This window comes from Sorex fumeus, unplaced genomic scaffold (assembly GCF_029834395.1).
Source record: "Sorex fumeus unplaced genomic scaffold, SorFum_2.1 ptg000157l, whole genome shotgun sequence".
Classification (NCBI taxonomy): domain Eukaryota; kingdom Metazoa; phylum Chordata; class Mammalia; order Eulipotyphla; family Soricidae; genus Sorex; species Sorex fumeus.
The window spans coordinates 332,632-450,000 of NW_026606214.1; the positions used below are offsets into that span (position 1 = coordinate 332,632).

General features: G+C 41.6%; 1 protein-coding gene and 1 non-coding gene across 2 annotated transcripts; both read right to left on the minus strand.

The window, feature by feature from the left end:
* Nucleotides 1-874: 874 nt before the first annotated feature.
* C1QTNF7 (C1q and TNF related 7) lies at nt 875-103,066 on the minus strand. The gene is made up of 3 exons (XM_056107301.1): nt 102,648-103,066; nt 4,605-4,850; nt 875-1,827 (listed from the first exon to the last, which is right to left on the minus strand). The coding sequence occupies exons 2-3, from the start codon at nt 4,840-4,842 to the stop codon at nt 1,196-1,198; spliced, it is 870 nt and encodes a 289-aa protein (XP_055963276.1). The 5' UTR covers nt 4,843-4,850; nt 102,648-103,066; the 3' UTR covers nt 875-1,195.
* Nucleotides 80,311-80,417, minus strand: LOC130016598 (U6 spliceosomal RNA). The gene has a single exon (XR_008791243.1). It is a non-coding gene; the product is annotated as a U6 spliceosomal RNA (small nuclear RNA).
* Nucleotides 103,067-117,369: the final 14,303 nt, after the last annotated feature.

Here is a 117,369-nt window from a genome sequence, read left to right on the forward strand (position 1 = left end):
CCCGAGAACAGATGACTGGTTAAAGAAACTTTGGTGCATTTACACAATGGAGTAATTAATATGCAGCTGTTAGAAAAGATGAAGTCATGAAATTTACAGACAAGTGGTACTACATGGAAAGTATCATGCTAAGTGAAATGAGTCAGAAATGGAGGGACAGACATAGAAAGATTTCATTCATCTGGGGAATATAAAGTAACAAAACAGGAGACTAACACCCAAGAATAGCCGAGATAAGTTCGAGGAGGTTTACTCCACGGCTCGAAGGCCAGCCGCACATGCAGGGGGAAAAGGCAACTCAGATAGAGAAGGAGCACCAAGTAAAGTGTGTTGGGAGGATCCTCCCAGGATGGGAGATGCATGCTGAAAGTAGACTATAGACTGAACATGATTGCCACTCAATGCCTCTTTTGTAAACCACAGGACCCAAAAGGAGAGAGAGAACAAAACGGAATGCCCTGCCACAGAGGCAAGGTGGGATGAGGGCATCGGGGGGTGGGTGGGTGGGAGTGATACTGGGATTAGTGGTGGTGGAGAATGAGCACTGGTGGAGGGATGGGTACTTGATCATTGTATAACTGAAACCCAAGTACAAAAACTTATAAGACTTCAACTGTACCTCATGGTGTTTCACTAATAAAAATTTAAAAAAAGAAATAAAAGCATAATAAAATAAAAAATATAGGTTTGATAAGTGGATGTGTATAAACGTGAAGAAATGAAAAAAATTGTCACTAGACTTTAGTTTGCTTATTATTTCTCAGCATCTCTTACCTCTGGTTTCTGACTTACTGTAGCCATTCAAGAATTACCAAAGACTGTCTGGGGTGTTATGACTCTCTTAAATAACAGACAAAATGTAATTTTATGAAGATTTAATAATTCAATATCATTGCCAGCTATTCTTATCACTCATGAAATTTAATACGAAATTTGTTAACATTATCTTTAACTTGTTTAAATATTTATAAACATTGCTTTCAAGAGAATTCATATCTTGGGTATTGTTTTCTAGAATTTATTTCAGTATAGTTTCAGCCATTTGGTAGTTCATCTTGCATGATTAGGTCCTGATCGTCTGTGTCTGAGCAGGAACCAGTTTGCATCTTATTTCTGCTGGTGCACCTTTCAGGACCCCAAATTAAAGTATTGTTGAATCACAAGGATCTGGGAACTTTCAGCAAAGCAGTCCTGGTCACAGATCATCATCATCTGAGATGGAATCGAGATAATCTGTATCAACATATAGGAGAAACCCAGAGAATAAACTGTCTGCCCAACCGGGGTCTGAGAAGAGGCCATTTTGGTCCGTGAAGAAGATCTCAAGCCACACCTCATCTTCTGGCTGCAGGTAAATGACTGTGGACCCTGAAGCTACATCATGGTTTCCTGTGTTGGCGTCGAAGGTCTTTATTCGGTACTGCCCGTTGTGGACCAGCCCTATGGCCAAGTGCTTATTTGCCAAAGTGATATCATAAGAAAAGTAATAGATTCCTGGAAAAGCGCAGATGAACTTGCCTGTTGTTGGATTGTAGTGTTCTCCCTCGTTGAAGAGGACCTTGTTAAATACGATCGGTAGCCTTTCCTCCGGGTAGCTGGTCGTGATGCCAACAGAAAAGGCTGATTTGAGCACGATGCTGCCACATCTGCAGACTCCAGGTGGCCCAGGGTCGCCGTGCTCTCCTCTGTCTCCCTTGAGTCCAGGAGCCCCGGTGGGACCCGCCTCTCCTTTCTCTCCCTCTGGCCCTATGGGACCTTTCTTCCCGGTCTCCCCTTGGTCCCCTTTTTCTCCAGCGAGGCCCAGGGGTCCAGTCTTGCCTCTCAAACCTTCAAAGAGAGTTTAGTATTTAATTAATAGTTTCTCTAAATATAGAGTCAAACAGCGTGTCACACAGTCCAAGATACCCCCAAATTTCTCTTCTCCACAAATCTTCAAAGGATATGATTAAATAATAAAAGTTTTTAAAAATAGAGACACTAACATGGAAATAGAAAAATTTCATCTGGATTTCAAGAAAAGTTTGCAGATTATATGGGAAGTCACTAAACTCCCACATAATTAAAAAGCTAGCATTTTGTGATGATTCATCAGTCATAAAATTAGGCATATATAGACGGTGTACACTATAGTAGGAATTCAATGAGTATGATAGTTTTATTCCCCGGAGTGAGGTAAAAGGATTAGAATTACATCAATCTTTGGAGGTTATTTAATCTCATACTTCATTCCATTTATATTAGTATAATTAGAAATAGGAGAATAAAATTATTTTTCAAAATTAGATAAGTTCATATTTGTCAAACATTTATAGTGTGCCATCAACAGTGCTGTATTTATGTGCATTATTTTTATGTGTATGTGTGTATGTGTGTGTGTGTGTGGTGGTAGGAATAGAACTCTTCTAGAGTACAAAATGTTTGTTGAATGAGTAATGTATGAGTAGATGGATGGATGAGTGATGGACAGATGAATATGGGACTAGAACTGGCCTAAATGGTAAAATTGTACCAGTTAGGAACACACTGCATATTCAGAATACATGTCCATATACATATCTTTAAATGGCATTAGAAACCACCGGATGAAGCAGATGACACTTTTATAGTTACTTATATCATTGTTATTCAACCATTTTACACATGTAGAATATCTCTTGTCCTGCACCTGATCCACATATAAGCAGTTACAACCAAGGCAACAGTCTAGTGCTTTTCAACATTTTTATTCCTACAGACTGGCACTGGTGTGTGGACCAGTGGTTGAAGACTTTGGATATTAAAATTTTATATTTGTCCACATTTTTAGATGGCAATGCTATAGGTAATAATAACTTATACAGGGTGCTTCTCACATAGTAGTTATTCTATTGAGTTTTTTATTACAGATGGTCATTCATCTTCACCATCACATTTTCTACCCCAATTTACAAATGAGAAAATGGATTCAGAGAGTTTTGAAGAGTCTTTTTTCCCAAGGATACTAAAATGATTGGAGAAGCCAAGTTTGAGTGTAAATTGTTATGACTCCAACACATGTTTGCATAACCACTACATTATTGCTTCCAGACACAGTAAATGAAAAGGGCTGGTAAGATGTAACTGCGATACTGTGTTATTACAGGATTGAGGGTTTTTATGATCAGACACAGTGTAGGTTGCCACTATTTGTATTTCCATCAAGAAGACTTTGCAAAGTAAATTTAAACTCCAGTTGTTTGTAGATTTGGTAGTTACTGATTTGACAAACATTTTATGACTGATTTAGAAATAAATTACTTTCCAATAATATGAGTGTAGAGAATATTGTTTCAAGGGAGACCAATAACTTGGGAGAATGGCTGCACTGAGCCATGCTTCTTAGATCTATTGATTTTTCCTTCATATTTCATCCTCCAAATCTTACAACCACAAAATTAGTTTTTGGAGATTGATTCCAAATCACTTCCTCTTTTCTAGTTATCACAGCCTCTCTAGAATTTCAATTCAGTTATTCTGAGGATTGTAGAAACTGGCAAGCTTTCTCAGCCCTCCTGTTAATGAAGGAAAAAGTGAAAATTACTGAAGGATGAGGGGACAATTGTGTGCTGTAAAAAGCACTTAGAAATCTACTTTCCAGATGCTATGGGCCAGGTGGAAAAGATGCACTGAAAACCATTGTCATCTCATCTGGGGAAAGTAGCATCCAGAAGAAGCTTTTTCAGGTGTCTGCTGATGGTATGGAAGTAGTGCAGGACAACATCTGTCTTTGTCTCAAAATTTCCTTCTTTATTTTATTTGTAGAGTCTGGCAAACTCCCCGTGGCGTACCCAATATGCCAAATACCAGTAACAATGATGGGTCTCATTCTCCTAAAGAGCCTTGAATATAATCTCAGGGCTAGGATGAAGGAGACATTACTGGGGCCTGCTCGAGGCAATCGACGAATAACAGGATGATCTGTGATCTGTGATCTGTGATTTTATTTGGAGGGATGTCCCGAGAGGTACTCAGGAGACCAGGGGTCCTTCCTAAAAATTCTCAGCCAGCCTGGCTTGAAATTCATTGTAAAGGCTGATTAGGGGCATCCGAGTTTATAGCCAGCATGCTCAGGAGACCATATGGTGCTGGAATTGGAGCAGCATCAGCCACATGCAAGTCCCTGGCACTATCTCTCCATCCCCTTGGCTCCTACTTTCTGCACCTGCTTCATCTGTCCATCTCCCTTTCTGTCCACCTGTCCATCTATTCATCCATCCCTGGCACAGGTAGCCATTGCCTTCTCACCATCACAGCCAGAGGTCATGGGCATTTGGCTTTGCCAGCTACTAGCAGTGACCATGACTAGCATACACCCTTGTTCATTTAGCCACTGAACCACAGGCTGTTCGTCTCTGTCAAGTAAGATCATGTCCACCCATAGCATGATCATTATTGAGTGTAGTAAGAATGAAAGTGAAGAGAGTGAGGAACTGTTAGAGGTACAGTGAACAATAAACACCTGTGATTACTGAAGGTCTTTAACTGCAAAGGGATTTACAGAACGGCTGTCATGGAAATAATGAAAGGTTGTAGATTTAAGGTGGGATTAGAAGAGGAGAGTTTACCAGAATGTCATGGTTCATTACCTTCAGCCCCCTTTTCACCTTTTTCTCCTTTCCTGCCGTCTCTACCATCGCGTCCTGGGAGGCCAATCCGACCATGCGGTCCAGGAGAGCCATTGGCTCCAGGAGGTCCTGGAGGCCCGGGTAAGCCAGGAATGCTGCAGATATACCTGGGGGAGTAGTTCTCCCCTTTGAAATGGTTGTTCCGTGACTGTCCACTTGCATAAATGGCAAAACTTGTAACATAGAGCAAGACGAGCATCTTTGGCTCTGAAAGAGAAACACATCAACATAAACACACCCTCCCAGGTGGGGGATTTAATAGAATTGTACACAAAAACAGGCCTCTGTGACCACCCTCCCTAGCACTCACATGTCTGTGAATCTATAAAAATCCTGTCTACTCTCATAATTCAGGGACGCTAATAGCACACGATTGATAGAGTATTTAGTGCTCCACCTGAAGGTTGTTTGTGATGAAGTCTTCCAAAACATGATTCAAGTCTTCAAAAACATGATAACTAATATCTCTATATGAAGCTAAGTCCCTGAAATTTCACAATATTATTAACCAATGATAGTCAACAGACAAAAAGAAAATTACAAAAATAAAATACTCAAAAATGAATGACTTTGTTGCTTTTTTCTACAAGAATCAGTGGATGACTTTGAAGAAGATTGTTTTCTATTTGCAAAGCAAAGCATTTTTAAAGGACAGGAACAAATAAGATGAACATCAACACTATTTTCAGTTCCCAAGGTAATTACTTTACATTTTGATAAATGCACCTTTCCACTCTATGCCATGGAAAAGTTAATGTCATGTTTTTCCTAAAAATCTTAAAAACTTTTTTTCATTTAACTATGTATCACGAACATCTTTCCATGTCAAAAAGTATTTTTCCAATAAAAAGTTATATTTGTCCTACTATATTTTAGGTATACTATTCCCTATTGGAGCCATATGTTTCCCATTTTCTGCCAATATAAATACCACACTAGATATCTTTATGTCTCATTTTCTCATGTACTCACGATCATTCTTTTTAGCATTTATGGGCTTTTTAAAGCAAGAGAAAGGAAATGGCATTTTAAAGAAAATCATGTTTTTCACTTGATAATCATGTGTTCTGCCAATTAGCGTTAATTGGAGTACTGTGCATGGTCGGGGAGGGGGCTTTCAAGCTTTAATTTAAAATCTGTGGAATATGGGGCTACGGTGTCCCATTAAGCCGTGAGCAGTGGGGCTCAATTAGAGTTGAGTGAAATGAAACCCAGTATAGTGCCACTTACTCAGAGTGAAGCAGGCAAGACCTAATCTGACAGGATTTGAGGTCTTTTTTTTTTTTTTCAATGCAAAGTCCCAACGTCTGAGAATGAGAATTTATTAGTGTGGCATTTAGCGTAGAGACTGAGGGGTGAGCAACCTAGGCAGGGAATATCTGATTTTGCAGATGAACTGGTTTTTAGAATGGGAGAGTGTATGGAGTCTGCTTTCTGTGTCGTTGGATTTATGCTTTAATAATAAATCTGAGTAGCGCTTATATAGATATGCCTGGCACATGTAAACATGTGAAATAATCATATAATGTTGGAAAAAGAAGTTAGATGGAGATTTCCCTACCCTTTTTTTTTTGATGACCACATCAGAAAACTAGCCAGGTATACATTTATGATACCCACGGGGGAAATTATAACACGTTTGAATTAGGCCCAGAAACTTTCCGGAGCATCGGAATGGAAAAATGCTGAAAAAATACTGCACACCTGGTTCAAAATAAGACTTTTTCTAGAAGTATAATTAATGAAAAATTGAAACAATGGATTCAAACATAGGCTATGTATCTTTGACTATATCTCTGTCATGCAAATATTGCCCTCTCCTTTTTCCCAAATCAAGAAAGCATATTTTGCCATGCTCCACCTGCTTGATGTGGTGTAAGAACATAAAGTCAAACTTACTGGTCCTAGTGTAAGGATTGGGATACTTTTTAAAATCCCAATGGATCTGATCAAAGTATCAGTACTATCAAAGGCATGTTGAATGAAAGAAAAATGAAAAGAACATGTGAAAAATGTACATCTAAAAATATAATTTTAGGAAGTTTCAAAACTAAAAAGATTTTCATATATTAGAAGTCACCCATTTAAAATTCTTTGAAGGATTGTATTGAATTATGCAAATATATGTAGAACGTGCACTAACATGTATTTATTCTACCTTTGTGCTCTTGCGGGGTTAGAAGACCAGAGCGTTGAGAAGTATTGTTAGTCTTGCACACATCTGTTCTGGATGCAAATTGTAAATCATTTTTCTATCCCACTTTCCTGTGGGGATTATGGAACATGCTTTTTAATATGCTCTACATAATTACAGTGACACACCTTAGTTTTTAAAATTACTTTATGGTGCTGTGGATTGCAGAGCCTGTACATGAATATATTTTGAATCTATAAAGCAGGAACATGGTGTTTAGAGTTTTGCAGAATTTTCTTTATTCAGAGAACCATTTGTTACTGCTCAATTATCCATGGAAAACACTTGAATGACTATATAAATGCAGAGATTAAATTAGAAAATGTTTCCACTAATTGAGATTCCTACATGAATATCACATTTTTCCCTTTCGCTTATAAGTAAAATGAAGTCATGCGCATTCTGTTAATTAATATTCAACAACGGACCCAAAAATACTCAACAGATCAAGAATGATCTATTTAATAAATGACACTGGGAAAACTGGATATTCATACATAAAATATAAAATTGGATCTTGATTTTACAATAATCAAAAAAATATACCTTGAAATGGTTTGAAGACTTGAATGGAAAATATGAAATCATTAAGCCTCTAGAAGAGAACATAGGGGGAAAAAAATCTCTGTGCCATTAGTCTTGGTGACAATTTTCTTAGGGGAAGGTTTGGGTCACATCCAGTGGTTCTCAGGGTTTACGCCTGGCACTGTGGTCTGAGTGGGTGCTCAGGTAACTAGTGCCAGGGATTCAAACAAAGGTTGGTGGATTTGAGACAGGCACTTTAACTTGTACTATCTTCCTCGTGTAACAGTTTTTTTTTTGAGGGCCCATTGTTTTCATAATGACACCAAAGTATAAGAAAATAAAATAAACTCATGGGAGTATATCAAACCAAGAAGTGTCTGCTTTTTTTACTCAAGGAATATTCAAGAAAATGAAATGGCAAAAACCTAAAAAACAAGAAAAAATATTTACAAACTATGTATTCAACGTGCACTAATATCAAACACATATAAGGAACTCAAGCAACTTATAGCCAAAAACAAAGAGTTCAGTGAAAAATGTCTCTCAAAGATGACACACAACAGGTGTGTGAAAAATGTTCTATAATACTACTCATCAAAACAGGGTAATTCCAAACCAGAGTGAGACAGCATCTCTGACTGCTGCGAAAGCTATTATTGAAAAGACAAGAGGCAAGTGTTAGTGGGATGGAGAGAAAAGGGAGCAAGTTTGCATGAGTGGTGGCAAGGCCCATTTTGTAGTCTCTCTAGAAAATACGAGGCAGGTTCCTAAGGAAATTATGACTAGATTTTGCACCTATTTCAGCCACATCACTGCTGAGCATCTAACTTGGAAAAAGTAACAGCAGGGACTGAAACACATGCAAGTGTTCAGGTCAATGTCTGAGCCCAAAGGCGGAAGCAGCCTAAGTGTCCATCAATAAGTGAATGGGGAAACCAGGCATGGTTGATAATCAGCATATGTTCACTCAGTGAAATATCTCCTGTCCTTAAAGGAAAGACTATTTTGAAACTTAAGATTATTTTATTATTGTTTTATTTTACTCTGGTCTTGCTGGAAATTAAGCAGAGTCTTATACCACATATGTCACTTATGTCAAAGACATCAATTACTTAACTCCCATGTCACTTTGATGATGCAGGGGTTATTCTCTTCACTTTACAAGGCAAATGTTCCACGGTTGAACTATATGGCTCCAGTGCCACTGCAGAGAAAAATTGACAACTGCCATGAAGACTTTATGTCCTGGAAATAAACTAATCACAAAAGGACAAACGTGAGGCCAGAGCAAGCCAGGTTTTGCTTTGCATGCAACTGACCCAGGCTTGATCCCTGGAATCCTATGTGGTCCTCTGAGCACCCCCAAGGAGTGATCTCTGAATGCAGAGCCAAGAATAAAACCTGAGCACTGCTGGGTGTGGCCCCCAAACAAAACAAAATAACAAACAAGAAAAAGCCCAAAACCAAAACCGAAAACCACAAAGGACAACTATTTGATTAGTTTAAATGTCTAAAACACTAATGATATGGGACTGGAGAGATTGTACAATGGTTAGAGCATTTGCCTTGCATCAGCTGACTTGGGTTTGAGCTCCAGCACCTCATATGGTCTCCTGAGCTCCGCCAGGAGGGATCCCAGGGAGCAGAGCCAGGACTAAGCCCTGAGTCCCACCAGGTGTAACCCTCCCCCCCGCCCCACCAAATAAAAATAAAATATGTAGTTAGAGAATAGACTAGTGGTAGCCAAAGAGAAGGAGGGTAACTAACCAATAATCATCAGAATCTATGTTCAATGAATGTAGATTTTCTGTAGGGAAGAAGGAAGAAATCTGAAGTTGGATGGTGGTATGAAAATGCTGGATATTGGGATGCTGGTAAATACTGGTGGCTATTGGAATGGCAAAACATCTTGGGATCTGAGTCCTGTACCACTTATGTCAAAGGCATCAATTACCTAACTCCCACATCACTGTGATGATGCAGGGGCTGTTCTCTTTACCTTACAAAGAAAAACCACTGAGACTCTGGGGTCCTGGGGTGTGGTTCATTGTTGGGGTGCCTGCCCTGCACCCCAACAATGAGGAGCAGATTAGATCTCTGGCACTACCCCACACAGAACCAGGGGAGGAGGCCCTGCTGTTTGGCTCCCTGACATCACAGCCAGGTGTGTGCACAATACAGTTGTGCACACCACAGCTAAAGGTACGAGGAGCCGGGGGCTAAGACTTCCGGTGCTTTCAGCAACAACAAACCACAGAGGAAAGGAGAAAAACTGGAAATTCAAAATAAAGAAAGGAACCTAAACACGGAGCATGGGAGCTCCAGTTCCACAACCAGACAGACGGCGAGAAAGATGTCGAACGAAGTGGTTTTGTCGCCAACACTTGAATTTTCCCCATATCGTATGAGTGAAACTGTAATGTTCACTTCATGACAAAGAGCTGGATTTGATTACAAAATTAAGTTGAAAAATGAGTGTTGCCTGGAAATTGTTATGGAGAGGCTAGGTGACGAGCAGCAGCCAAAATGAGATAGATCCTGGCGCGCTGAGGTGGACATTGCACAAGACCAGGCTTGTTCCTCACTAGCTGCTGAGGGGGAGGGGGGGGAATAGTTGTTCCATGCCTTCCACCCATGGCTTCTTCCTTGGCTTTCCTGGTCTCCTGCTTTCCTCCTCAGAGTGACTTGTTTGTTGACCAGGTATTTCTGAGCCTCCTCTACGGGGACCCCTACTTTACCCCTACATGATCACTTAACCCTGTGGTACGCCATCTCCTAACTTGGCTTTTTCTCCACCAAAATGTGAAGTCAGTGCCACCCATAGCAGAGATGCCACAATGGTTGAAAGCATTCGTTCATCACTTCCTTACCAACAACTCATGGTGTATAAACCCTTGACCCATTCATGCAAAAGGCTACCGCAGCATGACAGCAATCAACACATTTTCTAGTCTATAGAGAAGTCAGGCCAGCATCGTCTTTCCAAAGACCCTTCTCTGGGTGGCAGGTTGGGCAGGGAACTGTCCATAGAACTCATGGTATTTGTCTTTGGTTATATAATTGGGGTTAGGCCAGAGATTTAATGCTAGGTCTTCCATCATCATCCATTGTTTGTTTCACAAACTTAAAAATTGCCATAGTGAAGTAGGCATTATATACACATGTGCCATTTTTTTTATATCAAAAGATAAAAAGAACAGCACCATACTTTGTCTGGGAAAGATCTGCTGCTCCAGAATTCTCTATCCGCAAGAGAATAAGGGTCTTTCACAAATGCTCAGAGGAAACCTGGATTTGGTACCAGGCAGGAAAATAAATAAATCAAACAGATCCAAGTTCTCAGAGGTTTCCAAATAGCTGTGCTAAAAAAAATTTCTCCCATTTGTCCCCAGAGCCAGAGCCAGGGTCCTGGAAAATATTCACCAGCGAGACTTGGTCCTGTGGGGGTGGGTTGGCAGCAGGAACAGATCAAAGGATGGTTTTAGTTGAGATAAGGCTCTAGTGCCTGCCTTTTCTAGCTGTTTGTTCAGTCTTGAGGCTTCTTACTTTCTCCGTGTTGTGGTCTCTCTTTCATATTTGTTTACTTAATTGTTTTTGTCTTTGTTTTCTAGAGTGGATATTGTTGGGGTGGGGGAATAAGCACTGGAAATTCAAAGTTAATTTAGAGAAAAGTGCCGCTTCTTATTTGGCAATTGTCAAGATATTATCTGCCAATTCTGACCGTTGGGTTGTTATTTCATAAAATAACATGGGGAAGTGTCCTGATTCTTGATAAATATGGCAGGCCCTTCATCTTATGTGCTATTAAACAAAAAGGGTTACAAGTACTATACTGATGTTTTCTTTGTTCTCTGCTGAATGGATAAGAGATTGGTTATTTTTAGGAGACTAATATGTCTTTGTTCCTATGGGGAACTGATCATAACAATTCAGAGAACAGAATGGTTCTCCAAACCCATGACTATTCCTCTTTGGTGCAATCAATTTCTTTGTTTCCTTCTGCTATATCTCCTTAGCAACAGCACTATATAATTCATGATGTCATTTATGGAAATTAAGAGACTGAGAAATCTTGTCTTTGTCTTTCTTTCTCCACCATTGTTCTCAAGTATCTGAGACTTAGAATTGGAAGAAGTATTTCCAAAGTTAGGGAAGTAGACCTTGACCAGAAATTTGATCCAGAAGTTTTGCAAGTACCCCATTCTGAGATGTTTTATTTTGCCTTAGTTATCTATCATCTCATATGGCAGAACTGGTCTTTATAAATTTGTTGATCACCCAAAGATCTGAAATCTGCCACAAAATAGTAAAAACACAGAAGAGAGAGTGTAGTTTTTGCTTAATGAAAGTAGGTTCTTTATCAGAGATAAAGATAAACTGGGTTCTTGTCCTTGGTTCTTTCTAAGCTTCCTCAGAGTTCTCAGTAGCACTGTAGCACTGAGATAACAAATATCTCCCATTGTTCATCGATTTTCTCGAGCGGGCATCAGTAATATCTCACAACAAATTGTGAGACTTGTTACTGTTTTTGGCATATCGTATATGTCATGAGGAGCTTGCCAGGCTTTGCTGTGCAGGCGAGATACTCTCGGTAGCTCGCCAGGCTCTCTGAGAAGGGTGGAGGAATCGAATACGGGTCAGCCGCATGCAAGGCAAACGCCCTACCCGCTGTGCTATTTTTCAATAAAATGCTTGTGTCTAATGAGATAGAACTCAAAAGAATAATGTCAGTCACTTCTCTACATGTAGGTAGAGATACAAGAAACACATATTAGGGTTATTGAGAAAAGTCACTCAAGGGATTCCAGTAGTGCAGTGCATATAAAGAGTTTCTTAGCAAGTAACCTGTTGAAATTTTTCCTCTGAAGGATCCTGGGCTGGAGTGGGGTTGAGAAGGCTAGTTTAAAATATCCAGCAGCTTCTATAAGGAAAGGAGTGAAGGGCCTAACTCCTCTACATGATACAAAGTTAGGAAAATTGATGGTGGACTACAGGGTAATCCTGGCCCCAAGTCTGCTGAGAAGAAAAATATTGTGAACACAGAATGGAATTGACTAGGAAATCTGTCAATCATAGGTATTCTGGGGGAAAAGGCCAAAAGGATTTTGGCAATTGGGTGGCTTTGGTGGATGAATGAGGCTGAATGCTTCTCTGTTGTTTCTGTATTAGCAACTTCCTTTGGGAGGCAGTGGTTGAACATATTATAGTTAATGAAAAGGCCATTATAGCAAAGCTTAATTTGGAGGGAATCATGTGTTCCCTACAAATGGACAAGCATTGACCAGATGAGATACAGTTGGGATTCCTCATTGTTGTCTTTCGTTGGCAATTCACACAACAGGAGAGTGGACAATCTAATGTGTGTGCGTGTGTTTTTTCACTTTCTACTGGCATTAGAAGAAATTCCCAACCCCCTTCGAACCAAATGAAGTCCCAGAGTCCTTCCATCATGCCTGGGGCGGAGGATATTTTTTATTTTTATGACCAAGCAATTCCGGTTTTTGCTTTTTTCAATTTTTAAAAACAAACCCACTGTGGTTGGAAAATTGTATGCCTGAGACTCAACCATGAAGAACTTTTAAACTCTGTAATGCACCGTGATTCAATAAGAATACATTCCATGAAGATTCAATAAGAACAACTTGGTCATTCACCGTGATTCAATAGGTATCATTTTCTATGTTAGACAGGTGTGTAGTTATGCATTTGAAGAGGAGGATTTAGAGCTTGCCTGACCTATTTACTAGTAAAAGTCGGTAGGATCCTAGCAACTAATTGAAAGGGGGATTCTATCTGAACTTGAACAGACAAAGCAGGTCAGAGTGTTTTCTTTAGTTTACTCCTGAAAGGACACCAGACAAGAGTCCTTTGTTATGCGTAAAAGGGTTCTCATCTAACTGTCTAACTTAAAGGATGTCTGCTTCCTCACACTCTACACTGGTCTCCTAAAAGCTAAATTTGAAAACCAGTTGTTCTAAGTTCAGTTTGAGGTGTTTCAGCCTTTTGTATAAGTTTGTTATTTACCAGTGATGACTGCTTCTTCGTGGCTCTTTCTTTCACATTTATTTTTGAAATACAGCAATTCCTGTTAAAGAACTTGGATACTTTAAAAAGTTGTTGACTTGTTGACTTTAAAAAGAGGTGGGCATAGACTTAATTTCCTGCTTTCCCTTGACCAAGTATTTGATGCCATTTATGGGGTATTAATTTTTACTTTTCCTGTATCATTCACAACACTTTTAATCTCCCTATAATTGTTAATGATTCTGTTTCTTATGTTGTTAAATAACATGGTAGTTTTCTGTTCTGTTGATTATTTTTTCATCACATACAACTTATACTCTATTTCTACATTCATTTTTCACAGAGAGGAGTAAGCATTGAAATTGCCTCCTTAGAGAAATTTTGACCTCATTGTAGCTGTAGTTCTTGACTGTCCATATCATTTGGTCATTTTCACAATTATGTTGGAGACAGTGGCGAACAGTGAAGGGTAGAAAAAGATGCTATGGGAGTATTGAGTGAAAAAGTAGACTCTATTTTTACCAGTATTCACACACTTACACATCCTAATTTATCTTTCATGTGCAGAACATTTTTCCCCTTTCAGCTTGTACTTTTTGTTTTTCTATAGCATTAACTTACTTTCAAATTAGATTCAGTGCCATCTAAGCCAATTTGATCAGTGTTCACAGAGTATCTAACAGCGTATTGGCAAAGTAGTTCTAAAAACAAAAAGTTCATATTTGCAGTTTAGTCAGTTTTCTTGGTGTAAATATAACCTTTGTGGTGAATGTTGAATCACCCTTCAATGAATGCAAAATTGAAAGATTGAGGAATAGGCCCATTTTTGCTGGTCTAAGAGACTTAGCATATTAAAGATAATATACCACACTTATTTACATGTAAAAAGCCACCTGCAAGGTACTAGGATTATTGAAATAAAGAAGATTCTAGCTGGTATGTTGGCTGCGTGCAAGGCAAATGCCCTACCGCTGTGGAGTGATAGCACACATGGCCGACCCGAGTTCGATTCCTCCGCCCCTCTCGGAGAGCCCGGCAAGCTACCGAGAGTATTTCACTTGCACGGCAGAGCCTGGCAAGCTCCCCGTGATGTATTCGATATGCCAAACACAGTAACAACAAAATCTCCAATGGAGATGTTACTGGGTCCGCTCGAGCAAATTGATGAACAACGGGAGGGCCTTTGCCTTTGCCTAGCTGGTATATAATTATATGGTAATGCATTGCATTCCATCATTGCCTGCTTTGATAAAATCTCTTGAAGTGAAGAAAGTTTTATCTTCTTTTAATAGATGAGAAATTTAGGCAGCTGACTCATTCACAGTGGACCCATCTAACCACTCTCCATGTACCTCCCTAGGGTTTTGTTTAATTAATTAAATCAGGTTATTGCATCCGAACAGCAAGAGCTAGGTAGACGAGAGAAATAGTATAGCAGGTATATTGTTTGCCTTGCATGAGGCATACCAGGTTCAATCCCCTACACCCTAAATGGTCTCCAAGCACCACCAAGAATGATCCCTGCATTGAGAGCCAAGAGTAAGCCCTGAGCACTGCTGGGTACGGCCCCCAAACACACCAAAACATGTCTTAATTTTTTTGGTGTTATATTTTACAGACTACCTTATGATACACTGAATGTTCAAAATCTGATTTTATGTGGTTCTCAACATTTCCCAGGAAGTTTTCTGAGGACTGGGGCAGCTCCCAGGGGAATTGGTACAGAGATTCCAAGAACACTTGGCCTCCTGCAAGTCCTGTTTATGGACCCAGGGACTGGGGGAGAAAGAGGGAATGGAGCTAGTCTCCTGTCCCATGGGAAGGGGTGTGGCTGCTGCCCAGGATCCAAGTTTTGTCTTTCTCTAAAACCTGTGAGATCATCCTATGGTTGTCTAGCAAATCCTGGAGTAACTGGTGCTCCCTGCCCCAACACACAGATGCTCACATTCACTCTCACACACTCCTTTCTTTCATTGACATCATTATTTACATGACAGAATTTTAGCAGTTTAGTTTCATGTTTCTGTACATGGATAGGACTCACCAACACCACTTCCAAAGTCCCAATGTTTCACAACATAAGATTCCTTTACCCATTCCTGTCTCACACTACCCCTTGTCCTGCAATAACCAGCACAGTTCTCATCAAATCCAGGAGTTAGATTATTTTTGTTTCGGGGGGTTGTTTTGGTTTTCAGGCCACACCCAGCTATGCTCAGGGCTTACTCCCTACCCTGGTTCAGGACTTAATATGGGGAGGCTTGGAGGACCATAAGGGATTTGGGGATTGAACCCGGGTTGGAGCACGAAAAGCAAGTGCCCGACCTATTGTACTGTTTCTCTGGTTCCTGTTCGCTGTTTTTTCTTTTGCAACTTTACTTACTTTATTTTTATTATATTTTTTATGCATGAATGAAACCATCTTGTACTTGTCTTTCTCTTCCTTAAAAATTTCCCTGAGAAGAAGCGTCTAAAAGTTCATCCATGTGGTACCAATGAAGGGACAAAAAGAAAAATCAAACCAAGATCAGGTCATCCCAGAATCTGGGAACAGCAAAGTTAACAGGGTGACAGTGACTTGAGGATATGTGTGTATGGGCAGGAAGAGGGGGTGGGGGCTGGGGTGGGGGGACTTAAAAGCAGACAGGCGCAAGGTGGAGCAGTTGATCCCTGCAGTGGGTCTTAGCAAGGCTGCCTTACTCCCACCATCCCCACCGCGGTAGAGACAGAAAAGAGAGGCAAGGCGAATGCTGCTCAGAAAGTGACAAGCAGGACAACTCAACAAGGGGACCTAATCCTCTGCCGTGTGGCCTTTACTGCAGGGGGCCTCAGGATGCTGGAGACAGATTGGCGCAGTTGGGGAGTGGCAGAACCGTACTCCAAACCCTCTGCTCAGTATGCCTCGGCCATATGGCCAACTCCAAGGATTATGGTTTGGGAGTCTGTCTTCATGACATTCCGTAGCAACGAGCACAGGCAACTTCCATTAAAACGTGCTGTCCTGAAACTTAGTGTGGACAGGGCGGGGGAAGTTGACTAGAGAAGAACAGTTTCTCCCGCTATTTTGGACTCCAGAAGGAGGGATTTCCCCCTAGCGTACCACCCTCTTACTTTTTCTACTCTAGGGAAGGCAGGAACGATGGCTTGGGGGACGCTGGGAAGAATGCCTGGGCTTGCTCCCTTCCGCTGCCTGGGGATGAAATGCTGCCAGGTTCCAGAGAACCTGGAATCAGATGCCTCTAGGCCATCTAAGAAAAAAATTTAAAGTTCTTTTTAAAAAGGGGAACAATTTACTAAAAGGAAAATTCACTCTGGCTGTCTGTACAGTTTGGCGAGTTTAGAGCCAGCGTAGGTAGTTGTGTAACTATCACCTAATACAGACATGGAGCATCTATGCTCCCTCTAAAATGTTTTTCCCAAGTTTTTTGACACTTCCCAGGCCTAGCCACCAACACTCCTTAATCTTCCATCTGGTCCTGTAATGCAGACATTTCCAGAATGGCAGGAAAGTGGAATCATGCAACCCATGAGAGCTCGAGTCCGTCTTCTTTCACTGAGCAGAATGTTTTGGAGATCCTGCTTTCTTTATTGCTGAGCAGTGTGCTGTTTTACGGGTGTGTCAGTGACCTGTGCCTGGTCCCAGGGAGCTCAGGGGCCACATCTTTCAGAGGTGTAGACATCCTCTTCCGGATGTGGAGGGTAGTCTGTGTCATGTTAGCCAGAAATGAAAATAAAGATAATGATAATAATTATTATTACGTTTACTGAAAACTCCTAAAATTGCTTTAAAATTTGTTTATCTCAGGATTCTTTGAACTGGTTGGAGTTGTGTGCATATCTACCCAGGTATAAGGTAGAATTCTCATATTCTCTTTACTTATTGAACAAATGAGATATTCCAGTGAGGAGGGGAGTGGGTATAAGCCAATTTCAAGATCAACAGCAACCACTGGCCAACAAGGTAAACACAGAGCCACAGGGATTACTCTCTTGCCCATTTTGAAGAGCAACTTCCAGCCTTGTCAATGTTCTTGACTCCAAAACAGTGGAGAAAAAGCTGAGATTTACAAATTACTCATAGGGAGACTGGAAAGAAGCTCATCAGAGCAGTTTAGGCAACAAAGAAAGAAGGAAGAAAAGGAAGGAAGGAAGGAAGGACGGAAGGAAGGGAAAGAAAGAAAGGGAAAGAAAAGAAAGAAAGAAAGAAAGAAAGAAAGAAAGAAAGAAAGAGAAAAAGAGAGAAGACAATGACATGTCATCTGAATCTAAGTCACCAGGAATCTCAACATCTTCTTTTTTTTTTTAATTAATTAATTAATTTATTTTTATTAGTGAAGCACCATGAAGTACAGTTGTAGATTTACAAATCTTTGTGCCTGAGTTTCGGTCATACAATGATCAAATACCCATCCACCAGTGCCCATTTCCCCCCACCCCCCCTCCCACCCTGCCTCTGTGGCAGGGCATTCCCCTTTGTTCTCTCTCTCCTTTTGGGTGTTGTGGTCTGCAAAAGAGGCATTGAGTGGCAATCATGTTCAGTCCATAGTCTACTTTCAACATGCATTTCCCCTCCTGGGAGGATCCTCCAAACACCTTTCATTTGGTGTTCCCTTCTCTATCTGAACTGCCCTTTCCCCTAGAATATCCGGCTGGCCTCTAAGTTATGGAGTAATCCTCCTGGTGTTGATCTCAGCTATTCTTAGGTATTGATCTCATATTTTGTTGCTTTATATCCCCCAGATGAATGCAATTTTTCTATGTCTATCCCTCTCTTTCTGACTCATTTCGCTTAGCATGATACTTTCCATATTGTACCACTTGTATGTAAATTTCATGACTTCATCTTTTCTAAGAGCTACGTAGTACTCCATTGTGTAGATGTACCAGAGTTTCTTTAACCAGTCATCTGTTCTTGGGCACTCAGGTTTCTTCCAGTTTCTGGCTATTGTAAAGAGTGCTGCAATGAACAAACAAGTGCAGATGTCACTTCGACTACACATTTTTGCCTCTCTGGGGTATATTCCCAGGAGTGGTATCACTGGGTCAAATGGGAGCTCAATTTCTAATTTTTTGAGAAATGTCCATACTGTTTTCCAAAAGGGCTGAACTAGTCGACATTCCCACCAACAGTGAAGGAGTGTCCCTTTCTCGCCACATCCGCGCCAGCATTGGTTGCTTTTGTTCTTTTGAATGTGGGCCAGTCTCTGAGGTGTGAGATGGTATCTCATTGTGGTTTTGATCTGCATCTCCCTGATGATTAATGATGTAGAGCATTTTCTCATGTGCTTTTTTGCCATTTGGATTTCTTCTTTGAGAAAGTTTCTGTTCATTTCATTGCCCCATTTTTTGATGGGGTTGGATGTTTTCTTCTTGTGGAGTTCCACCAGTATTTTGTATATCCTTGTTATCAACCCCTTGTCAGATGTGTATTCGGTGAATATCCTTTCCCATTCTGTAGACTGTCTTTGTATTTTGGTCACTGTTTCTTTGGAGGTGCAGAAGCTTCTTAGTTTAAGATAGTCCCATTTATCTATCTCTGTTTTCACTTGCTCGGCCAGTGGCGTGGCATCTTTGAAAGTACCATTAGCCTCAATGTCATGGAGGGTTTTGCCAACTTTGTCTTCAATGTATCTTATGGTGTCTGGTCTGATGTTGAGGTCTTTAATCCATTTTGATCTTATTTTTGTACATGGTGTTAGGCAGAGTTCTGAGCCCATTTTTTTGCAGGTAGCCGTCCAGTGATGCCAGCACAATTTGTTAAAGAGGATTTCCTTACTCCACTTCACATTTCTTGCACCTTTATCAAAGATTAGATGATCATATGATTGAGGGGAGATGTCAGTGTATTCAACCCTGTTCCATTGGTCTGCAGTTCTGCTTTTGTTCCAGTACCACGCTGTTTTAATTATTACTGCTTTGTAGTAGAGTTTGAAGTTAGGGAGGTTGATTCCTCCCATTTTCTTTTTCCCAAGAATTGCTTTAGCTATTCGTGGGGGCTTATTGTTCCATATAAATTTCAGGAGTGTTTGCTCCATTTCTTTGAAGAATGTCATGGGCATCCTTATAGGGATTGCATTGAATTTATACAATGCTTTCGGTAGTATTGCCATTTTGACAATGTTAAGTCTCCCGACCCATGAGCAGGGGATATCTTTCCATTTCCTCATGTCCTCTTTTATTTCCTGAAGTAGCGTTTTGTAGTTTTCTTTGTACAGGTCCTTTACTTCCTTAGTTAAGCTGATTCCTAGGTACTTGATTTTCTGGGGCACAATTGTGAACGGGATTGTTTTTTTCATGTTGCTTTCTTCTCTCTCACTGTTTGCGTATAGGAAAGCCATGGACTTTTGGGTATTGATTTTATAGCCTGCAACTTTACTATACGAGTCTATTGTTTCTAGGAGTTTTTTGGTGGAGGTTATTGGGTTCTCTAAGTATAGTATCATATCATCTGCGAATAGTGAGAGCTTGATTTCTTCCTTTCCTACCTGAATGCCCTTAATATCTTTTTCTTGCCTAATCGCTATTGCAAGTACTTCCAGTACTATACTGAACAGCATTGGAGAGAGTGGGCATCCTTGTCTCATCCCTGATCTTAGAGGGAAGGCTTTCAGTCTTTCCCCATTGAATATGATGCTTGCTGTAGGCTTGTGGTAGATGGCTTTAACTATGTTGAGGAAAGTCCCCTCTATACCCATTTTGGCTAGGGTTTTCATCATAAAGGGGTGCTGGACCTTGTCAAATGCTTTCTCTGCATCTATTGATATGATCATATGCTTTTTATCTTTTCTTTTGTTGATATGGTGGATTATGTTGACTGATTTCCGAATGTTAAACCATCCTTGCATCCCTGGGATGAGTCCTACTTGGTCATGGTGTATGATCTTTTTGATGAGTAGTTGGATTCTATTTGCTAGTAGTTTATTGAGGATCTTTGCATCTGTGTTCATCAGGGATATCGGCCTGTAATTCTCTTTCTTTGTGGTATCTCTGTCTGCTTTTGGTATCAGTGTGATATTTGCTACGTAGAAACTATTCGGAAGTGTTTTTGATATTTCAATTTCGTGGAAAAGCTTAAAGAGGATTGGGAGTAAGTCTTCTTTAAAGATTTGGAAGAATTCACTAGTGAATCCATCCGGGCCAGGGCTTTTGTGCTTGGGGAGACTTTTTATTACCATTTCAATTTCCTTGATGGTGATAGGTCTGTTCAGGTATTCCAGGTCTTCTTGGTTCAGCCTTGGGAGTCTGTAGGAGTCTAGGAATTTATCCATTTCCTCGAGGTTTTGATGTTCCGTGGCATAAAGCTTCTCAAAGTACTCCCTGAGGATCCTTTGAATTTCTGTAGTTTCTGTTGTGATGACCCCCTTTTCATTTCTGATTCGGTTTATTAGGGTTTTCTCTCTCCCCTTCTTTGTGAGTTTTGCTAGAGGCTTATCGATCTTGTTAATTTTCTCAAAGAACCAGCTCTTGGTTTCATTGATCTTTCGGATTGTTTTTTGGGTTTCCATCTCGTTAATCTCTGCTCTGAGTTTTATTATTTCCTTCCTCCTGTTCGGGTTGTGCTCCTTTTGTTGGTCCTTCTCCAAGCTCTTAAGCTTTGAGGTTAGTTTATTTATGTGGGCTCGCTCCTCCTTTCTGAGGAATGCTTGTAGAGCTATAAACTTTCCTCTTAAGACAGCTTTTGCTGTGTCCCATAAGTTTTGGTAACTCGTGTCCTCATTTTCATTCGTTTCTAGGAATCTTTTGATTTCCTCTTTGATTTCCATTCTAAGCCACTCGTTGTTCAATAGCGCACTGTTTAATTTCCAGGTGTTTGATTTAGTTTTCTGTTTTTGTGTGTGATTTACTTCTAATTTAAGTGCATTGTGGTCTGAGAAGATTGTTGACACAATCTCTATCTTCTTAATTTTATGGAGATATGTTTTGTTGCTCAGCATGTGGTCTATTTTGGAGAATGTTCCATGTACGCTTGAGAAGAATGTGTATTCAGCCTTTTGAGGATGAAGTGTCCTGTATATATCTACTAAGTCCCTTTCTTCCATTGTTTCCCTCAGATTAAGTATGTCCTTGCTAAGTTTGAGTCTGGTTGATCTATCCAGAGGTGACAAAGAGGTGTTGAAGTCTCCCACTAGTATTGTGTTGCTATTGATGTCTTTTTCCAAATCTATGAGTAGTTGTTTTAAGTACTTTGCTGGTCTCTCATTAGGTGCATATACATTTATTATTGTAAGTTCTTCCTGTTGTACAGATCCTTTGATCACTAAGAAATAGCCTTCACTGTCTCTTATGACCTTCTTCACTCTGAAATCGATGTGGTCTGATATTAAGGTGGCTACCCAAGCTTTTTTATGAGAGCTGTTTGCCTGTAGGATTGTTTTCCAGCCTTGAATCTCAACATCTTCTGTTGCCCAAGGGCAATTCTTTGTGGCAGCAGGGGGCGTAAGATTTCTGTTTTGAAGGTCAAAGTTTTCATTGATCAACCATCTGACCTGGAGCCACTTGAGTATCTTTCTGAACTCTGGTAAACCCTTCAAAGACATGGAAATTAAAGAAGTGCTCAAACCAAGACAGGTCATTATGAAGATGAATGATGTGATGACTTTCACTGGTCAACTTTAACAATACTTATCAAAGGTTGGTTACTGATGGTGGAGGGAAGAGTAGCTCTAAGTCAGTGTCATTTAACCCCCTTTTAAAAAACAAATTCAGAATAATTTCCTCCTCCTTCTTCTCTTCCTCCTCCTCCTTCCATTTTCTCCTCCTCCTCCTTTTCCTCCTCCTTCTTGCCTATCCTTCTTCCTACTCCTCCTTCTCCTTCACACTAAGCAGTGTCTAGGGTTAAATCCTTACTCTGTGCTCAAGGATTACTCTCGAGAGTGCTCAAGTGCCAGGGATTAAACCTATGCCAACTGTGTGCAAGACAAATATTTTACATTCTGTACTACATTTACAACTCCTGGAATTTACTTTCTTATTGGGGCTAGGCCATGAATGTCTTTGAAGATTAAGATTAGGGATTAAGATTTGGTTTACTCAATAAAATCCCTTCTACACAATTCAAGAAACTCACTGTGAGAGAATAAGTTCCGAGCAATTTCATGAGAATTGAAGAGTGACTGTGAGGTGTCCTATAAATTAGATGGAAGGTAGGGTAGGTTTTACAAGCAGAGAGAACAAGATGGTGAGAGAAGGTGGGCAAGACTGGAGTTGATTGCTGAGGAGGAACACTAGAGAGGCTAGTTGATGGCAACTCCATCTGATGGGGTTCTGGGATTTAGTCTAAAGGGCAAGAAGAAGTCTGTGAAGAGGAAGCTTGGGAGTGATGAGACCATTTGCAGAATGTTCTTGCAGGAGATTTTTCAGCCAGATGTGTGGAGAGGGATTTGAAGAGAGTAAGACCAAGGACTATTGTAGATAGTGCCTCAATTAAGGAGAGGTAAGAAAATCACCCAACCACTGACAGTGACTCTAATAAAATAGGATTCTAGTAGAACCAATAACCAGTTTGCTCAGTGTTGAACTATCTCCTTTAATTACTTTTACCTTTTCCACTTCATAGCTGACACTTTTTTTTATCAAAGTATATATGCTGCATTATATACCCTTAGCATTTATTACCTAGTCTCCAAATGACAAAAAAACTGTCATCTATAATCAGTCATGTTTTATTTTAAATATGTCCCATTAAAGAAAATTTATAGAAGAGGAAAATATAGAAAATAGAAAAGAATATTTATAGGGACTGGAACGATAGTGCAGTGGGGATATCTGACATCCCATATAGACCCCTGAACACCACCAGGAGGAACTCCCAAGTGCAGAGCCAGGAGGAATCCCTGAGCATCTCCTGGTGTGACCAACCCCCCAAAAAAGCAAAAAAAAAACAAGAATATTTCCATTTTTATCTCTCAGAAAACCACTGTTATCATCTTACTATTTCTTTGTTAATTTTTGTTTTGCACACATAGATCTTTTGTTCAAAGATTTGTTTGGTTATCTATAGAATGTGTCTGCCAGCAACAACTTATTTTTGTACTATTGTATCACAAGCAATTTTTTGCTATTCACTGGAAGTATTAATGACCAAACAATATCCACTAGGTAGTCACACCATAATTTAGTTAATCCCATTTCCTGCTTTGTTTGGACAATTAAACTCTTTCCATTTTTTCTATTATAAATGAGACAGAAAATTGAACAATTTCATGCATACGCCTGTATTTAATATTATTTCCTTAGGATAGCTTCCCAGAAATGGAGTTACCAGGTCAAAAGATTTAAATGTTTAATGTCTCTCTTAGTGCAAGCTGCCAAATTGTTTTCCAGAATAACTGTAAATTTATACTGCCCCATTCCTGAATGAATACTAAATCCAGGGGAAGCAAGCTTCTCAGTCCTTGGGCATCATTTTTATTATTTTTTTAAAAATTATTTTCTATGAGAGAGGGGACCAGAGAGATAGTATAATGAACAGGGTGTTTACCTTGCAAGTGGCCGATTGATGTTCCATCCCTAACATCCCACGTGGTCCCCCAAGACAGTCAGGAAAGATCCTTGAATACATAGCTAGGAGAAAACCCTAGTCAAAACTGGGCATGGCCCCCAAACCAAAAACCAATTTGTTTTCTGTGAGAGGCAAGAAGTATGTTTCTTTGGTCTTAAAGAATTGATGAATGCTACATAAAACTCACTCTGTTCTGGGTGGGTGAAAAATGCATCAATGTCTTTTTTTAATTAATTATTTTTAAAAATGGAATCACCATGAGATACACAGTCACAAAGTTGTTTATGATTGGGTTTCAGTTGTACAATGTTTCGACACCTGTCCCTTCTCCAGTGTGCATTTCCCATCACCAATATCTCCCGTTTTCCTCCTGCCTCCTGCCCCCCCCCCCCCCCACCTATGACAGACACTTTCCTTCTCTCTCTCTCCCTCTCTCTGGGCCTTATGGTTTGCAATACAGATACTGAAAGGTTATCAGGTATATCCCTTTACCTACTTTCAACACTCGGTTCCTATCCAAAACGATCATTTCTAACTCTTATTGTCGTGCTCTTCCCTTCTCTGATCTTTTCTCTTAACCAAACAAAACATTGATAACAGGAAAGATTGTATTCATCTCAGTGTATTTTCTTTCCTCTTCTTGATTTTCTTCTTTTTGTTCATTAACACACAAGTTTATTTTCTTATTCTTGTGCCAAATTGAAACATTTCGTTAAACTCCCAAATTCCTTATTCTCCACTTTTTCATTGAGGAATTCAAGAGCAGCGTCCTGCATTTTGTACATGGAGGAAATGGCCAGAATCTAGAGTTTGTTTTGTGAAAATAAGTATTTGTTCAGATAAGCAAGTGCGAAGCAAAAGCTTTCAGAGAGTCAATTAATCTTTGTTGCCTGAGTGGTGTCAGGGTATGCTTGTTCTGTTCTATGATGTTGGGTTTCATAAGAATGTGCTTCGTTTCAAGGCATTGGCCCCTGTTCTCTGCTGACTAGGAACAAATTTAGATTATGAAAAGCATCTTGAATTTTCTTCCAAACCTACTTTGCTTTTTAATCATCAACGGGAACTCTGAGGTGGTGATGACTAACACATTTGTGAGTTCATGAAAACATTTGTTTTAATAGGGGAAAAAAGGCCAACAAAACAGCTCAAAGTCAGAATGTCCAATACTAGTTTTTGCCAAAAAAATTCCTGGTAGAAGGTTTTAGTGAGAGACAGGATAACTGTTCCGAATTCTCACACTGAGAACAAAAATAATGGAGATATCTCTGTTGAGGACATCTCCTTTGAGACATTCTCAAAGGTAAAGAAGAGGGGGAAAGGATTTCTAACAGGGTTGGCAAATGAATAGCTGGTTTATCAGAGGTGGGACACAGCAGAATTCTCGGCTATACATACCAAACTGAGGTTGATAACATGCCCTGTGACACAAAAGTTGTACGTGTCCACCAAGAACCATGTTAGAACACTCCTTAGACTCAACCAAACTTCAGAACACTGAAATGCCATGGGGAGAATGCTTGTGCTTTTGTGTCTGGAGAAAAAGCCACAACATGAAAGTATGCATCTATCATTTTGTAAGGAGAAAAACTTTGTAAAAGAGAGAAAGAAAGAAGAACCAAAGAGAAATATACAAAAATGTTTTGTTTTTGGCTGAAATCCTGGAGAACCATGATTGTTGCCCTCCACCGTTCTCTATTTTTTCACATACTTTTATGATCATACATTACTTTTATATCATTATAAAAGACTCCTCCAACATAAAGGAGCCAATCACAAAGTTAGAGCATCAAACACTGATTAAATCACTTCTCTGTCGTGAAGACATTTAGTGTTTTTGAGGAGAGAGACAAATAGATAAGACCTGAACAGCAGGCAGGAGAAGAATATGTAGGTCAATCTATGAATCCTAACATCAGTGACTGTTATACTTAGGTGCAGAGTAAAAATTTTAAAATAATTCAATGCATATTATCATAATGAGAATGTTTTATCTACATGAAAAATATCTCCCTATCTGGAGATATGGTACAACTGGGAGAGTACTTGCCTTGCACATGGCCAACCGGGTTCAATTCCAAGCACCCCATACGGCCCTCTGAGCTCAAGCAGAAGTGGTCCCTGAGTGCGGAACCATGAATAAGCCCTGAACACCTCCTGGATGTGGCTCGTAAAACAAACAAAAAAACTGTTTTGAGTTTAGATTATTCCATCTTGTAGGTTTCAGTGGGTTTCACTAAAGCCTGAGGTGGTCCACTAAGGAGGAGGCTGAGTGAGGTGTGTGGTATTGGTCTTGGAGCTTAGCAATGTTCCATTTTCAGAAATATGATCACTCGGTCTCAGAACCCTGGTGTCATCTGCAGATGCCGTGACTTACTGCTGCCTCTCTTGGATGCTCTGAAGTCAATAGAAGAGTGTGGTTACTTCATTCTTTGGAATTGTATATTTTAGATGGATTGTCTTCTCTTAATTTTATCTACAACTGTTTTTTTTTTTGCAGGAAGTAGAGCAATAAAGAACTCTACAAATTGGTTAGAAATAACTTTTCAAAAAGAGAACACGAGCTCTGGATTAAGTCTCAAGAGATCTTCCAGAGATAGTGCATTAGCGTGGATTTAGAGTTGCTTATTTTGGCCGTGGAGCCGTCCTTTGGGGATGATCATCCATTTTTACCACCCCATCCATGAAGTAAGTGTTCAGCATGCTTCGCCCATTAATGCTGCATCAAAGGAGTGTTACTCATTCATTACACAAACATTTGTTTACTAGGTGGCTGGCCTGGTCTCAGAGTTGGAGTGACCAGAGCAAGAGACATGATCCTTACTCTGTTGCTAGATAATAAGCCACAGACAAAAGAAATGGACGAACAAACCCAACAATCAGCAACTAGTTCATGGAAGTAGTGAAGTGGATGGTGAGGTTGGACTGTGTGTAGACAGACAGCTCAGTAGGTTCATTCTGATCAATCTTGTTGTGAGGTTAGAAGGACACTGGAACTTGAGGGCAAAGCCACGTGGGTCTTCATTAGTGGCCTGGGTTCCACTCTCTCAACTAGTTGTGTGATCCTGGGAAGTTACAGGAGGAATCAGAACCTTGATGTTCTTACTTCTGAAGGGCAGAGATGTCCCCATGGCAGGACTGTGGGAATGAAATGGAGATGAGAGGAGTACGTGGACCCAATAGGATGCCCAAGACGAGAGAGGTTCATAGATCTTATTCAATTTTTGTCTCCTGTTGCTGGCTTTCTTGGAATTCCTGAGGTTCTTTTTTCTAAAGCTGTTCCTCTATTTGTGTCCTTCCAGAAAGCAGCCACACAGATCAACTTGTCTTTCTGCTTTATTGACTTCTCAGGTATGGTCCAACAAGATGTGGCCTCACACCCTGAACCCCGGATTCTGTCTGGACATGTGCCACCTTAAATTGAAGTGAGTAATTTAAGGGCTTAAGATGTCCTTGGTGAACCCTAAACCCCATGAGGTCATCGTGGTCCTCCGAGGCAGGCCAGAGGACGAAGTAAGAGAAGGTGAAGATAATTCAAACAGGAAATCAGAGAAAGAAGATGCTCTCAGATGTCATCAAAGATGCAGGAAGGGACCAGTAGCTAAGATATGTCCACGGCCTCTGGAAAGGGCAAGAACAATGCCTCTGAGAGCCTCACACAAGAGCGCAGCTCTGCCCACCCTGCCCATGTCTGCTCTGCCCTAGGGTGCAGCGAGTTGAGTTGTGAGAGCAGCTGTAGGCAATGGACACACCGGGAGAAACTGAGCCTGCCTGAACCCTGGGAAGCTGCAGGATGGGTCTCCGGGCAGGGAAAGGGCAGGATTCCCAAGGCCAGCCTGCTCGGTGGGATGCTTGACTCTGCCCTCTATTCTGATCGGAGAGGGTCTTGGGATGGCAGCTCTGTGCCTCAGCGCCTTCTACAAAACGGAGATAAGCGTCGGTGTTTCCGATCCGTATGCACACAGCAGCCTGTGGCAGGAGTTCAGTGAATGCGAATTACTGTGGAATAAACGTCTTTGTAGATGAAGGTTCCGCCTCTCTGGAAGAGTAGGAGTTGAAGGAGTTGTTGCTGTGAAGATGTTGGTGGAAACTCACTAGATAGTTGCAGAATGGTCCAACGGATTCTTTTTCTTAGTAACTATGTACAAAGCATCTCTTCCCCTTTCTGTTTCAGTGTAGAAAACGGGATACAAATGAATGGCAGGTACTGATACTTTTTAAATCTCTGGATTGGCTTTTGACAGTGATTTAAAATTTATGCTGAAGCTGTAACACCCTCAGTGTATTCCCCTTCTAAACTTTTGAAATTTGGCTTGTTTCTAGTCTATCACAGGCTACCCTGGTTTTTGCTTTGCAATAAAAGTTATTGTCCTGATCATTCTGAAAAGCAGAGAGAGAGAGAGCAAACTCATTAAAGCAGCTGCTCTTTTCTAAGTTTATTCAGTTATGTCAATATGCCCTCTAATGTAATTTTATATTTAAAAAAAAGACTGCCTCTTGTGTGAAGTTACCTTACTTCATAATCTGTTAAAAATATTTACACACAAAGATATTTATTGCAGCATTATTAAAAAAACTGAAAAGTTTGCCATAATAGGAAAAATATCTGCATTGGATGTGAAAAGTCAAGACAAAGCTGTGTTCAGCGTGACAAAATGCTTTAATAGATTATTACTCATGGGGCCAGAGAGAGAGCACAGTGGGTAAGACTCTTTGCCTGTAGCCAACTTGGGTTAGATTTCGGGCATCCCATATGGTTTCTCCAACAGTGCCAGGAGTGATTCCTGAGCATAGAGCCAGAAGTGGCCCCTGAGTATTGCCGGGTGTGGCCCCCAAACCAAAAAGTAATGAAAGGATTATCACTCATGCATTTACAATTTAGCATAAAATATACCAAAATATTGAGAACAGCGCAGAGTCTCCTGCCCCTGCGCCTGGCTGTCCTCGCTGGGGCCCTTTGGAGGGGGGCGGGTTGAGTTTCCCTCCCCGTCCCGAGCAGAGCTCCGGCAGCCAAGACCTCCAGATCCAGCCACAACCATGCTGAGACCACTCTCCGCACGCATGAAGGTACCAGCAGAGGAACAAAGGCATGCGGGACCCGGGGCTGAGATCTCCAAGGCTGCTTAGATCAGGGCTGAGCATCCTCCACCCAGATCTTCCATCTTCCAGTAGGCAAGGGTCACACCCACCAACTGGCCCCCTGGCGCCATGTAATCCCATTAATGGCCAAGAACCAGAGACTCTAAATTCCAGCTTCTGGAATAAACATCTTATTATCTCATTCTTACTTTGGACAACCTGGCAGGCTACCAAATGTAACTTGCCCACATGGCAGAGTCTGGCAAACTCCCCTTGGCGTACCCAATGTGCCAAATACCAGTAACAATGATGGGTCTCATTCTCCTAACCCTGAAAGAGCCTTGAATATGGCACTTTTTAAAATCTCTGGGCTAGGACGAAGGAGACGTTACTGGTGCCTGCTTGAGGCAATTGACGAACAACAGGATGATCATGATCATGATTGTGATTGACAACCGTTGTGTTAAGATGGGTAAATTTTGACACATTTAAAATACCCCTATTTTAAAATGTGGTAAAATAGTGATTTTTCCCCCTCTTGTTCTTCTAATACGCACTAATATAGTAACATTATTTCCATTATATAAGGTGAAATCAGCTTTAAAAATAAAGCAAGTAGTCTCCATTTTGAATTAGCCTTGGAAAGATCCCAAGGAAGTATGAAGGTGCACATTTACTATATAGATAGATGTGAGTGAGGTCTCATACCTTAGCTTGGTGCTAATGGCAAGAAAATAAAGATAATAAATGGAGAGACACCACAGCTAAGCTGACCAGTGTCCAGGTCCAAATCTCTGGAGCCTTTTTGGGATGGAGAAAGCTAGTCCCTGCCCTGTTGGAAGTCCCGGCTCTCCACCCACACCTGTTTTCACTAGTGTATAAACAGCCTTGTTGAGATGTTGCTGAATCATACCAGTTCCACGGCTCCTGCAGTGCACAGCTGCATATGCGAACCACACAACACCTCCTAAGTGCACAGTACTGACAACTCAGTAGGAACACGAGAATTAAATGGGAAAGTTGTGGGGCTGGAGGGATAGCACAGTGGTAGGGCCTTTTCCTTGCATGCAGCTGACCTGGGTTCAATCCCTGGCATCCCATATGGTCCTTTTTATTTATTTATTTATTAGTGAAACATCATGAGTTATAGACTTACAAATTTTTGTGCTTGGGTTTCAGTTACACAATGATCAAGTACCCATCCCTCCACCAGCGCCCATCCTCCACCACCACGGGTCCCAGTATCTCTCTCACCCCCCGCCCCTCCCATCCCACCCTGCCTCTGTGCCAGGGCATTCCCTTTTGTTCTCTCTCTCTCCTTTTGGGTCCTGTGGTTTGCAAGAGAGGCATTGAGTGGCAATCATGTTTGGTCTACAGTCTACTTTCAGCATGCTTCTCCCACCTTGGGAGGATCCTCCCAGCACCCTTTATTTGGTGCTCCCTTCTCTATCTGAGCTTCCTTTTCCCCTAGCATATGTGGCTGGCCTTCAAGTCATGGAGCAAAATTCCTGGTACTAATCTCGGCCACTCCTGGGTGTTAGTCTCCCATTTTGTTACTTTATGTTCCGCAGATGAATGCAATCTTTCTGTGTCTATCTCATTGTTTCTGACTCATTTTGCTAAACATGATACTTTCCATGTAGTACCATATGGTCCTTTTGAGCACCATCAGGACCAATTCCTGAGTGCCGAGCCAGGAGTAACCCCTGAGCATCTCCGGGTGTGGCCCAAAAGCAACAACAAGAATAGCAACCTCTCCACACAGGGCTCTGTGTTTTCCAGGACACAATTCATTTAGTGTCTTATGTGAGTTTGCTTGTGATTGAGATTTTCTCCATTTCTAGAATAAACACAAAATTTCTGAAATCTACTGGATGAACAGTTCTCTGTGTCTTCCTCATTTGGGTCTGAGGTTGACATTACAGATGAGAACGAACTACAATAAACTACACAAAGAGGAACAGGCAGTGGCTTTGAAATAAGGCATTTTATTAGATCTGAACTAATTTTCCCTCTGGGAAAAGTCATGGAGCCCCCCCCCCCCAGTCTTGATGTTTTTATGTGTAAAATGGGAGACTAATGCTTAACTCTCACAAAAAGATAAAGTGAGATGGCATGGGGACAATCCTAAGTGGTGTTTTGACTCTGATGGGTATTTTTCAGATTTATATGATGCTACTAATCTTCAAGTTAACAAGCTTTCTCACTGGCAACATTGGCACTTTGGGGCATAGTTGTTCTCATGCCCAGTATATTTGCATGCACTTGCTCTCCTGTTTCCCCAGAAAATAATCTCTGCAATCTATGATTTGGATTATGCAACTGAGATAGCCTTTAGAATCCTAATTCATTTGTTCTAAAGTGGGAAAAGATTACATAATTAATACATGTTAATCATAGAAAAGGAAGATTATAAGAATAAACAAAATGAAGAAAATAGAAATCAGCTGTTATTGGACCACCCAGAAATAATCCTATTATCATCCTGAGATCTACATTTGGAATACAAACTCTCTCTTTTATAAATTGTGCAATTCTATCCATTAATTTGGAGGGAGTAGGTTCCTATTGTCATTTATGTTGTGTTTTCACAAAATAAAATATAGTTTTGGTCTATATTTATTAAATAAAATTATATGATGTATTGAAATTATCCTAACCAATTTCCTCTTATTGGATGATTTGTTGTTTTTAATATTTACTTTTGCCAACAACTTTGCAATACACACCCCTCTGGCAGAATCACTGTGCACCCTTTTCTGATTTGGAACATATTGTTACTGTTATGTCCCTTATCCTAGCCCTGTGGAGGACCCTCCATGTGTATCTAGTCTCAGTCTTTACTCTGAACTTGGTTCTCCAGGGATATTTGCCACCTGAGTGCTTAACTGACCCAGACGCTCATTCATTCAACACAGATATATCATTGTAAAGAGATGAATTGTGGAACTGGAGAAACGGTAAATTAGAAAGAGAGAAGTCATGTTCACAGCACTGTAGAGAGGAAGGCAGTAACCAAGGGGAACCCAGGGAACAAATACAGTGATAATCGACATTCACTACCTGTGCTAGGCAGGCCAGAAATCACTGTGGAGTGGGGCAAATCTTGGGGATATAGATTCTTTGCAGACACAACATTGAGTTAAGATTCAAGGGACATAAAGGTGTGACTACTGCATGGTGTAGGAGCAGAGGTCCTAGAAGGACACAGACAGTGGGAACAATCCAGGCTGTCTGCAGGACACCAGACAGATAAGACGGCTGGAGAGAGTGAGGGTGTTGAACATCAGCCATGGAGGGCCAGACAGGGCTGGGTCAACTTGGGTCTTAAAGATTATGGGGTGAACTTTTAGTTAAAGTTCAGTGGGAAGTTCTTGAAGAAAGCAGGCAAGGGACAGGCAAGGATTTTTATTTTTAATTAACCTGGTTTAAGTTTTATACTCAACAGAATTATCTAGGTGATAAAACTTAACATTAAGAATAATTAATTCTCACAGCTATTGACTCAGGGTTTTTTGAGCTTTCCAGGTTCCTTTTGATGGCAGACACTGTTATAAAATCAATATCCATTTCCCCCTCTACCCTCGTATCAGAAAACCTAATTTCAATGGTAACAATATATATCTCTCTGCCCTCCTTTCCCCACCTTTTCCCCACCATATCTTTCCTTTAGTCTCCTTTGTAGGTGATCTATGAGGTCTGCGACACAATTCTGGTCAGTTAGTCTCAGACAAACAATCACATGTTGAATTCTAGGAAGGCTTTTGTTCTACCACTAAAAGGAGACAGACGATTGCGCAGAGCTGTCCTGTCCTCTGGCCCTCACACTGAGGTGGTGTTTGACAGTCACCACACTACCATCTACTGACAAGTATGAAAATCAAAGGTATCTGGTTAAGGATAAAATGGTGAAAGGAGAGAAGCACCCTGAGTCATAGAACCAAAGCAGTGACTGTCCAGAGTCAGCCCCCTCTGGATTAAGGCCCCTCACTCAGGCACTGTTGACTGTAGCCTAAAACATTCTCAAAGGAACTGTTGATCGGAAAGTGGGAACTGACTCTGTCAGTAACCTACCAACACTCGGCAAATCATTTAGACTCAAAGTACCTCAATGTGTATGACCCTGGAAACGACGGAATTGTTTGCTGTGGATCAGGGCTCAAGAGCACAGTGCTGGGAGGATGGACTATTACATCACCACACCATATTAGCATGTTTTCTGAGGGGTTGTGAAGACATCCTCTTGTCACACACCTGGACAAAGGTGAGCTGTGTCCAAGTTTCAGGCACGAAATACTGAGACTTTGTTTCTCTCTGACTGCTTGATTCCCAGTGAGCATGACATGACCGCCTTCCCCAGGCAGGCTTGTTGTGACAAAGGCATTTTCAAGTCCCAAGGGCAGATGGAAGACAAGTGAGAGCAACAATTTCAGTAATCCTTCTCATGGTCTCATGCCAACACCTTTAATCTCACCATTTCTTTTGTAATAAAATTTCTGAGGTAAGTCACCATGGAATAACACAAACCTGATATATACTCTATACTAGGCACGTCATGAAGCACTTTATAAATACTGTCTTATGGGAGACAGTTTTGCTGGTGTAAATCAAGACTCAAAAAAGGTTAAGTCAGTTTCCCCAAATTATACTGGTAAGTCAATGGACAAAAAAGGAGCATGTGCACTTGGTTCCTAGCCAGTACTTATTAGGACTTTGCTGTGAGATCTCATCTAGGATTGATTGGTGCCACCATGAACCACAGAGGAACATCGCCACACAATGGGGGGACATTTCCACACAATGGGGGAAACATCTCCACACAATGGGGGAAGATCTCCACACAATGGGCTTCTCACATAATTTGGAGAACGTTGATGGTAGGTTGAATGGTAGTTCCCTAAAATGCATTTTCCCCAAATCTTTGGAAAGGACAGTTTTTTAGAGTGTTTTAGGTACAGTTAAATTAGGGATCTTGAGATGACGTTGTTCTGGATCAGAGCGGGCTCAAAAGCCAACATGTCTTTGGAAGAGAAGGCAAATAAAAGGAAAGAAGATTTGAAGTTGTAGGTAGGAATGGGGGCGGGGGTGATTCTTCTAGCAGCCAAGGAAGTCCTGGGTCTGCTGTGCCCACCAGAATGTAGGGGAGAGGCATGGAATGGGTCCTTCTTTGGAGTTCTGGGAGGGTATAAAGTTTTGACTCTGATTTTGAACCTCTTCCTAGAATGATGAGAGAAGACACTTGTCTTTTCAGGACCGAGTTTGTGGTCTTTGTTAGAGTGACTACAAGAAGCACATATAACATTACTCACACAAGAGGGTGAGACAGGATGAGATAGCCCTCAGTGTCAGAAACTTGAAACCCAGCAAGATGCATTGCTCCTTCCACAAAAGACAGGCTTCACTGGCCTGATTTCTTCCTGGGAGAGCTCCCAGTAGGTTTAGTTGTGGGTTTGGAGCAAGCTTGGAGTTCAGGGATATTCAGTAATATAAAGGTGTAAGTAGGTGATATTATCAGTGGAAGAATGTTTACTTGGAAGAACCCATGGTAATGTAACATTTTACAAACATTTTAAAGAATTTCAGTAAAAGCCAAGCAATATCAAACTTCCATCACTCAGAAACAGCTTTTGCCAACAGGATGAGCATCATCCCAGACTTCTTTTTGAGCAATTATTTAGCCTGAAGCCTGGGAAGATAAAATTTTACAAAAATAGATTTGTGCTTTGGTTACTATTTTAATAAAAAATATTCAACGTAAGGCTACTTGAATTTAGCAGTAAGAAAATAAACTCTGCTAAAAGGGGGGCAGGGAGCGGGGATAGCTGAACTTCAGATAAACATAGTAGGGAATATTTGCTCCAAAATATATGTCAAAGGTTAAAATGTCACTATGAAAACAATATTGCGGGTTTGGCCGTATTTTGCTTCTTAAAAACTCTGTGGGGGTGAAGGGGACCATGCTGGAGCGATACTAGAGGTTAAAGCACATGCTGCTGACCACTGTTTTATCTCTGGCATTACGTGATCCCAACCCCTAGCACCCACAGGTGTGACAAGATGCCCCAGCGTGTTTTTGGTGTGCCGAGGTTATGCCCCAGCACAGCAGGGCTGGGGTAGTCGCCACAACCTTGGATCTGGTCACTGAACTGCCAGACCGTCTGGCAAAGAATTCTGGGAAAGGACCTGGGCCTCCTCACCAGGGCCACATCCCGCACCCCCCAAATCCAAAAACTCTTTAGACTTTATACAACATGTATTTACCTTTTGCCACGAATGAGGGGGATTTTGTTCATTTCCTTTTCCCTCTCCTTCCCTGTCTCCCACTTCCTGTTATGCTATGATTTGTGGATTCCTGGGATGAATAACATTTCTATTTTCTTCTGTCACCTGCTTTCCACAGATGCTGAGCCTCAGATCTCTGTTTATATGGATCCAGGGTTTCCTCAGTGAGTGTTTGGAAGTTGCATTTGTGCTGCATGTAAGGATCAATACTTTGTGAATGCAGCCCTGGGAATCTGTATGCTTAAGAATGTCTATTTCTTTCGCAGCTGCAGCTCAACTTGGCAGCACAAGACATCTTTGGAGCCACCCTTAATCCGGTAGAACTCCACGCACTGCACAGTGCAGCCGGGGCTGAGGGGACCTAGGCATCGCTCCGGGGGAATCCCATTTTCTGCACATCTCAGTCTCCACTGGTGTTTCAGACACTTCAAGGATGTGTTTTAATTAGGCAGGGTTTTTTTTTGTTTTTGGCTTTTTGGGTCACACCCAGCAATGCACAGGGGTTACTCCTGGCTGGGCAATCAGGAATCACTCCTGGCAGTGCTTGGGGACCTTATTGGATGGCGGGGATGGAAACTGGCTCGACGCCCTGCAAGGCAAATGCTCTACCCGCTGTCCTATCGCTCTGGCTCCAATTTAGGCAGTTTCACTTCTCTCTTTTTCTTCTGGGATTTGAAGCAAAAGCAAACTTTAAAGCTGAAGATAACTAGCTGTCTTAACTTTGAGAAACGTGATTGTTCTTTACATTTTCTTCTCTTCTTTTTCTCTTCCTGTTCAAAATGCCTGTGCGGCCCCTCCCTTGGCCTTCTGTTCCTGCTGCAGAGTGTGTAATCATTTTTTATCTTATTGTTCCTATTTCATTTTGTGTGATTTCTAAAACTTGGCTTGTGCTTTCTGCAGCATTTATCTATTTTCTGTTGCTTCTAAGTTGACTTTCATCTCTGTAATTTCTTTATTTTTATCTTCCTGAACTCTGCTAACTCACTTTTCAACTGTTTTTCATATTTCTTCCTTTTCTTTTCTCTTCTTCCTCTTCTTCTTCCTCTTCCTCTTCCTCTTCTTCTTCTTCTTCTTCTTCTTCTTCTTCTTCTTCTTCTTCTTCTTCTTCTTCTTCTTCTTCAGTTTCATTTCTTCTTTGAGCTTTTAAAATCCATGTTATGACTGAAAGAAACAATCTCTTGTTGTCTGGAAATGTGTGTGTGTGTGTGTGTGTGTGTGTGTGTGTGTGTGTAAATAAATGGTTTTTGGGCCATGCCCAGCTGTGCTAAGGGCTCAGGGTTCTGTGCTCAGGGCTCACTCCTTGCAAGCTCAGGAGACCAAATGGAGTACCAGGGATAGAATCTGGTTAAGCTGTGTGCAAATCCAGACCATACCCATTCATATCACTTCAGCCCAGCCCATATCACATACTTTTAAACATATCTTTGGGGGTCAAGCACTTGACAATATTCAAGAGCTTCTAGCTCAGCACTCAAGAGATCCCTAATACCACATGGCCTCCTGAGTACCACAAAAATGATCTCTTGATCGGTCCACCTTTTATTTGCCTCTCCTTTCTCCTAAGAAATAGATTTTTAGAGGGATACTCTGATTTTTTTTAACTGAGGAACACGACATTTCCAGTTTAATCCTTTTCCGAAAAATACCCCTTTCTCTCCTCCTTTGATTGTGAGGCACAGTCAAAATAATTGCTTGGGTTGTACCACTGGCATAGAAGTAACATGAAACACGGAACGACTTTTGCTCCTGTCCATGATGTAAGTAAAATGTAGAAACTGGAAAGTTCTAAGTATGTTCAGATCAGAAACAACAGAATCCACAATGGCATGAGTGCTACCCGTTTTCTGGGTGGTTCAAGTGAACAAGGAACTGAGGGAGCATATAGCTGAGGGCTGCAAAGTGGGGGTGAGGGGGGGAGAGGGAGTGTTAGGACTGGACAGCCTCGGACCAGGCAAAGAGCAATGAAGATAGTAAAGTTTCCACTCAGGTCTCTACCATCTGCTTGTTCCGGGAAGAATGTATGGCCCCGAGCTATGAAACAGATGACTGTCATGGGTCCGGGCTCAGCCCTCGGACCCGGATATTACCTGAAGCCCGGAGCGGGCACTTACATAAATTGTGACCTTCAAATCTGCTGTAACGGCCGACTTGGGCCTATATAAGTAACCCCTGTACCTTGGATCAGGGTCTGGCCTCTCACACGGGACCTGGGCATCGCTGTGTGCATGTGCACGACCCTGGCTAGCCAGCTCAAGAAACTGCTGCTTCCTGATTGCATTCCTGTGTGGTCCTTGTTTGTGGTCGGAGATCCAGAACCCTGCCCTAACAGGAGAAGCGAGTGGCTATGATTGTTACTGCCTTCTTTGACCTGTTTCTTGTTACTTGATTTTCAAACAGGCCCTATGGGTTACCTGTCTCACGGCCGTTTTAGATACACCCTGAGAAGGAGGGGTAAGAAGATAGTGCCTCTTGTGTAACCCCAAGATGAGGGGTGTAGCAACATCAATGAGTATCAACACTTTCATGTAACAAGACTAACAAGACATAGTATAAGGTTTTGCTCTTTGAAACCCCTGAGATTTGGGCGGTTTGTTATCTTGCATCACCTAACTTCTTGGTCTAATAGGCTATAAGCAAACCCAACAATTTCTGTAGCAAACGTTAGGAAAGCTGGACCTGAAGGAGGTCAGATGGCTCTCTGGACGGTACTCAACTATCCTTCATCTGTTCTGAACCTTGGCAAGCTTCAGGGGATTTCCTAAATGTTGCAGGAATTTTTTTTTTTGTAGAATTGTCCAAATTAAGGGTTTGTTGTTGTTGTTGTTGTTGTTGTTGTTGTTGTTGCAGAGAGTTACAGGTTTCTTCTCCTCACCAGAAGAATGTAACATGAAACCTAACCTCCTATGTTTCTCTGTTACTTTCCATGTAATTTGGAGAGGGCCAAATTGAGTGTGTTGACTCTAAAGGTCTAAGGTAGCGTTCACTGACTGTCTTTCAACAGACACAAGTGTGACTGCCTTCAGGTTTTCTTCAAACTTAGTCTGTTGATGATTTTCCCTCCCAATCTAATAATTTCTCTCTATAATTAAAAAACACATTATCATAGATGTTTTTCTAAGAAAGAAACCTTGCATCTTTGAATTACAATGGGGCCTAGGGCAGCTGAATATGTCTTTGCACTGTTTTGCAAAAGCTTTTTTGCAGAAGCAGTAGAGGTGTTTCAACCTTTTTTCAAGGAGTAACAACAAAAGACAGCAACTCACTTAGGTCCTTCTTTCTTCCCCCTCCCTGGCCTTTGACCTTCTTTTAAACAACCTAAAGAATCTAAATTATGTCTCAAGTTACATTTTAGGAAGAAGGGCACAGAAAACACAGTATTCTGTTGATTCTGAGACCTCCTATTTTTCCTCAAGACTTTAATCCTGTTTGTCCTGATCTTGTTGATTCTGAGATCTCCTATTTTATCTCAAGACTTTAATCCTGTTTTTCCCCGAAACCTAAATCCCATTTCCCCCCTAAGAAATAGACAACAAGGTAGATGTTGGAGAGAGAGTACAGGGGTTTAGGGCCTTGGATGTGTCTGACCCCTGTTTAATCTCTGGCACAGCAGATGGTTCGTCTCCTAGGAACACTTGGCGTCACTCCTGAACACAGAGCAAGGACTACCCTTTCCACCACAGATTTAAAAAAAAAGAAAAAGAAGACAAGATAGACAATTCAAGCCCTGGCTTGAATATATAAAATTATTTATATAAAATACACATTGGAACAAAGGAACAGGGAAGTAAATTTGAGCTCTATTCCTGTCCCCACTGCACTCTGGATTGTAGTAAAAGGGTTTCCCACTTGCAAAAGGCTACTTGGTGGTATTTGGCTTTCTGGTATCAAAAGATAGCTTTTGATTTGCCTCAAGTCTCATTTCCCTAAAACCTGCATTCCCATTAGCACTGACATGTAGAATTCCCATTAGGGATCTCTCCCCCAAATCAGAATATTCAGGCAAACATCCCTGCCTTGCTAACCAAGAGATGGTGCAGTTTGGGAAAAGCTGGATACATTTTCTAGTCTTATAGCACAGCGGTAGGGCGTTTGCCTTGCGCGCAGCCAACATGGCTGACCCGAGTTCGACTCCTCTGCCCCTCTCGCAGAGCCCGGCAGAGTCTGGCAAGGTACCCGTGATGTATTTGATATGCCAAACACAGTAACAACAAACGTCTCCAATGGAGATGTTATTGGGCCTGCTCGAGCAAATCGATAAACAATGGGAGGACGGTGATGGTGACGGATTTTCTGGTGTAAAACGTGATTATTGCTGGATACAAAAGCCATCTACTACTACAACATCTACCACTACTATCATTATAGGGAGGAGTAGATGAGCATATATGCAGGATTTCTGGAGCAGTGCCTGGGCCCAAATAGGGAGTTCTTACTTGAATGTACCTTAAATATTTTGTGATGGTTCATGTATTTATCATCTGTAATTATAGTGACTTAATTCATGCCTCAGGAGGTGGTGGTCAACCTAAGGTGAGCATGAAAATCATGTGTTGCACCTATACTAAGATAGCAATAGCTAGCAATAGTAGCATGTGAGTGCTTTCTATATGCTCCGGGACTTTATCTTTGCATGTGCTGTCTCAATCAATCGGTATAAAAAGCTTACAGACATTGCCTTAGTGTCCCTATTCTGGACAGGAGGCAACAGGCAGAGATAAGCCACAGAGTTGTAGACTGCAAAAGTTGTAGACTGCAGAAGAGGCACTGCAGACCTTGTGAAGGGAAATGCATGTGCTTAACCATTCTAGGGGAACAGAAATCTGCTACCCCCAAATACATCTTTTTGGCAAGCGATTTATATCACAGCTGGAGCTTTGACAGCTGGGTGGAGATTATCTTTCTTACAAAAGTAAGAAAGGCAAATTGAAAAAAAATCTTTCATATACAAAGGGGACTTTTCTCTGTAAGAAAGTCTTTGGCTAAGTAAAGGGATATACATGATAACCTTTCAGCATCTGCATTGCAAACCATAACGCCCAAGAGGGGGGAGAAAGAGAGGGAGAGGGAGAGAGGAGAGAGAGAGACAGAGAAAAAGACAGAGACAGAGACAAGTCAAAGAGAGAGACAGAGAGACAGAGGGACAGAGAGACAAAGAAGTGGCTGCCATAGAGGCAGGCAGGGGTGGTAAGGGAGTGGCAGAAGGGAAACTGAGGACATTGGTCGTGGGAAGTGTACACCAGTGAAGGGATGGGTGTTGAAAAATTATATACTGAAACCCAGTCATGATCAATCTTGTAACTGTGATTCAATTAAAAAAATAAATAAAACATTTTTTTAAAGAGAGAAAGTGGTAAACTCTAGCATGCTTGAATGCTCACTGAAGGTTAAGACCCTGTTCACATTTTGCTGTGAAAATCTTGAACTCCCTCTTGTAGACAGGATGTAAAGATGCTGGATGTGGAACTGTTTGATGAATTTGAACTATGAATTTTATCCATGGGTCTGATGCCACACACACAGAGGAAAGTCTTTGGCTGGGAGGGTTTTGCTCTCCTTAACTAATTTCAATGGGTCCTGGGGAAGCTGAGTGGGGCCAAATGGAGAAGGACCTGGAGCAAGGCAGAGCCAGCACATGGGCTGGGTTTGCTCTCTTGGACAGACATCTGAGAGTGACCGGATAGAACAGTAGGACAGTCAAAGGTGGATGTTGGATTCTCTTCTGACTTCACTCATTGATCTTGTCTACACTGAGAGGAGAGTAGATTCACACCAGGGCACAGAAGATTCACTCTCAGGGGTCAGTGGGACGACTGGATCCCAATCTCCTGGCAGCGAGTAATAGGGTCCAGTGTCAGGGTGGCAGGTGAGTGGGATGAGAGCTTAGGGATGTGTACAGGAGAGCACTTCTATCCAGCTTGTGCCCATGGTGAGTTCCTAAAAGAATTGTAGGTCTTTATTTGTGCTGGCTGAAATTTTTCTCTAACAAAACCATTCAAATTAATATCCTTCAAGCCAAGGCCAATAGAATATTCTAGAAAATTTGCTTAACTCCTGCTTAAAATAAATACAGGTTTAGCACCTAGATTTACAAGAATGCATCTCCCCTTCTTCCTTCTTTCCATTTCTATTTGTCTTCTTCCAACTCTCTCTGCATTTTTGAGATCCTTGTTAGAGCATAAAGAAATTGAATTTTTGTCAGTTCCAAGGAGGGAGATGCTATTATTATACCATTTTACAGATGAGGAGAATTACACACTGAGAAGTTAAAGGACTTCCCCAAAGTCAAATAGTGAGAAAGAAGACATCTTGATTTTCACTATTATTTCAATTTATTCCTGCAGGCAGGAAATTATTCTGAATGAAAGAGACTGCCTGCATCGACCACATTAGCAAAGCAGAATCAAGCCCTTTACCTGTGCATACTTGAACTATCAAACAGGGATGCAGCTTCCTGCTTCCCTCTCCCAGCACAAACTCCAAACCCCTCTTGGATAAAGCAATCATTGTGTCTGCTCTGTACACAGTCAATAATTTGAAAGGCACACTTGAATGTAACTCACACTTGCATGTAACTCATCTGAAGTTTAATAGCTGTTTTACTTGAGACACAGTGACTGTTTCTAATCCCCTTTGGAGATGAGGGAACAGAGCCACCACAGTATGGGCAGGATACACAGTGGAATTCTCATCTCTTATCTGCCTTGCACGCTTTACTGCATATGAACTGTGATGTCAAAGACACTCATGTTTGTTTTTGAGCTAATATTACTTGATTCTTCTGGAATCATCCCTTGATTTTCCTTGGGGAAATTCTTCTCTCTCTCTCTCTCTCTCTCTCTCTCTCTCTCTCTGTATGTGTCCCTGTCTCTGTCACTTGCAGTGAGTGTTCAGGGGTTACTTCTGGCTTTTCACTCAGGAATTACTCCTGGCAGACTCAGGGACCATATAGGATGCTGGGGATTGAACCTGGTTTGGCCACTTGCAAGGAAAGTGCCCTACCTTCTGCATTATCTCTTCAGTTGAGAATCTTCTCTCTCTCTCTTTCTCTCTCTCTTTTTAAAATCTCATCATTCAGGTGTCTGTATGTGGGTACCCTCTCTCCCCCCACCCATGCTTCAGTCTTCTCAAGGTGTTCTGATCATAATGATGCATCAACAGGAGGGTCAGTGACCTAAAGGTGTACAGAAGCTCCACTTCAGCACATTTCTGCTCAGATTGTCCTCAGGCTGTTTATGGGACTAGAAATGGTAATTCTTTCAGACACTGTAAAGAGAGACCTGGCAAGCAGTGAAGAGAACACAGGAAAAAGCAGGACTAAGAGAAGTAGGAAAAATCACCTGAATTCTGGGCCACCTGATGCCAGCCCTGCCCCAGACCTCAGTTCTGAGCTTTGGTGTATTTTCTCTCCACTTGACCCTCTTTAGGTTTGAAGCTGCTTAGTTTGGGAGTTCTGTGCCTTTTAATGGGAAGAATGCTAATGATGGACTCCCCAAATAGTCTGCCCCTTGAGGAGGGGGGTAATTATTATTTTTAATCTATTTTGACTAGGATGTTGGACACTGATTAGGCACCCCAAATATCTGCCAATTCATGCCTCATGAATTCAGTGAAAGAAGGGGTAGTCACTGGGAATACTGAATTATTGCATTAAAATCCTTGCACATGAGACAAATATTTCCTTTCTTGAGATATCCATCCTGAAATTTGGAATAACTTTTCTTTGGGGCTCTTTCCAGCTAGCTTTATTTCCCGTCGAGACCAATTGTAATTCACATGGATTTACACTGGAGAAGGTAATATTTTATTTTTAGTACTGTTTGCTCAAAGTCTATACTAAGCATTTTTGCCGCTTGAGCGTGAAGATCTGATCTTTTTTCAAATTTACGATGAACCATCTTTCTCCTCTCCCCGTGTTACTTACAGACTCCTTCATGAGAGATGCTCTCAGGCATGAGTCTGCGTAGATTCTAGGGGATATACTGGTTCTATGATTAATTTCAAGCATCCACTTAGCTAGGCTGCACTTCCTAGCTTTTTGTCAGAGGTGTTCTCTGAAGGTATTCCATAGGTGTAGCTAAAGTCCATCATCAGTTCACTGTAACAGTGTTCTCCTACATAATCTGGGTGGGACTTATTTATTTAATTTTCATTAAAGACACCGTGATTTACAAAGTTGTTTATTATACAGAGTTTCAAGCATTTAGTGTTGCAGCACCACCAGTGTGACCTTCCTTTCCTTCCTAATCCCAACCCGCCCCCCTATGCATATAACAAATTTACTTTATATTACTTATTCCAACAAAACTTTAAGAAAGGGTAAATAGAATGGTTAGAAAATAAATCAGCGAGAGCCAATTTGTGATCACGATATGATTCTGAGCTATGTAAATAAAAAAATTAAAACCATTTAATACAATATTATAAATTACATATTCTTGTTTACATATATGCTTTAAACTCTGGAATCTAAAGTGTATTATATTCAATTTTATTTTATAGTTGGATCTCATTATGGTAATAATCATGTCTCACTTGTCGTTACTGAAATTGAAAGCAATTTTGCATTTATATATTTTGGAGTTTACATGGAATAGGTAAGGCCTTCATATGTGAATTTTTCCCTACACTTCATAGAAACACTGTGATTTACAAAGATGTTCGTGATGATTTGTTATAGGCATTCAGCATTCCAACACCGGGTGGGAATGATTTAATTGTTTAAGGACCTGAAAAGACCGAGACTTCCCTAGTTGCTTGAGCATCAATTCGGGCCTATGGTTCCAGCTTTCTCTCATTGGAAGTCTTCTACAGAATTTGGACTCTCCAGACAGTTTTCACAATTGTATACTCCAGTTCCTTACAATTTAGCTCATTATACAGATGTGTTATTGGATCTACATATTCATCTCCTATTCCTCTTTCTGCGCTCCCTCTCTTTTGCCTATATTCATATCATCTGTTCCAGTGTTCTTCAACCTTTCACACTTATAAACTGACACCTGTCCTGCAGGCCAGTCCATAGATTGGAAGTCTAACTAAGGTGGTAGATGAGTGGTTATCAACGTTTGTGCAACTCTTGACTGGCACTGCTCTGTCGATGGCTTGTTGAAGAGCACTGACCTATACTTTATTGATTAGGAACCATGACTCCTCAATCCAAACCTTTGTTAGCTAGTTTTTGCATTAGACCCCAAACTCTCACCTCTCAAAGAATTTCATGCACCAAGGCCAGGCAAAGCAAAGGTTATAGATCAAGCTGTGCTTACAAAAACCCGAAGAAGTTGCCAGAACCCCAGTGAGTTGGACTGGGGCATAGGCTCCTTCGTACTCTCTGGGGGAGAGTGTACTGATCGCCAGGAAAGACAAATCCAGGGAAAATAAGGACAGATGGCCTTTTCCTTCAGTTTTCAGGTCTGGTTTTGAACATAACTGTCTGGTATTTGAACTTCCTGTCTGGTAAAATAAGACTCCACAAAAAGAAACTTCCTTAGCCAAATTAATTGATTTTATTACAATGCTCTGATGTGGTTTATCTGTTCTCAAGCAGAGCAACGCGATATAAAAAGTAAGCTGTAAGGGGAACTGTTGTCAGACTTTATAGGTCTGTCTGTTTTGCTTTAGCCTTTGAATTTTTTTTTTAAATCAAGTGCGTCTGTGATAGCTGCTGAAATCACCTAGCAAGTTAACTGAGGATGAGGCAGAGATGACTCTGACTCCATCTAGCCTGGCCTCTGACAGCTTGTTTCCGAGGAGCAGATAGAGTGGACTTTTGGAGCTTAAGTCAGAACCTGTCAATCACTGTCTAGCTCAGATCCCTGGGTGGGGAAGGGACGGCCCCAAAACCCTTTCAAGGTTTCAATCATCTTGCCCCTTTTAGCTCCACTTCATGAATGTCATAGCAGCCACCTGGCACCTCTCTGAGCTTGCAACTCCCACCCCCTCCAGTCCTGCTTGCCCTTCTGCTCTTCACTTCCAGCTGGAAATGTGTGTCTAGATGCTATTGCTGTGGCTCATCCTACCGACTGTTCTGTCTATGGCTAAATATTGCCTTTGCTTGACTTTGAGGCTTCCTATACTCTGTCTATGGCAGCACACCTACTCGTCTTTCCCCACTTCCTGTCTATGGCAGCACAACTACCACTCTTACCCCATTTCCTCTGTATGGAGCACACCTACCACTCTTACCTCACTTCTTGTCTATGGCCGCACACCTACCATCTTATCCCACTTCCTTTGCAGTTCTCACTCTCTAATCTGCACAGTTCTTTGAGGGTTTTGGGTTTGCCTGACTCAACTGACTGAAGACCAGTAGAAGGAAGTTTATCTGTTTTGAACCAAGGGCTAGATCTCTGCCAAGCACTTTATGGCTACTTCGTCCTATTTTCCTGTGGTAGTACTGGTCTTGTGGGTGACAAGAATTTCTAAAAGTCAAGCCAAGGAGGCCAAGTATTTGCTTACTTATTTACACCACGAGAGCAAGCGCTAACACAAGAGTGGTAAAGGTAAAGGTAAAGGCCCTCCCGTTGTTCGTTGATTTGCTTGAGCGGGCCCAGTAACGTCTCCTTTGGAGATTTTGTTGTTACTGTGTCTGGCACATCGAATACGTCACGGGGAGCTTGCCAGGCTCTGCCGTGCGGGCGAGATACTCTCGGTAGCTTGCTGGGCTCTCTGAGAGGGGCGGAGGAATCGAACTCGGGTCGGCCATGTTGACTGCGTGCAAGGCAAACGCCCTACCACCGTGCTAACGCACCCAAATCTATGGCTCTCTTCTTCGTGGGGTGAGTAAACGAGAGGGGCAAAAGAGAAAGGAAACCCTGAGCTCCCCCAAGACCCCACTCCCTATGGTTTATTTGCCTATTGCCCTGCAAATCTCAGGTTGAAAACTTGTTAAACTGACCTTTATGATTTGAAAGAATCAAAGGAAGACAGTGTAAATATGAAACATTTGGAATCTAAGAAGCTGTTTTGGCCCAGGAAAGCTGATGCTTATTAAAATCTTCAAAGAACAGACATGCAAATAGCCTGTGTTTTAGATTATCTTCCTCTCATTTGTCATATCTGGAACCATTTTTAGAACACTGAAATCTAAAGCTCCAAGTGTTGCGTTTTCTTCCTGCACACACCTCTTTGCTGACAAGCATTCAGAACACTCACCAGGCTTATCCCTTAGGAAATGAGACTGCACATGCTTAAAGGGCTTCTCTGAATGTTCATGCACTTGGGCCAAGTAATTTTCAAAACTCAGATGAGTTTTAAAACTGAATTATCATTCAGAGTTTGAAATAAAAGTTTTTGGAAGGCTCATGTGTTTTACTTAAAACATAAATATATAGGTGGTGTCCTGGTGGCTTTTTTTTTTTTTTTGCTTTTTGGGTCACACCCGGCGATGCTCAGGGGTTACTCCTGGCTTTATACTCAGGAATTATGCCTGGAGTTGCTCAGGGGACCATATGGGATGCTGGGAATCGAACCCGGGTCGGCTGTGTGCAAGGCAAATGCCCTACTCACTGTGCTATTGCTCCAGTCCCTGGTGGCTATTTTTATAATGGTCTTTTGGCGATAAATATTTTCTATGCAATATTTTCTATAAATTTCAGTCTGTTACTGTGCCCTCTCGAGCAAATCCCTGAACAATGGTAGGACAGTGCTACAGTGCTACCAGTGAAGGAAGTGCCATAGTATTTTTCTAGTGCATACTCTATAATCAGAGCTCCCAGTACACATTTGATCAGCTCGTTGTCCAATAATTCCAGTTTAAACCTGAAGAGAAACAATGCTGTGTGATCCAATCAATTTCCCGCCTAGCCTTACTACTTCCCTATTATTCCCCATTAATTCATCTACTCTTGTCACCAACGTGTCACAATGGACCCAGGTATTCAGATCATGTTCTCCCTAACCTCACCCCATGGACGTCTCTAGCTCTTTCTTCTCTTCCTTCTGTGCCATTACCTAATCCAATTACCTTCTCTCATTCTATGGTATATTTTACTTTCTTTAAAAACATCAGATTAGGGTTGGAGCGATAGTACAGCTGGTAGGATGTTTGCCTTGCACGAGGCTGACCCGGGTTCGATCCTCGGCATCCCATATGGTTCCCCTGAGCACAGCCAGGAGTAATTCCTGAGTGCAGAGTCAAGAGTAAGCCCTGAGCATCGCTGGGTGTGACCCCCCAAAAAGCCAAAAATAAAAAATAAATAAAAATATCAGACTAGCACAGTGACTGTTGCCTAGAACTTTCTGAACACATTTGGGCACAATGGAGCTGCACTTGGTGCACTTGGGGAAGACGCTTAGTGAGAGAAGAGAGGGTGATACTGGATTTCTCATGTGTGTCTGTCTGTCCTTATCAGCTTGCCAAGGCTAGTGAGGCCAGAGCACTGACATGTAATCTGCAGGAGGGAAGGGATTTTGGTCTGTTTGGATTAGTCTTGAGTTTAGGAAGCACTTATAGACATACTCTCAATTACGTGAGGTGGATTTGTCTGTATTTTATTCTAAGAGAAGATGGTCAATCTATAGAACACGGACTAGAATCAGATAGAATTCAGGAAGAACTGCAAAACTCAGACTTAATGATTTTGGAGAAAGAGACAGAGAGAGAAAGAAAAAGAGGGAGAAAGAGAGAGAGAAAGAGAGAAGACAGCAATGGCTTCTTGTTAGGAAAATCTTGACTTTATTAATAAGGCTGTATGTCATATTTATCTCTCCGAGGTTATGAGATTTTTTTTGCTCTACAGTATGGTATGAACTGCATTACAATAGATGAGAAAAACTAAAGTAGGCTTAGTTTATGCTTTGTTGTTTTCAATGGTGCATCTTGTACATTATCTTGCTGATTGTTGTATAAAGTAGGTAAGAAGGAAGAGGAAATTATGCTCATCATTTTTTCCCAGGTGAGAATCAAGAGAATAGGTTAAATGGCCAGCAAAATGTCACAGGTGTGAAAAGGAACACGTGGCTTTGAATTGAATTCTGTAAGTTTTTTTTACCTTATCACAGTACATAAATGAGATTTTTTCACTTACGGATAGATTTTGACTGCAAATCTATGTAATCTTTTCAGTTTTCCTCCCCTTCCCCCCATGCTTAAAATTTTCCAATGGTGACGATAAGGTGATAAGCTTCAAACATTCATCTCTGACTGGAAAGGTTGAAATGACACGGGGAGATAATTAAAATGGAAAGAAATCCAATTTAAAACCTGGCTCTGTGGGTTAAGATGCAGATAACGTACTGAAACAGCTGAGGGTCTCTGGGAAAGCTTCATTTCACATCTTAACAACACAGAACAAATTGCACAAATTCTAGGAATTATATCCCTTGGTAACAAACACTGAAGTCACTTTTTAAAATGTCACCAAATGGCTCAGTTGACTCTGTTTTGTAACAAGTTACAAGCAGATGGCACTTTGAAGCACATGAGGCAGTTTGGAAAACAAAATCGCTTAGACATTTTTGTCTGGTTTGCTAAAATAATGTGATGAAGCCCAAAATGAAAGAATCTTGGCGTGCTTAGAGAGAGAAAGCCTACACACCATTCACTGGATTTGTTTTAATTTCTTGCAATCAAAGAGTTGATTCTTCAACTGTCAGCTTTGGCTGAGGAGGGTTTCATGATGGTTTACGCATGTGCTGAATAAATTCTACAAAGACAGAAGAGAATTACTATTTCTTGAAAGCCTGTTATTATGCACTAGACTCTTTATATGATATATACAGATACATCTTATTTCAACTCTAAAACAATGGGTAGTTATTGTTACCCACTGGGAGGGGGGGCGTTGGTGGGACTGGGTGGGCATGCTTGACCACGGCAAAGCAAGTGCCCAACCTGCTGAGCCAACTATCTCTCCGGCTCTATAATCTATATTTGAATGTTAAGAAATTGAGGTTCAGAAACACTCCTCTTCTAATTTGGCATAGAAATGGTCCCCAAGTCCTGCTATCCAAAGTAATTCCTCTCCCCATTCCATGGTACATTAAGCTGAATGCTGTCCCTACTTGTCCTTTATCACTTATTTTTAAATATTTTTATGTTCACAGTTATATATTAAAATAGATATATCTGGGAAATGTTTATACAATGTCATCCTATTTAGAAGCAAATTCCAAAGTTACTGCTTTCAGAATTAAAAACACTATAGCTTATTTTGACAAGTACTCTAGATTAATATAAAACACCATTCCAACCCATCCCTCCACTGCTATTTTCTTTTTCCTTTACTCACTTTTATCACGATATTTTACCTCAAAATAGCAATGGGTTTAGCAATGCCATCTTCTGTATTATAGCCTGGGAAGCAGACATGCAAACTTTCAGATTTTGTTGCAGCCAGGGATGGTCTGGCCAAGAAAGATGCACATGGGGATGCCTGGAAGCAGTTTCCCTTTCTAAATGAAAAGGCAAATACCTGACAAGGGGAAGAATTTTTCTACTCTGCTGGAATAAAAATTCAACGTCTGGAGTCACAGCAGCTCTCTTGTCACTATAAGGAGGAAAGCCACGCTCTAAAGCTGGTGCAGCAGGAAGACAGAATGAGCCAGGATTCCTGATGACAGCTGTAACTCATGCCACCCTGTCCTTGGATCTCCTACTTTAGGGCCTCTTGGCATGTGAGGTGAAAGAAACTGGGATTTCTGATACAACTGGCTACCATCTGAACCCGCACACCTAGTATCGAGAAGTCTGAAAGACGGTCCTACTTTTTGACCGTTCTCTATTTTATTTTATTTTATTTTATTTTATTTTGTCAATTTAAACTTTATTTTATTGTTATGGGCTGGAGCAATAGCGCAGCAGGTAGGGTGTTTGCCTTGCATGTGGCCAACATGGCCGACTGGAGTTCAATTCCTCTGCCCCTCTCGGAGAGCCCGGCAAGCTACTGAGAGTATCTAGCCTGCACAGCAAAGCCTGGCAAGCTGCCCATGCCGTATTTGGTATGCCAAACACAGTAACAAGTCTCACAGTGTTACTGGTGCTCGCTCAAGCAAATCGATGAACAACGGGAGGACAGTGCTACAGTTTATTTTTATAAAGTCGTTCACAATGTCTGATTACATTTAGTATTCAAACACTAATCCTACCACCATTACACCTTCCCACCACCATATTTCTAATGTTTCCATCCCGAACCCCATCCTTGCCCTTAAAGCAGAACCGAAATAAAGCAGAGGAATGGTAACCAGTTGTATCAGAAATCCCAGTTTCTTTCACCTCACATGCCAAGCAATACAGTATTTTGTATTGCTTGTTATGAATAATTCACTAAAAATGATCCCAAAAAATCGCCTTCGTGCTCACAGTCACTCTCCACATGCCCAAACGAGCCTTGCCCATGAGTGAATCTATTTCTGGACATCTCATACTTTACACCAGTGATATACCAAGAGTAGCACACCACTTCGGATGGGGTGTAAAGTAGAAGGCAACCGATCTTAGGGGGAAATCTCTCTCTCTCTCTCCCTCTCTCTCTCTCTGTGTATATATATATATGTATATATGTATGTTCTTGATCATGGTCATGGTCCTCCCGTTGTTCATCAATTTGCTCGAGCGGGCCGAGTAACGTCTCCATCATGAGACTTGTTGTTACTGTGTTTTGGCATATCGAGTATGTCACGGGGAGCTTGCCAGGCTCTGCCGTGCGGGCGAGATACTCTCGGTAGCTTGCCGGGCTCTCCGAGAGGGGCGGAGGAATCGAACTCGGGTCGGCCATGTTGGCTGCGTGCAGGGCAAACGCCCTACCACTGTGCTATCGCTCCAGTGATAACAAGTGACGTTATAACAAGTGATGTTATAAATACCCTAATTGCTCTTGGCAGAAAAAATGTTTTCTCACCCTCTGGGAAGGTAAATGGGGTAGTGGAGGGTATTGATGGAAGAGGGAAGTGGACACTGGCGAAAGGATTGGTGTTGGGGAATTATATGCCTGAAACCCAATTATGAATGACTGTAATTTTAATAAATAAATGTATTTGTATATTTATTCTTTTGGGGGGGTCATACCCAGTGATGCTCAGGGATTACTCCTGACTCTGCATTCAGGGATCAGTCCTGGTGGTGCTCATTGGACCATATGGGATGCCAGGGATTGAACCCCGGTTGGCTGTGTTCAAGACAATTTTTTCCCCCAAAATCGTTAAAAAATAGTTTTCTTACCCCTGTTCTAAGAATTCTAGGCATCACTGTGGCCAAAATGAACAAACGGAATCCTGGAGGTAGGGTTGGGTGGTGGGACTTCTCTAGTCATCCCTGTGTTACCTTGCATGGATACAAACTGAGCCTTTGATGAGAAAAACTGTAAAGGAGCCATGGAATCATTTTTTCCCTTTTCACCTTGGGGTAGGTTCACAGAGAAGTCATACTAGATGTACATGGTCTTGTTTTCATAGACCTCCAAAGAAGACGGTTCCTTAGCCCCCTCCCTCAGGAGGCTGTCTCAACCATTCAAAAACAGGTGGCATTAAGTTCTGTTGAAACGCTTCAAGTAGAATGTGTTCATTGCATGTGCTGATGGGGGTCCTTTTTCTTTCTAAGGCAAGGTGATAGAGAACGCTAGTGGGGTTATGAAGTAGGGTGGTTTGGTTCGAGCTTTCATTTACCCATTTATTAGCAAGTATGAGTTTCAGAGCCTCAACAGTAACATCAACATAAACACACCACATCTACATACAGAGCCACTGTGTGCTACAGGTAGGGAATATTATTAGCCATTAAATCAAGTGCATTGTATGAATCACTTTGCCCATTATTTCCTGAACCCCCAATCTAAGGTTGGATTTACTTGGGCTTCCTCAGAGCCTCAAAGAACCTTCTCGAATTGCTCCACAACTCTCCACTATCAGTCAGTTGACACCAAAATCCTAATATCATCTTGAATCTATTTTTTAGTCCTTGGATCTTAACTTTGGACCATGTTCACAAAACATTTTTTTTAAAAATGTGTTTGTTATTTGGAGATAGTGAAAATGTTTTTAAACCACTAAGTAATAAAAGGATCAGTCTTTGGAAAACGAAAACATTGGTATGCACCTCATTTTATGTATACAAAATGTACGCACATGAAATTTTTACTCTAGGTGGTGGATAACTGATTGAGATTTATACTCTGGTGATAAAAGCAAAATGGACTAATGAGACAAATCATCTAGAGAGTCAAGAACATTCTGGCTGCAAATATTTGGCTGATAAAGAAAGAGTCCTTGGGTACAAGTTATCTATTTACGTTGTGACCTTCTGTTTGGATAAGTGCTGTCTCAGACCCAAGTGAGATCTGCCGCCCCCATGGCAAGAAAGGAAACATTTCAGACAAGGGATTGTTTTCTATAGACGCACTCAGGACTCTTGGCCAGTAGAGTGTTGGATCTGCTGGCTTCTGGCAGCTTTGCCTGCTGGCTTCACTGACATATGTACAATTTCAGACTCGAAGCCACACATGAAGTCATTACGAAGCTACACAACTCATCCCTAAAAACATGCCATGTGGGGGATCTTGTCTTCTCTAACAATGTCTTTTCTAAATGTTATTATGACTTGAGCTTTTTAAAAGGGTCCTCAGTAAATCTTCCTGCTCTGCTCAGAGCTACTAATTTATCTTTAATGAGAAAGAACATTCTGAAAACTTCAGCCAACATGAAGCAATCATAGCATGGTGGGGTTCAGAGATTGATTTTCTGCCTTTCATCCTATGATTCAGGCATATGATAGCAGGACAGTGAAAGATGATGAAACCGACCTTGAGGGCTTGCTGAAACCCCAGAGGTTTACTCTAAATTGGCAGTTTCATTTTGTTTGTTTTGTTAGGGCCATACCTGGTGGTTCTCAGGCACTGTTCTAGGATTGGTGCCCAGTAATGGTGCTCTGGGCACCATGGAGTGCTGGGGATTGAATTTGGGCCTCCTGTAGGCAGAGTGTGCACCCAGACTACTGAGCTGTATCTCTAGGCCCCCCTCTCTCATTCCTCTAATTTTTTTGCAGAAAAATGGAATAGTCTCCTAAGTTACATTTTGGTTTATGATTCTTATCTCCTCTAAGTGCCAACCATAGGAAATTAAAGGCTTTGATTTTGTCCACAGCCATTTCTAATGCAATACTGGATAATAGTGATCAACAAATATTTGTCAAAGAACAGATGAACACTAAGGAGAAAAATAAGCTCCTGTTTGTTGGCTCTTATTTTATAAGGCATGACAGGAGTTGCTTTATGCTTGGTGTATATCCTTGAGAGATCAACGCCTTCCCTAAGTCTGGCACTTAGAATGGGGTGAAGCAGAGTCCATGGTCAGGGATACTTTCATCTTTTCTACGACAGGAAATGATTCCCATTGTGAAGACCACCATGCCCTCTGGGATCATTTCCCAAGGTGTCTGGAATTCTCTGTGTGCTTGGGTGTTCCCCCTTAGGCTTGTATCAATCTATATCACAGTTGTGTGTATCTGTGTGTGTGTGAAGAGGGGATGAGATGAGGGTGTGTGTATGTGAAATCAATTTACTGTGTTATGTTCAGTAGAGCAAATACTCCATGCTGTTGACTCTCAGTGCTAAGTGTATTGAGCCACTTTCTTAAATAATTGCTTACTTTGTCTCATAGGATGACAAATTCCATTGAGGTGTGCCAACTTGTACTAAATGATAATCAATAGCCTTCAGAGAAAAATCTACCCATCTGCTCACCCTTGAAGCCTGACAAAAAGTTGAAGGTGACAAAATTTCAGATCGCTCGTAGGGCTTAGAAAGTGACAAGGAATAGGACATATGAAAAGAAAGCTCAGTGTCAGCACAACTTTTCTCCTTCTTTGGGTAAGATGCATTAAGCTTCACCTTTCGCCTTTTAATAGCACATTTTCCCAGTAAGGAGAGTAATTATCAAACTTTGATGCAATCTAAATACTCTGAAAGTTACTATGACCTTCAGTGACTCCCTGGTTTGGTTCATACTTAAATGAACTCAAATGTCAGGCAGAGAGGGGCACCTCATTTCTCTGACTCACTCTCCTTTGCAGGGGACAGTATGGGGTTGGCCCCTTCAAAGCATAGTGCGATTGAAGAAAGGACAGGGCCTGGAATTTGAAACCCAGATTTAACTCTCAGACTTGCTAGTTTCTAGGTGAGAGGCTGAAGGAGTTACCACATATTCTTGTGGTTGTTGCCTTTCTGAAATATGCATGGTCAATTGTCAGTAGCAATGACCTAGCAGGTAGACACAAGATACTAAGTTCACTAAAGTTAAGACTAACAATTCATGTGTTTTGGAGCGTTTTCCTGGCATCCAGGTGGAGGATGCAAGGCCCATTCAGTTCATGAATCAGAACCGAATGTAAGACACATATCAAAAGATGGGGCAAAGTGTGAAATACTGAATTCTTGTTCACTACAGCTGTATGTTCTTGATGCGATACCCTGGGCAAAAGGGACACTCAAGTTCCTAAGGAAGCCTAAGAGTCTCATGGGGCAAAGGTTGAAGAAGTTAACGTTAGTCAAAATTAATTATTTTAAATAATTGTATCTCCCAAATTACTTCCTAGGTACCAACCAAAATCTGGCTTGAAAAAAATGTGTTGTGAAGAAAAAGTTTTCTTTAGTACATTGAATTATTTGTGAGATTATGCAACCCATTCACAGAATTGCTATTAATAAACCAATAGCTTTCCTAACACAATATGCTCTCATACTGCAACCCTTGTATTGTCTGCCTACCATCTCCAGCTCCGTAGAGTGATGAGCACATGTGTTTAATAAAATAATGAATCAGCACCCTTAATGAGAAATAAATGGAGCCCAAAATTTATGCTACTGCTAGGAAATCATGTTCTATTTTGTATGCATATTTCCCTTAATGTTGCCTACAGTAGACCACGATGAAGGGAGCTCTCTGTAAACCGAGTTCTGAGGGCACTGAGCGGATGACTGCTCCGTTTTTTCAGAGTGAGGCGATGGAACCTTCTCTGTTGGCCCCCAGTATTGTGTCAGTCTCACAATGCTTCTGATTATGGATCTCTAGTCATTTTCATAGCATCAGGGTCAGAGTCAAGAACGATTTTCAAAAGGAGCTTTTCCCCAACAAAGCCAATTGAGTTGACTTTCACTTTCTCTCTTCTCTGAGCTAAAAGCATTCCCCAGAGGAGATATTTTATTAAATCTCCGTTGGTAATAAAGTATCTCATATATAATAGTTCACCTGAAAACCTCATAGAAGAACAGAGAAAGAAGAACACAAAAAGGTCAGCCATAAGTTTCATTTCTGGCAGAAAAAGCAGCCCAAAGGAAGAGTGGAGGGGAAGGGAGCTTACTTACGTTGCTTGTAAGACGTTCTGACAGCTGGAGTCTTTGAAGTCTACTGTACACAAAAGGGGAGCTTCCATGAGAAGCCCCCCTTCCTTGAGCAGTGAGGAACACTCATAATTAGGGGTCTGTGTAAGATAAGTAATTACTTTATTGTTTTCAAGGAAATCTTCAAGCTTTTCACAGTGATAGGAGAGAGGGGACTTTTCGGATCCCAACAGGTAACAAGGCCTGTGTCTAGCACCGACATCCTCATTGCTTGGTTGAGCCCTGAAGAAGAATTTTTTGCCCTCATGAACCAAAATAAATATCTTGTTTTATGTGTTGGCTTGCTCCCTCAGTCATATTTGAGAGACAATGTAATTAGGACAGTATTTGTCCTAACATGTAAAATTAAACTTTTTTTCTCATTTTTCCTGCTGGGGAAATCAGGGTACCACTGACTGGCCATCTGGTTGGGTTTTTTCTTCACCTGCCATGTTAGGGCACGTTTTCAGCAACCATGCAGGTCAGCCCCTGCAGCTTCACAGTTGAAGGAAGTGAATTCCAGGATACACAAAGCTCCACCCTGATCACAAGGTAAGTGGGCGGCAATGCTAAAGCCAAGAACCTCTTGGCTGTCAAACCATACTGGGAGATAGACATATATGTGAAAGGTCAGAAATCTGGCTCTGGGTATTTGGGATACGTCCCTGGATATTTCCAAGTCTCAGTTCTTACAGTTAATAAGATGGTATCATAAGAGTTACCTTTGCTGGGTCAGAGAGTATGGAGATGTCTGAGAACCAGCCTCCTCCAAATGAGAGGACCTATGCCGTAGGGTGGGCTTTTGACTACATGAAACAATTTACATGCCTCTCCTCTTTTTCTAATCTTTTATTACATTTAATGTTATTTTCTGTTCTGGAAAAAGCCATCAGGAGACTTTTGTGGGAGAAAGGAAATACTAATAAAGAAACGGAAGAAGAGGGAGAGAGCCTTAGGAAAGCTGGAAGACCAGGTGAAACACAGTCAGGTCTGGTTTACAACTTTCCCAGAAAGGAAGTTAGAAGCCAAGACTTGCTCACTACTACCAACACTCACCAGTCAAGAGAGTCCCATTAAAAAACTCTAAGTGACACTTTCCTTTTAAAGATTAGAACTGCATCAGACTGGGCTCATCTGCTTCCGCTGTGGTGTGGACCAAAGGAAGTGTTCATCCGAGGAGCCTTTATCAACACTTGCAGGCCATGAAATTGCAGGGGAGTGTTTTCCAGGATCCAAGCACACTAAAACTCTGAAAATTGGCCGATAGGATAGTACCACTTCGATCACGATCATGATCATCCTGTTGTTCGTCGATTGCCTTGAGCAGGCCCCAGAAATGTTTATTCATCCTAGCCCTGAGATTTCAAAAAATGCCATATTCAAGGCTCTTTCAGGATTAGGAGAATGAGACCCATCATTGTTACTGGTATTTGGCATATTGGGTACGCCACGGGGAGTTTGTCAGACTCTGCCATGTGGGCAAGTTACATTTGGTAGCCTGCCAGGTTGTCCAAAGTAAGAATGAGATAATAAGATGTTGCACGGCCGTGAATACAGCCACGCGCTTCCGGGAGCTGGGTTTTATAGTCTCTTGGGTCTCTGGGTCTTGGCCATTGATAGGATTACACGGTGCTGGGGGTCAGATGGTGGGTGTGACCACTGCCTACTGGAAGATGGAAGATGTGGGTGGAGGATGCTCAGCCCCGATCGGAGCAGCCTTGGAGATCTCAGCCCCGGGTCCCGCATGCCTTTGTTCCTCTGCTGGTACCTTCGTGCGTGTGGAGAGTGGACTCAGCATGGTGGTGGCTGGTTCTGGAGATCTTCGGCCACCGGAGCTCTGTTTGGGGCGTGGAGGGAAACTCAACCCGGCCTCCTCCAAGGGGCCCCGGTGAGGACAGCCAGGTGTGGGGGCAAGAGACTCTGCTGGAGTGATAGAGGGGGCTGGAGTGATAGTACCACTTCATTGCTCGTTTTATCCTTGGCACCAGTTCAAATCCCTTAGTACGCCTGTGTTCTTGGTCTTTTTCTTTGTAATCTTCTAATCTGTTTTTGTTTGGGCCACACCTTGCTGGTCCAGGGCTTAGTCTCTGAGTTCAGAAATCACTCCTGGTAGGGCTTTGGGGACCATATGCAGTTTTGGGGATCAAATCCTGGTTTGTTATATGCAAGGCAAGGACTTTACCTGTTGTACTGTCTCAAAGGGTCGTATTTTGACTTTCCTCTTGCCATCCCATCTCTCAGCACTGTTTTCTAGTGCTCACCACTCCTGTTGGTAATTTTTTTTTACAGTGTGTAAGTGTCTATTTACCATGCAGCAATAAGAATAAAAACAATGAGAAAATACTTTTCTCTACCACTTTGAAAAGAATCCACAGATTGACTCAGAGGGACTATCTTTATCCTAGGAGTAGTCACAGGCACACCTTGAATGAACTGAAATCAGTACTAACATCTGAAAATGCTCAACTTCCAATCCAAATCATATTTATTCCATTTCCTTCCATTGCTCTCTCATCAACTTATTCTTTAAACACATTGCAGTTAAAATTTGCACATTATCATCAGCAAGAGCCATTTCCTAATTGAGTCTTGTCTTAGCCTGGGCTGCCATAGCCAAATAGCAGTGACTGGTGGTTTAAACAGAGAGTCATTTTCTCATGGTTCTGGAATCTGGAAGTCTGAGATCAGGGTGTCAGCACCCTGATGAAGATTTTCATTTTGGCTTGTTGATGGTTGACTCTTGCTGTGTCCTCACATGACAGCACGGGAAATCTCTCTCTCTCTCTCTCTCTCTCTCTCTCTCTCTCTCTCTCTCTCTTTCTTTCTCATGCCACAGCTTTGCTAGATTAGGATCACTTTGCGATCCTATGACCTAATTTAAATTTAGTGTCCCCTAAAGATCCTATTTCCAGATTCATGTGTTGAGCCTGTTGTTAAGGCTCAACACATGAATTTAGGGAGACACAACCCAGTCTCTAGAGCACCCGTAGAAAGTGGGGAAAGAGATCTAATGTTTCCTGAGTGCTCACTGGAGGCCTATGTTCCTGTGTGTGCATAAGAACCGCAAGTGCAAAGCCAGGGACAGGACAGACGAACAGACTGCTGTGTTTAGAGAACCATAAGAGCAAAGCTTGATTGATGGATTATAAAATATACATGAAAGTGCTAGATAAGTTTTAAATGTTTCCATTATTATCTGCTTCTCAGCATTGTTTGGTGGACCAATGCAAAAATTCATGTATTTGTTTCATAGTCTGAAAGATACTACAAAGTTAGTCTGAAAGATAAGTTAAAGATAATTTAAATTAGTGTGAAAGATACTACAACATTAGTTTGAAAGATACTACAAAATCAGTCTGAAAGATACTACAAAATTAGATTTTAGAAATTCTAAAGGGATAAAAAAAGATTAGAACAAGGAAGTATATGAGAAAACGTTATACATAAAGACCATAAACTAAAAAAAGACTCAATTTAAGCACCTTAATAAGTCATTGTATCCAGTGTAATAGTGAACTGAGATACATGTTTTCAACTCAGCATTTTTGGGCCTTTCAACGTGCTCTCAGACTAAGGGCCAAAGATTGGAACTACATTTCCCAGAATCCCTTAGCACCAGCCTCAGGACTCAACAGGAAAAGGTGCCTATTGAGATGGCAGGCTGGCCTTGGGGAGGAAGGGAGTGGGAATTTGAGGACCTTGGTGAAGAGAAGTTGACACTAGTGGTGGGATGGGTGCTGGAACATTGTATATCTAAAAAATCTATGAAAAACATTGTAAACATGATGCTTTAATAAAATTAAAATTAAAAAGAAATTATGTGTTTTTATGGTTGTCTGATAAGAAATAAATTCTCTAAAAATAGTTCTCCTATATACCAAAACAATCAAATGAAGAATAAAAATTTTACAAAAATCTAAAATTCTGGTATAAGCAAATTAATGCAGGCTTGTCTGCAAGAAGAGAAGCAGAGCTGGTCTGCAACTCAGGGCTATTGTCTCTTTTGGGTCCCTGTTTAACTCAGCGTGTGTGGAAAGATCCACACAATCTTGGTAAAGCATATTTTTCTCTACTCGGATTCTTCTTCTGACTCACTAACTACGAGGGACAAGAGGCAGCTTAGAAACAAACTCTACAAGCAATTCTCTGACCCTTCCTAGCTCAGACCATTTTCCTCCCAAAGTGGCCTCATTTGCAGAGATGCCTCTGACTCCAAATGACATTTGCTCTTTACAATATTGTCCTTACTGCAATAACTACTTGAAAACACCATTAACCAGAGGGAGTTCTTGCTGGCCATGCTCCATGGTGCATCTTCCTATAATAAATGGCCTAGCTACTCATTAGGATATAGCTAATCTCTTTTTTTGCTCAGCTAATGTCCTACAAAAGGGATCCTGACTAATGTGTGTCATGGACTGGCACTGTTCACTCCGTCTGGAGAGTTTCTTCATCTATCCTCATAATGATATGGGTAGAAAATTGAAGTTATCCAAAAAGGTAGAACAAAAATAAAGGTAGAACAAAAATAAAGAGCAGGAGGTGAGCACCAAGCCTTTCCTCCACGTTGCTACAATATATTGCTTTTCTTGTAGGTGATAAATGTTTTTTTTCTAGGAAACATGAGGGTCTGTGGATCAGTTGGGGTCATCTGGACACTGCTTTGCAAGGGCCTCAATAAGCGTCACTGGTTGTGTTGACTTCACTTGTCTCATTTGAAAAGCAAAATTTGTAGCAAACATAATAGGTAAATAAGTGGCACAGGTGGCAGCCTGGGATGATAAAGACTATGAAAATGTGAAGATCTTGATTCCCCACATAGAAGATCTGAATCTTGATATGTGGAAAATCCAAATGTAGAGGAAGTTCCAAGTAGCCGACCCTGCCTTGTGCATGGAAACCTTATTGTAAGGGAACATTTGGATTTCAGAGTGAGTGAATTCCTCAGAACTTTAGCACTTTAATAAGGACAGCAGAACTCGCATTACTCCCCAAAGCATAATTCGGAAAACTCTGTTTCTCCTAATGCGAGCTAAGCCTTTGAAGACTAGAAATGACTTTCTAATTTCATTTAAAGATTTTAATTGAAAACATTCAAATGCAGGCCTGGCTTCAAAGCATAGTTTATAACCAAGAAGGATTTCCTGGTTTACATTGCTTAATTAATGATAATATTGATTTAAAAGAAGAAAGAGTTCTTAAAGCTCAGGAATTTCCATTATTGGTAGATGAAACCTCCATGTAAACAATTAAATAAAAGTGCCCCTCAAAAGAACCCAGTCCTAAGCTCTTCCAATCTACTTATTTCACAATCATCACCATATTTCCTTGTTGCTCCCTTCTCCCGTTCCCCAAGTTTTCCATTTTCATCCCTATCCAAAAGTAGGGCAGAGTTCTTCGCCAACCTAGAGTCATCACAGATATGCTTGTTTCTTTCATCAACAAGGAGGTTACTCACCTAGTGAATTATCTAGGATAAATGTATTTACTGAGGCTGATTTGATTTAGTCAAGCAACTTGCAGCAGCTCCTTTGGAAGGCAGTTCTGTGCACCGCCATACTGAAAGTACTGCTAGCCACAGCTCCTTTGAAGAGATATCTAAGGCACATTTTCTTTCAAACGGAACCATATTGCCAGGAAATAAAATTAAACAGAAATAAAAATACAAGTGAGAAAGGCAGGGTTTGAAAGAAGAAGGGAAAGAGGTGAAAGGAAGGGAAGGAGTAAACTAGAGAAAGAGAAGCAGAAACACAGGGTGAAAGAAAAACTCAGAAAGCAGAATGGTGAGATTGGCAAAGGGGTAGATCTGGTCACTGTAAATGAAATAATCCTGCTCTTTGCATTTTTCCATGTACTGTTTACAGTTTGGGGTACATCATACCATATTGTTCTGCTCTTGGTGCAAAATCTAATAAACTAACTTGATAAGTTTGTCACTGCTGTAAGATTCCCATTTCAAAGTACTATTTTGTATGTATGTGTTTGGGCAATGATCATAGTTTTCTTTCACTTAGGGGCTTTTCCAAATGTGGAACTTTTTTGTGTGTGTGGGATCACCTCGTGATGCTGAGGGGTAACTCTTGGCTCTGCACTCAGAAACCACTCCTGCCGGATTCTGGGGACTATATGGGATGCTGGGGATTGAACCTGGGTCACTTTGTGCAAGGGAAGAGCCTTCCCCGCTCTTTCTATCTATCCACCCCCAGATGTGAAATTGAGGTCATTTATACCCACCAAGAGGATTTGCTGATAGATCTGGACTGAAGAGTCTTTTATGTATGAGGTAGTTTTCACAGCAGGAAACTCCTGGCCAATTAGGAAATGCAGTTCACCTAGTCTTTGGGTAGAAATTAAAATTTTCCTCGTTATGTCCTTGAGCACTGCATAGAAAACTCCCTGATTAGCGTTAGCAGAGCCTCCACGTGCCAAGATCTGTGGTACACATGTGCAAAACTGTCGTGTTCTCTGTCCTGGGTTGTCTGGAATTCCACTGTTCTTTGGTTAACTCCATCCTTTGCTTATGTGATTCAAGCAGCTTCCATGCTCAGAGTTTTACTCCTACCACCTTCTTTGAGGGGCTTGAGAAAGTCCATCTGGCTAGTAGAAACTGATTGAGGGGCAGATATATAATCCAAGCAACACTTTGGAGAGAGAAGCTTCTTATAATCTGAGTCAAGGGTATCGTTGGTGTTCCTGGTAGCTATGCATGATAAATTCACCCGGCAGGAGAGGTAATCCAGAACACACTTTGAGCCCAATTTCTTAAGCTACTACCATTGCTTCTTTCTTAGTTTTGGGGGTCCTCCAAAGTTGTGTTCACAGATTCCAGTGCTCACTCCCAGCAGTACTTGGCCAACAAGGCTGGTTGACTCACTGCCTGGGTTTGGTGATAGTATAAAAGGTAAAGGTAAAGGCCCTCCCGTTGATCATCGATTTGCTTGAGTGGGCCCAGTAACGTCTCCATTGGAGACTTTGTTGTTACTGTGTTTGGCATATCGAATACGTCACGGGTAGCTTGCCAGGCTCTGCCGTGTGGGCGAGATACTCTCGGTAGCTTGCCGGGCTCTCCAAGAGGGGCAGAGGAATCGAACTCGGGTCAGCCATGTTGGCTGCGTGCAAGGCAAACGCCCTACCGCTGTGCTATAGTATACTGTTCAGATTTCAGGTGCTGGGGATTTCCAGGCCATACCCAGTCATGTTTTATTGAACCTAGGGTCTTGTGCATGCAATGCATGTTTTCCTGACTGAAGTGCTATCTCCCCAGCCACACATTCCCCTCCCTCTTTTTTTGCGTTTTTGGGTCACCCCCGGCGATGCACAGGGGTTATTCCCGGCTCTGCACTCAGGAATTACTCCTGGTATTGCTTAGGAGACCATATGAGATGCTGGGAATCAAACCTTGATCGGCCGCATGCCACGTGCAAGGCAATTGCCCTACCTGCTGTGCTATTGCTCCAGCCCCCAAATTCTCTTTGCCTTTAAGCTGCTGAGTTTAGTGTGAGTTGGGTGATAGTCATGTGCAAAACAAACAAAAATTTGTGACTAAGCAAACTTAATCTTAATGTACAGAGACTTGATTTGAGTCCCTCTGACTGCAGAGAAGGCAATTCGTGTGGTTCAATTTAAGTCATGTAATTTTCATTTTATATGCTAGTGGAAAAAATGCAGTGGCAAGAAGCATGTTGCACATTTATTAGATAGCTGACTTAGAATTAAATCCAGGACCATAGGATTCTAAGGCACATGAGTGCAATTCCAGTTGTTTGTGCTGCTTGAACACTCTTGAGTGGTCTCCTTGGCTATTTGGCAAGTGCTTTGAAAAGAGACAGGCTTCACTACCACTCTATGTACAAATTTGCATATGCTTGCAAACACTTGTTGCTTTTGAAGTTTTCATTTCATTGATGCCTCAAGAAAAGAAATGAGATACATGAGTGCATAAAGTAAGATGGAAACCACATTTCTATCCTGGTGAGTAACTTACATGTTGGTCTGGGTAAAGTTCTGGGTATCATTATGTCATACTTCCAAATTTATGTCAGTTTTGCTTTTTACTGACAACAGATGCAAATTTTGCTTCATAGAGGAGTCATTACATATCCCACTCACTTGTTATACAGAGAAATAGTTTAATTTCCTCCCATAAGTCAACCCAGCACACTTAGACAACCAGCACACACAACTGTGTCAGTGAGTGCACCATCTGGGTATTTTCTGTGTTACCTCACATATCGCTGGAGCGATAGCACAGCGGGTAGGGCGTTCGCCTTACAAGCGGCCAACATGGCCGACCCGAGTTCGATTTCTCCGCCCCTCTCGGAGAGCCTGGCAAGCTACCAAGAGTATTGGATATGCCAGACACAGTAACAACAAAGTCTCCAATGGAGACGTTACTGGGCCCGCTTGAGCAAATCCACGATCAACGGGAGGGCCTTTACCTTTTTTACCTCACACATCCCACATGCTTGCCATGGATGCAGCATAAAGATTCTTTCTCAAAAAACATTCTTTCCCAAGATGGTGTTTTATACATGCTGTAAAAATCTCAGGGTATGATCTAAAAGAAGTTCTTGAGTCATTATTTAGTGTTTGTTTTAATATTAACTTAGTATTTGTTTAGTATTTGTTTCATAGGTATAGTTTGGAATTCAAGATGCCCTTAATTTAAATGCATGCTAGAGAAAAATGTGTCTCATTATAATGTAATAACTATTCTATAGAATATGCTTCTTTCCATTTTCTGCTGAGCATTCCTTTTTCTTGAATTTCCTTTTTCTACTGAGTGGCTGATAGGCTACAGTCATAGCAACAGTATCTACCATATTAAATATAGCAAACATCTCCCACAACTCAGCCACTTGAAACAATAAACATTTATCTTTTCTTCACTGAGGACAGATTATGAAACTTGATCAAAATCATACAGCATGTCAATGATGAAACGGAGATTCATTCATTCAAAAGTACTCTGAGGGGCCAACTAAAGTGAAGAAGCTGATAAAATCCAACCAAATCAAAGACTATTAAGGTCTAGTGGGTGAAGTTAAAAGTGAAAGCAACAGCTTGGGAAGGTTAATCCCTAACTCCATAATAGAACCATCATGCAGGAAAGATCTGACATGATCTAATAAAGTCAATCAGGACTCTGTTTTCCAGGGCCTGGGGCATATGGATGTTCTAGCCAGATGAGAACTACAGTCAGATCATTAAAAAAATGAAATGTATGCATGTATAAAGGTTTTGCAACTGAAAGTTGAAAAAGCATCTATAATTTCACTTGAGCAGGAGGACAAAGAGAAGGGAATTACTTGAAACCATTTTTGAGTGTCTACTATGTGTAAGGAAAAGTCTTACGAGAATAAACACAGGTAAACTTCTACAAAGACCTCCTCCATATCTGACTTCTACGCTAGGTACCATTTTCTCAGGCAAGTAGACTGTTGTTTTGAACTTAATATTGTCTTTGTTGCTAACACCTTACAGAGAACCTAAATTATTGGCAATTTTGGGTGGGGGTAGTTAATTGCTTCTCTTATGTCTGTTTTGCCCTTCTTAATCACAGAGGCTTTGTTTGTTTGGGAAAACAAGGTGACCACATTAATACCCCCCTTCCCAGATTTCCTGTGGCCACAGAAGGTCACAGGACCCACATAGGTGGGACAGTGAAAGGTAAGTAAAAAAATAGATTTTAAAGATATGGCTGGCAAAAATTCCTGAGAGGAAACTACTCTGCTAGGATTATTTTGTTGTATGTATTTTGCCATTCACTAGAATTAAGCTGTAACCATGAGACGAATAGACGTTTTTGTGAGCGCCAGTAAGAAGGGGAAAACAGTCCCCTGTTCACCCTTTTTCTATCATGAACAGCTGAACAGCTGGAGATGTGAAAGGCTGCCAGGAACAGAATGCTACTATGGGATGCATGAGGATGTGCCTTGAGATAATCCTGCGCCTGATGACCACAGGATGGGTTTGGAGTTTCCTTGAAATGGTGCTGACCCTCCTTTGCAAGTAATGCTTAGGAATTTCTGCTCTGAACTCTCCTGCTTGCTACTGGCAAATGCCCCTCCCTCCCCTGCTAATATTCTATAAAAAATAAGTTTGTGATTTTGTTCTTGGCCCAGTCTCTGGAGTATGAGCTGGGCTAGATCCACCGTGTGAATAAATTCTGCTTCCAAAGCTTTGAGAATGAGCGTTTGGTTCTCCTGAGTCCGATCAGGCTGCCTTTGGCCAGCAAAGAGAGAGGTGTCTCAAGCTAGAAAAGCAGAAAGGTAGAAGAAATAGGGTCTCTGATGACACTGCAAAGTCTCGGCTCCAATTATTGATTGCATATCCTCAAGCTGACTTCTTGTAAGATAAGAAACATCATCTCAGTTCTGAGTGAAGCTCAAAGAACTGGAGCACATGCATTGCATGCCAGAGGTCGGGTTCTAGTCCTTACACTTCATGGTGCCCTGAGCAATGATGGGTGTGATCCTAAAACATGAACAAAAAAAGAAGAGACTCCTCTGAAGTCAGAGAGCTGAAGTTGGTGTCTGCTATGTGAGGTCAAACATATTCCTTGATAGACTCAGTTCTGGTCCCTTTCAGCATGGAACCCTTTCAGATCTGTGTAGATTTCCTAATTATTGCAAAGATTTGGCTTCTGGGGGAATGAGTTTTCTGGAATAGCTCATAATTTTTTTCTACATGAGGCATTATTGGCCACAGTATAACAAAATTCTGCTTCAAAGGAAACACTAATTAAACATGTTCCCTTTTGGGGAATCGACCATCCAACACATTACAGCTTATAGAAAGAGCTCCAACCTGACTGGGCAACTGTGGTCCATCTCCGCCATAAGAGCCACTTGGAGAAAACAGAGAAATTAGAGCTCAAAATGCAAAAGAAGATCCAACAGGAGTGATGTAAGTTCAGATTTGATGAGGTGTCTTTAGAGGTTTTCACTTTTTAATCCTATAATGTTAGCAACGAGAACTGGTAGAAAAACGCCACAGAATTTCAAGGCAGAGAATCCACATTCAAATCCCCCCTGAGTCAAGTACCAGATGCAAAATTTGGGGCAAGTCTTTTCATCTGTTTAGGTTTTAGTTTTCTGCTCTGAAAAATGAGGATGATGATGATGATCATGATGATGATGATACCACCAAATTAGAAAGCTGATTTAAAAAGTAAATAAAGGAATGCATATAAGCGAGATCTGCAAATAATAAAATATGCAAGTTTTCACTGCTATTGAGTGAGAGCTGAAGGGCTAAGATAAAGTTGAGTTTGTCTAGGTCTTATCTGGCACAGATGCATGGTTTAGAGACGCATTAAAATGAGGTGCTGGATATACAAATCATAAATGTTTTTTCACCAATTGAGGATTTTCTTGATTTTTGTTTCTTGGAAACATAGGGATCAGTCATTTATGTGGGTGGATGGAAAAAAACTCATTTCTTCGAGCACGTATTATGACATATTTGTTTTGTGAGGGGAGGGTTTGGGCCACACCCAGCAGATCTTGGGGCCTGCTCCTGGCGCTGACCTTGGCAGTTGCTCCAAGACATGTTCAGAAGAACACGTGGGGCTGAATGTGGATGTTCCGTCTCTTACTTTGGATTTTGATATTCTGTGCCATGGACTGCTCTAATCTGGGTCTCTTTGGGCTGTTACCTTTTGAATCTCCTGAATCTGGAGGTTTTCTCATATTAAACAGGAGTTATCTTCTCTGTTCTGCACTGTTCTGCACTGCACTGCACTGCACCGGAAGAGAACAGTGCAGTCTCCTGCCCCCGCGCCTGGCTGTCCTCGCCGCAGCCCCTTGGAGGGGAGCGGATTGAGCTTTCCTCCCCGCCCCGACCAGGGCTTCAGCAGCTGAAGACCTCCAGGACCAGCCACCACCATGCTGAGACCACTCTCCGCACACATGAAGGTACTGACAGATGGACAAAGCCACGTGGGTTCCGGGGTCGAGATCTCCCGGGCGGCCGCGCGACATCTTCTTATTATGACATCTTATTATCTCATTCCTACTTTGGACAAACTGACAGGCTACCATATGTAGCCTGCCCACACGGCAGAGTCTGGCAAACTCCCCGTGGCGTACCCAATATGCCAAATACCAGTAACAATGATGGGTCTCATTCTCCTAAAGAGCCTTGAATATAATCTCAGGGCCAGGATGAAGGAGACGTTACTGGGGCCTGCTGGAGGCAATCGACGAATAACAGGATGATTTGTGATTTGTGAACAGGAGTTGGCCATATGTGAAGGCGAGCACCTTGCTCCTCTACTACCTCTCTAGCTCATTTTGACATAGTTTATTCCCTTTACTTAATTGGAAATACAATGCTACATCTTCACACCTGCTGAGGATTGTGTTGGTACTTTTTAAAAAATTGAATCACCATGAGATAGAACATTTCAAAGCTGTTCATGATTGGATTTCAGTCATACAATGTTCCAACACCCATTCTTCCACTGGTGTACATTTCCCAGCATCAATGACCCTAGTTTCCTTCCCACCCCCCCCCCACCTCAGCCTGCCTCTATGGCAGGTACCTCTCCTCTCTCTCTGTCTCTCTGTCTCTGTCTCTGTCTCTGTCTCTCTCATTTTGGGCATTATGGTTTGCAACATAGACACTGAGAGGTTATCATGTGTATCCCTTTACCTATTTTCAATACTCAGTTCCTGACCAGAATGATCATTTCCAACTATTGTGGTCATACTGGACCCTCCTCTATATTAACTACCCTCTGCATTCCCCCACCCCCTGCCCCAAACACACACACATACACACACACTTGTGATTTTCATGTGTTGGTACGTTTTTGTCAGTGGAGTTACCCTCATATAAAGCCTGGTCCAAGACTCAGGAATGCTGGCTCGGCATTTCTGGGAGGTGGTTTATGCCTGTAATCTAAACTCAGCTAACGAGTCACCCCAGAAAATGAGCACTTCTGCAACGAAGGGTCTGGAGACTCAGCCCTGTGAATTTGGAGGAGAAGAAAGGAAAGAAAATTCCTGCCAATGGAACCTTCAACACCTTTCAGTTGCACACCTCTTTGGCGAAAATGAGGGTAAACATTTGACTGTGTGACCGGCTGCGGTGCTAAACAATGCCCTATCTCCACAACCGCCCTGTGAGGTGTGTGACCATCACCCCTCATTTGGGATGTGGAAACTGAGAGTTGGAGACGTTTAGGTGACTTTGCCCAAGTCACCTAGAGAAGTGGTCTGAGACCTCCTGGTCTGAGGCCCTTCCCCTCACCATGTGGTTGCTGTACCCCAAGAGGGGAGAAGCAGAGCAACACATGTGCCCTACAGCTGAGTTATAAATCTGAGGACTCAGCACCTATAAAAAAACTCCTAAAAGTTCATTTGATTTTTTCATGAAAGAAAGGCAGACTTGCCCAGGGATACTTTTGGCTGTTTAGTGAATTAAAATGTAACCATCTACTCCACTCCAATATCAATGTCTCCCCTTATTCTAAAGCTAGAGTAAGGGTTTTGGGAAGACATCTGGAATATATTTAGGACTCTTGGGTCTTGAAATTCAAGATAGAATTCTTAGAATGACATAGACAAAGAAACTCTAAGAAGACCCCGTTAGTGAAATCGGACTGTCCAAGGCTCGTGGTATTTGCAAATGGGGCCTTAACGTCTGGATAAATATTGCTCCAGATAACGTGGGTCATTGTGCTCAAAGAGGAAAAGCACACTTCAGGAATGATTTGAACATTGTATTTATGACAAGGAAAACGACTCTATTTCAGGATTTTTACCTCCACAGATAATGGAGATCATGTTTTTTGTTAATTAAAAAACTTTTTTATTGAATGATACAGTTACAAAGTTTTCATGATTGAGTTTCAGTCTTACAATGATGGAACATCCATCCCTCCACCAGTGTACATTTTCTACCACCAATGTCCCCAGTATCCTTCCCACCACCCCCGCCCCATGCCACCCCCTGCCTCAATGGCAGACAGTTTCTTTCTTTATGTAAGTGTTGTTAACTTGCCTTGGCTTAAATGAAAAAAGGCACCAAGATAACCAGCAAAGTTTCATAAAAATCATTCTAGTTTTCCACTCTGATTCTGGGGAGATAGTTTGGGCCCCAGAGACAGACAGATTAGGACTAACAACACCATCCTATTTATTGTGTCATTTTGAAAATCTCTGTAAACTAGTTTCTAAACCTGTGATTGTTCAAAATGAAGAAGGTAGAACATGGTGATGCAAATGGGGGAAATTATAGGTGATTCATTATGATCCATGTGGGAAGTACTGGTGAAGAATGTAAGGAGCCAATATGACAGAGACAAGATATTCAAAAACTTTGTGTCCCAAGCCAGGGTGCTGTGAATTTTTCCTGAAACAGAAAACTACTAGTCATTTTAATTTTAGGCTTTTTAACACTAACCAGGTTGTTATTCTTCTTTATTACAAAAGTAATAGCTATAGAAAAACCTGAGAAACACATTAATTCTAGTGAATCAAACTTAGTGAGCTATTGTTAAATGTTGGAGAATGTTTTTCTCAGTTGTAAATGAATGTTTTAATAAAAAATGTCATCAGATTGTACCTACTTGGGTACATCTTCTTTTCTATTATAATCACATACGTGTTTATGTCAGTCAATGTCGCTGGAGTCACGCCATTTTGATGACTATAGGATAATAATAGATGTGCCATACTTTCCTTCCTAATTTTTCTTCATGATTTATTTATGCACTGTAATTTCTATAATGTTGTTTTATTCTTGAATATTTCCCTTATTTTGACATGTTGAAATAAAAAAGAATCTTGTAATGAATATCCTCACAGCTAAATTTTAGAACATGCTCATGATTTAGAATGCACTTTAAGCCACAGAAGGATATGCTTATTCTAAATTTCCATGTGTATTATCAAATTACTCCCCAGTGAACGTGTGCAAATTAACTGTTTCGCGGCAGAATTGGTGAGTTCTCATTTTAGTCTAGAGCCTAAGGTGATGGCAACTATTCTCTGAAAGATTGGAACGTGATCCCAGAAAACAGTAAACATGGTGAAATTGAAGAAATTATTCATGACGTATTTGATATGCCAAAAACAGTAACAACAAGTCTCACAATGGAGATGTTACTGTTGCCCGCTCAAGCAAATCGATGAACAATGGGAGGACAGTGCTATAGTGCTACCTGGGGTGGAAATGATGGGCTTTAGTAGCAAAGTGAAAGTGTGGTTAAATATCTAAAAAAAACCATCATATAGATGGAAGGCTGACTTCTGCAGTTCGAAAGTCATACTGGGATCAATTTGTATAAGTTTCAGGAACAGTCTGCCTTAATAGAGAGATCTTCATTATAAAGCTAAAAAATAAAAGTGGTTGATGTAGTATCTTAGAAATATGTCTCAAGGATAATTCCATTTGGAGATCTATGTTCTTTAAAGAAACATATGATCTTCACAATGGATATTAACAAAAAATTCTGATAACCCGGGTATCTTTTAGGTTACTCAGTATGTGTAAGTTTTAGATAAACTAAGGACATATAATCAGACCAGGATCCTGTCAGGCTCAGTTCAAGGATCAAAAACTTATATCCAACAGGTGTGAAATGACTTATAGATACAGTCCTATTTGTGAATTCTGCTATTTGTAACTTTACTTACTTGCTGACATTTATCTCTGGTCTCCCAAATCAATACTCTTGACTTCATTATCATTTGTGAATATTCAGAGAAGGGAAAATGTGAATCTCCCACACACATTTTCTTGGCAGAGGTCAAACAAGATAACACTTTTTCAACTCTCATAGTAGAAACAAACATTCTTTTCACAGACTGTTGGGTGCCATGGATTTTTGCACTTGCTGGTTTTTGAAGATGGTGTTTCTTTTTAAAATGATCCTAAGTGTAGATGTGCTGGTTGGTACCTCTACACACATGAAGGCTGTAGTGTGCCTTATGAAGAAAACCTGGGTGTTAGAACAAACTTCAGTCAGACATGGTTTAGAGATCTACTGCTGTTAGTGCAATGTTAATGGGTCAACAATATGCATTGAATAAAGTGTCTTTAAACAGAAACACATGTAAAACTAGGTTATGTATTGACTGTTGTGGAAAATGTGACCAGAGTTTTGTAGGAAACTGACCTTGTGCTTTACCTATGAACAAAGAGTTGAGTGTTTGATGATTCACTTTGTGGATCAACTAAATAAAATATAGCTATGATTAATCTGCTGAAAATTCTGGTATGCAGGTTTTGTGACTGAAATCTCCAGGCTTTCTCGGGGTCAGGATGAGCTACCTCCCCTCACCTCTCTGTACTTCCAGAAGCCTCAGCAGTCACATACAAACCCCAAAGCTGCCACCCAGTTAAAAAAAACTATTCCAGCCTTACCTTCCTGATAAAGACGCTGAATGTCCTAAATGAACACGATGGCTTTTTAATACCTTTATTGTGAACCATAATGCACAAAAGGAGAGAGAGAAAGAAGAAAAATGCCTGCCATAGAGAGATGCTGTGGTTAGGGTGGAGTGTTGGGAGATGGTGGAAGGGAAACGGAGAACATTGGTGGTGGGAAATGTACACAAGTGGAAGGATGGGTGTTGGACCATTGTATGATTGAAACTCAATCATGAACAACTTTGTAATAATCTATCTCATAGATATTCAATAAAAAAGATTCTCAAAGTAATAAAACAAAGAAGCATAACTCTAATGACTTGTGAGAATCAAGTCTGTCTTGGGTTGGATTTTTGGTTTTGGGGTCATACCTAGCAGCTCTTTACTCGGGGATCACCCCTGGTGATGCTGGGAGATCACATGTGGTTCCAGGGATTGAACTGGAGTCAGCTGAATATAAGCAAAATTAACCCTTATTCTATCTCTCTGTCCACAAATTATGTGTTTTAAGATTGAAGGATTGCTTTTGCCTATGGAACCTGACTCTGATTGCCAGCTCACTTCCCCTGATCCCAAAGTCATGGTTATTCAAAAGAAGACTGGAAATCCAAGTGAAGCCTTTGGAGGTTTGCCTATGGGCTTGATGGCTGCTATTATATGATGGTATGATTGCTTTTGCATCTTCCAGACCCTTGATGGATAAGGGTAACAAGCATGTCAGGAATCTGAAGGCTACAGGATTGAACCATTTCTAATCTTGCCTTGTCCTATGATGAGTCATTAAATGTCATATATCTCCCGATAGAAGGGCCTTAACTTTGTCATATTTTATCTCTTTAGACACAGAGTTGCATTGATTGGCCTGAAAAATCATCTTGGAAGGTGAGAAGCAGAGACAAAGAGATGAACCTTAATGGGGCCTAAGAAATCCCTATTTTCATTTATTAAACATTTTGGAGATAGGAACTGGAGGGAGAATTTTTTTAAAGGTTTTGGACCAACATGTTTACCACTAGAGATCCCTGCAGACAAACCTAATTGGCTGCTACCTGTCCTTCACACTCCTCCATACCCCAGTTCTTTCGTGAACAGTGTTGAGTACCTGGACACATGAGTATCAGTCCCAATTCCCAAGGCTTAGAGTGGACATGAGATCTTAAGTCTCATGGTTATATTTATTTTCTGGTTAATCTTGTGATATTTATCATTTTACTGACAAACACATTATGAACACTCCGTAGTTTCTGTCTCCATCTCCAACTTAAAGTACTTTGGCTTCCTGCCATGTTGTCCACTGCCCGTCTCCCTAGACTTGTTGTGTTCCTGCTTGCTAAGTAGGAATCATTCCAACATGAGTAATTGAGAGGATTGGCTTAAAGAGAGTTCTCAGCACCTAATCTATAAAGTCCACAAATACTAGACCCACTGTGGGATTTGGGATGTGGGATCTTAGGCCCCAAATACTCACCTTTTTGTTTCTTTATCAGGCCTTTGTTATAACTTTGAGATATACTTTCATAAACACCGGTGTGAATTTGGTCTGAGACACCAGCTTTCTTTTCTTTTTTTAAGATTATCAAGTAGCTCTATATTTTAGCCTTAGATGGAGTTTACCACCTGCTTTGGGCTGCATTCCCAAGCAACCTGACTCCGGGAAGACCCGGGCCCGGCGCACAGGGTACCACGACCGGCCTCACACCGTCCACAGGCTGGCTCCCTCAGCCCCGGGATTCGGACACTACCTCCACTACCCAGCTGCTGCCACACTCTAGGACGCTTTCCAGACCCGCGTGGCAGCTCTGGCCAAGACTCACGCACGACTGAAGACCCACTGAACAAGATAAGCGGAACTCTCTGAGACCTTGGACTCCAGGCTCAACGGACCCAGGGACAGAGATTCTCTGCTTGCTCCCACCAACCACATATGACAACGGGATTATAATCAGGAGCCCCACCCTACCCTGCCCTGTCTGCTTCCACCAACCACCAGAGACCCAGGGATCGGATTGCACACAGAAGACCCACCCTACCCCTACCAGGACCAGATAAATAACCCACTGTCAGACTTCCACTACCGATACTACCTCCACTACCCAGCCGCCACTACACTCCAGGATGCTTTCCAGACCCACGCGGCCGCTTTGCGGCCACAGGACACATCATAAGACACTAAATACCCATCTTCCGAAATTGCCATACCATATATGATAGGGTTCAAATATGGTAACACCTATGAGGGCGATTAGAGGTCCCCTGAAAAACCTCTATCCCTCTCTGAAAAACTGGCAAGCTACCGAGAGTATTCCGCCCGCATGGCAGAGCCTGGCAAGCTATCCGCTGTGTATTCAATATGCCAAAACCAGTAATTACAATGGGTCTCATTCACCTGACCCTGAAGGCTTCACCAACATGGGAGCACTGAGAAGGATGAGAAAGGAAAGGCCGATAAAATCTCAAGGCCGAACTAGGCTGCCACAACGAAGGAAGACAAAAATGATCATCTGTACTTTCAATGCACGTACGCTAGCATCAGATGCATCCATTGAGGACCTGATGGTACAAGTGCGAAAGATCAAGTAAGACATCATTGGTCTGACTGAGACAAGAAGGCACCAATCTCATCATGCCATTTTCGACACAGGAGAAGAATTGTTCCTCGGAACATGTGATAAAAGAGGTGTTGGAGGCATCGGTGTCCTTGTCAACACAAACTTGGCCGTGAGCATTGATTCATTCGAATGCCTAAGAACCCAAATCTAACGTTTACATTTGAATAGTTGTGGCTCACTGCCGGCAGTTTCTATCTTCGTTGTCTACGCACCAACATCTAATTATGATAAAGGAGAAGTTGAGAAGTTCTACATGGAGCTGGAGAAGTTCTATAAAGAAGACCACACCTTCTACAAGATCATTGTGGGTGATTTTAATGCCAAGATAGGACCGAGAAGATCAGTTGAAGAACTTCACATCGGGACCCATAGCCTAGAATGGAACGAACAGGGTGAGAGACTGTCTGAGTTCATCATGTCGACCAAGACCGTCCATGGTAACTCACAGTTCCAGAAGGCTGAATCTAAACATTGGACATGGGAGTCTCCCAGTGGATGATTCCACAACGAAATAGACCACATCATATTCAATCAATGGTTTTGCCTGACAGATGTCGCTGTTGTCCCAAAATTCCAAACGGGATCGGACCACCATCTCCTTCGTGCAAAATTCTACTTCACAGAGTGGGGAGAAAGGGCTGCAAAGTTTAAAAAGAGAACTCCCAGAACGACCACCAACTGGGAGCTCTTTGGCACTATTGCGGCAACATGGGAAGATGCCATTGTTGACAACATTGACAAGGAATACGATCGACTGGTTCAGCACCTCCATGATTGTGCGAGGAACGCCAAGAGAGAGATAGCCACCAAAAAAGCCTGTCTTCGAAAACTCTTGAGCTTATTCGCCAACGTGGTTTGGCGCATGCCTCAGGCAACCACAAGCGAACGTCTGAGCTCACAAAGCAGTGCAGAGATGCGATCAGGGAAGACCTCAAAGAGAGAAGAGCAGAAGTGCTGGTAGATGCGGCGGAAGCCAGGAAAAGTATTTGTAATGCCTGCCTGTCCTTCGCCAACTACAAGACCAAGATGACCGCCCTCCGACGTCCTGATGGATCCATCCCATCCTCCAGAACGGCAATGGAGAAGATTATCCATGACTTCTACTCAAATCTCTTCGATAGCCATGTCCACTTGCCGACATACCAAATTCCACAGGATGGATATGTCGTTCCCAATGTTCTCCCTTCCGAAATCTGACACGTCATTTCGTTAGTAAAGAAACAAACAGCACCCGGCCCAGACAAGGTCAGACCTGAACACCTGAGGAACCTGCCGTCAGTACTCATCAATACACTGGCTCGGCTCTTCACACGCTACCTGTCTGAATGCAAGTTTCCGTCCTAATGAAAAACCAGCAGGACTGTACTACTGTTCAAGAAGGGAGACATCCATGACATTGGCAACTATCGCCTGATCTGCCTATTGTCTGTCATCTACAAGTTGTTCACTCGAGTCATCCTAAATAGGATTGGCAGAACACTAGATGAAGGACAACCATGCGAGCAAGCTGGGTTCCGCAAAGGATTCAGCACCATCGACCATATCCACACGATAACCGAGTTCATTGAGGTTTCTCGGGAGTTCAAGGTGTCGCTTTGTCTAACGTTCGTTGATTTAAAGAAGGCCTTTGATTCTGTTGAGACGGATGCGGTCATTGAAGCCCTAGCCAATCAGGGCATTCAAGCTCAATACATCAAGATCCTCTGTGAGCTGTATTGCGGACTCACTACCAGGATCTCACCATTCTACAAAGAAGTAATCACCGATGTCAAGAGAGGGGTTCGGCAGGGTGATACCATTTCACCGAAACTCTTCAGTGCCACCCTCGAGAACATCATGTGACAACTGGAATGGGAAGGAATGGGAGTGAAGATAGATGTGGGAAGGAATGGGAGTGAAGATAGATGGTTGGCAACTACACCACCTCCACTTTGCTGATGACATTGTTTTAATAACACCAAACATCAGCCAAGCGGCACAAATGCTGGCTGACTCTGACCTTGAGTGTGGAAAGGTAGGACTACAGCTGAATCTTACGAAGACAATGTTTATGAGAAACAGCCTCGTTCCTGACGCCCCATTCGCTCTCAACGGAACGACCATCTCTGAATGCAACAGCTATGTGTACCTAGGTCGAGAAGTCAACAGGACAAATGACCTGGCACCCGAGCTGCGCAGGAGGAAGAGAGCGGCTTGGAACGCCTTCAAGAACGTCGAAGAAATAGCTAAGAGGACGAAGAACCTCCGGCTCCGGGCACATCTCTTTGATTCCACTGTTCTTCCTGCATTAACATATGCCTCAGAGACCTGGGCCCTATGCACACAGGATGAGAACGCTATTCAGGTCTCCCAAAGAAGAATTGAAAGAGCTATGCTTGGAATATCACGTTTCACTCAAATGAGAGAAAGAATCCGGAGTTCCAACATCCGTCGATGATCAAGAATCAGGGATGCTGTCTCATTTGCCAAGGTGTCGAAATCAGATGGGCTGGTCACGTAATGAGATTTAAAGACGACCGTTGGACTAGAGCTGTTACTGACTGGATTCCACGGGATGTCAAAAGACTGCGTGGCCATCCACCTACCAGATGGTCAGACTTCTTCATCAAGATCATGAACGATCGGTTTGAGGCTATTCATGTTCCTAGAGCGAACAGATGCCATTGGGCTACACTAGCATGCGACAGGGACAAATGGAGATGTTACTGGCTCCCGCTCGAGCAAATCGATGATTAACGGGAAGTCAAGTGATCTATATTTTATTTTTTGACTAGCATCATATAGTTTTTCCATAGCTCCTGCATCAGTTTACATTCCCAAAAAGAATTCACAAGAGATTTCTTTTCTCTGCATCCTTGCCTAAACCTGGTTTCTTTCGTCATTTAAAAATTTTTTTATTAGTGAAACACGAGGAGGTACAGTTTTAGACTTAAAAAAAAAATTTGTGCTTGGGTTTCAGTTATACAATGATTGAGTACCCATCCCTCCACCAGTGCCCATTCTCCACCACCAATGATTCTAGCATCATTCCCACCCCCCATACCCCCATCCCACCCTGCCTCTGTGGCAGGGCATTTCCTTTTGTTCTCTCTCTCCTTTTGGGTATTATGGTTTGCAAAAGAGGCATTGAGTGGCGATCATGTTTGATCTATAGTCTACTTTCAGCATGATCCTGGTAGCATCTTTCCAACACCTTTTATTTGGTGCTCCCTTCTCTATCTGAGCTGCCTTCCCCTCTAGCATTTGCGGCTGGCCTCCAAGCCATGGAGTGAACCTCCTGGTACTTATTATCTTGGCTATTCTTGGGTGTTAATCTCCTATTTTGTTACTTTATATTCCACAGATGAATGCAATCTTTCTATGTCTGTCCCTCTCTTTCTGACTCATTTTGCTTAGCATGATACTTTTCATGTAGTACCACTTGTATGAAAATTTCACGACTTCATCTTTTCTAACAGCTGCATAATACTCCATTGTGTAGATGTACCAGAGTTTCTTTAACCAGTCATCTGTTTTTGGGCACTCAGGTTTTTTCCAGGTTCTAGCTATTGTAAACAGTGCTGTAGTGAACAAACAACTGCAGATGTCTCTTCGACTATACTTTTTTGCCTCTCTGGGATATATTCCCAGGAGTGGTATTGCTGTGTCAAATGGGAGCTCAATTTCTAATATTTTGAGGATCGTCCATACTGTTTTCCAAATGGGCTGAACCAGTCGGCATTACCACCAGTAGTGAAGGAGAGTCCCTTTCTCGCCACATTCGCTCCTACACCAGTTGTTATTGGTCTTTTGGATGTGGGCCAGTCTCTGTGGTGTGAAATGATCTCTCATTGCTGTTTTGATCTGCATCTCCCTGATGATTAATGATGTAGAGCATTTTCTCATGTGACACTTAGGCATTCGGATTTCTTCTTTGAGAAAGTTTCTATTCATTTCCTCGCCTCATTTTTTGATGGGGTTGGATGTTTTCTTCTTGTGGAGTTCAACCAGCGCTTTGTACATCCTTCATATCAACTCATGTCAACCCCTTGTCGAATGGGTATTGGGCGAATATCCTTTCCCATTCTGTAGACTGTCTTTGTATTTTGGTCATTGTTTCTTTTAAGGTGCAGAAGCTTCTTAGCTTAAGATAGTCCCATTTGTCTATCTCTGTTTTGACTTGCTTGGCCAGTGGTGTGACATCTTTGAAGATATAATTAACTTCAATGTCTTGGAGGGTTTTGCCTACTTTGTCTTCAATGTACCTTATGAATTCTGGTCTGATATTGAGGTCTTTAATCCAATTTGATATTAATTTTGTACATGGTGTTAGGCAGAGATCTGAGCCCATTTTTTGCAAGTAGCTGTCCAGTTTTGCCAGCACAATTTGTTTAAAGAGGCTTTCCTTGCTTCACTTCACATTTCTTGCTCCCTTATCAAAGATTTAGATGATCATTTGTTTTTGGGAAGATGTCAGTATATTCAACCCTGTTCCATTGGTCTGCAGCTCTGCCTTTGTTCCAGTACCATGCTGTTTTAATTTACTGCTTTGTAGTTGATTTGAAGTTAGGACAGTTGATTCCTCACATTTTGTTTTCCCCACTAATTGCTTTAGCTATTCATGGGGACTTATTGCTCCATATGAATTTCAGGAGTGTTTGCTCCATTTCTTTGAAGAATGTCATGGGTATCGTTTTAGGGTTTACATTGAATTTGTACAATGCTTTGGGAAGTACTGCCATTTTGACAATGTTAATTCTCCTGGTCCATGAGCAGGGGATATCTTTCCATTTACTCATGTCCTCTTTTATTTCCCGAAGTAGTGTTTTGTAGTTTTCTTTGTACTGATCTTTTACTTCCTTAGTTAAGCTGATTCCTAGGTACTTGATTTTATGGGGCACACTTGTGAAGGGGATTTTTTTTTCATGTCACTTTCTTCTCTCTCATTATTTGCATATAGGAAAGCCATGACATTTGGGTATTGATTTTATAGCCTGCAACTTTACTATACAAGTCTATTGTTTCTAGGAGTTTCTTGGTAGAGGTTTTAGGGTTCTCTCAGTATAGTATCATATCATCTGTGAATAGTGAGAGCTTGATTTCTTCCTTTCCTATCTGGATGCCCTTAATATCTTTTTTCTTGCTTAACTGCTATTGCAAGTACTTACAGTACTATATTGAAAAGTAGTGGAGAGAGTGGGCATCCTTGTTTGTCCCAGTTCTTAGAGGAAAGGCTCTCAGTTTTTCCCCATTGAGGATGATGCTTGCTGTAGGCTTGTGGTAGATGACTTTAACTATATCGAGGAAAACCCCCTCTATACCTATTTTGGCGAAGGTTTTCATCATAAACGGGTGCTGGATCTTTTAAAATGCTTTCTCTGTATCTATTAATATGATCATATGGTTTTTGTCTTTTCTTTTGTAGATATGATGTATTATGTTGATTGTTTTCCAAATGTTAAACCATCCTTGCATCCCTGTGGTGAATCCCACTTGGTCATGGTGTATGATCTTTTTGATGAATTGTTGAATTCTATTTGATAGTATTTTGCTGAGAATCTTCTCATCAGTGTTCATCAGGGATATTGGCCTGGAGTTTTCTTTTCTTGTGGTGTCTTTGTTTTCTTTTGATATTAGAGAGATATGGGCTTCATAGGAACTGTTTGGGGGAGTTTCTGTTTCTTCAATTTCCTGGAAAAGCTTGAGAAGACCTGGCAATAGATCCTCTTTAAATTTTTGGAAAAATTTGCTAGTGAATCCATCTGGACCTGGGCTTTTGTTTAAAAATATGGAATGCTTCACGAATTTGCATGTCATCGTTGCGCAGGGGCCATGCTAATCTTCTCTGTATCTTTCCAGTTTTAGTATATGTGCTGCCGAAGCGAGTACACCAGCTTTATTTTCAAGGTGTTTGTATATTTGGGTATATCACATGAGTTCTTTCAAATTTTTGCTAGATGAACTTCCAAGGAAAATCTGCCTATAATAGCTGAATGAAAAATATTCAACTGGTCCTTCCTTTTTTGGGCATGTTGGTTATTTGTCCAAACTAAACAGTCTTACCCAACTTTATTTGGAATCTAAAACTTGTCCTAATGTGACCTTGCTGGCCTGTACTTTTTAAAATTATTTCAGGCACTGTGATTTACAATACCGATGATGGCAGGTTTTCCCATGTAAAACATTCCATACCACCACCTCCACCAAATTGTCAGCTGCCCTCCACCATTGTCCCCACATTCCCCTTTCCTGTCACCTCTCCTTGCAAGTCCTATTCCCTGCTTCTCCTGACAGTGATCTGTTTCCTACAAATGATCAGCTTTTAGTTTCTCTTGTATTTGGTATTTGTTGTTTCTGTACTAGGTTTCTTCACATCCCACATAGGAGGGAGATAATTCTGTATCTGTCCTGCAGACTAAGAACTCATCATAATACACTCTAGATCCATCCATGTAGTGGCAAATTGCATGATTTGATCTCTGGCCAGTACTTTTTAAAGTACAATGTGAGGAAAGACACCATGCCGCTGAATCATCTCTGGTAGATTGACCGCTTGGCTGAAAACTCTGGGACCTTCTTGGAATGGGGAAGGCATACTCTCCTTCCTGTTGGAATGCCTAGTAGTCCCCATCCACACTCTCCATACCTTGGGATATCAACAGCCCGGCTCCACAAATGGACCTCACAAAGCTTCCAGGTCACCAAATCATCCCAGCTCCCTGGCTCTTGGACTTGGCAGCATGTGACATCTTCAAATTTTACAGCAGTAACAGCCCAGTAGGAGCACAGAAAATTTGGTGTTAAAGTTGCAGAGAAGCCACCAAACTCCATGAGCAAAAACAATAACAAAAAAGGCTCAACTTGTTGTTAATTCCATTTTCCATTTTGTTGTAACAAGAACTATGAAGTAAATTTGTTTGTGCCTGCTAAAGGAGTGGACTGGAGGTGGGAGTTTGGAATACTGGGAACACTGGTGAGATTGGTGTTGGGAACATTGAATGCCTGAAACAACTGTATGATGAACAACTTGCAAACCATGATGTTTAAGTAAATATGTAAAGCAAATAAATTTTAAAAAATACAGCATGAAATGTACTTTCTAAAACATTCAATACTAAATGTCACTGGCTCATTCATGTGGACAGAGCATCAGCAATTTCCATGCTCTTTGATCTGAAGGAAGAACCGTGTTTTTCTCAATCCTCCCCCTGAGTACAAAGGCTAACATAACATATAGAGATGACAACCCAAAGAGAGACCATATTTAGGATGTAGATTAGCAGCTTTTTGGAATAAATATTTTGATTAGGTTTTATTCTCCTCTAAGCTAATATTATAGAACTCAAAGCAACCTTTTTATGCCATATATACCTGAATGTACTAGGAGAAAAATATTGTTTGAAATTTGATAACTAATCAGCTTTCAGGAGTAATCTAGGAACATGGAGATTGTATTTCAGCAAGAGAAGGTGGCCAAATGAATTGGCATGTGTCAGATGATTTGGCAGGCTGAAGTCAGCAAGGACTGCATGTCCAGGGAAGGAGGGAGGAAAGGGAAGATGGTGAGGCATAAGAGCAGTCAAAGCAATCGTTTCTGGGCAATCCACCCTGCACCTGAGCATGCCCTCACTGCTGCAATTGCTGATTGGTCCACGGTGAGCAATCCCACTTCTGATTGCTCCTGTACTGCCTTCCAGGGCATCTGTGTCAATGATGCCAAGGCCTTATGTCCAGCCTTCTCTAAATTGCTTTGTACCTGGGTCAGGTCTTTTGGCAACCAAAGCAGGAGCTTCAGGAGCTGAAATATTCTCACTTTATCATTCATTTCATTCAGAGGTCTTGATACTGAAGCATTACCTTGCAGGACATAGTTTTATCATTCTGCAGTTTTCTATGGAAGCATGCAACTCTCTCAGGACTTAATTTGTGTTTTATTTAAAGGCAGAGAAACACAGAGGGGAGAAAGAAGCACAGAACAAACAAACAAAAAACAACAAATAATGCACTTTGGGGTCTTACAGACTCAGTTCTATATCCTGGTGTGCTATTTTACTGATGCTGGATGAACTCCCAGACCTCTCTGAATCACATTTCCTCATGTGGAAAACTTCCTCTATAGAATGGGAAGCAGCTACTTACCAAAATTTTGTGAGGCACTTTACAGAATTTTGTGAGACTTATGATCAAGCCATATGTTTGACACACAGCAGAACATTTTACCAATAGCAGTTAACATGGAATGAGAAGTAAGGCATAAAGCCATGAGTAGAGTTGGTCAAAATCCTGTGATGAATTTGATACCATAAAGATGAAATCTACTGGTGCATGCAAACACTTTTCTTCACTATTTACTCAAAATTAACTTACATGCATATGAAATCAGGTAGATTCATCTTTGATTAAAATTTGTTCAGGTCTTCCCTATTCTGAAAGCAAATTATGTAGTCAACTATTCCTAGCCATTTGCTCCTTCCTTGAACAGGCTCACCTGTTTCCATGGCTCTCTTTAGCGTGTTAGAAGTTCTTCATGGACTCATTCCATGAATACTGCAAGTCACCTTGTCAACTCTGCAGCTTTCCATTTCAAAGGCCACTGCTTCCTCTAAAGCAATGATCTTCAGTCTTGGGTGCACATTAAAATCACCCAGGAACTTAAATCCTATTTAAAATGTGGCTTTCTGGGGTAAAAGTTGAAGGAATTTATAATTAACATTGTTACTAACAAAAATTTGCAATTTTTTTAGACCATCCACAAACAGCTTTAGTTAAGGAATCAAATTCATGAGTCTGAATAACATCTTCTCAAAAAATTTGCAACTCATGCTCAATCAAAAAAATGTACCGATTGCAGAGTTGAGAAATTGAGGAATGGTTTTGGACAAAGATAAAAGGAAGGACAAGTCAATTTTATGTTCTATGAGTTAAACAGAGTAATAGACCACATAGCTAATGTTTTTCTTCTATTGAAGTTTTAAGGGGCTTCCCAAGCAGTGGTCAAAGGACTTGGGAGTCACTAGTTGGAATTCTCAGCCACATAGCAGGTGGCTCAATAGTAGTCTCTGAGGATGGGGTGATGCTCTGGCTATGTGGGGCCAGAGATGCTCTGGCTATGTTTGGGGGTCAGTCATCTGTGGAACTCGGCTACAGTTGCAATTCTCAGAAGGGTGTGAAGTGAAGGCATGCCTCAATCCCTGTTCTTTCTCCTTTGCCCTGTTTCCAATACTGTCCTGCACGTAGAAATGAAACATCATAACAAAGACTGTGTTTTGTTCTGTCTCTCACCCCAATCTCTTAGAACACACCACATCCCCCGATTGCATACAAAGAATAATTGTGTGTCCTACCCCAGAGAAGGAAAAGCTGATATGACACAGGAGACAGATTCAGGTACTTAAATACCTCAACAGGCAGGATTTACCAAGCTATTCTCTAAGTGTTGGCATCCACCACATTGGAGTTTAACTTAGACCTTAGTGAAAATTGAAGCTCTGACAGAAAAGTCCTCAGTAATTTGATTCCGGTCATTGAGGATTTGATTATATTGGCAAAGGAAACAAAAATGTAAAAACAAGACTAAACCAAATTAAAATGCTTTTGTTTCCGGCTCGCGTCCCCACCCAGCCCCCGCCTTTCCTCTGCACAGGTACATCCATCTGTGTGCCCCGCCCCCCCAGTCCCGTTCAGCCCCAAGATCCTGGTCGCCTGATACCAGGACAGCCGCCTGAGGGCACTCTCTGGAGATCCTGCATGTGTGCCCACCCAGCTCCCGCCTTCCCTCAGCACTGGCCCTTGTGCCCAGGTCTGTGGACTAGCATCAGGACTGGCTAGGGGCGTGACCTCCTCAAAAGTGGGCGTGGCTTTCTCTGAGGCAGCTGCAGTTATATTTACCACTCCCAGCACTCTGCACTCACATCCCAAACTGTATCGCTAATTCTTTGGAAAAAGTCCTGGCCACCTCAAAGACAATATGACAATAATCCACTGGCCTACTCAAATTCCAACAAGAAACCAGTAGCAAGAAGCTGTTCAAGCCCAGTATAAAACAGCACCTCCTCCAACTCTTTACTAGATGCTTATCATAAGCCACAGATTAATGTCTGAGAGGAAGAACATATTCTAGAAGAGGAGAAGGTTGAGCACCATCGACGACCTTGTTCAGAATCCTTTTCCACAATAAGAGGGAACACTGCTAGTGAACCTCAAGGTGTTACCTCCATACAACCACAACAGCATGAAGAAACAGCGCAAATCTCCACTACGAGGGGAGGATGAAGAAAAGAGTCCCAGACCCTCAACAGGGCCTACCCACAAATACAATCTCTCCAATAAAGAATTCCGAGATGAAATGCTGAAGATGTTCAAGGAACAACTCAAAGAATCAATGGAGCAGACATCCAATAAATTAAAGGAAGAAATACAGAAACAGTGGAACAGATAGTCGAGAAAATACAGCAAGAAAGGAGAGTGGAAATAAGAAAGCTACAAAAAGAAGTGTCACAAATAAAGGATTCGATAGATGAATTTATAAACGCAGTGGGAGCCCTCAACAGTAGAATGTCTACAGCTGAAGACAGAATTAGTGATCTTGAAGATGAGCAACAGAAATCGTACAAGCAACAACAAACAATAAGAAATGACCTCAAAATAGCTATAAGGTATATTAGAAAACTAGGGAATGACTCCAAGTGGAACAACATTAGAATCATCGGAGTACCAGAAGGACAGGGAGGCAACCCCAATGAAAAAGCCTCAATAAAAGAAATCATCGCTGAAAAGTTCCAAGAGTTAAAGAATGCAGACATCCAGATCCAAGGAGCCAGAAGGGTACCAGCTAAAAGAGACCCTAATAAAAACACTCTAAGGCATATCATAGTCAGAATGATAGATGCCGTGGATAGAGTCACAAAACTGCAAGCAGCAAGGTCAAAGAAGGAAATCACATACAAAAGAGCACCCCTTAGATTTACAGCAGACCTATCAGAGGAAACCCTCCAAGCCTGAAGACAATGGTGTGTTATAGTGAAAAAACTCAATGAAATGAACGCCTTGCTAAAATACTTAATCCAGCTGAACTCTCATGAAAATTCAATGGAATGATACACCATTTTATAGATAAACAACAACTTAGATACTTCACAGATTCAAAACCAAACCTAAGAGAAGGACTAAAAGGGCTCCTGTAATTCAAGAAGGAAAACACCCATAAGCACAAGAAACTCTTAAAGAAAGATGGCACAAAACCCCAGTACAATAATCTCTCTCAATGTCAGTGGTCTAAATACAACAATCAAGAGACACAGAGTGGCAAAACAGATCCAGAAACTGAAACCAACATTCTGCTGCCTACAAGAAACTCATCTGAACAGTCAGAGGAAACACAGACTCAAAGTTAAAGGATGAAAAACAATCCTGCAAGCAAAAAACTCCCTCAAAAAAGCTGGGGTGGCTGTACTAGTATCTGACAACATAGATTTTTGGTTGAAAAAGATTAGAAGGGACAGCGAAGGCCATTTTCTATTTATCAAATATGTACAACAGAAAGAAATCACACTCTTAAATGTATATGCATCTAATGGGGGACTTAAAAACTTCAATACCTAAAAAAGCTGCTAACAGATATTATTTTTATTTATTTATTTATTTATTTTTAAATTTTTATTAGTGAGACACCATGAGGTACAGTTGTAGACTTACAAATTTTTGTGCTTGGGTTTCAATTATACAATAATCAAATACCCATCCCTCCACCCGTGCTCATTTCCCACCACCACGGATCCCAGTATCCCTCCCACTCCCCGCCCCCCCCCCCCCCATCCCACCCTGCCTCTGTGGCAGGGCATTCCCTTTTGTTTTCTCTCTCTCCTTTTGGGTGTTGTGATTTGCAAAAGAGGCACTGAGTGGCTATCATGTTTGGCCTATAGTCTACTTTAAGCAAGCTTCTCCCATCCTGGGAAGATCCTCCCAACACCCTTTATTTGGTGCTCCCTTCTCTATCCGAGCTCCCTTTTCCCCTAGCATGTGTGGCTGGCCTCCAAGCCATGGAGGAAAATTTCTGGTACTAATCTCAGCCACTCTTGGGTGGTAGTTTCTTATTTTGTTACTTTATGTTCCCCAGATGAATGCAATCTTTCTATGTCTATCCCTCTCTTTCTGACACATTTCACTTAACATGATACTTTCCATGTAGTACCACTTGTATGTAAATTTCATGACTTCATCTTTTCTAAGAGTGCATAGTACTTCATTGTGTAAATGTACCAAAGTTTCTTTAACCAGTCATCTGTTCTCGGGCACTCAGGTTTTTTCCAGATTCTGGCTATTGTAATGAGTGCTGCAATGAACGAACAAGTGCAGATGTCACTTTGAATATACTTTTTTGCCTCTCTGGGATATATTCCCAGAAGTGGTATTGCTGGGTCAAATGGGAGCTCCATTTATAATTTTTTGAGAATTGTCCAAACTGTTTTCCAAAAGGGCTGAACGAGTCGGCATTCCCACCAGTAGTGAAGGAGGGTCTCTTTCTCGCCACATCTGCGCCAGCACCGGTTGCTTTTGTTCTTGTGGATGTGGGCCAGTCTCTGTGGTGTGAAATGATATCTCACTGTTATTTTGATCTGCATCTCCCTGATGATTAATGATGTGGAGCATTTTCTCATGTGCCTTTTAGCCATTCGGATTTCTTCTTTGAGAAAGTTTCTCATTTTTTGATGGGGTTGGATGTTTTCTTCTTGTGGAGTTCAACCAGTAATTTGTATATCCTTGTTATCAACCCCTTGTCGGATGTGTATTCGGTGAATATCTTTTCCCATTCTGTAGAGTGTCTTTGTATTTTGGTCACTATTTCTTTTGAGGTGCAGAAGCTTCTTAGTTTAGGATAGTCCCATTTGTCTATCTCTGTTTTCACTTGTTTGGCCAGATGACATCTTTGAACATACCATTAGCTTCAATGTCATGGAGAGTTTTGCCAACATTTTCTTCAATGTACCTTATGGATTCCGGTATGATGTTGAGGTCTTTAATCCACTTTGATCTTACTTTTGTACATAGCGTTAGGCAGAGATCTGAGCCCACTTTTTTGCATGTAGCCATCCAGTTTTGCTAGCACAATTTGTTAAAGAGGATTTCCTTGCTCCACTTCACTTTTCTTGCTCCTTTATCAAAGATTATATGATCGTATGCTTGGGAGGAGATGTCAGTATATCAACCCTGTTTCACTGGTCTACAGATTTCTCCCTGCAAGCCCCCCGCTGTCCTCTAGGACGTTGGAAGACAAAGCAGCTCTGAGCCTCTGCCTTTTCCTTTTTGTCCTCCAAGCTGAGCTGGTCTTCTCTCCACCCAGGTCAATTTATCTGCTGCTTCTCAAACCCGGGACTTAGATTTCTCCCTGCTAACAGATTTTAAGGAGGACATTGCCAGCAATACAATAGTAGTTGGAGATTTCAACATCACCTTATCACCTCTGGATAGATCAATAAGACCAAAACTCAGCAAAGAAACTTGGCTTTGAAGGAAGAAATAGAAGAGAGAGGGCTAACAGACCTATAGAGGGCCTTACACTCCAAAAAGAAAGAATACACATTCTTTTCCATTGCACATGGAACAGTCTCTAAAATAGACCACGTGCTGGTCACAAAACATACCTCAATAGAATCAGGAAGATAGAAATTGTATCAACTATTGTTTCAGACCATGATGCACTGAGGACAGAAGCAAATCACACACAGACACGGAGAATCAAATCAAACACCTGGAAATTAAACAACTCAATGTTGAACAATGAGTGGGTCAGGAAGGAAGTCAAGGAAGAAATAAAAAAATACCTGGGAACAAATGAGAATGGAGATACGAACTACCAGAACCTATGGTACGCAGCTAAATCTGTGTTAAGAGGAAAAATTACAGCCTTGCAAGCATTCCTCAGGAAGGAAGAAAGGGCCTACATAGATAACTTGACTTCACAGCTCTAGATCTTAGAAAAAGACCAACAAAAAGAACCAAGCCTGGCCAAAGGAAAGAAATAATAATAATTAGAGCAGAAATTAACGACATGGAAACCAAAAAACAATCCGAAAGGACAATGAAACCAAGAGCTGGTTCATTGAGAAAATAAACAAGATTGATAAACCACTAGCAAGACTCACAAAGAAAGAGAAAGAGAAAACCCTAATAAACTGAATCAGAAATGAAAAAGGGGACATCCCAACAGAAACCACTGAAATTCAAAAGATCATCAGAGGCTACTTTGAGAGTCTGTATGCCACAAAACAAGAGAACCTAGTAGAAATGGATAAATTCCTGGATTCCTACAATCTCCCAAGACTGAGCCAAGAAGACTTGGAATACCTGAATAGACCCCTTTATATCAAGGAAATCGAAACCGTAATCAAACATCTTCCCCAGAACAAAAGCCCAGGTCCAGATAGATTCACAAGCAAATTCTTCCAAACATTTAAAGAAGACCTGCTGCCAGTTCTCCTCAAGATTTTTCAGGAAATTGAAAAAATAGGAAATCTCCCAAATAGTTTCTATAAGGCACGTATCTCTCTAATACCAAAAGCAAACAAGGACACCACTAACAAAGAAAATTACAGGCCAATATCTCTGATGAACACGGATGCAAAGATCCTCAACAAAATATTAGCAAATAGAATCCAACAACTCATGAAAAAGATCATACACCATGACCAAGTGGGATTCATCTTGGGGATGCAAATGCAAAGATGGTTTAACATTCGTAAAACAATCAACATAATCCATCATATCAACAAAAGTAAAGATAAAAATCATATGATCATATCAATAGATGCTGAGAATGCATTTGACAAGATCCAACACCTGGTTATGATGAAAAGTCTCACCAAAATGGGCTTAGAAGGAACTATCTTCAAGATAGTCAAAGCCATCTACGACAAACCTATGGCACATGAAAAAATGCTCTGTATCACTAATCATCAGGGAGATGCAGATCAAAACAACAATGAGATATCATCTCACACCACAGAGACTGGCCCACATCCAAAAGAACAAAAGCAACTGGTGTTGACACGAATGTGGTGAGAAATGGATCCTCCTTCACTGCTGATGGGAATGCCAACTGGTTCAGTGCTTTTGGAAAACAGTATGGCCGATTCTCAAAATATTAGAAATAGAGCTCCCATTTGACCCAGCAATACCACTCCTGGGAATATATCCCAGAGAGACAAAAAAAGTATAGTCGAAATGACATCTGCACTTGTATGTTCATTGTTGCATTGTTCACAATAGCCAAAATGTGGAAAAAACCCAAGTGCCTGAGAACAGATGACTGGTTAAAGAAACTTTGGTACATCTACGCAATGGAATACTGTGCAGCAGTTAGAAAGGATGAAGTCATGAAATTTACATACAAGTGGTCCTACATGAAAAGTATCATGTTAAGGGAAATGAGTCAGAAAGAGAGGGACAGACATAGAAGGACTGCACTCATCTGGGGAATATAATGTAACAGAATGGGAGACAAACACTCAAAAATAGTTGAGATAAGTACTGAGATAAGGTCTCCTGCACAGCTTGGAAGCTAGGTTACTGGTGCCTGGCCACCTTGGCCTGTTCCCCCTGGCGGCTCAGAGACCGCCATCCTTCAGAGGCCATTGCACAGTCAGGTTTGGGCCCGCAGTGATGAGACATGCTGGCCTCACAGGATGGGGGTGGAGCTGGCCCTTTCCTCCCTGCCCCAAAGAGACCCCCTTTTTGCCTCCCATGAACGGCTTATCTGGCTTCTGATCAAGCTGCTTAATGGCCATGATTCTAGAGACTCAGAACAAATCTTGGATCCCAGCAGCTTTAGGCAGAAATGTGTCTGGTCCCTGCTATAGTTTACTGGTGCCGGGCCACCCCAGGGGGGAAAGGGTGCTGTCCCTCTCTCTTTGCTCCCCTTTGGTGGCTGCCATCTTCCAGAGATCACTGGACAGTCAGAATTGGGCTTGCAGTGATGAGACATGCGGGGCCTTGTGGGATGAGGGTGGAGTCGACCTTTTCCTCCCCACCCCAACCAGACCCCCCAAGTCGCTGCCCACTAATGGTTTCTCTGGCTCCTGATCAAACTGCTTAACGGCCATGATCCAAGAGACTCAGGAACAAATCTCAGAACCCAGCAGGTTTTGGCAGAAATCCCTCCAGATTTAAGTGTTAAAATTTCAGAATTCCAAAATCGCGCGGCCACTACTGCAGCCTTGCAACACCATGTTATTTATAACCAGCAATAGAAAACAAATTGTCTACTGTTGCCTTTTTGGCAGATCTGAGTGCTGGGGTAAAATTCCAAATAATAATGATGGGTCTGGAGTCGAAATATTGAATGTAATCAAAGTAGAGAGAGAGAGTAATGTGGAAATCATCTGCCCCCACAGGTAGGGGGAGGTTATGGGATGAGGGGTATACTGGTGTTTATGGTGGTGGAAAATGGGCACTGGTGAAGGGATGTGTGTTTCATTGTATGACCGAGACTTATACCTGAAAGCTTTGTAACTGTTCTCACGGTGATTCAATAAATAAAATTATAAAAAAGAAAAAAAAATAAGGTGGATTTCATGCCCAATTCAATCAGTCTAATCAATGGCTGAATAAATAGCAATACTCCTACATTTAAAAAAAAGAGTAGAAACAAAAGGTGTCAGTGGGGATGTAGTAAGAAATGAACTCTCATTCACTGTTGGTGGAAATATCACCTGATTCAGCCTCTATAGACAGTAGGTTTCTCAATAAAGTAAGAATAAAGCTCCCATATGACCAGTGATTCCATTTCTTGGCATCTACATCAAAACACTAAAACATTAACTGAGAAGATATAGCCACACCTATGTTCACTGCAATGCTTCGAACAATAGCCAGGGCATGAAAACACGTCCAAAGACAGATGAAAGGATAAAAAAGTTATATGCAAACAATAAAATTAGGGAAGAATTGGGGAGGAATAGAGGTGACAACGGGGATATTATTATAAGATTGTCATACTTTGATGGTGATGGTATATAGTGACTTTGTATATCAACAATATAAGCACATATCACCTGAATTACAATAGGATTTTTAATTGAGCCTCTGTCAACTTCTAGGCTTGTGCTGTTGGCTAATTAACTCTCCAAATCTCTACTTCCATTTTGTAAAAATATGAGGATAATAGTAACACCACATCGTAAAAGTTTTGTGAGATAATATTCACAAAATATTCCCAATCAGCAAACATTCTTGACGCGTCTATTCAAATGCGATAGGGGGACAAGAAGATAGCACAATGGTTAAGGTAGATGCCCTACATGTACCCCACCCTGGTTCAATCCACCACAAGGTTCCCTTGAGCATTTCTCAGAGGAACCTTGCAGGGCCCTGAAGCACTCCTGAGCATAGATCTGGTGTTCCTGGGTATGGGAGGGACCCGACAACTCCACATTCTTGGACCTTAGTACTGAACCACCCAAGAGGTTGGCCAAGTATTGACGGGAATGGACAGGTCCCCTGAGCACCTCTTGGGTGGTCAAAAACAAAGTGTTGGAATAAAATGCTAGATCTTCAAGGAAAGGAATCATCTGAGAGGAAGATACGGATGGATCTATAGATCTCAAAGGGTGGGTGATAGTGGTGGGAAAGAGGAAGAATTTTGTTTAGGAAAAAGGATGAGAACTGAAGAGGGAAAGCAAATAAGGGTTCACGTAAACCTTTCCTCCCTCCCTCAGACTCCCCCTCTTCCTCCTCTCCTCCTCTTCTTCATCTGGTGTTTTCCCCCTATTGTTGCCAAGTGTAGTGGGACCCATTACAGTAGACTTTCTGATGGATCACAGAATCTCTTTAGCAACAACCTAGCAACAGCCTCAACCACAAATTGCCTTAATTATAAGCTTGTCTTTTTTGTTTTTATTATACAAAATAATATCTGACTAGTGGTTGAGTGAGACTATGACACAATGCAGCCAGCTAGAGATTCACAGAATGTGGGAGAGAAAGCAGAGACAACGGGGAACATAGTTCTTCCAAGAGAGGCCCTGGGGCAGGGTATGACAAAAAAAAAATCCCTTCCCTTCCTGCCCTTCAGCAGGGCACAGTAACAAAGAAAAGGGTCAATGTGAGTCTGAAAAGATTGGGTTGAGCCTCAAGGAAGTAGAATTTTGAGTTCAATCACAGAACCAACTTGGTACTAATGGGCTGCATATTTTGTTCCTCCTTTTTTTCTCAGGGTCTTGCTTTTCTTTTTGCACTGAAAATGCTCCATTTTGCACATCTCCTATCATTTGTCTTGGGTTCTGTGTCAAAAGTGTCTGCTCGCATTTGGGGGGGGGGGCGTTCCCATTATATTCCAGGTGCTGTGCTGGGTACACCAGTTGTCCTGGGGTGGGGTTATAAAGATTGGGCCTAGCTCGTTACTACAAAGCAAGGGAAAAATCAGTGGAACTTTTTGGGGTGTGGAAAAGAAGGCAAAAATAAAATTAAGATAGAGGAAGGAGAAGTTGGTGCATGCTCTGGATGAATGGTAAGGGCAATAGAGAGAATATTGGAGAAGAGTGTATAAACCATGGATGGATATATGAAAAGAAGTGTACAATGAAAGAACTCCATGGTGTGGAGAATGGGGTAGCAGGAGGTTCATGAAGTAGGTGGAGGATTGTAAAAGGAGAAGAGGCAACAGAAACTGAAGTTCAGAAAAGGTGAAGAGCATGTTTTCTTCTTAACTGTAACCTCCCCTTTCCTATTGAAGCCCAAAACTTCCATGTAACTGTATTTGGACTCAGGTCCTCATAAACACAGTTAAATGAGGTCATGAGGGTGGATTCTATTCAATGGGACTGATGAGACCTCTGAGAACAAGAAACACCAGAGCAGCTCTCTCTGTCCCTGTCTTTCCGTCTGTCTGTCTGTCTGCCTGCCTGTCTGTCTGTCTTTCTGTCTGTCTCCCTCTCCCATGTGAGGACACAGAGAGAAGACACCCATCTGCCAGTCAGGAAATCTCACTTGAAATACACACTGCCAATCCCTTGATCCTGAACCTACAGCCTTCAGTTATATGACAAATAGACTAAATATTATATAATCTTGAAATTCCAGCCTCCAGATGTATGATAAAATGAATCATATATTGTGCAAGCCACACCATCACTAGAATTAGTATTACGGCTGCCCCAGTGGACTGATACAAGGCATAGGGAGAATGAAAATTTACTTAAGAGGGGCAGGAGAGATTGGACAGCAGGTAAAGTGCTTGTCTTGCGTTCAGCTGATCCAGCACCACATATAGTACCCAGAATCTCACTGGGAGTGATTTTTGAGCAAAGAGTCAGGAATATGCCCTGAACTCAGCTAAGTGTGGTCTCCAAACAAACAAACAAAATTTCCTGAAGAGGCCAGAACTATGGTTGCCTAATTTTCTCACCTCTAGGGAAAGGGGCCATCACATGTACTTTCAATTTTGTCCTCAGTTCAAGAGATATAGACACCAGGATTAAATACTCATGTACAGAGTGCTGCTACCAACTGATGGTAGGGCTTTAGATGCCATTTGTAAAGTAGGTCTAAAGAAATAAAATGGGAATAAAAACAGTGCCAATCTTACAAGGGTGTTGGGAGGAGTGAGGTTTTCCCTACATTGATACCTACTGGTTAAGGAGATGCTCACTCAGATATTAGTAGAACAGTGTATGTTCATATTTATTCCAGAAAATGGAAACTTTTTCTGTCTCAGATTATACTGGGTTGAATCATATCAAATTGCCAGTGCCACAGGTCAATGAGATAGAAAGAATTTTGACAGTGTGAACATTTCACATAAAAATCCAGACCTATGGATTGTCTTGCAACGATCTCAAGAGCTGATACTATGAGATCATTTTGTCCCCTGGATACTCCCTTTGAGTGGGTGGTGACTGTCCACTCTGGAAATGCAGAGAATCTAGGTACAATGAGTTCTAAGCATGTGGCCACGTTTTCACATTTTCCTTTCGACCCTAGAGAGAGGTTGATGTTTGACTATAGCATACCTTGATTTGTCCTTACCATACCAAAATTTGGCATACCAAAAATTGCAATATTTTCTCTGCAAAGATGGTAATGGAGCTTTGTGTAAGTAAAAGACAAGCACAAATCATCTCTGATCAAATCTTAGGGGTCTCAAAGGATCCAAACCAGCAGGGAGAGACACCTGGAGTTTGCTTTGATAGTGTCATAGAAACGTACTCATCTGGGCTGATGTGTTTTCCCTTGATTTGTCCTTATTCACGTGCAAGTGCACTCACTATGTATTGTGTATATTTTATCCCCTTGTCTTATGTTTTTTTGAATCCCTAACTAGGTATCAATTTGTCCAGATGGAAGAAATCCCCTGGAACACAGAGGCTAAGGGAAAGATTAGCTGGATGGAGAAACATCAGACTTCCAACAAAAACTAACATCTGTACTTCACCTTCTAGCTATGAGGGTTTTTTCCCCTCCATAATATTTCCTTTACTATGTCCAGTGGTTCCAGTGGGAAAGGCCTATATTATTTCCATTTCCAATCAGGAACAAAAAGAGACTTAGAGAGTTCAAATAAACAGTAGGCCACCTAATTCAGGAAATGTTAGGGTTAAAACTGGCAGGCAGAAGACCACAGGTCCACATATTTCCTTCTTTGAGTTAACTATGGAGAAGAATATCATCATAGCATAGATGAAAATAGCCTTGCTACAACAGAGTTTTTAAAAATAGCCAAAGTGTGTTGGTCTGTTGAGGAGAGGGTCACTGGCAAAGGTGCTGTGAAATTAGCATTGCTGGAAATGAAGTATTTAAATCCAAGAACAGTGACCTCCTGTTTCCTGGGTTCTCAGACACAACCAGCAGTAAGAGCAGCTATGAAAAGGGGCTTCGTTTGGCATCAGTAATTGGGCTCTATTCCTAATTCCTCTCTTTGAAACCCAGGTTGGGTCCAAATTCTTTCTCAGGAAAATCATTCTCCACCCTGGGAGGGTGACATGGATTTGACAACCATGTGAAACCTCATGTTCCTCATGAAAACAAACCTCATGTTCAGGTGTGCATGTCCATTTCAAAAGGGGGTAGAGAAGTCACATGTCCAGAAGTCACATGTGTGTCTTCATTTCAAGAGAGACCTGGGGACCCTCAGTGACCGGAGGGAATATAGGAAAGGGTTGGAAAGGCTGATGACTCTAAGTATTTAAAAAGTTAGAGGAAAGTTGGAGACTTCTTGAAACTTTTTTTTTTTTTTACTTCTTGAAACTTCTAAGAGCAGATCATGGGCTAATAAAGAAACACTAGTAAGGGATATATTCTGGCCTAATAATGAAGCTTCTTACAACTGAAGTGTAAATCTGTGCTTTTGCTCCTCCTGGCTTAAAGCTGAAGATAAGGCAGGTAGATAAATTGCCGAAGGCTGTTTGGACATCATTCCACCTTAAGTTCCCAGAAACTATCAGGAGGATGATCAAAAATTTCTATTAATTATTAAGGGACTGACTTGTAAATTATCTTCAAGAAATGAGTATTTTTCTCATTTCAGATCATATTAAAATGGAAAAACATTGCCATTGTTACTAATAAAATTGTGGAAGGTTGGCAGCTTTCAGATTTTGTTGTCATCTAAGAAGCAGGATCTAATCTCCCTCTCTACTCACAGATGAATGATGAACTGAGGTGAGCAATGATTTTTATGGAACTATTATTGCATTGAGAAGAGTCATTGGACAATTCTCCATGGAGAACAAGTATGAATTAGAAATGACTGTTAAAGGAGTAGAAATGCCCACTAGAAAAACTCTAGCCATCACAGAAGAGAGACTAAAGAATTTTTTCAAAGTCAGAGAGGGAGGGTGGAAGGGACTGAGTTTGGAAGATGGGCACACTTTGGAGGGTTTATACTTGCTCCATCTCTTCGTGCTTGGAGGGCTTCAAATAATCTCCCCTGTCCTGTGGGGACAAATGGGAATATGCAGACAGAATTTGTAAAGTACTTGTGTATACTAGGTACTTAATATAAAATCTCTTAGGTTGATCATAATAAGACTTCTGTTGGTAGCAAAGTGAGCAACTTTGGAGAAGTTAATTCCAACAATTTGGGGACATGCATTTCATTGACATTTGTTGAATCCTTATGAGGTGTGAGAGAATAACTGAGGGAATATTTCTTTGTGTTCACCACAACTTATTCTAAGAATGCTGCCCAGCCCTTTGGATTTCCTGTTTCAAGGTTAACAGAAAAAGAATCAAGAGTTTCTTAAAAAACACTTCCTTCCCCCAACCCCACCCGAAAATCAAAGCTCAACTGCTAAGAGGAAATCTGGGGAGAGAGTCTTTGCAGGAGACTCTTCTCCCTGCGAGGCTGGGGGCTGGGAGCTGGGGCTGGATGTATCTGGAGGAAGTAAAATCCCTCTCCAAAGGGAGCAGGCAGGCCTTCTTAGGGTTACTCAGACACCAGGTTCTTAACTTTGACAGGAAGTCCAAGTTCTCAAGTAAGGGCCGAAAGCAGGATCCACAATCATCAAAGGGACAGTGAATTTATAAATGGACATAATTGGTGTGAAGGAAGAAAATCCCGTTAATGGGAGGTGGTGAGTAGAGGAGTTTGATATTTTCAGAAAGCAAAAAGTTCCTGCTGGCCTGGGCTCACAGAATCAGACTCAAGTTGAATTGAAAATATTCGAGAAATGTGACATTTCTTCCAGAACCATGTTTGTAGATTAGTTCAGACCTGCTTTTTGGCGGTGGGGCTTCAGAGAATCTAAAGAAAAATGAGTTCTTACTCTCCTGAAGCTTACTACCTACTTGAGGGCTGGCAGAAGTCACAAAAGATTTAAAAGGAATAACTCTCGAGAAGCAGTACACAATCTAGGCATCTAGGCGGTGTAGGAAGAGTTCTCAGCCACAGGAGGTAGAGAGCTGGAGAGTGCAAAAGGCAAAGAGCCAGGAAGATGTGTAAAAGTCTACCCTGAAGGAATATATTAAAAGACTCCCTCCCCCCATCATTTCATGCCAATCCCACTCTTATGTAATCGCGAGAGCTGTAAGCTCATAAAACTTTTGTAGACCCTAAAACCCTTTTGGATACATGCCTACTTAATATGAAGGAGGAGTTTGAAGCATGGTAACTGAATAAGAACTGGTTAATGATTTCCATAAAAAGGGCTTAGAGTTTTATTTTCATGGAGCTTCAGAGTAGGGCAAACCTCCAGACCCTTTTGCTTTTTTCCTCTCCTTACACTGGGGTGAATCTGGATTGACTGAGACCTCTTAGTTGTTTAGAAGGTCAATTAGGACTGGCAAGACCTTGTGTGGGTAGAGTAGAAGATTGGATCTGTGTTTAACTCTGCCTCGTAACTACCATGTTCTCACAGAGATAAATCCCATCTCTGAACTGGTAACTTCGTCTCTGCCTCTCTCTCTCCCCCCTCAACCCCCAACAGATACACAACATGAAACAATCATCTTAGGTCCTGCACTCATCCTCTCTTTGTTTACTAACTTTCATTAATTATCCTACAAAAAAAGCCCAAACTTTGTGTTTGGTTGTTAAGGTTTGCTGTGTTCTGATTCTAATCAAGTCCTTGGAGATCTTTTCCTTCTGCTCTCTGGGAATGCACTTTGCTTGCTGAATTTTCTGCATGCGTTCACACTATTCTCTCTCAAGCTCTGGCTAGCATTTTCCTAGCTTCCTGGAATGTCCTTCCCATCAATCACTACCCATCCTTCTGGCAGGATAACAACTCAGCTTCCTCTGAGGAGGTGAGGAATGCAGAACCTTAGTTGGACCTGGGTGTGAGAACATATCCAATCTCTTACTACCTGGAAGCATCTAGGTAGGTTATTCCCTTTCTTTGGACTCAGTTTTCTCATCTGTAAGATGGGCTAGTCTGCACCTAACCCTACGCCTTATAAAATCTATATATTCTAGTCATTTTATAAAGTACTTAACAGAGTTCCCTCTACAGTGGTAAAAATTAAATTTACATATTATTCTAATTTCAAAGACCTGCACTTCCTTCTCTCTGTGTCCCAAGCACTCCAATCTCTTCTTAAGTTTTCCTATGCTCATCTAATCTAGGGTTAGGGTTAGATACTGGCATTGTAGTATCTGATACTTGCATTTCCTATATTGAAATGCATGCTTTATTTCCCCTGGCCTTTTGATCGTGCCTCGAAGCTAGGCTAATGTTTCAGTTCGGCTGTCACCTCTGTGTTGCCCCTTAGCTATAGACTATTGCTGATATTTCATGTGCAAAATTACTGGGCAAAGTTTGTTTTGCTGCAGCTTCTCTCATTGTTCTCAAAGTTCACGTTTGAGAATGAGAAGAAATTATTTAACATTAGTTTAAAACCTTTTTTGCTACGGGCTGGAGCGAGAGCACAGTGGTAGGGCGTTTGCCTTACAAGCAGCCAACATGGCCAACATGGCCGACCTGAGTTCGATTCCTCCGCCCCTCCCGGAGAGCCCGGCAAGCTACCGAGAGTATCTCGCCCGCACGGCAGAGCCTGGCAAGCTCCCCGTGACGTATTCGATATGCCAGACACAGTAACAACAAAGTCTCCAATGGAGACATTACTGGGCCTGCTCGAGCAAATTGATGAACAACGGGAGGACCGTGCTTAGACTGTGCTTAGTTTAAGACAATCAACTCCCTTAGCTACTAGGACCCAGTTGCTGTGCTTGTCTTTCATAGAAATATTTTAGACAATATGGTAATTATCTGGGGTAGACTGATAATTACCATAAAATTTATCTTTCAGTTAAATTTGAGAAATTTAATTATTTAAGGGTCATCTGACCTCTATTTATTATGCGCATTCAGCCTCTCCTTTTTCTTAAGACATTTTCATTGGGGTAACATTAGGTTACAAGAGTTTATATGATTAGGGGGACAATACCACCTTATCACTTCTACTACAGAAGTTTCAGTATCGCACCTCACCTTTTCCCGGTGTAGTACTCATTGCATGTCTTGTGAGATTCTCCTTGGGGTGGAGTGTTAATATCATTACCTGGTGAGTTTAACAAACATTAGATTGCAACGACCCAGTCGTGAGGCTGGAGACATTTTAGTTGGCGAAGGAGTGTGAGAATTCCTGTAGTGAAGAAACCAGCACTTAATATAGCTAAAAAGAATCGCCAATTTTCACGAAACTCTTATTCTCTGCTAGTTTTTGATAGTGGGCCTTTTTATGAACTCTCAAATTCAATCCTTAAAGCGAGCCTGTAAGATAGAATCATTATCTTCACTTTTGTGCTGGAGAAACTGATCCCGGATGGGTCCAAGCTGGTCAGCTGGCCCCGGGTAGTGCTGGGATTTCGAATACACCTCTGAGGCCTTAGAGCTTTGGTTCTGGGCATTTACCCACGGCCCCAAATTCTTCGACCTGGAAATCTAGTACCAAAGCCTCTTACAAAAACAAACAAACAAACAAACAAAAAACAAGCAAACAAAAAACCATGAATGCCAAATACTAAGGCAGAGCATACCAAAGACATCCGGATTGCAGACCTTAGTCTAAAGTCCCCTGTGAACGAAGGGCTTGCAGAAATACTGTGTCAGGAGTCTATTGCTTATAAGGGCTAGGATAGACACTGTAACTCAACAAACCTCATACCCGTCTGCTCTCTACCTGGAACTTAACCAGCACTCTTTGGCACGGTGCTCCACAAGAGACCCAACAGCCAAGCAAGCATATGGATGGGGCTAAAGGGCGTAGTCTTGCAACTTGACCTACTGATCACACAGAAGGGTTCCCCCATAAAGTCACATTCAAATGAGTTCATTTGAATGTGACTCTGAAGGAAGGAAGTATAAAATATCACGAGCAAGGCCAGCAAGAGCAGCGCATTTGACAGAGATGGTGAGCCAAGGCAGGGTGGAGTGAACCCCGGTTCGAGACTGTTCTCCCTGCGCCAAATAGCCTGGGAGGTGTCAGGCTGCACATCCCAAAGGGCATCTCGGGGTTCGTGGCTTATTCCTCAGAATACTTGCAAAACTGTGCTGGCCTTACCATTTGGTAAGAGCTTTGGCGAAGTCCCAGGCAGAGAATCCCATAGGAGAATTGTTGAATTACCGGGGCATCTCTTTCCCAGCCCTGGGACCACAGTCTTGGGGCCTGACACCCCCTGTCACCTGGCGGAAGCCTGCCTCAAGCCCGGGCCCAACATTGGCTGGTGCTTCACCAGTGAACACGCTCCTTCCTGCTCCTTTGTCCCCCCAGATATGGTCTCTCTCCCAACCTCTCAGAGGTGCGAGGCCCGATTAGGTCATTCCGGGTGTCTCATCAAGGTCCTTTAGGGGACAGTCCGGACCTGTCCTTTCCAGGTTGCAAGACAAAGCCTGGGCCTCCGTGAGTCAGCTGGATTGGGGTTTCACCAGCAACCCGAGTTTCGTTTGTGCTGTCCTCTCCGGGCCTCCTCGAACCCAGAGGAGGGGCTTGGCAGATCTGGCTTCAAGTCTAGCAGGGAACCGGGGATGGAACAGCACCCTCCTCCCCCGCATCCCACCCCGCAGCCGCACTGCGCATGCTCGGCCGCACCCGTCCCTGGAGTGCACTCAGGCGCCCTGAAGTCACCGCCGTCCCAGCTCTCCCGCTGTCTGCGATGAAGTCATGGGGTGGGGTCCTGGAGACCCCTCTCCGAGGGTGGGGGCTTCCCGGTCTGGCTTGGGAACGGGCCGAGCGATGAAGAGGCAGGGACGGGAATCGCAGCGTATCCTCTGGGTCCTGCTCTCCAGGTTACTGGGCCTGCAGGATCCAGGAGGATGCAGGCGTGGGACCCGCGCGGCCTCCGTTAGCCAGGACGGACGGAGAAAGCAACTTTCTCCCGAGCACCTTGCACCCTCCTCTCCCTTCCCCGGCTTCTGCCCTTCTCTGAGCCACTCTTGTCCTTGCCCTGAGACCGGCACAGGCAGAGGTCACAACAGTCCGCTTCACATCCTTAGAATTTCACCCAACATTCCAGGAAATTGCAGGGCACTCTAGCACACATGGCCGGAGCAACGGCTAGGAGCAACCAGACCAGCCAGAGGCATTTGGAAGCCAGCATCTACCTACCTCGCCTGCACGTTTCCCCCCGGAGAGAATGTGCATGCTGTGTTTCTGTCACTGTGGATTTTGCTGACTGACCTTGGGGAGCTGGGCTCCCCAAACCACTCACGCCAGTTCCAACTCACAAGGCTTTGTGAAAAACCTCTGTGAGGAGTGCTTAGGTATTCACGGAGGAATAAACGTGGAGCTCTGCTGAAGTCTAAGCCGTCAGGAGGAATTTGCAGATCTCCATGGATAGCAAACCCCGCGGCAGCAGGAAACCCAGATAACAGAGACCTATTCAGGGAAATAGGAGCATCACAACTCACACACCTCCGCCTAAAACCACAATTGATTTAGGATCACTCAGCTCCAGGTCCTGCCAAGAAGGTAAATCCCCCTCTGAGGTAAATAGCCTTGTCCTTCCACCCACTGTGACTTCACTAGCTGACTTGAACCGCTTTATTCCCCTCCTAGGACCCAGCCTCGGTAACATCCTCTTGTGGTGTTTCACAGGAAAAGCCCAATGATTTATTTCACTTTGAGAACCATATTCTGCCAAATGAGTTTATGAGGATTATAGGAACTGTGTTTTTTTAAAAACTAGGGGAATGAGATTAAAATCTTCTCCTGGGAGTTTCATTTCAGAGTAAATAAAAAGTCCGGAAGTCAAGTTTGCCTATGTCAAAATAGAAAAACACAGAAAGTCTGACCTTGGCAACCAAGTAGCCCACCACCACACCAATGAATGCCAGACACAGTTGATGGGAGATTTTATAGATCTGCACACAATTTCTACGAATCATGACACTTTCCATAGAGTCGAAGACAGTCCACAGAGGCTCATGGATCAAGCGGAGTAGAAAGCAGCAGAAAACATTGCCGCTGAGGTTTTCTAATCTCCAATTTAGCAGTACTTGACATACGAACGTTCTCCGACACAAGGCATTTCTTTACAAGTAGCTATCTTAACTTCTTCCAGTAAATATTTATGTCAAAGGCAGGAGAGAGAGAGAGAGAGAGAGAGAGAGAGAGAGAGAGAGAGAGAGAGAGAGAGAGAGAGAGAGAGAGAGAGAGAGAGAGAGAAACCACAGAGAGAATGGTACTCACCTTTTCTAGGCAAAGATGTCAAACTTTCCCCTGAACATGAAGCTTTCTGGTTTTAGCTGTCCCATGAATTTAGAAACCTTCAAAATTTTCAAGCAGAAATATGGTTTGCGTCTTCAAAGCTGCTTCAAAACAATCCAAGAAAAGAACTTGATGGAAAAATCAAGTGCTCTTCTGAGCCTGAGAATATGTCTGACGCCGGGGGTTCATGCTATCTTTCCGAGGGCTGCCACCGTCTTTTGCAGTTGAAACAATCCCCTGCTCCTCCCAGGCACTTGCCAACTTCTATAATTTAAAGCAACTGTGATCCTTCCCATAAGACTCACATTTCAAAGAGCTTAATCTATACTCTCGTTAGGAGCGGGTGTCATTCTTCTGCGAGCTCCAGGCTGAACGAGGAGCAAAGGTTTCCGGTCTCCAGATAGTTGTGTTTCTCTTTTTCATCTGTGCTCTTCTCTCTGTGTCCCTCAAGTAGCTTTTGCCTTTTAAAGAGATGCCTTGAGACGAAACAGCATCGCTTCCCTGGAAGCAGAACCCGTGTGTAGGGAAACTTATGTTTGTCTCCACAGTGGAACAAGGAGTAACTTTGTGAAACTGTGCTTCAACATCCAACTTGTGAGCACGGAGATTGCTATACACTTTTTCCCACTTATCTATCAGTTGGAAAATTTAAAATAAGCGCAGATTGTTTTCATAGGAGAAAATATCTAGAAGGATTTTTTGCACTGATTTTATTTAAAACTTTTTTCCATATATGAATATCACAAACTTTGAGAAGGACTAATTTTGACAATCTGATCACATGGCAGAAAAACCTTAATATTTAGCCTGTGAATGTTACAATTGCAGTGGTAACAGTTTTACTGTTTTCACCCTCCTTCTTCAATTTTGTGGTCTTTGTTGCTGTCTTTCTTAAAACACTTGCACATATGCAAATTTAAATTTAAATTTAAAATATAGTCAATTGAAGTGCCATTTACATTTTAACAATTTTTTAAATAGTCTAACTTAAAACAGATTTTTTGGGTATCTGGTAGATAATTGTACTATGTGATCACTTAATGTATAAAGGCACGACAGGGATTTGACCCATCAACAAGTTCTGATCATTTTGATTTGTTTGTATGTTTTCATTAGGGAGCATTATCTGTCGAAACTTGTCCAGCTAATAGGACAGTGTGCGCCTCTGCCAGAATTAGTGCATAGTTGTGATAAAACTGAACTTCCTACGTGAAATAGGAAACATCCATTAAATAAATAAACGATGTGACTTATTTATTATTCCTAAACATGCTGACACAGGCAGCGTTGATGAAGAAGACTCACAGTTTAAAACATTGGCAAGTTGCAAGACCCCAGAAAACTCACATGTTATTTTTTTAAAAATCATATTTTCTGGTATGGGTTCTCAGTCACCTCACAGTGCAATTATGCTATGGGCAGAGGATCAAATCTCCGACTGGATGAGTGAGAGAGAGTCTAAATCTGGGAGGAGAGGGGCAGGTTTCAGGAGATCTTGCTTCAGCAGCAGAGGAGAGAGGCAGAAATCTGGTCCTGCTCTGACTCCCACTGAGGAAACATCTGGAGCTGCAAGTACATGAGTTGGACACAGTGCAGTTATGTGACCTTAGATTTGTTCAATGCTAGACTCATGGGCTTCCTTAATTGTGAAAGATAAAATGCAAATGTGATTTTTGTCTACAATGTATAATTTTTTTATATACAATAGAATGAGAGATAGCACAGGGGCGTTTACCTTGCACGTGGTCGACCCGACCAACCTGGGTTCAATTCCTCCGCCCCTCTCAGAGAGCCTGGCAAGCTACCTAGAGTATCTGGCCCGCACAGCAGAGCCTGGCAAGCTACCTGTGACATATTCGATATGCCAAACACAATAACAACAAGTCTCAAAACGGAGACGTTACTGGGCCTGCTCGAGCAAATCGATGAACAACGGGAGGATGGTGACAGTGGGAGAATCCTATTATAGATATATTCCTAATATACATTTTCAACAAGCATTCACTAAGCACCTCACTACATAGCAGATTCTTGGTAGGACTGAAATTTTGAGTCACTGATTATTTTCACAGATGCTAGCTTTAGTCTCCCAAATACACACATATGCACAAACTTAGTTCAGGGTGGGGAATTTTCAATGTTAATTAGCACCAATAAAAGTAAAAGTAAAGGCCCTCCCGTTGATCATCGATTTGCTCGAGCGGGCCCAGTAACGTCTCCATTGGAGACTTTGTTGTTACTGTGTCTGGCATATCGAATACTCTCGGTAGCTTGCCGGGCTCTCCGAGAGGGGCGGAGGAATCGAACTCGGGTCGGCCATGTTGTCTGCGTGCAAGGCAGATGCCCTACCCGCTGTACTTTCGCTCCACCAATTAAATAATATTAAAATATAGTCTCTTGCAGATAGGTGTTACCTTAAAAGATTTTTGAAAGATTAAATGAGATGGCATATGCCAAGAATGCAGAGCATGATCTTTCTGACACAATATGAACTTCTCATCAAACGAGACTTGTTTTTATACTAACCATACATTCCCACTTTCTTGCCCTTTCAGCACAAATGTAGCTAAATGCCTGTCGCACTATGAATAAATAATGAAATTTATTATCATACTTCTATAAATTTAAGTTTTATCAATGTTGCCCTAACAGGCTAAATTAGAAGCCATAGAAAAGTGAGTGACAGAATACATGTTGCTTTCTATCCTTAAAAATATATTTATTTTAAAAGTAAATTTTTTAATGGGGTGATGTCAGATTTTACAGCCTTCAAAACAAGGCATGAAGGACATTATAAACCCTGAGTTACCAGTTAAATATGATCCTTTGATTTTTTAAAACTACTGTAATCTCCCCTTACCCAAACATTTACTCTAGTTCATATTCAAAGCAAAATATCTGATATTGATTGCTTTGGAGTGATCCCAATAGAAGTGAGGTAAATAACTCATTAATGCTAGTTGTGTACTAAATCACCTTTATGATTTAGTGTATGTTTTTTCTTCTGGTTTTGAAGTGTTCAAATCAGAGGTTCCAGAAAACTGTATCTTGTTTCTACCTCATATATTTTGAGAACTCCTAGAAATGTGGTTTCCTTTATTTCATAAACTCTGAAAACAACTAGACCTTTGATTTTTAATTTTTTGTCAGATAGTGATTTTTTATTATAGATTAGACAATATGGCTAAAATAGTGTTAAACTTTTTTTATGTTGTGGTAATAATTCTCGTAGGAGTGATAGCACAGAGGTAGGGCGTTTGTCTTGCACGCAGTCAACAAGGCTGACCCGAGTTCGATTCCTCTGCCCCTCTCGGAGAGCCTGGCAAGCTACCGAGAGTATCTTGCCTGCACAGCAGAGCCTGGCAAGCTCCCCGTGACGTATTTGATATGCCAAACACAGTAACAACAAGTCTCACAATGGAGATGTTACTGGGCCTGCTCGAGCAAATCGATGAACAACGGGAGGACCGTGACCGTGATGTTGTGGTAAAAGTACTTGTGTTTCTCATTGTTTTAATTTTTTTTAGGTTAAATTACTATAAAATACAGTTACAAGGTTGTTCATGACTGGATTTCAATCATACAATATTCCAATATCTGTCCCTTCACCAGTGTACATTTCCTACCACCCGTGTCCCCAGTTTTCCTCCCTCCACTATCCCTACCTTCTCCCCCACCCCTGCCTGTCCCCTGCCCCAGCTTGCCTCCCTGGCAGGTTGTTGTTGTCGTTGTTGTTGTTGTTGTTGTTGTTGTTGTTCTTCTTCTTCTTCTTCTTCTTCTTCCTCTTCCTCTTCCTCCTCCTCCTCCTCCTCCTCCTCCTCCTCCTCCTCTTCCTCTTCCTCTTCCTCTTCCTCTTCCTCTTCTTCTTCTTCTTCTTCTTCCTCTTCCTCTTCCTCTTCCTCCTCCTCCTCCTCCTCCTCCTCCTCCTCCTCCTCCTCCTCCTCCTCCTCCTCCTCCTCCTCTTCTTCTTCTTCTTCTTCTTCTTCTTCTTCTTCTTCTTCTTCTTCTTCTTCTTCTTCTTCTTCTTCTTCTTCTTCTTCTTCTTCTCTCTCTGTCTGTCTCTTTCCTTCTAGGCATTATGGTTTTCAATATCGGTTCTGAGAAGTTATCCTGTATATCTCCTTACCTCCTTTCAGCACTCAGTTCTTTTTCAGAGTGATCATTCCCAATTAGCATTTTATTTTTTATAATTGTAAAAGTCATGCCTACAATAATTGTAAACACTAGTTGAGCATTATCTATGCACCAAATATTCTGTAAGTGTTCTAATTCATTTCATATTCTCAACAATTGCACGAGATTGAGGCTCAATCAATCAATCACAACCATCCTGTTATTTGTCGATTGCCTCAAGCAGGCCCCATTAACGTCTCTTTGTCCTAGCCCTGAGATTTTTTTTAAAAAGTGCCATATTCAAGGCTCTTTCAGAGTTAGGAGAATGAGACCCTTCATTGTTACTGGTATTTGGCATATTGGGTATGCCACGGGGAGTTTGCCAGACTCTGCCATGTGGGCAGGTTACATTCGGTAGCCTGCCAGTTTGTCTAAAGTAGGAATGAGATGATAAGATGTCGTGCAGCCGCGAATGCAGCCGCGCGCTTCCGGGAGCTGGGTTTTATAGTCTCTGAATCTTGGCCGTTGATGGGATTACATGGTGCCAGGGGGCCAGTTGGTGGGTGTGACCCCCGCCTACTGGAATTTGGAGGATCTGGGTGGAGGATGCCCAGCCCCAATCCGAGTAGGCCTGGAGATTGAGGCTAAATAATTTTATTTCATGGATGGGGAAGCTAACGTTCAGAGAGGTTAAGTGACTATAACAAGGTCACACAGACTATATGTTAAAAAGCTGGGATTTGAATCTGGGCTGTCTGGCTCCACTGCCTGAATTCTTCTATATGATTGTTAAAACACATTGATCATGTCAGATGAAGAAATGCATATGCTAGCACCTTATGCATTTTTTTAGTTTTCACTAGATTGGAGATAAGTGCAGATCATTTCTGAAAAACACACTAAACCCTTAGACGCTGCAGCTTATTACTGAGGAAAACATGTACTTCTATCTGAAATAATAATGAAATTTATTTTCTTCCCACATATTAAGCTTTGTGTCCTTGAGTTTTAATTCTTTCTCCTTTATATTTATGCAACAGTTAAGTTTCCAATCACACACTGAAACTCTGGCCACTATCTGGATTTATATTAATTAATTTGTGGCTTGAGGGCCACACTTGGGAGTGCTCTGGGCTTACTTCTGGTCTCTCTCTGCTCAAGGATCATTCCCAGTTGGACTTGGTGGACCATAGGTGGTGCTGGGGGATTGCACCCAGGGTGGCTTTATGCAAGAAAACCACCTTACTTGCTGTGCTATCTCTCTGGCTCGACTACTGAGTTTTATAATAAAGACTTTATTGGGTTCTCTCAGTTAGCATTGATGGCATCAGAGCAGAGGCCCAAAGAAAAAGGGATCTTGTTGAGAAGTTTACTTTCCCCTAGCAAGACATCCAAGTTTGAATGTTGCATGTCCATGAAGTGGTTCTTATTGAGAGTGGTAAAAAGGATCCAATGCAGCCTCAAAGGGAAGCCACACGAGGGTCACTGACCCTTCTCCAAATGGTCAACTGGTATTCGGAGGCCAGCTGTATACTCATCACTGCTGGGAACGCCACATAGGGGAGGCAAAAGCCTTTCTTCGAGTTTAAAGCCTTGGGTTCACCTCCCACAGATTTTTGTCATGGCAAGCAAATCTGAAGGCCCCTTTCTACTTTCTGTTGCTTTAGGGTAGCAGATCAATGAATTAATGGAAAACTGTCGCTGTTCCTGGTAGAGGGTCCTGGCCTGCCCATGGTGACCTGAGGGTCATTCAGGCCATTGGTGCATTCAGAGCCAATCACCATCCTTCTGCCAACTGGCTAATGGTGACAGATGAATGAAGGAGGAAGAGGAGACCACCGGGTTGGGTGGTAATTGGGGGCTATTTATTCAAGTCTCATAGTTATAGTTATAGACAGGTCATGAGGGGGTTGGGGGTAGCAATTACACACAGGTGTGGTAGAACATTATCATAAATAATGAACTGATGTAAAGCCCTTCTTTTAGGGGAAGTTCTTCCAAGAGATTAACTCAAGGACAAAAATCCTATGAGCGCTCTAGATTCCTGCTAGATTCCCATGGGCACTAATTCCATCTAAGGGTGTATCACTTTCTCCTTTCCTTAACCAGTACCTATTTAAACAATAATCTTAAATTTACTTCTTAATAATATTTCTAGTCACTTTGTATAAACACAATAAGAGATATATTAAGCTTAAAGGTTGGCTTTTCCTGGGGACATCTTGCTATATATATCCCAGACTACAGTCCTCAGGCCAGGTTAGTCTTTCCTAACCCCAGCAGGGTCCCTATTCAGTTTCTTCTTTGTGGGTCATGACAGTTTGTTCCATGACGGTGCTCTTAACTTATTCATTTTGTGCCGTTAGCTTGTCCTTTTTTGATGCTAAGGCAATTTATAGCTTGCTCTCAGTCCATTCAAATTCCTCACCAGGACCCTCCTTTTGCGGTATTAGGAACTAAGGGCAACTGAGGCTTAAGTTGAGTAAATATGATGGATGCCCAGGAGTAAATATTATTCTGATTCAATTAGCTCCCAAGTTAGAAAAGCATAGGGTTAACTGTCTTCCTATGTCTATACAAAAAGGGACATTGATCTAAAATAAACAATGCAAAGGACATAAAGGAAAGAGAAAAAGCAATATTTCATGTACATACACAAAATCCAAAGCCTTCAGAAGAATTTGACTTTACAAGTTACAGGGCCTGATTTGGGGATAAGTGATTAACAGATAGGGGAGGAAGAGCACAAAGGACAGATCAATGATAAAAACAGGGGATTGGGAGTGCCTGTTGGAATTGAGTGTGCGTCAGGAGCACAGTGGTGGGAGTAACTCAATAAACCTAAGCTCCCTGCAGGGAAAAAGAACAAACCAAATGTTAAACCTAAAATGTTTAGAGCTGTAATCCAACAGCTAACAGTCAAAACTGAAAAGAGACGACCTCTTTGTAGACTGCAGGATCGATGATTTAGAAGTCTGGAGAGAGTTCAAATTCACTTTCAAACTCAAATGATCTCTGGAGGGCCAATTCCATCTCTGCAGAGGGCTTTCAGGAAAAAGGGGCCAACTTCACTAGGTGTAGAAGAATTCTCTAAGTAGCAGTAGTCTCATTTTATCTTCAATACCTCAAGGCCTGAACAACATTTCAAAGGCAACTCCTAGGCTTTTGCCTCCTTCAACTTCAACTTCCTGGTTTCCAAGTTCAATGATTTTTGGCCCTCTCAACTCTTCTTCATGCAATATGATTTCAATTAGGGTTTTCTCTTGGTTGGTTGCCCTAGAGTGAACCAATAGCCATTTAATGTCTCAGTGACTCATGGGCATGGTGGTAAGGTCACCAAGAAATCAACTGTGAGTTATAGTCTCAACTCTGCTTTTGGTCTTAATGAGTCATTTTCTTCGCATTCTTGCTTCTGGCCATGTGGTCACCTATGGCAGACGTTGAGGCACCTCATGTGGCCCTTGCTTATCTTCCTGTACAAGGGTTTTCTTCCAAGTGAGATCATCATTTGGTATTTTGAATATTTTTCAGAACTGATCTAACTCCATCCCTGGCTTCATTCTCATTTTTCCAATGCCCGCAAAATCTTACTTCCTGCAAACAGTTCCTTCAGGTTTAATAACTCTAGAGGGAAACTATTTTCCCCTAAACCCACTCTTCCTGAGTTGTATAATTCTGTCATCAAGACAACAATCCTTTTAGGTTGTCATGGCTTTAAACGTGCATCATGGCTTCCACTCCCTCTTATATTTCCCCCAAATATTCTATCACATCCTGACTGGCTTTTTAAAAAAAATTGTTTCTAATAATCTAGTATGGAGGTAGTTATATGAAAATTTATGTACTCAGCGGCTCCCTGGCATGTTGTCAATGGTATCAAATTCTGAAATGTTCCATGGAAAGGAACACAGCACTAAAATAAGTTTGGATGATAGTTTATATATACATACAATATATAGTCATTATCTATAATCATATATATCTATGTATCCAAAAGCAACTCCTAGGTTTTCTTTAGATATTGCTATAGCAATATCTAAGCTATTGCTATATGCATATATATATATATGGAAACACAATCAACCAACTTTGGTTGTCATAAAATATTATAAATTGGGGAGGCTTATACAATTCCTTAATTATCACACAGTTCTGGAGGACAAACTGTGAGATGAGATTCTGGCATGGACAGTTTTTGGTGAAAGAGCTTCTCCTGGTTATTAGGGAGCTATTTTTCTCTTTCTGTTTTTGTGGCAGTGAAAGTAAGAGATCTAATGTCTCTTTTTAAAGGGTATCATCCCAGTCCTCAAGACAATTACATCCAACTATATTTCAAGGCTCCCATTTCCATATACCATCGTATCCATGGTAGCACATCAATATATGCAGATAGGGGTGCTTCTTTCACAGCAGTCTCCAGGAAGGCCCTTTGGTTGGTTCTGTGTTATAAAAGGGCCTTAGTGACATAAAACAGCACCTAATAATTACATTCTTGGATCTTGGGATTGACTGGGCCATTCCACAAATCTTGGCTATGCCTAGCAGCATCAGTTCTTTCTATCTGGACAGGGTTGACCCATCTGTCTTATGGTATGTTGGCTATTTTCTCTTTGAGGGTAGTCTTAGTTGGGCAACTGATTCCAGTCTAAATCTGACTAAATCTCAGTCTCAGGAAGGACAATGTGGGTATGTCCCCAGGCAATCACAAGAGTCCAAAAGAAAGTAGAAAGGCTTAAGTGCTTTTGTTTTGGTTGGTTTATGGTATGGTATGGTGTGTGTGTGTGTATGTGTGTGTGTGTGTGTGTGTGTGTGTGTGTGTGTGTGTGTGTTGGGATGGAAACACCTGATAGTGCTCCTGGCTCTGCACTCAGGAATCAATTCTGTCAGACTCAGGAATTCCTATGGGATGAGATGCAGGGGATGGAACAACCGGGGGCAGCTGCTGGCAAGGTAAGCATCCTACCTGCTGCGCTATCTCAGAGGCCTCTTAAGTGCTTTTTTAAGGTTATTGCTTGTGTTTTGTAAGACAAAGCAAGTCATACTCGGGGGTGCAGGGTCAGTGTGACAGTTCACTAGAGATGGGCATACATAGAACAAACACAACTAAAAGCATGAGATCCAAATGACAACACCCAAACTTAAAAATATTCCTATCAAGGAGGCAGGGTGGGGTTTGGGGGAGCTGGTGGGAGAGAAACTGGGGACACTGGAGGAGGGAAGGTGACAGTGGTAATGGGATTGGTGTTGGAACATTGTGTGTCTGAAACTCAGCTAATGAATAACTTCATAAATCATGGTGCTTAATAAAAAAGGATGAGGTTGGAGTATAAGAAAGCATGGGTAAAACAATTTTTCCATTAAGAAGAATAAGGTTTAGTTTTGCAGAGTTACGCTTAATTGAAAAAGCGTTTGTTCTGAGGTGCACACGATGCTATTATGCAAAGTATTTTCAGAAAAGGTCTGTACTAAAGAAATGGCATTTAAGGGGTGAAGAAACATATTTTTATTCTTTGCTCACATTTCATCATTCACCTCTAGGAAAGAAAGAGCATGATTATCTGGGAATGACTTGTCTCCCTCGGGGCTGGGAAAGGAAAATCTACTGTTTATCCTTTATGGTTTGTGCCCAAAGGAGAATTGTGATTCTCAATTTCCTGCTTCCTTCCACTAACAAGAAGTCACCTCCCCTCAAGGTGGGTCCTTCTTTCCTTCACAGTTTTAGATTTTTGGTCCAGATGGTGAAGTAAATAGGTTCAGCATTGGTTTAGTGGATTTGGAAGTGGGAGATAAGGAGCTACACAGCTCAATTTGAATTCCAAGTAAAACTTTTGTCTTTTCAACCCAAAGTATCTGAAAAGATAAACTTTCTTCTTCCTCACAAATCAGTGATATAAATGGGCACCTGAAAACTTTTTAAGCCTTACTTCAAGCCCTCAACTATAGTATTCTGATTGTAGCATGCCGAGTTCTCATGATGTGGCAAAACCCTGCCTGTAAGGATGCTCCTTGTACTTCTCCCTTTATGCTTTATATTCACTGTCACTGTCCTCCCATTGTTCATCGACTTGCTCAAGAGGGCCCGGTAACATTGTGAGACTCGTTACTGTGTTTGGCATATTGAATACATCACGGGTAGCTTGCCAGGCTTTGCCATGCAGGCGAGATACTCTCAGTAGCTTGCCGGGCTCTCTGAGAGGGGCGGAGGAATAGAATCTGGGTCAGCCATGTTGGTTGTGTGCAAGGCAAACGCCCTTCCCGCTGTGCTATCGCTCCAGCCCTTGCTTTATACTATAGTGAAAATTTTATGTGAGTAGCTTTTGATTCATACTAACACATAAGTTTCTCAAGGACTGCAATTTAATTTTCTTTGTAACATTTTATTATGTATGGTGCCTCCAATACTATATTAAGTTTATATTTATGTACATACTAAAAATTATCAATAACCAAAAAGAGAAACAAAAATAAATGAATAAAACTACTTAGAAGTAAATGATTTCAAATTTAATATCAAAATATATTCAGAGTTTGGAGGCAAATTAAAGATATGCACGCATACTTTCCTCCATTTGCAAATATTCTTGAAAAGCTACTGGATATAATGGAACATTATGATGTGAATTGTAACAAGGAAGAAGACAGACTATATGAAGTTGAAATTATAGCATTCTTATGGTAGTTCATGACCAGAGTGAAGTGGGAAGTGGGACAGAAGTTAAGAAGTTAAGAACACATTTTTACTTGGATTTAGTTTCAGGGACAGAATCAGCTGGTTCAACTTTGATTTTATCCTCATGGATAAAACACATTCCTGACTATGGAGTGTGATTCTTTCAGTTCACAAAGGACAAAAATAAAATGGTGCACAATCCTGTTAGAGGATGAATCTTCAGATTTATTTTAGGATTGGTCAGAACTTGAAATAATATATATATATTTTGATGACAGTATTTCTTTAAATTTGTAGTGTGCTTAATTCTCCAAATGAAAATAATAAATTGGAAGAAAACTAATAGTTTAACAGTATGATGCATATAGAACTACAAGCTTTTTAATATTTTAAATATTTAATTTTATTATATTTATTATTTAATAAATAAAAATTTATTTAATAATAAATATAAAGGTAAAGGTAAAGGTAAAGGCCCTCCCATTGATCGTCGATTTGCTTGAGCGGGCCCAGTAACGTCTCCATTGGAGACTTTGTTGTTACTGTGTCTGGCATATCAAATACTCTCGGTAGCTTGCCGGGCTCTCCGAGAGGGGCGGAGGAATCGAACTCGGGTCGCCCATGTTGGCCGCTTGTAAGGCGAACGCCCTACCCGCTGTGCTATTTCTGCCCAGTGCTCTGAATAATAAATATAAATAATTATTTAATAATAAATATAAATATTTAATAAATATTTGATTTTACAATTTAATATTGTAAAAGTTTATAATTGTAGCATTAATGTACGGGGTCTCATTGACTAATCTTTGTTCCAGTTTGTATCTGACAAACACAAATATAACCTCAGAGGTATCAATGAAACAACCCAATCAAAAATTGAACAGAAGAACTGAACAGACATTTCTTAAAAGAAGAACTAAAGATGAACAATCAACATATGAAAAAAAAGTTCAGCTTCACTCAAATATTAGGGATATGCAAGTAAAATATAATGAAATGTCTTGTGCCAGTGAGAATGGGCAACATAAAAAGACTGGAAACATGTTTTAGCAAGAGTGTGGTGTAAAAGAATCTTTGGTATACTGTTGTTGGTAATGGAAATTGGTGCAGCTTTATCATAAGTGGTATGGAGACACTTTAAAAGAACAAACAAACAAATATATGACCCCCCCTGCAATATCATTCCTAGATATTTATCCAAGGAATCAATCTGAAGATGTGTCACCCACACCCCACAGCTACAGCCATGTGAACTTACTGGCCCAACTTCACAGATTCGCAACCAATCTCAGAAGAGATGTAAGCCTTGCTGCTAAAATTCGTGGGTACACTAGACTTCTGGCTGATGACTCTGGGGTGCCCTTGGGAGTATGGGCAGATTGGGTTTCTGCCCTTCCAAATCCTGATGCCCTGGGAGCTATACCCACACGCCACAGCTGCTGCTATACCAATGACCCAACTCTACTGTTTCATGACTGATCTGCAGAGATGTCAAAATGATGAAAATTTCAGGTCCGTCTATTTTAGGCTGAAAACTCTGGGGTCTTCTTGGTGTGAGGGTGGAAGCTTTCCTCTAACCCAGCAGCCACACCCACCCAATGCCATCACCAAAATGTTCCATATAAACCTATTGGCTCAGTTCTATAAATACTGGAGTTTCTGGAGTGCATGGCTGCGAACGTGGCTGCTCAACACCTCCATACTCAAAAATACTGACAGCCTAGTAGGAGCACAACACATTTGATGGGAAAGTAGCAGAGAAGTCAACCAGGCTCACCAAACAAAAAAAATAACCAATGTAGAAGGCTCAGTAGCAGCAAACAGCTTAGTAAGTCCTCAGACAATGACTTAATGACCCCATGGTGAGATATAACAATTTCCACAAATTTGATTTCACTGAAGTATTTGTAAATTATTTCTTTAGCCATTTGGTTATAATATGATTTAGCTTATTTTTTAAATTTAAATAATTTATGTACTTATCTTGAGAATTTCAACTATCTCTACTAGTTTGCATATCTTCTTCAGAAAAAATAATGCTGCAATATTAAGGCAAAATTATGACTAGTTATTGGTGTTCAGACATGTCTCGAGTTATCTGCTATTTATTGTACTCTAGATATATGTTTGATTAGTGCTAAAAAATCTTGAAATGTACAGTGCTTTGGTACTTGCTTTGAAGCATGTTATAAAAGATGATCTTAATATTGTATGTTTATTTTCATTTGGTTACTCATCTAGACACAACGTTCTAAACTAACAATCCTAAAACTTGTTGATTTTGGTCTCCTTTTGGGGGGTATTAGTTTTTACATTGTCCTCTCCCCTCTCACCATCTTTTCAGTTAAGCCTTCCATGGTCAGGGCACTAAATGCCCCATAATAGGGAAGATCTAGCTTTGAAGTACATATGTATTAAGCAACAGTTGGTCCTTAAATTATCCGAACTTCAAGCTGCTGACCCAACTCAAGGGATGGAGACTGGCATCTGGTGGCCAGCTGTTTATGCTCCTGTCTGAACAAAAATAAAAGGAAAGATTTTAAAGGCGTTCCAAATGCCACAAAGAGCTCAGGTGGCATCATTTAACTTGATGACATGACTCATTAAGCTTCAGATACTCTGTCCCCAAGAGTTTTACATTTGAATTCTAGATGTCAAAGGAGAACGTGTTCTGCAGTGGACAGTGAGAACTCTGGTTCAGTGACTTATGCAGGAAAAAAGTTCCTAGACGACAGTCACGCTGTGGACTGTCCGCGGCATTCCTATGCCCAGTTGCCCTCCGGGTCTCATCAGAGAATGTGCAGGAAGTAGCCAATGGCAGAATTTCTCCAGAACAGCTCTTGGCCCCATCGATGACACCCACTTTCTTAGATTTTGCTCAGTGGCCTAGGTCCAGATTTCTCCCCAGCCCTTGGGGTGAGAGCAGAATGCAGGCTCTTCAGATCTGGGAAACTGTCCATGGGTTGCTTTATAGATATTCCTTCCCTTAAGTATTCATGAACCTCCCTTGACTTCTCACTGTTGTGACTATGGCAGCATCCCTGAAAATAGGCACATAGACTTAACTTACCAACATGAACTTCGTTGGTTTTTCAAAACTCAACCAAGGTGTTTCAGATCAAGACTCAGAGCAGAAACATGATATTCCCAGAGGCAGCTACTGACACCAGGTGACAAGCTTCTGCCCTGTTTCTGGAACCTTACACATATATATAATAAACTAAAATTCTCTTAAAGTAAGATTATCTATCTAAATAAAACAAAATAACTATCTACCTGTCTGATCTTTGGCTTTATTATAATAAAGACACATAGTGAAGACCTATAATGGGTAATGGCACATTTGAGGCAATAGTACACATTAATTATTATCTTTAACTCAAATCTCTCCAGATCACGGTAAAATAGAGGCAGAGAAGGCAGGGGAGTTCCTTAGAGATTTCTATAATTCTTCCCCCTTTTTAAGTTGGATTTGTCACTTAATCACTTAATCACTTAACTTCCCGTTAGTCGTCGATTTGCTCGAGCGGGCGCCAGTAACGTCTCCGTTTGTCCCTATTGCGTGCTAGTGTAGCCCAATGGCATCTGTTCGCTCCGGGAACATGAAGAGCCTCAAACCGATCGTTCATGATCTTGACGAAGAAGTCTGACCATGTGGTAGGTGGGCGGCCACGCGGTCTTTTGACATCCCGTGGAATCCAGTCGGTAACAGCTCTAGTCCAGCGGTCGTCTTTAAATCTCATTACGTGACCAGCCCATCTGATTTTCGACACCTTGGCAAATGAGACAGTGTCCCTGATTCTTGATCGCCGATCGACGGATGTCAGAACTCCGGATTCTTTCTCTCATTTGAGTGAAACGTGATATTTCAAGCATAGCTCTTTCTATTCTTCTTTGGGAGACCTGAATAGCGTTCTCATC

What these genes read in the sequence shown, in the direction of transcription:
- C1QTNF7 (XM_056107301.1), bottom strand. Translation starts at nt 4,842, where the DNA reads ATGCTCGTCTTGCTCTATGTTACAAGTTTTGCCATTTATGCAAGTGGA. An exon ending in AGGTGAAAAGGGGGCTGAAG is followed by an intron (nt 1,828 to 4,604) that starts GTAATGAACCAT and finishes CTCTCTTTGAAG; the next exon opens with GTTTGAGAGGCAAGACTGGA.